The 136,455-nt window shown below is 40.0% G+C and overlaps 1 protein-coding gene across 1 annotated transcript; it reads right to left on the bottom strand.

Moving 5' to 3' along the window:
* Positions 1 to 25,884: 25,884 nt before the first annotated feature.
* On the bottom strand, positions 25,885 to 86,510 carry LOC124623271 (CLIP domain-containing serine protease 2-like). The gene is made up of 7 exons (XM_047149025.1): positions 86,392 to 86,510; positions 62,862 to 63,120; positions 48,114 to 48,211; positions 43,679 to 43,784; positions 40,354 to 40,544; positions 38,667 to 38,768; positions 25,885 to 27,347 (listed from the first exon to the last, which is right to left on the bottom strand). Exons 1-7 carry the CDS (start codon positions 86,462 to 86,464, stop codon positions 27,037 to 27,039), a joined length of 1,140 nt encoding a protein of 379 aa, XP_047004981.1. The 5' UTR covers positions 86,465 to 86,510; the 3' UTR covers positions 25,885 to 27,036.
* Positions 86,511 to 136,455: the final 49,945 nt, after the last annotated feature.

Genomic DNA, 136,455 nt, shown 5'->3' with positions numbered 1-136,455 from the left:
GGATGTACGTTCGGAGCGCAGCATTGTATGGTAATGAAACGTGAACTGTGGGAAAACCGAAACAGAAGAGAATCGAAGCATTTGAGATGTGGTGATACAGACGAATGCAGAAAATTTGGTGAATCGATAAGCTAAAGAATGAGGAGGTTCAGCGCAGAATCCGAGAGGAAAGGAATATGTGGAAAACACTGACAAGGAGGAGGGACAAGATGGTAGGATATCTGTTAAGATATCAGGAAATGACTTCCATGGTACAAGAGTGCGGGATTTCAAATAGATGTGGTGTGATGAAATGAGGTGACCCTAAACTACGTACCCACTGACCCAACGTTGAAATATTAAAAGTTTTGGCTGGTTTCGTTGTCTAGGGGCTGAGATACGTAGTTGCCGCATTACAGGCCATATACTGATGAGTCTAAGGTATACGATAAGAATACACACATGAATCGAATGGTCGGCAATTGAAAATTATGAATGTAACATATAGATTCATAAATGAAAGATTTAAATAAATAAAATCTGCAGGTGCTATCTTAACGACTTTAAATGATGAGTACGATAGTAGAAGTACTCTTGAGAATGCGTTATATTTCTGCAAAACACTTATTGGTGTCGATGGTCCAGCAATTAAATAAAATATATGTTGAATAACAGGGAAACAATACATACCTACTTCACATAATTGGTTATGAGCAACAACTTAGCTCGCAAGATGTTCACTTCTGAACGCATTCTACGTCTTCACTGCAGAAGCTACGGAAATCACACAAGAGCACAGGTCGGCACTCCGAAATATTTCTATCTACCGCGACCACGCGCAAACTGCTCCACTATCCAAGTCTTTCCACCGACCTTGCGTCCGTCGCGCCGTACCGTCCAGCACTTGCCGTCCCCTGTGGCGTACTCCTCTGTCTTCACTTCCATCCAGTCTCCCCATTCACGAGTGCTGTGATTGGCTAGAGCGCTCGCGCCTTGTTTTCAAACCACCGCACCCACACAAACATAATGAAACACATTCGAAGAACTGGATCTACATTTAAATAACTTGAAATTAATTAAATGTTCCTACTACTGGACCATAAACAGGCTCTAACACACATTATTAGATACATAAACAAATTAAATAAGCATATATCAAAGGAATAGAAGAAAGGGTAGGCCAGTAGCCTAATGTCTCTGTGCTTTCGAAAACACAGTAAATATTTAACCAATTTCTTCATGAATGGTATATATCGGATATAAACAAAGACATAGATGAATAAATATATTTATAAGCATGCAACTACCGTTTTTTCGTGTAGCTTGAACTCCGATAACTCATGTACTATTCAAATTACATGCCTGTAATTTATACCAATTTAGGTTTACACTAATAGCTCTCAAAAGACATGTCGATTGACGAAATCGGAAGAATTGCTTAGATTTTAGAAATTCGTTGCTGGGTGTTACTTGCATATTTTACTGTCAGATACTAAACTTTAAACTAATAAAGATATTGAAAATCTGACTACACCATCAGAATCGTCGTGCAAATAATAGTAATGTACATGTTTCTTTTTGAGGTATCATGATTCACCTGGCTACTATTAATTTCTATACAAACTGTGAAATATCTTCCTTAAGGTTTCACAAAGACCACCATCTTTGGCACTCCCGGCTTGTCTCCTTCATCAACACAGCGTCACCATGGAATTCCCAGCCACGCAGCTGGACTGGCCATTGTGCTGCATCACGCGGATGCTAAGCTACCGTTCGGCACCACGTGGTTGCTGCCGGCCCGCGACCTGCCGAGAGGCCGCAGCTCGACCACGCCAACACCGAACTTAGAATATTTACAAGGCGCCATGACTCGCCTGTTACCTCACAAGAGGGACCTGTAGAGGGCAAAAACTGTAGAGGAAGACAGAGACTGGAATACATCCAGCAAATAATTGAGGACGTAGTTTGCAAGTGCTACTCTGTCATGAACAGTTGGCACAGAAGAGGAATTCGTGGCGGGCCACATCAAACCACTCAGAAGAGTGATAACTGAAAAAAATGGCACAGTGGGATGCTGACAAATGTTACTTGTTAAATCTATCATTGATTCAAACAGTTACTGCTTATATCCTCGAATAATCCCGAAGATAGATCAGACAACAGAACTAGTGGACAAAGTGTAGAAAATACAGAAAACTCGCAGTCTGACTTTTAAGTATGGCATCCATATTGATTATTAAAATTTAGATATAAAAATTAAGCAGTTCTTACTTATGGCAATTACATATACAGGGTGTTACAAAAAGGTACGCCCAAACTATCAGGAAACATTCCTCACACACAAATAAAGAAAAGATGTTATGTGGACATGTGTTCGGAAACGCTTAATTTCCATGTTAGAGCTCATTTTAGTTTCGTCAGTATGTACTGTACTTCCTCGATTCACCACCATGATTTCATACGTGATACTCTACCTGTGCTGCTAGAACATGTGCCTTTACAAGTACGACACAACATGTAGGTCATGCAAGATGGAGCTCCTGCACATTTCAGTCGAAGTGTTCGTACGCTTCTCAACAACAGATTCGGTGACCGATTGATTGGTAGAGGCGGACCAATTGTCTGTGTGAAATCTTATGGGACTTAACTGCTAAGGTCATCAGTCCCTAAGCTTACACACTTCTTAATCTAAATTATCCTAAGGACAAATACACACACCCATGCCCGAGGGAGGACTCGAACCTCCGCCGGGACCAGCCGCAGCGGACCAATTCCATGGCCTCCACGCTCTCCTGACCTCAACCCTCTTGACTTTCATTTATGGGGGCATTTGAAAGCTCTTGTCTACGCAACCCCGGTACCAAACGTAGAGATTCTTCGTGCTCGTATTGTGAACTGCTGTGATAGAATACGCCATTCTCCAGGGCTGCATCAGCGCATCAGGGATTCCATGCGACGGATGGTGGATGCATGTATCCTCGCTAACGGAGGACATTTTGAACATTTCCTGTAACAAAGTGTACGTTCTGTTGCTGTGTATTTCCATTCCATGATTAATGTGATTTGAAGAGAAGTAATAAAATGAGCTCTAACATGGAAAGTAAGCGTTTCCGGACACATGTCCACGTAACATATTTTCTTTCTTTGTGTGTGAGGAATGTTTCCTGAAAGTTTGGCCGTACCTTTTAGTAACACCCTGTATATTACTCGTGTCGTTGGCTTCAGAAAAGGTATACTGCATCAATAGTATGTTAATATGTTCCAGAAATGTGTAGTGGTTTGGTCACAATATAAGCTGAAGGTATTGGCTGATTGAAATCTTTAATTAATTGTAGCTTCTGAATTAATTCTATTTGAACTAAAATAAACATGTCTTGGGAATGAGCAAAAGTAGGTCTTCAGTTTAGAGATAATCTGTTTTTCTGACACTAGTTTTTAACTCACTATATTTTTGTGGATGGTTTCTAGATCCATAACTTTGAAATAAAATAACAATAACTTTGGAAATACATCATTTCCAGCAAAACTAATTAATACAAAACGTTCAGACCTGTGAATTGCGTAATCTGGATAAATAGGTTTCATAAGGGAAAATGATTTACATGAGTTTGTAAATTCGTGTAATATGTGATGAGATGGCGAATTCTTTCATCAGAAGTTATGGGAAGAGTAACAGTAAGAAAGGATAAAAAAGTAGTGTAGATCCTAGCTATTGTGATTAGGAATGTAACAGACAAAGTAGGCTGACGGGGGCAAACCTGCTTTGTCACAATAACATTAGACTGCTTGCAGATGATGCTGTTGTATAGTGTCTTGTAAAGTCATCAGACGTTCAAAACCAATGGCAAATTATGTGTGCAAAAAGTGGGAATTGACTCTAAATAATAAAACGTGGCAAGTCATCAACATGAGTTTCAAAAGATTTCAGTTAGAAGATAAATCACACAAATCTGAAGGCTGTAAATTCAGCTAAATACTTAGGGATTGCTATTACGAACATGTTAAACTTGAACGATCACATAGATAATTTTATGGAGAAAGCGAATGAAAGACTGCGGTTTATTGGCAGAACATTTAGAAAATGCAACGGGTGTACTAAAGAGAGTGGTTATACAAGACTCTTAGTCCACTTCTGGCGTACTTTTGCTCACTTTTGCCCACATAGTGATGTACATCATTTCAGAAACATTGGATGAGTTATTCAAGAGAAAGAGCTTCACAAACTGAGCAAGTCAATAATGCGTTGGTCCACTTCTGGCCCTTATGCAAGCAGTTATTTGGCTTGGCATTGATTCATACAGTTATTGGATATTGTGACAAATTCTATTAATTTGGCGCATTAAATCGTGAAAATCCCGAGCTGGTTGGCGGGGCCTGCCCATAAAGCTCTAAATGTTCTCAGTTATCGCGCTGGTCAAGGTAGGGTTTTCGCAAGCATGAAGACAAGCAGTAGTAGCTCTCGCCGTGTACATGCCATTATCTTGCTGAAATGTAAACCCAGGATGGTTTGCCAAAAGAGACAACAAAATGATGCATAGAATACCGTCGACGAACCGCTGTGCTGTAAGAGTGCCGCGGATCACAACCAAAAGTGTCCTGCCATAAAAGAAATGGTACCCCAGACCATCAGTCCTGACTTTCGGGCGTGTAGCAAGCGACAGTCAGGTTGGTATTCCACCGCTGTCTGGGAGTCTCCAGACATGCCTCCTGCCTGGAATGTCATTGGCTGCAGTAGAACTGTCTTCAGTTAACGGCCCCGCGCCGAACAGAGCACCATTAACCAGGAAAGACGTGTCTGGAGGCGCCCGAACAGCAGTGGGATTTCATCCTGACTGTCGCCCGCCATACAGCCCAACAAGCAGGAGTGATGGTCTGGGGTGCCCTTTCATTTCATAGCAGAACCCCTTTATTTGTCATCCGCGACACATTTACAGGACAACTACATCGACTATATTGTACGCCCTGTTTCACTGCCATTAATGGCAATCCATCCTTGCCTTACATTTCAGCAAAATAATGTCCAACCACAACAAGCGAGAGTTTGTACCGTTTGACTTCATGCTTGCTGAGCCCCACGTCTGCCTGCAAGATATCCGGATCTCTCCCCAGTTAAGAACGTTTGGAGCATTATGGACAGGGACCTCGAACCAGCTCGGAATTTTGACGATTCAACGCGCCATTTGGACTGAAATTTGGCATGATATCACTCAGGAGGACATCTAACAACTCTGTCAATTAATGCCCAGCCCAATAACTGATTGCCTAAGGGCCAGAGGTGGACCAACGCGTTGTTAACTTGCTCAATTTCTGAAGATCTTCCTTTTGAATAAATCATCCTGTTTTTCTGAAATTGCAACAATTTGTTTTTCTATACATGTACATCATATGTACTGAGTTCCGTCTGATTCCTTTGTGACTCGTCATTATCTTTGTCCTAGAGCGTAATCGTTAAGAAGAAAATACTGAGAGATATTTTACTACAAGTTGTGACAGACATTTTGACTGTCTTCCCGGAAGTGACCGACACTAAAAGAGTCTGTGAAAAGCATCGATCGAAATATCTGTTGCACGACTCAGAAACAGATTCTGAAAAGTACAAATAAGATGCAAAGAGGAACTTCCACGTTGTCTTAGTGCAGCAAAATCCTCCGTGGTTCCAAGAAATGTAAACACAATCTTAGATGTGTAATAAAAGAAATATGTTCTGAAAAGAACGTTCTGTTCATTTTCTGGTGTAAATTAAACTGCTGCGATGTCAGACGTGCAGCGAACAGTTGCGTCATGTTTCCTTCATGGTGACAGAAGTCACACCTGAGGTACGTTGCACCTTCCTGTCTCATGCGGGATATCTATGAAGTCAGCAGTCTCGTTGTTCTATCTCAATATTTTTACTGCAGATTGCAGAGAATGTCCCGTTAAGCGATACGTCACTTTCCCAGAGTAATAATACGCAGCCCGTAAGCCAGAAAGCTTCTCCAGCAAGTAACATATTTATTCTGTCTCGTAGTATTGTATAGAATGCAAGGAAACCGATCCGACAGTCTTTCTCACTTCGTCATCATGCAGTTCTCTTCTTTCCAAGTAAAACTGGTGTGTCTTCCTCTATAAATGTGCCGGAGCTTTGAACGTCACACAGAGTACTTAAAACATCGTTAGTAGGACCTTCCCTATACCAAACGAAAACATGATGGCCGTTTCCTCAATTTGCTTAATGAGAATGCAAATTGGTGAATCATGTACATAGGAAAGAAAATTTCGGTTGTTATTGGAATACGGAATGTGCATGAAACTCGAATCTATGAATATATGAATCTGGGAATGATATGTATCCCACGCCTTACTGTAAAACGATTGCAAAACATTGTGGCCACTGCTGCTAGTGAGCCTCATTATAATTAATGTACATCGTGTTTATTAATTGGTGTCAGCGAATGTATCCGTATGTTACTGATAGTAAAAGATTAATCAAAGTTAGTATGAACAATCGTTCAAAACTCCTTCAATATTGCATTATGGAAGGAATTCGCTTTCACTGCAGTGAACTCTGGTAGCACAATACACCTCAAACGTGTATGTTTACTTATATTCTCCTTTACAGATGGCCTTTTCCTTTACTTTAAATTCGACTGGTTGTATTTTGTTCAGAATCAACGTTTGAGTTCGAATCCGTAATGATCACATTTCTGGTCCAAATTTCTTCCCACAATCTCATTCTGGATTAACATACATCTTACTCGGAAATAAAGTTCTTCAAGTACTTGATAATGTACGTCTAGACGTCAGCTTACGGATGTGGTTTACGTACATTTGTGGTCTATCTCATTTTAATCATTTTCTGGTATCAACCGATTTCCAAATCGATAGGTTGGCATAAGGGATCCATTGCATAGCATGCCCTTCTCATTTTAGACTTGAATACAATGGATTTTTGCCTGTGGTGACATTTAAAATCCTTGGTGTATTTGACTTCTGTACCTAATATCGATGTTCTGAGGGAGTGCATCCATACTGAATCTGACCAAATATGACACTCTCCAGGAATTTTAAACAAAGAACGGCAAAGTATGGAACATAGACTCAGGGTGTGCATCGAAGATAGAGTAGGTCACTTTCAGCAAGTTTTCTAAACGTATATCGTTAAATGTATCTGATGTGACAATGTAGTAAAACGGTGTCATTCCCTAAGAAAGATTTTCGGACACAAAGTCTTATGGATTTTTTGTGTTGTTATGATGTCAGGAACATATTCCATTCATTTATGGACGATTATTTATAAATGAATTTTGTAATTATCCAGATGAAGCTGACATTTCGTATTGGCCAGAATGCTAATTCAGTGTTTTACAGTACAACGCAGGCTACAGTTCAGAAGAATCTTGTGGAAATTGACTTCGGCCACGTTAGCCTGATAACATACATCAACCAGCGTAAAACAGCTCCTGTTAGAGCACAAAAAAGACAGATATGTTACTCTTTGAAAGACTGCGACAGAAAAGTGGGGATCAGCTGCCTCAATCCTCATTCCACCTTTCTCACCAAAAATTTTGGCGTACGAATATATTTTCACTCTTTCAGCACATAACACACTAAATTCTCGTACCCCGTCTCTCTTTGTCGTGAAGATCAACATCTCCCTGTCACTGCCTCTGTCTATACACGTACCTCCCCCAATATCTCCTTTTTCTCCCATTGATTTGCAGTGTATCCCACTGCCACCGTTTTCTCTCTCACTTACACTGCCTTATTTTGGTTTTCTTTCCCACTGCCACTGTCTCCACCATACCTCGGCAGCTCAACAGTCGTAAGCGGGTGGGGGGTGAGGGGATAGTGGAGACCATACAAAGACAAAAGGAGACATGTACGTATATTTTTGATTGCCACTGTCTCATCTCTCTCTTTCTCAGACTTCTTCAATCTTCATCTATTTCTATTTATCTTTTACTGCCACTGTCTCTCACTGATGACTAATATCGCCCTCTCTTTTAGCTCTCACAGCTGTTGTCTTCATTCATCTCTCATTCTCTTTCATTGCCACTTTCTGTCTCCCACCATCACTGTCTACTGTCTCTTTCTCTCCCACTGGCGTTTTAGCCTCTCTCCTCAACTGTAAGTGTCTCTCTGCTACTCTCTCTCACCACAAAAAAGCACAAATGTGTCTGCATAGATTATTTTTTGGGGAGGAAGGAGGAATGAGGATTGATTCAGCAGGCCACTTCTATACCACAGTATTTTAAAGAGGAACACAGTCGCCTTTTTTGTGCTCTAGAGTAGCATTTTGCTGCTTGTTCCCTTCTTTTCAGTGCTAAAGCACTCTGTGTGCATTATATAAAACAAATTCTATATATCACTAAAGGTTTGATAGCTTAATTACATATTTTGACACACGTTTAAATACTTTGACACATATAAATAACAAATAAATATGCATAATATAATGTTAACAAGAAGTCGTTTGCTTTATATTGTTGCTGGATACTTTACACATCGATTTCAATTCACTGAAAACGCCTGACTTATGATTTGTGTCTTAAATGAGTGAAAATGTTGTTGGAAATATTTAACTGACTTCACAGTCTTTCCAGTTTTACATAATTTTTGGCAGTCATTTTAAGATTTTTCAGGCATGTTAAGATCCTTTTCAGCCGATTTTGTCACTGCAGTACCACTATTGGCGTTAGATGTCCATTACAGAGACAGCGCATCATTAAATTATGTGGTGAAAAAATGGCTACTACAAACATAGCTTGGTGACCTCAGAACGCTTGCCATGTCCGTATAACCTTTGCCGTTTGTTTACAACCACATTTATGCTTCGTACGGTAACTTTGAAGCGCAGGATGTTGGTGACGGATAATGATATCTAATGAAGTTTCGAAGTTCCCTGAAAAAATCATCTTACGAACAATTTCGACGGTCTGTTATGAACAGAACTTATAGAAGTGCTCATCTCCACAACTGGTACTTTTCGTATTCAAAAATCATGGTTCTTCATGGTCTTGGGGACATCACAGCTTTGACTGATTCGTTTACGACACGTTCTAATTCCCAATTTAGTTCGTCATTTATTTCTACATCTTTGTGCAACAGCCGATGTGAAAAATCGTTAACAATGTACTTGCACTGATCATTAAACTGTTTATGAACCTTCGCAGTTAGGTCTTCCTTGAAAGTATCTACTTTATTTTCGAACTGTACAACAGTGTCTTTTTCTTGTTTTCGATGTCTCCATGGCATCCGGAAGACTACTATAAGCTTTCATTAATAGTGATGCATCACTTGCTAAAGTATTATACTGCACTGACAATTTGGTGAAATTAGTATTCAATTTTACTGAGTCATTAGATTGCTTGTTCAGTGCTTCTGAGATTCTTTTCTGTTGAGTGGTTGTTTTTATAACTGTAGTGTTATGCTGCAAATTTCATTTTCGTACTTTTTTACATCGCATGAAAACTTCGTAACGTGTAATGGGTTCTGTGGACAGTGTACTAATTTACACATTCATTTCTTGTTAAATACCATCCACTGGAATATTTACTTCACACGAAGCCTCATCGGGTTAAGCATTTACCTCACATCAAGGATTATCTGCATGAACATCAACATTACATTAATGATCATCAATTAAACTGTTTGCATCGCTTTCAAAGTGCGATTCTAGATCACATTCTGAAATGCATAAATTTTCAACTTCTGCATTAATGAATTCTCTTTCCCTTGTGTTAAGCTCCATGCTACTATTGTCTTACATAGACGTCTTTATAATTTTTCCTATCTTTATCATACCTTCAATTGTGATAGCTTAAATGAATTTCTCGAACACCTGAACTCGCTGCACCAACGTACATACAGTTCACGATGGAGGTGGAGCAGGATGTTGCCCTACCGTTTCCTGACGTCGTGGTGAAACGGAAACCTGACGGCGAGCTGGGACGCAGTGTATACAGAAAACCTAGACACACTTATTTGTACCTAAATGCCTTCAGTTGCCACCACAACTCCCTGCGTGAAGAGGTTTTGCACACACTTGCTCACAGGGCACGATCGATCTGCGATCAGGAGAGCCTTCCAGCAGAACTGCAGCACCTCGCGACAACATTTCGGAAAAATGGGTACAACCGGAAGCAAATAAGACACGCACTCAGACAGACTGCGCCAAGAGAACAAGAAGAAGAAACAGAAGAACACAATTCATTGGCGTGCATTCCGTTTGTCGGCAACACCTCAACAAAAATCGGCAGAATCCTGGGGAAACACAGTGTGAAATGTGTATTCCGACCCCCTGCAAAAACCTTGGCTCTACTGGGTTCAGTGAAAGATTACCTAGGCCTTCGAAAACTAGGCGTTTATCAAATTTCCTGTCAGTGCGGAAAATCATACATTCATTGGCGTGCATTCCGTTTGTCGGCAACACCTCAACAAAAATCGGCAGAATCCTGGGGAAACACAGTGTGAAATGTGTATTCCGACCCCCTGCAAAAACCTTGGCTCTACTGGGTTCAGTGAAAGATTACCTAGGCCTTCGAAAACCAGGCGTTTATCAAATTTCCTGTCAGTGCGGAAAATCATACATTGGGGAGACAGTCCACACTGTAGAAGAGAGGTGCCGCGAACACAAGCGCCATACCGAATTACGCCAGGCCACTAAACCAGCCGTAGCTGACCATTGTATAACTACTGGCCATACTATGGACTATGAAAAAACAAAAATACTCTGTCAATCCTCCTACTTCTGGGACTGCGTTACTAAAGAGGCTATCGAGATCCAACTACAGGACGATCTAATAAATAAAGACAGCGGCTTTCAACTTAGTCAGGACTGGTACCCTACACTCAGCCTGGAGAGAAAGATGCCGTCCCAGACATCGAGGACCGCCCCCGACGGCGGCAGCAGGGAGACTGCAGACCCCAGTTCAGACCCAGGCGCCGCTTCCCCACCACCTCCAGTAGCCGCCGCGCCAACCGCACCAGAGACACCTGGAGAGGAACGGTGGAGGGGGTAACGGCTAGTATATATAGGGCGCCGAGAGGAACAGCACAGCATTCGTCAGGAACCACCTGAAGATTCCAGCGTGTACGTCTGCCGAAATATTCAGGAGAAATTACAACGCTACCCTGTCGGATACCCGAGAACTGTTCAAATTAGAAAAGGTAAAATCGACTTATCTAAAAAGAACGCTAGGCCTCTCAAAGAGAACCAGATCTAGACTAGTATACCTCCTAGCGAGAGAGATATTTGTAATCGAAGACATCAAACATCGATATATGATGCCACACACACCAAAGCTTCCAGAAATCATCTGAAGGTCATAGAGGATAAACGAGATAAAGTATGGCAATGATGAACCGCTCATGGAGAGCACCAAACTTCGAACTGCGGCATGTCGTAACTAGATTGTCTGTTCATGGATTTCATCATCTAATTTGAAAAACAAAATTTATCACGACCCAACCACAAAATGTGTGTGTGAACTGTGTAACGGAGCCTGTGAACGATTTCACACAGAAATGTGCAGTAAAAGAGTGAAATCTATAAATGAATATGCAAAAATGTAAAATGTTAAGAAAAGTAACTGTATATTGCTATTAAATAATTGTACACCCTTACCTGGTGAAACGGGGCGCATTATGGAAATTGGTACATGAATGCACTAACGAAGTACTATTAATTTCAAAAACCAGATAAACACACGCACTGATGTCCAAGGGAGAGTTACAGGGTGATCAATAGATACTATCACGGTCTATCGAGACCAAGTAGTAGGGACTATCACACAGGCATGTACGGTGCAGTTGTTCTGGGGAAATCTGACGCAGCAGTGTTGGAGGGAAGATTGACGCCTATACACATTTTCGATGAACGTGCGCGCATTGGATATATTCGGTATACAGTCCATAGATTATAATTCTGAATTGTTACAAAAAACGAAAGCCACAGGGTATGACTAAGATGGAGCTAAAATACTGCGGAATTTAAATAAATGGAATGGTTTGCGACATACCAGGACAATAATTCGCCTTCCAACCACAGTTACGGGAGCGACAATGATGGAGTTAATAAATTCCTTGCAGTTTTGGCCATATAAGCCATTAAGAGAGGTACCGCCAGACCAAAACCTAACGTTTCTAAGTGATACCCTAAATTCGGATATCTTTCTCTCATTAGACGAGCTATTGTTGTTGCGGTCTTCAGTCCAGAGACTGGTTTGATGCAGCTCTCCATGCTACTCTATCCTGTGCAAGCTTCTTCATCTCCCAGTAGCAACTGCAACCTACATCCTTCTGAATCTGCTTAGTGTATTCATCTCTTGGTCTTCCTCTACGATTTTTACCCTCCACGCTGCTCTCCAATACCAAATTGGTGATTCCTTGATGCCTCAGAATACGCCCTAATAACTGATCCCTTCCTCTAATCAAGTTGTGCCACAAATTTCTCTTCTCTCCAATTCTATGCAGTACCTCCGCATTAGTTATGTGATCTACCAATCTAATCTTCAGCATTCTTCTGTAGCACCACATTTCGAAAGCTTCTATTCTCTTCTTGTCTAAACTATTTATCGTCCATGTTTCACTTCCATACATGGCAACACTCCATACAAATACTTTCAGAAACGACTTCCTGACACTTAAATCTATACTCGATGTTAACAAATTTCTCTTCTTCAGAAACGCTTTGCTTGCCATTGCCAGTCTACATTTTATATCCTACTTCGACCATCATCTGTTATTTGGCTCCCAAAATAGCAAAACTCATTTACTACTTTAAGCGTCTCATATCCTAATCTAACTCCCTCAGCATCACACGATTTACTTCGACTGCATTCCATTATCTTCGTTTTGTTTTTGTTGATGTTCGTCTTACATCCTTCTTTCAAGAAACTGTCCATTCCGTTCAACTGCTCTTCCAGGTCCTTTTCTGTCTCTGACAGAATTACAATGCCATCGGCGAACCTCAAAGTCTTTATTTCTTCTCCGTGGATTTTAATTCCCACTCCGAATTTTTCTTTTGTTTCCTTTACTGCTTGCTCAATATATAGATCAAATAACATCGGAGATTGGCTATAACCCGGTCTCACTCCGTTCCCAACCACTGCTTCCCTTTCATGTCCCTCGACTCTTGTAACTGCTTTCTGGTTTCTGTACAAATTGTAAATAGCCTTTCGCTCCCTGTATTTTACCCATGCCACCGTCAGAATTTGAAAGAGAGTATTCCAATCAACATTGTCAAAAGCTTTCTCTAAGTCTACAAAAGCTAGAAACATATATTTGCCTTTCCTTAATCTATTTTCTATGACAAATCGTAGGGTCAGTATTGCCTCAAGTGTTCCAGCATTTCTACGGAATCCAAACTGATCTTCCCCGAGGTCGGCTTCAACCAGTTTTTCCATTCGTCTGTAAAGAATTGGTGTTAGTATTTTGAAGCTGTGTCTTATTAATCTGGCAGTTCGCTAATTTTTTCATCTGTCAACACTTGCTTTCTTTGGGATTGGCATTATTATATTCTTCCTGAAGTCTGAAGGTATTTCACCTGTCTCATACATCTTGCTCACCAGATGGTAGAGTTTTGTTTGGCCTGGCTCTCCGAAGGCTTTCAGTAGTTCTAATGGAATGTTGTCTACTCCTGGGGCCTTGTTTCGACTTAGGTCTTTAAGTGCTCTGTCAAACTCTTCACGCAGTATCATATCTCCTATTTAATCTTCATCTACATTATCTTCCATTTCCATAATATTGTCCTCAAGAACATCGCTCTTGTATAGACCCTCTATATACTCCTTCCACCTTTCTGCTTTCCCTTCTTTGTTTAGAACAGGGATTCCATTTGAGGTTTTGATATTCATGCAAGTGGTTCTCTTTTCTCCAAAGGTGTCTTTAATTTTCCTGTAGGCAGCCCCTAGCGATATGAGCCTCTACATCCTTCCATTTGTCCTCTAGCCATCCCTGCTCAGCCATTTTTCACTTTCTGTCGATCTCGTTTTTGAGATGTTTGTATTCCCTTTTGCCTGCTTCATTTACTGCATTTTTATGTTTTCTCCTTTCATCAATTAAATTCAATACATCTTCTGTTATCCAAGGATTTCTACAAACCCTCGTCTTTTTACCTACGTGATCCTCTGCCGTCTTCATTATTTCATCTCTCAAAGCTACCCATTCTTCTTCTACTGTATTTCTTTCCCCCATTCTTGTCAGTCGTTCCCTAATGCTCTCTCTGAAACTCTCTACAACCTCTGGTTCTTTCAGTTTACCCAGGTGCCATCCCCTCAAATTTCCACCTTTTTGCAGTTTCTTCAGTTTTAATCTACAGTTCATAACCAATAGATTGTGATCAGAGTCCACACCTGCCCCTGAAATGTTTTACAATTTAAAATCTGGTTCCTGAATCTCTGTCTTACCAATATATAATCTATATGAAACCTTCCAGTATCTCCAGCCGTCTTCCATGTATACAACCCTCTTTCATGATTCTTGAACCAAGTGTTATCAATGCTCTGTGGAGAATTCTACCAGGTGGCTTACTCTTTCATTCCTTACTCCCATTCTATATTCACGTACTACGTTTCCTTCTCTTCCTTTTCCTACTGTCGAGTTCCAGTCACCCATGATTATCAAATTTTCGTCTCCCGTCACTATCTGAATAATTTCTTTTATCTCATGATACATTTCTTCAATCTCTTCGTCATCTGCAGAGCTAGTTGGCATATAAACTTGTAGTACTGTGGTAGGCGTGGGCTTCGTATCTACCTTGGCCACAATAATGCGTTCACTATGCTGTTTGTGGTAGCTTTCCCGCATTCCTATTTTTTTTATTAATTAATAAACCTACTCCTGCATTACCCCTATTTGATTTTATATTTATAACCCTGTATTCACCTGACCAGAAGTCTTTTTCCTCCTGCCACCGAACTTCACTAATTCCCACTATATTTAACTTTAACCTATCCATTTCCCTTTTATAATTTTCTAACCTACCTGCCCGATTAAGGGATCTGACAATTCACGCTCCGATCCGTAGAACGCCAGTTTTCTTTCTCCTGATAACAACGTCCTCCTGAGTAGTCCCCGCCCGGAGATCCGAATGGGGGACTATTTTACCTACGGAATATTTTACCCAAGAGGATGCCATCATCATTTAACCATACAGTAAAGCTGCATGCCCTCGGCTGTAGTTTCCCCTTGCTTTCAGATGTTCGCAGTGCCAGAACAGCAAGGCCATTTTGGTTAGTGTTACAAAGCCAGATCAGTCAATCATCGAGACTGTTGCACCTGCAACTATTCAAAAGGCTGCTGCCCCTCTTCAGGGACCACATGTTTGTCTGGCCTCTCAACAGATACCTCTCCGTTGTGGTTGCACCTACGGTACGGCTATCTGTATCGCTGAGGCACGCAAGCCTCCCCAACAGCGGCAAGGTCCATGGTTCATGGAGACGAGCTAAGAGCATCAAAAAGGCCGGATTTCGCAGAACAGATGTCGCAACATATCCAATAGTACCGCGAGAAACAGCGTAACCAGGTTATGAACATACTCATTTGAACTGCGAGTACTGTAGCGATTCTGGTCGCCATTACCGTAATTTACGATAGTTACAAGCGAAGAACTATACGACGCCCACGAACACCTGAGCACCAGTTATGCTCATCATACGGTGTTGGAACTGTAAGCATGGAAGAAGGGGGGACGGACCACGGGACGAAGGTAAGCGCTTATTGAATCAAGGAGAATGGTTTTCTCTCTTGCGTAAATGCACTCTACACATGCAGAAAAATATAACAGCGAATGTTGCTGTTTGATGTTATTCAAGTACTAAGTAAGAAGTTAAGTGCCTATTCTCGAACGTGTTAACCGTTATTAGTTACAACTACTATGTATATGATTCTTTACGCCGTGTTTGTAGAACTTCACAAGGGCATCTATAAGAGTTGTGTTTCAACATCATCCACACACGTGAAGGATTTTTCGGGTAACATTACCTGCGAAGGACTTATGTTTAAGTTGTAGAACACACTTGGTAATAAGTTTTTTTGGGCTGCCACTTTGCCTTCGAGATTGTCAGAATCTTTTCATACTTACCAACATGAAGCCATATTACATACTGTGTTTCGTTGTAGTTAAGTATCTGCGTTGAAAATGGGTAACCTTGTTGGTAGTGCAATGGCGTACTTGAACAACTTATCATTGCGTTTTGCAGTCCCCCTACTACAATGAGCTAATTTACCTGCCCCAGTTATGAAAATGGGTTTCTGATCTTCTGTTGGATGTAATACGCTACATCCGTCCGAAATTGATACATGACCAGAACGATTGCAAACTTGAGGGGAAGCCTATTCTGACAGGTTTCCTGGAAAAGTCCATGACGGTCGTTGTAAATCACGAGCTGGTGAAGTACGGCCATAAATATTTACATATATTAGCGTCTTGTGCAGTTAGTTATAAAATTAAAAATTCCCCAGTTAATACAAAACATTCATGCTCACGTGCGAAATCAGAACGCTTAATCTTAATCCCTATAAAGCAGTAAGCCGCAGTATTTAACAATACAAAATGCAACTGAATTTGTAACCTGAATTCCATGGTTGCTGGCTTCGAAGCTATGATGAATTTTAGCCGAAAATCTACGAGTGTTGCCCAGGCCCATTGTCGTGGTCATAGGTGTACTTTGTTGATTCTCTCAAGTACCTAATAAAATTTCAACTAATATACGCATTTTCAAAGAACGAGTCAGGGCCACATACATTTCAGTTAACGCAACCGAAGTTCGCTCAACTGGTTGTTTTTAGTTTTTATCAACTTCATCCTTAACAACACTGGAACGTATTTTGCCCATGGAATTGCATTTACGCTCATAGCTCCAGAATATGTTTCCAAAAAACCATCTTTACTTAATGGTTTTTAAAGATATGTAATTCCTGTTTGTTGTTTTCTTAAATTTGACTGAGAAATGAATCAAAATTTGAAAGTAGTTGTCTTTATTTTATTCCTTTTTAACATGTACACATCGTACAGAAAACGGATTTTAACCGACTTTAAAACCTTCAGAGGTCATATGAATCCTTACCATCTACATGAAAAATTGAGCTTCTCTACAGTAGTGACCAAAGAAACAACTGAATAAAGAATCGAGCGACTTCGTGTACCCATTATTTTCAGTAAGTGCGTTTTTCACCTTCACCTGCGCTGCTTGTCACTGAACAGTTCGTCCTTTTGCAGTAGGCCACTGGAAAGTTGTAAAACCTTTTAGGCATGTTGAATGTCTCTAAACTGTTTGAGAACACTGAAGACCACAAGAGGCTGTCTACTGTCTGCGAAGTCTGCTGTTATAGCAACGGTATATTTCTTAGAAATGTCGTCAACCAGTCTTTCTTCAGCAGAATTTCCCTTATGAATCCAAACTGATTAGTGTAGTCCGCGTAACGATCTGTGTGTCTGAAGGCAATCACACGGGATCGTCTCCTGGAATTCGAAGAGGGTAGTTACGATGCATGACGACCTTTAGCTCTTTGATCTGGCATGTCTTTCTCATTTTCTTTCGTTCTATGATTACGACCTCTTCTGTGTCCTGGATCTCCAAAATGCTTGTTGGTATTAGGTGTCATTACAAACGGATGTTAAAAAGGTCATGCTATGTGAGACTATGAGGTTTCTGGAGAAATGAATGTCGAGACTTGGAGCTTCTCTTCATCTCATATAGGGCTTAGGCTGCTTTATCATCTGGAAAAGGAAGCACAACACTAGTGTTATTATATTTAATAAGTATCAGGCTGTGAAGAAAATTATGACTGGCGTTGTCTTTAATAGCGATGTCATCCTGAAGAAGTTCGTCGCTAGGTGCTCCGCTTACAACCCCCAATACCTACCTGTGCGCCAGTCATCTCTTGGTACAGTCAAAATAATTTCAGAAAACATTTTGTATGACTGTTCGCAGGTTTTGTAGCTTAATTGGCTACGTTGCTTAACTTCTGAGCGTATTTGTTTTTGGTTAGTATTTCTGTCTTTGAACTCCCATTTCATTGGGCGTTAATTCTCTATACGTAACTGACGATTTTGTCAGTGATCCTTGTAAATTCTTTTCGCGGAACGTACCGTTCTTCTTAAGTTGGACAATCGTGTCCGTGCTGTTTATGACAAAAGAATATGTTAATTACACTTATTACCTCATCATTGGCTTGTTTATTTATTTTGCTGTTGTGACAGTATAACAACGAAATCTGAAACGCGGAAACCGTAACTCCTTTTTCGCTCCACAACTTATAGTTATGGGCCGACAAAGGAGTACGAGTATTGGGTTTATCATATTTTACGTCTCGGAATATGTAATGAAAACCACTACACAGTATAAAATCGAACTTGTAGCCACTTAACTCCTGAAGAAGGTACATGTCAATGTGAATAACGTGCAAAAGTCTTATTACAGACAAAGCTCATGAACAGCGTACTACATTTTCAATACAAAATATTTTATGTAATATTTATGCATGCGACTAATAGTGAATAACAGCTCATATTAATAAGATTAAATACAAATTCCATTTTGAGAGAAATGGTTCCCCAATAAATAAAGATTGTGTTTCAAATATTAGCAGCTGACCTCGGAACACAGTTCAAATGGTTCAAATGGCTCTGAGCACTATGGGACTTAACATCTTTAGGTCATCAGTCCCCTAGAACTTAGAACTACTTAAACCTAACTAACCTAAGGACATCACACACATCCATGCCCGAGGCAGGATTCGAACCTGCGACCGTAGCAGTCCCGCGATTCCGGACTGCAGCGCCTAGAACCGCACGGCCACCGCGGCCGGCACACAGTTCAAATAGCAAATAATTATATGAGGGGCTTTCAATACGTAATACAACAAATTTTTTCTCGAACAATTTCTGTTCAAAAATCTAGAATTTGTTGTAGGACATCGAGGTATATTATCGCTTCAATTCCTGTTGTTTCGTGAGGTTCCTATACCTGGCGGCGCTGTACGTAGTCGTCAAAATGGCGTCTGTAGCGAAGGTGTGCTCCAAGCAGATGGCTGACATGGAGTTCCTTGCGGCGGTAAACCAAAGCATTGCAGATATTCATATTCGCTTGGAGAACGTCTACGGAGACCTGGCAGTGAACAAAAGCTCGTCGAGTCATTAGGCGAGACGGGTTTCATCATCGCAACAAGGTCGCGCAAACCTATCCGATCTCCCGTGTGGGTGTCGGCACCACACAGCCTCAGGAAACTGAACAAACGACTTCAGCGAGTTTGCCGACAAAGAAATGGAAACGAACTTCCCCTTGTCCAAGCAATGCAAGACCTCAAACGAGTACGCGCATCCAAGAGGAGCCCACAAAACTTTATCGGGCTGTTGTTCCTCATCCATCCTACAACCCAGATCTCGTACCGTCCAGATTCTATCCGTTTCGTCCATCGAAGCATGCAATCTGCGGCAAGCAGAACGTGGGTGATGAGGAGGCTATCAATGGGTGTTTACCCCCATTCCTTGGATTCTACTAACTACCATTACAATTTATTATTATATACATATTAGATTTTCAGCACTCATATTATACACTGAGAGCTCATGATCAATAAAAATCACGCCTCAAAAATCAAGATTTATTCTTCCTTTAATAGTTATATCTTCAACTATAGGATTCAGGACATCAACCTAATCTCACTATACTAAGGACTCAAATTAATTAAACTAACAACTGTCATCTATAATTAAAAGCATAATCCCTTAGGTCTTGGCAAAAATTTACACCACTACAATTGCAGTATAGAATCAAAACTGAATACAAGACCAATAATGATAAGAGAGAAAATGTCTCCTAAGTAGATTTACGGTCTACCACCTATAACATCAGCCATCTTATTTAAAAAATGGTTATTTTCAGCAAACCATAAGGACATCGGTACATTATACTTTCTATTCAGAGCACAAGCAGGAATAGTAAGAACATCAATAGGAATACTTATTCGTGCAGAATTAGAACAGTGCAGATCCTTAATCGGCAATGACCCGGCCTATAATATTATTACAGCCCACGCATTTGTAATAATTTTCTTCATAGTAATACTTATTATGATTGGTGCATTTGGTAACTGACTTGTACCATTAATAATTGCGGCACCAGATATAGCATTTCCCCAAATAACTAATGTAAGTTTTTGATTACTATCACTTTCATCAACCCTTCTTCTTACATCTTAGCTAATAGATAATTATGCTGGTACAGGATAACAGTTGAGCCCTCACTAGCAGGTGCTATCGCTCACAGAGAAACATCAATAGAGCTAACTGTTTTCTCATTACACCTAGCAGGTGTTTCATATATTCTTGGAGAAGTAAATTTCATTACAACAGCAATTAATATACAAACAGAAAGAATAGCTGTAGTTCAGGCACCATTATTTGTTTGATCTGTCACTATTACAGCCCTTCTTCTTCACCTTTCACTTCCTGTTTTAGCATGTGTGATTACTATTCTATTAACCGACCAAAACCTAAATACACCATATTTTACCCTGCAGGATGGGGGGGTGGGGGACTCTACTCTATACCAACACTTATTCTGATTCTTTGAGCCCCAGAGGTTTATATTTTAATTTTACCAAGGCTTGGTATTATCTCACACATCATACGTCAAGAACGATGAAAAATTGAATAATTTTGAACACTACGTATAATTTATGATATATTATCAACTAGACTAATAGAATTTACTGTATGAGCATGCCATATATTTACAGTAGAAATGGATGTTGATACTTGTGCGTACTTTACATCACAAAAATAATTATTGTTGTAGTAACAGGAATTAAGGTATTTACATGATTAGCAACATTATATGGAATAAAATTCACCCACCATTACTATGAGATCTAGGATTGATTTTCCTATTCACAACTGGAAGGTTAACAGGACTAGTATTAGCAAATTCATCTCTTGATATTATATTACAGGACAATTATTAAGTAGTAGCACACTTCCACAACATATTATCTATAGGAGCAGTATTTGTAATTATAGGAGGTGTCATTCAATATACCTATTATTTACAGGTATAACTATAAATAATACATGATTAAAAATCCAATTCACAATTATATTAATTGGAGTGAACCTAACCTTGTTTCCTTAACATTTCCCAGATCTAACATTAATACCACAACATTATTCTGACTACCCAGACTCATATACATAATGAAATGTAGTATCAAGAATTGGAACAAAAATGTCAATTGTGGGAATCATTATATTCATTGTAATTACATGAGAATGAGTGGTTACAAATCGAGCAATTATACTGAGAGCTAACATAAGTAAATCAACTGAATGACTACAAAAAAAGCCTCCTGCAGAACACAGTTATTCAGAACTACCACTAATTTCTAGACTCTAATATGGTAGATTAGTGCAGTAGATTTAAGCTCTACAAATAAAGTTTTGACGTTTTATTAGAAAAGTTTTTAATGGCAACATGATCAAATTTATCACTTTAAGATAGAGTTTCACCACTAATAGAGGAATTAGCATTCTTCCACTACCATACTATAGTTGTACTATTATTAATTACAGTAACTGTAGGCTACACTCTGAGGTATACTATTCATTGCCTATACAAATCGAAGTATTCTTCACACACACTTGATTGAAGCCATTGGAAGAGCATTACCAGCTATTACTCTAATTTTTATTGCATTTCATACATCTATTATACTTACTCGTTGGTTCAGTAGATGCAATAATTCCAAATTAAACAATTGGACAACAATGATAATCAGGACAGGAATATTCAGACTTCATAGATGTAGAATTTGACAGTTACATAGCGCCAGAATAAGAGCTAGAAAATGACAGATTCTGATTACTAGATGTAGATAATTGAACAATTTTACTTATAAATACAGAAGCAAAAATACTAACAAGAGCCTCAGATGTTCTTCATCCATGGGTAGTACTGCATTAGGAATTAAAACTCTTGCCACATCTGGCCGATTAAACCAAGGAGTATTTGCAATAAATTATCCTCAATTATTTTTCAGTCAGTGCTCAGAAATTTGTGAAGCAAATAATTAATTTATGCCAATTATAGTTGAAAGATGTTCAGTGTACTTATTTATTAAGTTATTACCATTAATAAGCTAAGGAGTTAGTTACAATATAACATTAGAGTGTCAGTCTAAAATAACTAAAAAATTAGTACACCTTGAAACATCTGATGACTGAATTAACTGTCACACTAATTCCACTGCATGAAAATCTAAAATGTAGAAAGCGATAAACTTTTTTACTTCATCATTCTAGGTGGGGTCTCAGCAAGAAAAGTGTGTTGCATGGCACTAAGTGCTCACGTTCTCAAATAATGGTTAAATACAGTCTGGGTAATTTGCATATCATGATTTGTCATGCATCAATATGTATATACAGCTCCTATAATACTTGACTTAATGTAAGATTATAAATTTCAATGAGTGGGTTGTGAGAACATTTTAAATTTTTAATTTTAGTTAATAACTAGTTGACAAACCTGGCTTTGCCTGTGTAATCGTTTTTCCAATTTTCTGTTAGAAAAGAAAACAAAAATAAACCGTGCTTGTAGTAAAGTATTGAAAAAGTATCATTTACATGTACTCGTCTGAATACCTCTGAAATTAAGAAATAGTTGTACAAAGGAATATGCATAACGTATGGATGCATCAGCACAGTATTTATACAGCACCTTCTTATAATTTGGCATACTTCTGAAGAAATCTAAACTTTTATCTTTCAAATCTTGAAATTTCTATTTAAAAGTTTGGACAACAAACATCGTCTTTTATTCGTGCAGTTATATTTTCGTTGCTCAATCTGCTCACCTACTTTGTCAGGTGGGCAATAATGTCTGCTGTTTGGAATTTTTAAATGGCCTCGCCATTTCTTCCGTTCATATAATCTCTCTGGGCACGCAGTAGTGATGACCATGATTGTCAATAAACAGCTTTTCTTCCATTGTTGTAATCATTTCCTCCTGTGTTGCAAAATTGGTTGGTTGGAACTCCTGCGGTACTTGGGCATCTACAAAAGGGTCGCGAATACTAAGGCCCAAAATGTAGTATCGTTCTCACCTGTTTATTTGTTGTTTTCATTTCTGTGACAGGTCTATGCGGCATCTTGCCTGCTCCCAATATTCATCACATTTACTTGTGACATAATATATTCTTACCACATGACTCAAATTTTATAACCAATGTGTAGTACCACAATTTCCAAGACTACAGAAGGAGAACAGACACGTCAATGAGTGGGTGGAAAGTTCATAATTTTGTGGAGAAGAAAAAAAAATCTGGGGCACGAGATAGATTTCAACACAGATCTCCCACTTCGCAGTCCCACACTGTGATCACACAACCACGTGCTGTGGTGCTTGTAGTTCTCTCGATGTTGCATAGCTTGAGCTTGGACCGTTCACTGTTTCTATTTTGCTTCTTTTTTCAAAGTTCAGTACACCTCCGTCCGGTTTCATGCTTAATCTGTGTTCAGTCTTTAATGGGCTATCCACTGATTCATTTTGCCTCTAAATCTGAGGTGGGGGGAGGGGGGGCGATGGGGAGATTCCCTCGAGAGTAATGGTCCAAGAATGGCTTAGTTTAATGTGAGAAATTTCATAAGTATATCATAAGTTTTTAACTGGCCATTGAGCATTATCTTCTGTATTAATTCTTATAGGCATGTGTCCTGTTACACAGAAAATAAAATTTTCCGCTCATTTATGAATAATTAATGAGGTTAAGTCTTATGTCATTCACATAGATGGTTTTCTGGTCATGTCAGTTAACTAGTCACTTTGATTTACCTGATTTTAGAATTCGATGTGATGAAATATTATTTTCAGTGGATAGCAGTTTATATTATCGATGTGACAAGAAAAATTTACAGTCAGGTTATGATTTGTTTCGAATTTTACTTTCATGTGGTGAAATAGTGTGTAGACAATAGACATCGTTTTGATGGTTATCATAAGTGTTATAATCTCAGAGCATGTGAACAAAGAACAGCACAGCTTTGATGGCATCGTATCTAAGCTTAACAATGATAGCAGTATTGTATGGTTCTGTACGTCTGGAGGAACTGTTTCGATGTGACACCACTTGGACTGTGTTTCCACCTCATTGATTATTTATTCGAACAGAGTATCATGTTCCACTGTCTCCCAACCCAGATGTCAAACCAACGAACTTTACTGAATTATAAGCTAGTATGAATAAAACGTCGGTTCAAATTGTTACAGGCTGCTGAGTATTTAAATATTATATCAAATCAATCAAATATTTCAAAATGTGAATTTACCACAATTTTTTAAAAACTTGGTAAGTTTTATTATCATTTCAAATGTACTGATAATTTCTCCCGAATGAGGAGTTGACAAAAGGAGGTAGAAGTTCCGATTAAGCTGCCTCTTTCACTTTTTCAATCATTCCAGTATTTTCGAAATTTTAGAAGAACATAACATTAAAGTTAGAGTGTTCTGCTTCTGGAAATAGGTTCAGTTTGTCATAAAAAAGTGGTAGAAGTTTGCAAGTTAGAACCTAATATACTTTTTGAATTATTAAGATAAAACGAATTTTCGTATCTACATTTTGTAATGCGAGTTAGATTAACTGATATTTGTTATGAAGCTTTAAAGCCAAGATTAAAGCACTGTACTTATTATGTCTAATAATGAATCTGTACCGTGCCTAAACATAATATGGTAATTTTACAAAGGTATAGAAAGTAAAACAGTCAGTTCAGAGCCCCTAACTATACTCGGTTCCGTTTGAAATGTTCAGGAGTTCAAAATTTGTGATTTACCTGGATAACGGTGTTATGGAACATAAATAAAGTACAGTTTTATTTAGTCTTGAGGAGTACTGATTGGGAGCCGCTGTCAAAGCGCGAAGCAATTTTGGAGCGAATGCTTCGTTCGCCGTCTGCATCAAGCATGTATAAAGAACGGGATGCTTACAACCAGAAGTTATTCGATCCCCGTGAGTCATATGTGTTGAGTCTCACCATGTTGCAGAATGTTCCGTGAATCTTTCCGTGACAGTGTCTGCTTAAGCCTTAAATGGCGTTAAAAAGTATTGATATGAATGTTTTTAGGTTGACTGATATATCTCGCTTATTTAGAGCAAATACTTAAAAGCCGACTTTCGTGGTTGTAGAAATGAACTGGAAAGCCCACGTTACGTTTTCGATGTTTCGTTTCGTGTACTGATCGCTGTATCATAGCAAGCCGTTTGGCAAGTGGCTTAGATTATTCTCTACTTTTAAGGCTAGCAACTAAACTTAGACAATTATGAACATAGAGTATAAATCGTCTCAGAACTGTGTCAAGTGCTCAATGCTGACAGAACAAGCTTTAAATATTTGCAAAAATTAAATACTCTTGTGCATGTAAGTACTCATTATACTATGCTCTTCCGTTAAATGACAATAAACTCATTTGTCGCCCTAATTCTGAAATACTTTGCATTATTCAGTGAGAGTTACGATATTTCACTTTAGTCTCGACGAGATGATTTGTGGACCAGTGGACAAAAGACTATGAACGGTATATCCTCCATCGGTATCTGGCTGTTTGCACGTATATCTTTCAGGCCCTTATAGAAGAGTGTGGTTTCCAAAATTAATTTCACACAAGACTATCAAGCATTACAATGTACAAACTAAATAAAAGACTTCACAACTTTACCCACTGCCCGGCACACTCACAATGTAGGTACACCAGGTGTCAAACCCCGAGCTGCCTACATAGAACTGGCTTTCATGTGATTGACTTTTTATGTGCATCAGGAACAACTGAGGTACTTGGCAAGGAATCCTTAAGCGCAGTCATAACCAGGATTTGCTTAGACTATGATTCCATTTTACATGAACTTCAGCAGTGAAACAATATGTATTTTAAAACGTTTAATTATAAATAGTAATTAACAAAAATAATAATCTATTAACGATCCAGCTCACTCCCATGATGCACAGGGACAACAAAATAAATTACAGTTCACAAAATTCACTTAGTAAACAGCATGGTTTCACGGCTCTAAATCAATTTCTCTGCTATAAAACACGATCATCCACTACCAATCGGGGTCGCGTGGATGTGGAGTGGAGGTCATGTGGTCAGCAACCCGCCCTCCCAGCCGTTTTGATGACTTCCCAGAGCTTGGGTTCGCTACTTCTTATTCAAGTAGCTCCGCAACTGGCGTCACGCCACAGCTCTCGCACCAAGGAAAATGAGTTTGCAGTGAAGTGAAACGAGCGCGGATCTTCTACATATCAGCATTCTATACTGGCCGCTCATTTACAGAGGTGGACATACCAAAAAATTTGTATAAATTATTAATAACTACTGTAAATGAGATAACGAGCGACGAGAAAGTGATCAAAGCAATTGCTTTTTTGATGAACATATACACAACCTTTATTTCTTGAAACTAGGGAACAAGGAGACACAAGAAACAAGGATAATTTAGGTTTGTTACTATGCAGGATAGTATTTTGTGTCAGATGGTGAGGCAATTGTTAGTAGTACCATGGTATCACATCATTTGCAATGAATCAGTTGTTTGTCAAGATTAATCCTCTGAAATCCTGTTGTTCTCAGTTGTACTTACATTCCCTGTTTCCATGTGTGAGAGCTCACGAAATTTTACTGTTCACAAAACGAATTTTATTAAAATTTTCTCAATTTTTTTTCATCATAAGCACCTTCTTCGCTCGTTCCACATATGTACAGTACGTAACAGTAACGTATTTCATTTTTTTCTTCAATGATAATTTGTTGCAAAATTTTGTGTGTACTACACAAAAAAGATAACGACAAGGGAAAATTTAATAATGAAATAATCAATATCTTAAAGACGATGGTGCAAATGGCGTGAGAGGAGACACTGCTTTGAGTTAACACCTCTTAAGATATAATGTCATTGATATTCATTGCAGTAACGTGAACATTAGTGTCTGGGAGTTGATGTAATTCGTCTGGATGCATCCAGTTGAATGATATTCATGGCGGTCGGCCACAATGATATGGTGGGATGTAAGTCGTGTACTTGATGTTAAGGTCGAATGGTGTCCAGTATCCAGGTGAGGAAGGAGGAGACACGGGTGTAGACAGCGGGATAGCCCACCATGCCGCAGTTTCGGGGGCCAAATGACACGAGGCCAACGATGACACCCCTAGGTGGCCGGCCTTCGAAGGCCATGAGCGGGCCGCCGCTGTCGCCGGAGCAGGAGTCCTTGCCTTTCTTACCACCGGCGCATATCTGCGACGTCACGATGCGTCGGTTCCAGCGGGAGTACCGCTGTTGGCACGTCTGCTCGTCCACCACCGGCACGCCGACGTACAGTTTCACTGGGCTGGTGTCACCTGCAAAACACAAACACGCGCGTATTATCCAAAACATCGGTATATTATACACTCCTGGAAATTGAAATAAGAACACCGTGAATTCATTGTCCCAGGAAGGGGAAACTTTATTGACACATTCCTGGGGTCAGATACATCACATGATCACACTGACAGACCCACAGGCACATAGACACAGGCAACAGAGCGTGCACAATGTCGGCACTAGTACAGTGTATATCCACCTTTCGCAGCAATGCAGGCTGCTATTCTCCCATGGAGACGATCGTAGAGATGCTGGATGTAGTCCTGTGAAACGGCTTGCCATGCCATTTCCACCTGGCGCCTCAGTTGGACCAGCGTTCGTGCTGGACGTGCAGACCGCGTGAGACGACGCTTCATCCAGTCCCAAACATGCTCAATGGGGGACAGATCCGGAGATCTTGCTGGCCAGAGTAGTTGACTTACACCTTCTAGAGCACGTTGGGTGGCACGGGATACATGCGGACGTGCATTGTCCTGTTGGAACAGTAAGTTCCCTTGCCGGTCTAGGAATGGTAGAACGATGGGTTCGATGACGGTTTGGATGTACCGTGCACTATTCAGTGTCCCCTCGACGATCACCAGTGGTGTACGGCCAGTGTAGGAGATCGCTCCCCACACCATGATGCCGGGTGTGGCCCTGTGTGCCTCGGTCGTATGCAGTCCTGATTGTGGCGCTCACCTGCACGGCGCCAAACACGCATACGACCATCATTGGCACCAAGGCAGAAGCGACTCTCATCGCTGAAGGCGACACGTCTCCATTCGTCCCTCCATTCACGCCTGTCGCGACACCACTGGAGGCGGGCTGCACGATGTTGGGGCGTGAGCGGAAGACGGCCTAACGGTGTGCGGGACCGTAGCCCAGCTTCATGGAGACGGTTGCGAATGGTCCTCGCCGATACCCCAGGAGCAACAGTGTCCCTAATTTGCTGGGAAGTGGCGGTGCGGTCCCCTACGGCACTGCGTAGGATCCTACGGTCTTGGCGTGCATCCGTGCGTCGCTGCGGTCCGGTCCCAGGTCGACGGGCACGTGCACCTTCCGCCGACCACTGGCGACAACGTCGATGTACTGTGGAGACCTCACGCCCCACGTGTTGAGCAATTCGGCGGTACGTCCACCCGGCCTCCCGCATGCCCACTATACGCCCTCGCTCAAAGTCCGTCAACTGCACATACGGTTCACGTCCACGCTGTCGCGGCATGCTACCAGTGTTAAAGACTGCGATGGAGTTCCGTATGCCACGGCAAACCGGCTGACACTGACGGCGGCGGTGCACAAATGCTGCGCAGCTAGCGCCATTCGACGGCCAACACCGCGGTTCCTGGTGTGTCCGCTGGGCCGTGCGTGTGATCATTGCTTGTACAGCCCTCTCGCAGTGTCCGGAGCAAGTATGGTGGGTCTGACACACCGGTGTCAATGTGTTCTTTTTCCATTTCCAGGAGTGTAAATTTCATTGAGACAGAATATTTCTTTTGACTGATCAGCACAGATACAGAAACTCAGCTTGCCCTTTTCTTGCACAACATCGTTGAATCGTGGATGAAGGGCTACAGGCAAGTTCCGTATTCCTAGGTTTCTGGGAAGTATTTGGCACAGTGCTCCGCTGCAGTCTGCTAATGACTGTTCTCAGCAGCGCTCGCAAATTTTAGGAGCGGCACCTAGCTGTCGTCTAGGTCCGTGCATTCTGGTGGGCTTCCAAAATGGCCAGGCTGAGATGCCAGAACTACACATACGAAACTTCATTCTATGGATTGATATAGTATTAATTGTGTCATTGAGTGATTTCACGTAAGATGGAGATTTTAAAAATGTTATATACATCTAAAAGTTGCTGTGGAAGAGCGAATATACAGGGACCAATAAAACGACACCGCCAGACTTCGAGGGGTGTAGAGAGCATCTTGAGAAATACTTTGACAATAAGTACCCATGCCCAGTATGCTAATGTTGCTACAGAAATGTGAAATTACTGGTTCAATCAGGCCACCAATTCTGCAGGTAATGCGTGTTCTGATGCAATGGACGCAAGTGGAATCGTCCACAGTGCGATTTCTTAGATCTGCCACTAGTGAAATCGTTAGACAACATCGAATGCATCCACGCCTATCACAGCGTTATAGATATACATACCCATGTTTGCTGCCGAAAGCGTAACCTAGAAGTAGTCGTCAGTCCCTATGATTTGCATGCTGTATTTTGTTGTTTCACACATGGGTTCGAGTTCTCAGTTTGTTTCTCAAGATACCATCAACAGTCCCTCCAAGTTTGTCAGTGTCGATTTCTCATTACCAAAAATAACTTCCCAATATTTCAAACAGGAAAAAATAAGAATAGAACATTGAAAGGAAGCATTTAAAAAGATATAAGGACTGCTTACAACAAGAGCAAAATACTTTATTTGGGATCTTGTTAGAGTTGGCACAGAAAAGATGACATTACAGAAGTAAGACGAGGAATGTCTTGAAAGCTTTGAAATCTGACTTTGGGGAAGAATGGGGGAAAGTAAACTGGTAGAGTGGTAAAGGAACTATTAAGGATTCGAAAGAAAAAGGAAACAAGAAGTAAATCTCCAAAAATCTCCAAATAAACGTAAAAAGTTATCATTGGCGGTAAAATAGAAGATAAAAGAGACAGAGATAGAAAAATGTATTTCATACAGATGGATCTGAATGAAATGCAGAAAACTGAAAAGACTTGGATGTCGTGCAAGATTAAGTGCTGCTGATATCAGTCTTTTGGTATATATATATATATATATAAAATGATGATTTTAGTAAGACCATATTAAAATGTCAGAAACTGGTTAAATGTTGATTTATTTCAATTTCTGGACTAGTCACACGTTCATGAGTCCATATGGATGTGTGAAGAACACCTCTTCTGCATAAAAAGTACAGTGGAACATTTAGCAAAAACCTTGTTTACAAAGTAATTAGAATAATCCCTGTATTACTTATGGTTTCATCAGAAACAACTTTGGACAGAAAAGGTAATTTCTCCAGTATAAACTATGCCTCAGAGTGGAAATTCTACAGTATTAAATAAAGTGCACCTATACAATCAAACCAATTTGTTGTTGTTTTACATTGATTGTGCATCAAATGTGACATGGTGGGTTTTACCATCTCCTTAGATCAGGCCTTGCCAAGATTCACAAGGCTGCATGCATGGGAAACTTAAGAAATTGTTTTTGCATCACATTGAAACGACTTATAACAGGGGAATATTGCACCATACTCCTATAAACAAGATTTTGTCATGGGTGTTTATATTTAATTTTAATTTCTTTTTTTTTTTTTTGTCAAAGCAGCAAATTTTGTTACTCTAGTACAGAAGTACAATAGATAGTGCTACTACGGTGAGTAATACCTCAAGAAACTTCAGATACAGGTGTTCAACATTAAGTGCAAATGTTTATACAATTTACACATTTCTATTTTAGAATATGTAATAGATACGATTTTAGAATATGTAATATATCTAGTCCTATGGTTCGAGATACAGTGAAATATTCGGAATCTGAAAAATTCGAACGTTAGTGGGACTCTCAATTTCACAAGAGAAGAAAAAAAAAAACATTCTGACACGTGTTGAAACAATTACTAAATTAACTTTACAGGCTTCTCTGTGCAGTCGAGGATATTGCTCTTGGAGTAACATTCCTGTAAATTGCTAGACTGGATAAACAGGCCAGTGAGCTGGTTACGTCTATGAGCTCAATTTGGAGGTAATGAGATATATTAGCAGGCAAAAGCGAGAATGGTCTCACAGATAATCGAAATCCGTCGTTATTCGAGCAATGTCTTGGAATCTCTTTGGTGTGACATCACATGTGCTGGACTCCTGTTCAAATTGCTCGCCTATACTTCATAAGGCTTTAGACTTCAGATACTTATTTCAAAGATTATTGGTGTTAATATTTGCTTTAAAAGTAACTTATTAGTGGATTTTCATTCAACTCAATCTTTCTTTTTGTTATTGGTTCGAGTGGTCTGATATTCGGATTCGAGTGTTTATGTCGTTCATCGAAGTCTCAGCAGTATCTATACATTTAGCGGCGTGTGGTTGCAGCTGGAGCGGCTCTAAAGCTAAGTACTAACAAAATTGCTTGTGTGCTGTTATTCGGTTATTAAATGTAGTTGTTTTCAACGGTGCATAGTGCTGTTTCTGGTGAAATAACGGCTTAATAAGCTTTCTGAAACTTTCGCCCACTATTTTTTATATAGTTGTTTGTGCGTCGAGGTCATTTATTAAATTTAGTACGCCAGTTTTCAACAGACGGTTTTTTGTTTGTAGTGAAATATTTCAGGAAAACTCTCGTTCACTTTTTTCAATTTTGTTGAGTGTTCCAGTGATCGCTTGAATTTTTGGTTTTACATAAGAAATTTTGTGGTATTGGTATTAGTTATGGCTTAGTAGTATTAATAAAAGTATTTGCTTCCTTAGTAGAGTGCGACATTCTAGATAACTATTGGTAGTGCTTTAAATAGTTCTACTGTTGAAATTTAACTTAGATAACGTAGACATTTAGTTCTTTCATTAACTGTTAACATTATTTTTAAAGGATCAGAAGTTTGGGTTTTGCCATAGCTTTGCGAGTAGTGGGTTGCAGTGTCAGATTTGTTCAAAGTATTTTCATTGAGGGCAATCCACTGCGGAAACCAGAGGGCATTCTAGCCCACTGGCTTCCCCTCTCCTGGAAATGCAGAATTTGTGGCAGAAATAAACTGATAGAGTAGCAGGAGGGTAAGATCTGTGCCCTTCAAGTGCAAGGAGGAACTAGATAGTTTGAGGAGGGCAAAGGGCACTGGGGAAAGGGAACTGACAGTTGGTAAGAAGGCAGCTAGGAGTAGGGATATTCAGACAGTTGCATTTTGTGTATAACCAACAGATTTGACCAACAGACAGAATTTAGTGGAGAGGAGCCCCTTGTAGCTGTAAGTGCAGGAAATATGCAGCAGTCCTCAGCAGATAGGTAGCCTAAGTCAGTTGCAAATTCTAACAGAAGGAAGAAGATTCTGCTGCTAGGTAGTTCACATGGCAGAGGTAAGGGCCAATAGTTGCAGGAAGTGTTGGGGAGTGAGTACCAGGTCACCAACATTGTGACGCCTAGTGCAGGTTTGACTCAGTGACTGTTATCATAGGGAAGTTATGCAGGAATTTTACGAAAGAGGATCAGGTAGTGATTGTGGGTGGAGCTGCAAATATTCTCGATAGGGACAGGGAGTATGATGTAGGTGGTGACCTGGTAAAGATAGCTACTCAAACTGGTGGCACTAAGGCTCGCTTCGTGCAACTGTTTCAGCGTCATGAAAGGCCTCTTCTTAATGCTGCTGTTAGGTGTGTTAGCATGGGGCTGGAGAAGGTGCTGATGGCGAAGGGCATGACTCACATTGCAGTGGTACCAGTAGAATCCATCAACAGATTGAGTTTCACTAGGCCTGGCCTGCAGCTCAATAGGTATAGAAAGGGGAGGCTGGAAGTGCTTATAGGTGACAGTGTAGTGGGTGGTGATGGATCAGTGGGAAAATTCCTGTAGTAGTTGGTGTTTATATTGATGTCAGCTGATAGATATCCCTGCTTAAAAGGAGTCCTTCTAACAAAGGAATCACCTTCAAAGGAGGTCAATATCCAAGTACTGAAGGAATTACCATATTTAATCAAAATATAAGAGGTACTAGAGATAAAGTTAGCGGACTGCTTATAGATGTTGACTGTGACAGTGTTGGTGTATTGGAGCATTACATAAACAATTTGACAATTCAGAGGCTTCCAATAACCAAGATAAAGATTAGCTGGTTGTTTTTCAAGGAGTTCTTTGCTGCGTTGGGAGTGGCTGTGTATGTACAAAACAGCATTCCATTTGAGTCCTAGATGTATCACTGTACTGCACTGAACATGTATTAGAATGTTGTGCAGGGGCAGTAGAATTTAATGAAACTAAACTTGTAATTTCTGTTATTTACAGTTCTCCTGACTCTGATTTCAGAATGTAGTGACTTCAATATTAATTTTGTATCTGATTGAGTAAGAAAAAGAATATTGGAAGATCTCCTAAATTCATAAGATATGATGCAGACAGCGATTTTTTCTAACCAGAGTGCAAGGGAACAGTAGCACAGCCATTGACCATATCTTTATTCTTTCTTCCTTACTAGATGGGCATGCTATAAGTGAAGGGGTGATTAGCCTTTCAGACCATGAGGCATGCATTTTAACACTAAAATTTTTGTACTCAAATAAATGTTGTATATAATTAATGTTGTATAAAATTACAAGTTATGTAGAAAAGTTAAGCCAACGGCAACAGAGAGTTTTTTAAGCCTCGTTAAGGAACAAGAGTGGCAGGATGTTTATAGTGCCGATAATATAGATGACATATATAATGCTTTCCTTAACACATTTCTCATGCTCTTGAAAGTTGCTTTCCATTAGAACATTCTGAACAGGGTACTAGTAGTAAAAGGCAGCCTGGGTGGCTACCTAGCGGGATAAGGACATCATGTAGAACAAAGTGGGAATTACATCAAAATGTTAGTAGTAGTCACAATCGAGCTGCAGTAGCCCATTACAAACAGTATTGTAAAGTGCTTAAAAATGTTATTACAGAGACAAGGAGCATGTGGTACACAACTAGAGAAGCTAATTCACAGGATAAAATTAAAACCATATGGTCAGTCATAAAGCAAGTGTCTCGTCAGCAGCACAAGGTCGACAATATAAGTCAGTTCGTAGTAAAAATATTTCTGGTACTGAGAACTCAGATATATGTACAGTACTTAACAATCACTTTATGCTGGTGAATTAAATAAAAAGTTAGATCCCACAGGGAATCATGTAACTATCTCGGAAAATGCCTTTCCGAGACTGATGTCTGAAATACTCTTATGTGATATTGACAAGGGGGACATTGACTCAGTGAATAAATAAGTCAAGACTACGGATTCTCACGGATATGATGGAGTGCTTGGCTGAATATTGACGTACTGTGCTGGACATGTTAGTCCTGTACATGTAATTTGCACTTTGTAATTTTTCCTTTAAGAAAGGTCAGTTTTCTGAACAATTAAAGTACTCAGTAGTAAAGCTACTTTATAAAAAGGGAGAAACGGATAATGTAGACAATTTTAGGTCTATTTCTATGCCATGAGTGTTTGCCAAAATTATTGAAAAGGCTATGAATGTAAGGATAATTGATCATTTTATTTCACACAATCTGCTGTCAAATCTACAGCTCGGTTTTAGAAGTTAACAACTGAAAATGCTATATTCTCTTTTCTCTGTGAGGTACTGGATTGACTAAACAGAAAGGCAACTTTTTTGATTTAACTAAGGCCTTTGATTGTGTTGACCACAAAATATTGCTCCAGAAGTTGGACCATTATGGAATACGAGAAGTAGCTCCAAATTGGTTGACATCTTACTTTAACCACAGGCAGCAAAATGTCATTAAGCACAGTGTTGAGACTGTCTGAGTGGGCACAGTTAAATGGGGGATTCCCAAGGGAAAGTGCTGGGGCCACCCCTATTCTTTATTTATGTAAATGATACGTCCTCTAGTACTACATGTGATTCTAAAATATTTGTGTTTGCTGATGACACTAGCTTGGTAGTAAAGGATAAAGGATGTTGTGTGCAACGTTGGCACTCTTTCAAACAGTGCAGTTCATGACATATGTTCATCTCTTGTAGAAAACAAACTAACGCTAAATCACAGGAAGACTCAGTTTTTACTGTTCCTAACACACAGTTCAACAAAACCCAACGTTTTAATTTCACAGAATGTACATATGCTTAGTGAAATATAACAGTTCAAATTTCTAGGTGTTCAGATAGACAGTAATCTGTCGTGGAAAACCCACGTTCAGGATTTTGTTCAAAGACTTGATGCTGCCACTTTTACTGTTCGAGTGGTATCTGAAGTAAGTTACAGCTCGACACGAAAAGTAGTCTACTTTGCTTACTTTCATTCTCTTATGACATATGGTATTGTATCTGGGGTAGTTCTTCCCATTCTGAAAAGATATTTTTGGCTCAGAAACGGGAGGTTCAGGCAACAAGTGGTATAAGTCGCGAACCTCTTGCCGACCCCTGTTGATTAGCGTTGGTATTCTGATATTGGCCTCTCAATATATATTCATTCTTTACTGTCGTTTCTTGTTAACAATATCAGCTTATTTCCAAGACTTAGCAGCTTTGACTGAGTTGACACCAGACAGAAATCAAATCTGCATTTTGATCACACTTCCTTGACTCCTGAGCAGAAAGCTGTGCAGTATACTACTGCATCCATTTTCAATAATTACCACAACAAGTTAAAAATCTTAGCAGTAATCCACGCGCTTTAAATCGAAACTGAGAAATTTCCTCATGGATCACTCGCTCAATTCTGTCGAGGAGTTCCTTGAAAAATTAAGGTGCTTCTTGTGTTATGCTGTTGATTGTGTTTACATAAACTTATAGCTTGTCTTTTTTGGGTTCATTAACTTTTTATTTTATCTGTTATTAATTTATGTCGTAATTTCATGTACTTACACGTTGCATGAGCTTGGTCATTTGATCCTCAATTAGGTCCTACTGAACTAGACGTGTAAAATAAAAATAAAAAACTCGTGTTGAAATATCCCCGTTCCTCAAACGTAATCAGTCATGTCTGGTCCACAAACGACTAGCTTGAGCCACGGGAAATGTTCAATGTCATGAACTGGAAGCCGATTTTTCCATATACTCGTAGCATTAATCTTGTTCGCCATATCTGTTACCAAATGATTCTCCCCTTGCATTAAGACACTTAATGAAATCAAATACGTCAGGATGTCCTCCATAAAAGATTATGTCACCACTATACTTATCATTAACTCTCTTTTTTCCCTGATGTACGCCTTCATTCAGCATCCACTGCCGTTCTTCAGAATACAAGTGCATTTCTGCCCGGTTCAAATGGCTCTGAACACTATGGGACTTAACATTTGAAGTCATCAGTCCCCTAGAACTTAGAACTACTTAAACGTAACTAACCTAAGGGCATCACACACATCCATGCCCGAGGCAAGATTAGAACCTGCGACCGTAGCGGTCGCGTGGTTCCCGGTCGAAGTGCCTAGAACAGCTCGGCCACACCGGCCGGCTTTCTGCCCGGTGTTATAATGATGTTTCATTGAGTGTTTTTCCGGCTCACAATAGTGTGATGCCTTATTAAGCACCTCGCTTGGCCTATGGGTGATAAAATTGCTGTGGCTTCTTCACTTTTTCTTTTTTTGGCAGGGACATTGACGCCATAGTATTCCTAATGCAGAACGAAATCAAGTTTAACACAAACAGTAATTTCAGCGAACAGCCTGATGTCTGATAAGGCGAATACATCGCTGTAGAGCTGTCGAGCTGCAGTCTCCATTATCCTCTTCCTCCTCATCCTTCAACTCACTCGCTGGGTAGGACACTGGCTGCAGCGCTCGCGCTCGCAAATTGCGGTTTGGGCAGGCCTCCCTTAGGTATTTCACTTATAGTGCCCGCCTTAGAAGAAGAGACTGCAAGTAATAATGTGTACGTGTAATCACTGCTTCACACCTTGAATTCACCAGTTAGATGAAAAATGTGGTTCTATGTGACCAAATTTATTATAGTTTTCATCTAATACATACACTTGACATTAAATTCTATGTTGTGTTGCATAGAAGAACTAAACTTTCTCGCCATCACCTATTTCCTAATGTAAGATCGACAGGAAACCAAATGGAAGAAACTAAGTTTAGAGAAATACAAAAAGTCGTTATCCAAGAATACGCTATTTAAATGAAGTATATAGACGATACCAAATGTGCTTCCATGTCTTGATTTGTTATGAAAAAGTTTTCCACAGATTTTGTTTTACCATCCACGTGATTTCTGGTCCAATGAAACACCTAATTTAACTAAATCATCTGCTGAACTTTATGAAACAAAACTGACGTTTTCATGAAAGCCGACATAAATGTATTAAACTGGTAAATGTCAGAAATTTGTAGAGGGTGTATGTGAATTATCACTGAAGTTAGAATGGCTAACTGGCACGTAGAGCGTTAATTCCTTGTACTGCCCGGATTTTTCCTCATTAGATGACTAGAACAGTGGGCACTCAGCCTCCTAAGGACCACATGAAGAGTATCGAAACAGCACCAAATATAACGAACAGCATACGTATAGAAGTTGAATGATTCAAAACTCTCACTCCAAGTAGGATCTTTCATGTCATGAAAGAAAGAAGAAATATAACAGCAGCTGGAGGAATGGTCTTCACTAATTTCTACATTTCCTTGTTTTGGATCGGGAAGAAGAGGAGCAGATTATTGTTTAACGTCCAGTAGACAATTAGGTCATTAGAGACGGAGCACAAGCTTGAATCAGGGAAGGATGGAGAAGGGAAGCGGCTATGCCCTTTCGAAGGAACCATCCCGACATTTGCCTTAAGCGATTCAGGGAAATCACTGGAAATCTAAATCATGGTGGCTGGACGTGGGTTTTAACCGTCGTCCTCCCGAATATATGTCCAGAGTGCTAACATGCTCGGATTTTCGATCAAAACACATCTGTGATCCTCACCCTCTGAAAATGTCCAGCAAGATAAATATATTAAAGGTGGATTTTACACCATATAAATACTTGAATAGGTGAAATAATGCCTGTGAGAAGTGGTATCCTATCATATCCTATCAGTAAAGAGCTAGTGTGTACGTATGTACTATTTTCAACGAATTTATGAGACTTTTGAACAAATTACACCTTCCAGAACATAATATTTGTTGGTAATATATATGGTACATTTACTTGACCAGAACGACCATAGATTGATTGTCCCTAATTCACAACCCAAACACAGTGTTATTTAACACATAACGAACCTCCTCAAGATGCTTGCACACTTAGATTTCTCAAACCAGGACAGTACCAATGAAAACCGGAAGCATAAAAAATGCTGGAGTTAAAAATCTCGTCACGAGTTTGGAAGATTGAGCTGGTCTGAAAAAAAAATTTTTTAGCCGTATCTTGAAAACGATAACTTAGCGATGTTTTCTGAGTACACCTTTATTCTTAACGGTGGTGTCAATGGGAAAAAGAGAGATAGTAAACGTTCTGCATGGTTGAGAATCGTTTTAAGGCTTGGAGCATTTGTTATCATTTTTTAAATCGACAACACAAAATACAAGCCCTTTCCTTATTCGGTCAACGAATGATGTTTGAGACTAATGATTATCTTCGATATCCCAAAATAAGAGCATTATTCCTTAGTGAAGTTGTTGATACGTGGAGAGGCTTACCATATTCTGTTGTACCCCATCCAGCAACAACAAGATTCTTCCCGACGAACGTCGCCTGCCTCATCTCAGTACTAACTGGCAGACAGATTGGTCTGATGAAAGCTGGAATACAACAAAATTTACAATAATTTTTTATCAAATATTCCAGATATTCGCATTCTTAATGTACATTTCTAAATTTTATCTACATTAATCATTTTATTCGCTTCAGAATTCACGGAAGTGTATTCCGTTTTTGCAACAAAATAAATGGTAGTTTGTTTTTTTGCCATACTTGTTTTGCTTCTTGTATTTTTAAATCAACTTCGATGGTCAGTTCTGATGTTGTTAATCTACGTGTATCGTCCTGGAGATGTATTTAGTCGAGCTGCATATTTCAGATGGCCGGTTTTCTCAACCAAATTTATTTCATTACTTCACTTCCACCTTTACCGGTGATTGAATCTGCCTGAAAACACAGAAATTCAACACACAGAGGGAAATGTAAGTGAAATGGTGAATTTAATCGAGAACATGCCGAAAATAGGCCGTCTGTTGTATGCAGACTGACAAAATACATTTCCAGATCGACACACCCGGATTAGCAACATCAAAATGGCCACTGTAGATGCTTGGGAAACAAAAGAAGGGAAATGCGTGGGGCAAAAAAGAACTGCCTTTCATTTAGTTGCAAACACGAAATATATGTTCATGAATTTATGCATACCACTTAGTAAAAAGGTAAATGTCAGGACAAACATTAACAATTTAAACAAAATTTAACGACAGTACTGACAGAGGGACAAGATAAGGAATACCTTATTGTTGTAAACAGTAACTGTCTTTTTTCACACATTACAAAATCAAAAAGACGGAATACGTCAGATGGAAATGAAATCTACTGAGGCCTATCAGGTTATAGGAGTCCATATCCGACTTCCAGAAACAAAATTAAAACCACAGGAAGCCTTGCACACAGGACAACAGCGTGAAGTCGCTCACAGTGAACAAGTTGTGGAATGTACTTCAAGCAAGCCATCTTCATGAAAAATTACTTACGTTTGAATTCACCCACTCTTATTTGTAATGTTTCGAATGAATAAGAAAACTCTTTTCAGTCCCTCACCAGCATTGGTTGATTCGAATTAACAGTAAAGAGACAAAAAAGAATGTTATGGCAGTACGGCATCTCAGTTTATCAGTTTGGTGGAAACACAAACTTAAACACTGCAGAAAGTTATTTGTTCCACTGATTTAATTGACGATTGATTTGCATTAGTTCTCAGTCCATATCGACTTGGAAAAAATAAAAAATATTATTGATATGAAGGACACCATCTTCGATTGTAGAGAGTTTCGTATGCAACATGTGTGCTGAACTTTGAAGCCAGCCAACTATGTTGTCAGTGACTGATCACCAATAGTCCGATCGAACAATAAAAATATACTTTCTGGTTCTTACTGCAAACAATATGTAGCCCGAGACTTGCGTATATGATCCCAATCGATGGAGCGGCCCCAAGTTAATTTGGTGCGATATTCACTTCAGGGTATACCTGTTTTTGCAGCAACTACTGGCAATTCATGAGGGGCTGCCCTTATTTTGGATTACTGTACCAGTCTGATACGAAACGTATTCTCTAATTGACCTGGGCAGTGTAGCTACCGTGGTGTTTTGAGAAAGAGCAGCCGGCAGCGCGACACTCACAGTTATCGTGCGCGTCGCGGTCGAGCCTCAGCAGCGCGATGTCGTTGTCGACGTTGCTGGTGGCCTGTGGCCTGAAGTCTGGGTGCGGGATGACCTCCTCGATGCCGTAGTCCTCGGCCGGCGGCGCGCAGATCTCGCCGTAACAGTCCACGTCCGTACGCTGGTCCCACTCGCCCAGCCGCACGCCCACACTGCAACGCAGAAAGGAAATAAAAAGGAAAACAAAGTGCCAGTCACTGCCACTATTAAAACGAAATATCAGACATACACTGAATTGGCGAAAATCATGGGATAGCGATATGCAGATACACAGATGGCGGTGGTATTGCATACACAAGGTATAAAAGGGAAGGCCATTGGCAGAGCTGTCTTTTGCACTCAGGTGATACATGTGAAAAGGTTTTGGACGTTATTATACCTGCACAACGGGAATTAACAGACTATGAACGTGGAGTGGTAGTTGAAGCTAGAAACATGGGACATTTCATTTCGGAAATCGTTAGGGAATTCAATGTTCCGAGATCCACAGTGTCAACAGTGTGTCGAAATACAAAATTTCGGGCATTACCTCTCACCAGTGACAACGTGGTGGCCGACGGCCTTCACTTAACGACCGAGAGCAGCGGCGCTTGCATTAACTTGTCAGTGCTAACAGAGAAGCAACACTGCGTTAAATAACTACAGAAGTCAATGTGGGATGTATGGGGGACGTACCCGTTAGGACAGAGCCGAGAAACTTGGCAGCAAACCGACGTGAGTGCCTTTGCTAAAAACACGGCATCACTTGCAGCGTCTCTCCTGGCTTGTAGCCATATCGGTTCAACCCCAGATGACTGGAAAAATATGATCTGGTCAGATGGTTCACGATTTCAGTGGGTAAGAGCTAAGTGTAGGGTTCGAATGTGGCCCAGTCCTCACGAAGCCATGTGCCCAAGTTGTCAACAAATCACTATGCAAGCGGGTGTTGGATCTGTAACAGTGAGGGCTGGAATGGACTGGGTCCTGTGGATGTTCGCCGATCGGAAGACCATTTGCAGCCATTCGTGGTCTTCATGTTCCCAAACGACGACGAAATTTTTATGGATGACAATTCGCCATGTCAGTGGACCACAATTATTTGCGACTGGTTTCAAGAACTTCCTGAACAATTCGAGGCAGTGATTGAGCCACTCAGATCGCCCGACATGAATCCTATCGAACATTTATGCGACATAATCCTGCTCCGACAAAGTTCCCGCAGTAGAGACGGCATGGCTCAATATTTCTGCAGGAGACTTCCATCGACTTCTTGGGTCCATGCCGCGACGAATAACTGCACTACGGTAGGCAAAAGTCGGTGCGACTCGGTATTGGGGGGTATCTCACGACTTTTGTCACCTCAGTGCAGACGCCCTGCATTTTTCTACCTTTCTGTTGCATATCTAAGACTCTCGCTCTTTCTGCTGGTGGCTATGTCTTTATTATCTCTCAAGGCAAAAATATTGTCGTGAACCAATTGCCATTATTTCCTATTTCCTTACGTATACTGTTTTAGTTACATACTTATAAGACATGAAAATTTGAGCTACTGACATGGAAAGTTTTATACAGCCTCGAATTTCTTTACCATCGCCTTATAATATCTCGCTGATCATTTCAGTAAGGGATACACACATCCTTAAAGCTAAAAGGTTATATCCATTCCCTATATCTTCAAACAAAACTCTGAAAGAGAAATATGGATTACGGTGTTTTTGTTGTCCACATCACAAGGCAGATGACAACTCATCTCTTTAGAAATGGATACAAATTACATGCTAGTAGCAATATGTATCAAAACAGTTGCAACTCGAAAACTGCAGAATTCCTCGAAGATGTTTTCACATTACACAGGGATTTGTTAACTTTTTGCTTCATTTACACTTCATATGTTAGTAGCATCGCTGAACAAGATCTTTGAATATTGTCAACTATTTGTACAGTCTACAACAATGTCTGTAAAATTCTTTGAAGTTACATATTCTTGTGAAGTTGTTTCACATTTATGGTCATAGCTACCTATGACATTAGCGGCACAGAGTTGCTTTTTTTGTTGATTTACTTGGTCTTGGACGTATAATACTCTCAAAATTCTGCTTTACGAGTTAGCGAGTTCTTTATAAATGGTATAAAAGTAATTTCTTAACGAATCAGTTCAGTAGACCTTTAACAGTAGTAATAAAAACGGTATCAAACTGTCATGAAATATTAGTAAATTGTTTTGTAGGTAGATTTTTCTGGTCATGTTTCTGGGAGTGCACCTGCATGACGCGAAGCCCATAAAATGACAAGACAGAACCGCTTTTGTGGAATGATTTGCCCGCCATTGCACACCATACTAGGCAGTTGCCCAGGAGCGCCACAAGGTTGAAATCTCATTTTCAGCTAAAACAGCTCTAGGCTTTAGATTCGCAGAATTACATACTATCTGTCCAGGCTTGTCCAGAGAGGTTGTGATACACACTCTAAGAACAATCACCATCAGATCACAACGGCACTCACTTTCCAAGAAGAACCTCTCACAGGGGAAGAGCAAAGTTTTATGGACGCCTGATTTTATGAGTACTTAGTAAGCCTGATGCACAAATTTATGAATAATTGTGAGTTTAGTAATCCTACATTAAGTCCATGTTATGTACCACCGTATCTTACCACTGAATGACGTCTAAACAGTTTCAAGTTTATCAGCCATTTTTGGAAACGCCATCTCAGAGCCTTCACTGCCACAGGAAAATACAAGTCGTGTGAGCATTTGAAAAATTCAAAACAATGTGCTGCACTGACTGATTTTTACATGCATAACTTTATTCGTTCAAGCAGGGCATAGAAGACCGTGTAGTTTTCATATTTATATGAAGGGGCTTACATCGATCGCTTGTGAGGAAGTATGGTAGGTACCTGTACCTAAATTAACTTGTTGATGACCCTGAATCTGATTTTTTATTGACTTTTGCTGGACTGATGTTTGTCATACATGCATTAGCTTAATGATAAATTGTTAACTATTTCATCTGGAACGCTCCATATTGTACCGCTCTCATTTCCATCCCACCCACTAGAAGAATACACAGCGCTTCAAACTGCCACAGCATATGCAGGGCGATCATCTAACGAGCCGCCTTTACACAGATCTTCCATATAACAGGCAGTCAACCAAAGTCGAGTACAGAGCGCTGTAGACTATGCCTTCATCATCACAGAGAATAGTACAGCACCATCAAGACATCAAAAGCTGCTATAGCTGCCGAGTTTAAGCGCTTCCGATGGCGACACGCTGCTGGGAGCCAGTATGGGGAGGTGCACTCACAGCCTGTAGGAGCCGAGCTTCCTGCCGTTGACGCAGTGCGAGGCGGTCAGCACGTAGCGGCTGGTTATGAGCGAGCCGCCGCACCGGAACTCTTGTGGACTGCCACCTGCAGATGGACGCACAATCGTTAAGCCCCACAGTCAACGACAGAATAGGCCTACTAAACCACAAAACATCTATAAATTATTTCGTTAAGATATATAGCTCAAGACATTATTTGGTGGTTTCCTATTAAAGGTGCTACTCCTACCAAGGTGTTACAGGGACTTAAATTATCCAATTAAGATATGTCGATGTGTAGCAGATGGTCTGAAATTCCACAGTACTGCTACACATTACGAAAGAACCCTTTTTTCAGATCCAGGTCAGTGGTGAATTTCTAACTAGGAATCCAAAGTTCTCAAGTTAGATTCTTGGTCACTTCTAAGAGTCTTACCTGTCGCTTAACACTTATATGAGCTTCGAAAATGTTTTTCAATGTGAAAAATGCCGAGTTGCTGCGTTTTTCAGAGACTTTAGGTGGCAATGGTCCGCTAGTAAAGCACTGTTGTGTTGAAACCAGCCTATGGGTTGATGGCAGCTTTAATTTTTTTTTTACTTTAATAGTGTATTATAGCTTGCACAGTCATATCTAGTATCTGGTGGTAATAATTAAAGCGCAGGTGGACGTCCAGCGAGAGCTGTAATTATGGTGTGGCAGCAAAACTTGCTATATACACTAATGCATTAATATAGGACCAATTTGTATTGGAAAAAATTAGTTCCAATTTTGGCAAACAGGTAAAAATTTGGAGCTGTACACTTTTTGTATGACGGTATGACATACACGATGTCCTTGGATAGGCCATAGCGTGGGTGAACAGCATGGCTATCGGGAAGAGAGACCATGTGCTGTTGGTGAAACTGCCTTATGTGAAAAGCAGCGATTATCCTCGACTGAGAGAGTCTGAGGACAAGCCAAATACTATGGAATGGTTTAAAGAAGATGATAGTGAAATCCTATCCTGGTGCGAGCTATTGATGAGGTTGCTATTGCCATAACTGACCATATAGTATGTGCGTGCCCTGAGTAGTTCTAGTGCTTGAACAGTGTCAAAAGAATTGTTCATCCCATGGTCAACAGCAAGGAAAGTTTTGCTGTTTATTTTGCTTTGGAACCTATACAAGATCCAGATGCTGCAGCAACTGAAACCTGACAATCTGTGGCAACATTCTGAATATGCTTTTCGATTTCTATTGCGGATCAAAGCTGATGACATGTGGATGCGCAATATTCTATTGAGTGAGGAGACACATTTCACACTACAGGGTGAAGTGAATACACAGAATTGCCAAATCTGGAGCACTGTTAAATTGCATGTTGTACATGAAGATCCACTGGACAGGCATACATGACTGTTTTGTGTGGATTCACAAGCACCTTTAGTCTTGGTCCATTCTTTGTTGAAGAGAATACATACAGTGGGCCTGTCAGGTGCACCTTGATGTCTTCATGTTAACGAGACTTTCTTTGACAGCATTTGATTACTGCTTTGGAGGCGTGGACCTGTGTGGAAATCACTGTTTGTATGCAAGATGGAGCAATATCTCATGTCTGTGGCCCAATGAAAGATCTGCTTAATGAAACCTTCCACAAAAGTGTTATCTCCAGATTTTTATCACATGTGCGACTAGAACGTAAACTGATCTGCATCCATGTGAGTTTTGGCTCTGGGAATGCGTAACAGAACTTATTTAGCACAAACACTTGTGGTCTGTACCTGGTGTGATGATCAGTATACAGGAACGCATTGCTCAGATTCCACCGGGATTGCTGTGAGCAACTGTTGATCATATCATTTTACGGATGCAGCATGTCGTCGACGACTCTGTTGCTCATACTTAACAAACAGCATAAGCGCAGTTTAATAATGAAATCATCTTTATGCCTTTCTCACTTGTTTAACCTTTTCTGCGACGTGCTGTTCCTAATCCAATACACATGGGAACATTCCCATACATTTTTCTTACAGTCAAATTGCCAGATTTGCACTGGTGGCCTAAATTGGGACTAATTTTTTTCCAGCATCAATCGGCTCCAACTTAACACAATAGAATGTCTACGCTGTTTCACTGCCATACAATAACTACAGTCCACGCCATGAGTATAACTGTACTCTAATTATAACCACACTGTAGAGTGCACGTGGAATAACTTGCACTGTAAAAGTGAAATCAGCAGGACACACGTAGGACGAGTGGTTGTAATGGAGTTTGAAGGTAGGCAGTGTAGGGGTCATGACGAACACTGGAAGGGAAGTGCGGCTCTAAACTGAAGCCTATGCTCACAGTTTTTGTAATCATCAAGTGGAGTCTTTCCATGCACACATTTGTTGATGACCATTCAGAAAGATCGATTGTCACCTCTAGTTTGGTAAGTATTCATAAAGAATTCCATTGGAAATACAACAAAAGCAGCAATTTGTTTTAGCCTAGTTATTTAATGATTTGTAACTATAAAAGAAGTGTAATGGGTGGCATTTTGAGTAAAACCTTCATTTCTCTTGTAGCCATGTTAAAATTTGCTTCTGTTGTCGAAACACAACGGAGTTCACATAGTATCACCTCACTAACTTGTTGTACATACGCAGTCTTGGTTTGTTAAGTTAGCAAGTGAGGAAGTTAGCTCAGTAGCTTATGAAAAAGCCCATCCTCAACAGAAAAATATTGCTATTCCTAAACCCACAACGTTTCCCATTTCAACAGCTATCGATGGCCCTTAAAAAGTAGATTCTTTCTCCGAAAAGGTCTGTAATTTGTGGAATAATACGATAGATAATGAAGTTTTGAATGTTAACGATATGGCAAAATACTCTACTCTTTGTGTGCTATCATTTGTCAAAATCTCATCTCGATATTTCAAACTGTTTTTGAAATATGAGGGATGTTGTGGATATTTCACACTTGTTTTATTGCGTGCATGCAGGATCACAAATGAGTGTGCCACGTCAAATTTCTAGAGATTGGTGACAGGCAGAGACCTCCATCCAAGTCCAAAGAAAAATTCAATATCTTAGCTAATTTGCATATGCAACAACATATTATGTAGTATCCACCATATGGAAAATCGTAGCAACCGCCATCTTTCATAACAATTTTTTCCTAATTTTGCACAGTAACTGTGACCATTAATAAGATGATTAGCACATCATCATGAAGCTGACAAAAGTAACGCAAAAATGAAATTCGTTTGTCGAATAGTTCTGAAACTCGTTTGAGAAAGATTACCAGGCTAGCTTCTAGATTCTGTCATCGCAGTGCATCGCCGACCAGCCGAAAGCGATCAGACAATGTCGGCTTCCCCTTCCAGGCAAATGAATGATCTCGCTCTGTGCTTTGGACAAAAATTGCCCACTGCACATTGGCCACTGTATCCTACATGGGCCATAATATCGAAATTACAATTACGTTGCTTGTAATACGAGGTATTGGAAGGTTGGCAGTTAGAGCTGCATTCATCTGAACCTATTAACAAATAACACTAGAGCAAGATTACGTTTCACACATTATGTCTTGAAAATACCTTCACTCTCAAGTGAAAGTATGTTACAAAAACGGTACCGATAGTTACGAAATACGATTGTTCTGAGTGACATTGAACAATGTTTGTAAACTACTAGCCATGTTGCAGCTGTATAGCTATTATCAAGTGACCAAAGGTCAAAATCATTTGACCACAAGGATATGACAATTATTGCAGTTGTAGTCATATGTTAATGTTTTCAAGATAGGAAGTATAGGTCTGTAGTTATTGCTATGTGTTACTAGGCTGTTAGGGCTTGAATCGAAAATCGTACTCACCAACTTAAGTTGAATACCCTGCTTGGACTAATTTAGATAATATTTGGTATTATGTTATAATTAATTTTGAATGTAGTGTACTAGTGTAGATGCCACATAGTTGCCTGTAGAGGTTTGGTTCCCAGTGCAATTTAGATTCCAAATAAAACGCTGGAAAAATAATTGACAACAGCTGATCGATTCCTTGTACTACCTGCAAGTTTAACTCAGAGATCGTTGGAACTCGCACTGTTTCTTGATGCTGTAAGTCTCAATGATAACTTCACTGGAACTGGTTATTTTTAAGTTACGTCGTTGTGGTACTGAATGTGTTACACATAACCAAGTATGTCGTGATGACTTCATGCAGGAGGTAAAGAAATTGGCATATGTTGCCACTGATGGTTCCTGAGGATGAGGCTGGGCGAGGTATAAAGTGCTTCAAATATTACTTAAAAATAATCAGAGATAATATTATTCAAATATATTATCGAGATAAACTATGTCTGCAGAACATGGGAATTCATTCACCTTGTCAGTGGTAAATAGAAAAGTAATAGCTACTGCCAATGATAATGACTATGATGAGATTAATAAGAGTGAGCATGCAACTTACGTGATGAGTAGCCAAGCAGCGCCATCCAAGGATACTGGTTGACAACAGTCAAGTTGCCATTGGTGATGCGGTCAGAGTCGTCCAGTCCACATGTGGCCCTGCATTGCATAGCACATTAGCTTTCCCGTCGGAGGCAAGTAGAAGCATTTGTAGTGACAACACATATTCTTCCACTTTTGAATAACATAATCATGATAAATACCTTCGTGGATTTAGAAACTGACAAATAACTACAGACGACAACAGACATATTCGTAAAGGATTTCGCAATTTCTACAATTAAAGATAGACTGAGGAAGCAATTATTTCTTTCCATCAATCGAATGAATCACCAATATTACTACATGGCTAACCATGTAAACAGTGTATGGTGCATGGACCCAGTGGCAGGTAGGCTATTTAACAGCTACCAGGAACAGAAATAATTTGAATTTCTATATTTTATATAAGTATTGACCAAATTTATAAATTTAAAAAGCTGTTGCAGTCTACTCATTAAGAGCTATAGCACTACATAGTGGGAATGTTGAATCCACTTGGCAGTTGCATTATTAACATTCCTATCAAGCACACACAAGATATAAGAAAAATAAAATTTTATATATGTATTTAAAATATCTGAAAAAATAATTAAAACCTGAATGTCATGAAACTTATTATCATTATTTTTAAGATTCTTAATCCTATTGTATCTCAATTTAATACTACCATCTTCAAAACACTGAAAATCCCACAAATCTGTTTGGCAAAAAATTTTTAATTTATGATCAAGGTCCATACAAGTTTTTTAAGGAAATCTAGTTTCTGAATATTCTTACCCAGGAATGTAACACAAATAATTTGCCTCTAACTCACCAATCTTTTTAAACAAATTAGAAATATTTACATTACTGAGCCTTTCTGGTAGAGCATCAACTTATATAGACTACAAATTAATTGAGCTGAAAAATTATTAATCTTCTAAGTAAGGACGCATATGAATAATATGTGGGATAAATTTAGGTTCCTTCATGAAATAGTAAATATAGTGATTAATTAATTTTCATTTTTATTAATTTTATTTAAGTTCCATCTTTGTATATAGCAATCTTGAACACAAATCTTGCGTCTATCTGGGAGTTTGTTCCTAGATGGAGGATTTAAGTAAAAACAACCGAAATCTTTAATTTCTTGACAAGTAAGAAAGTTCTTGGTTAAATCATGACATTCATCATTTTTCATTGATAGCAACATTTTGGAATGATCTTCTTTGCAACCTATTTTTAAATGGTTCTTGTAATAGTTAGCTGAAATATATTTTCCACATACACAAATTGTTTATCATTATTCATATTTTGTGGCAGTTTTCAGTCACATTCTGTACAAATATGTAATTGCTTATTCTTTGTGTACATGTGTGAATACAAATTACCAACTGACTTCCCCACCTCACCTTTTCTTACAGATTTTGGAAGCCTTCATTTACTAAAAAACAACTTTTATTACATTTAAATAAAATTAATTCACTAGTATCAGGCAAATGTAACTCATTTTATCATATTCTAAATGAAACTTTGTGTAAATAAATTAATCGTCTTTCTTGTTGCTGTGCACTAGATAACTGTACAGATAAAATATTTACACTCTTAATTTTTTTACTTTTACTAGCGTTTTTACGACATATTTTTATATCATTTATGAGCTGTTAGTACAATACATGTTTCACGAGGAAGAAATTCAGATCTGCAATCAAAAGAGCTTTAGACACACTCTTAAGGAAATTACAACACTAGGTTATTTAAAAATCTTAACTTTTATATTAAATGGAGTCAAGAAAGATAAGAAAGAGAAATTAATTGCATCAAATTTACTGTGATTTATCAGTGGATGAAGAAAATGACTGCTGGATTTTTAAACAGGGAGAAACATTCATAGAATTTAATCACCATTTAAAGACATTTAAAAAATTACATTATATTAAATTGAGTCGATTTTAGACCTCATCTACAATAAACTTAAATATAATGATAAAGAAGTTCTAATGAATATCCATAAAGAGAGAAATCCTTGATTTAAAGCTCAGGATATTGTTTAAATTTTGAACTATACAGATAAGACAATAATGGCGATGATGGAGGCAAAACAAACTATGGTAAAATTTACAGATCCTCTTCTGTGACAGGGCTAACATGTAACAAATAAAGATCTATGTTGATAAATTAATGTGGTTTATATTCTTTAACTTTATCATCTAACAAGGAAAAAGCAAAATTAACTAATAATTGGGTTACACATGAAGGTTTACCATGCATCACAACATATTCTGAATGTAAACTACAAGAAACTATAAAATTAAAAGATAAAGAAAATCAGAAATTACAACAATTGAATGTCTACAACTAAGAAAAAGAATTTCTTATGTAGTATAGACGAAAAAAGAACAAATTATTTACATTGACACATCCCAGCCTTATACCAAAAAATTGTTGGTGGTATATAGTCTGAAAATCGCCATTCAGAAGATCATCTGGTTTTAATATGGGAAATCTGAAGAAGATAAAATATTTCATCAGAAAATGTGAATGTGCAGAGTATAAAATGGTAGAACCATAAATAATATGTCCTTCTACAAGTCTGATCTGGAAATAGGAGAGATCTCGAGAGATTGAATGAGAGTCTCTAACAGTTCTTTCCACCAACATGTCAGCTTCTAATGTTGTGTGCTCAGTGCAGAAGACAACTCGTCAGTCATTGGGTCTTCGAGGGCGAAGGCTGCTAAGCTATTAATTTGAACCTGTGATTGTGCTTTTTATGGGGTTGCCACTCGCCCCAAGTTAGTTTCTCTATCTACAGAGGGCAAGACACTTCTCATTAATGTTTCCTGTTTGGTTATTATTTAAATATTCACACATTTACACTGTTTTTTTACAACACTTGGTATAGCTTTCTTAATTGTTAACTTTTCTTTTCACTTCCGATATAGAGTATGACACGTCCGCCTGAAACAGAGTTACATGTATGGTTCTGAAGTACACCCGAAACAAAGATACATGTCCAGCTCTGAAGAACACCCAAAACAGATATACATGTCTGCCTCTGAAGAATGCCCAAATCAGAGTGACTAGCACAAACAAAGTACTTTGTCTCCCAAGCATGCCAAAGCAACCTAAATGTGTCCAAAGCACATTGGTTGCAATATTGTTACTCTTACTTTTGTCAAAAGAAGAGAAATATAATAAACAAAAACGATACACTCGTAAAGAAACCATTAGAGGTCGTCATACTAAAAACTGGGTTTAAAGTATATAAAGTATCTAGGTAATTAATAATAGAATTTAGGCGTTTTGGTGCATAGCACCCAAATGTGCCGACCAATCAGAAGCAAAATTAATACAGTTGGTAAACTCTCACAGAGGACTGGTAGATACCGTACCATCTGTCACTAATACCTCACTCCACTTTTGTACCATATGCTACCTCATGTGTATCAAGCTGCATTGAAAAATAAACTAGTGGCGGCCGCAGCAAGGAATATCACAGAACATATAGTTAATATTTGTTTTGGTATACACAGAGTCGATAAAACCAAAGAAATGTATGCTGTTCACTTGACCAGTCTATCTTTTTTGTTGAAAAATTACGTGACCAATTCAATGATATAGTTGATGAAAGACATTAGAAGAGGAAAAATGTTTGTGATAAAAAATTAACTAAATCTGTTGTAGAATTTGCTTAAAAATATTTTAACTAATGTTGTTACTCTTTGTAAATGGAGTCAATTCTAGAGCTCATCAAGAACGAACTTACTTACAATGGTAATATATGATTATTGATGAAAATAATATTCCTTGGTGTAAAGCTAGAGATTTAGCTGAAATATTAAAATATAGAATTAGAAATCAAGCTATTTTCCATCACATTACAGAATTATATAAAAAAAAGGTTTGAAGGACCACAAATAGCGAACCTTCATTGAGATACAAATTTTATCAGTGAAGTAGCTTTACATTCATTACTTACGAAATCAACATTAAATTAGCTGAACAATTTCATAACTGAACAGTTTTTACCATCAGTTTGGGAACATGGAGAATAAGAGAAGAAATTATAAATTCCTACAGAAACCAAATAGAACACAGAAATTATTTTGTAGAACGACTGCAAGAAATAAACAAAAATATCAAAGAAATAATCAAATTGGAGGACAGACAAAGAGAAAATTTGAGAAAAATAGTTAATATTGCTTTACAGACAATAAACGATCGAAGCAGAGAAACAGATAGATTATTATCACATGATGTACCTGAGACAAGAAATCAAAATTTAAGATTGGATTTCATTCGTTAAGATTAATCAGTAATAACAGTGACTGTAATTATAATAACATTAGCATACATAAAAGTACTTTGGAAAAAAACAATGAAACAATACTAGAGGTAATCATCCAAAATTTGCAGTTATGGTAAGACTTAAATATGATCCCAACTTAGTAGACATGTACTAGAGAGAGATTGAATATTATTTGATAGCATAATTATTTTTATCTTATGAATGATTAGACACAAGAATTGATTACTGATATGATCAATAAAAGTGGAACTTCAAAAACTTTCTTCATATTTACATTTTGTGTAACTTTCATAACAATTCTTGTCGCATCTAATAAGAAAACTTACTAAATCTATCATTTGATTCAATCAACTCAAATTTCAAATTCTCAAATCGTTCTGACTTCAGACCATTTGTGTTTACTTTTATTTTAAAATATATTGTACCTTCTTTAATAAAACATTATGCATAACTAATATGGTAATCAATATCAAAGAGTTTTCACAATTTTCAATAACTCCAATTATTCAAGTCCAAAAAAATTTTTGTGAATGAATTTCATTTTTATCTACCCAACTATTATGTGAATTATGAAAACGGAAGCATTTAATATAAGCCTTAAGTCATTTCTTCAACAAGACCTTCCCCACAAGATAGACATCAAGATATCTTGTCATCTGTGGTTCTCTGTCCAATGCCTTTAATTTATATTTGATTGGAATAGAATGAATACTGCTCTCAATTTCAAAAATTTCTCAGGCAAATTAGCTGTTTATCCTTTTCCAAAAATTCCTTCAAATTTACTGAATTTCACTTGTTTTAAATTTGGGTTTATTATTAGATACAATAACTGTGGGCTTATAATTTTTAGCATAAACTTTTATTCGCTTCATTTTTTATTGTTGAATGTTTTGTGTTATATTATTCATTAACTATTTTTGAAACTATGTCTATCCACTTGTAATCCTTACAAGTCAAATTTTTCCACATGTTTCTTTGAGTGTTCTATAAAATCTTTATGCTGCAGATGCTTTTATTTCTGGAAAAGTTAAGCAATTCTTGATGGTAAATTTTTTAATAAGTTCTTTAAACTGTTTATTGTAGAATTCTTTTCCATTATCTGTTTGTACATTTCTTTGTTTTCTTACTTTAAATATTCTTTAAAAGCATCAGCCATATTTTCATCTGCTTTACCATTAAGTGGAACAGCTGAAGCTCATTTTCAAAAGAAACAACAATTATAATTAATAAATATTTACATCCTCTTTTATTTTGGATATTTCCTTCAAGTTACCATAACTCAATTCTATTTGATCTGCTTGCCATACTTCATCTATATCAAATATACAATACTTAATCTTTCAAAATTTTTTCTCATTGGTTTACATAATACATTAATAATTTCTTCACAAATATACAGACCATCACCTACAGAAAATTATTAACAAATTTACTTTCTTTAGTCATGTACTCAGTGTACCGATCTAAAGTCCTCTGTCAACCATTTTTAATTGTTGCAGGGTGAGGATTACTTCTTTCAATATCTGTTCTGCAATTCAAGTACCACATATGTTTATTCATTTACATAGATTAAAAATTTATTAAATTTTAACTTATATAATTTTAACTTATGTAATTAACTTTAAATCTACTGATTCAGTTGCAACTGTATTTTTTAATCTTATAGTTAGAAAATTTGAATTTTGTGGTATTATTGATTTATTGATGTTATTTACTAAATATAGCTTATCAGATACAGTCACTGCAATATAAAAATAACAAATTTCAAATCTTTGTTTATATTGTTGCTAACAACAACAAATCTTTTTAGCCTTGAGGTCATCATCTTAATTGAGCACTTTTTGTTCATTTCTCATCATAAAATTAAATTCAGTTACTTGTTTATGATGTACTATGTTTTCTGGTCTATTACTCCTATCTAAAGTAAATATAAGATTTGTATTCAAGCTTTTCATCAACATGTGTTACTATATTTATCTTGATGAATCTGCATAATTTTTGAATTAAGTTCTTTTGTAGTAATATAATTACTGAATTATGTTAAAATACTTGAGTACTCAGTTTCGCTGATAAGATTGGCTAAATCATTTTCTACATACTTTTAGTAACTGCCAGCATAAACACTTATTAGATCTTTTAAAGATACTAATCATCAACTATTGGTTGCTTTAAAAAAGCCACATGATTCCTTATAAAACTCTTTCATTAAGCTTCCTATTTCTAAATCATTTCTTGCTAATAATTGATTTTACTTTATTTTCCATTATTTATACTCGCTTCAGATGCACCTTATTTTCAAAAATTTCGATTCACTGGATTTAAAATTCCATTAAAACTATAGTTATCTGGCAATAGATTTACCAGAAATATACACAAACAACTGTACATTATTTTATTAAAATTTTTTATTCTCTAATTATTGGAGTGAGGTAACTTTTTCCCAAACAGTTAACTAGTTGTTTTAGTACAGTGCCAGCAAATAAATCAATCACAAATTTTTATCATTATTTTTATAATAGCATATCCAGTGATTACCAAGATGATCAGATGTATCCAGATTAACTATTCCACAGTCAGTATATTTTCATTTGTACGGTAGTTAATGAAGCATAAATACACCATGAAAGTGTTTAAGCTGTTTACGTTTTGAATGCTTAACAAGCTTTTGTATGCCAGAATTACTTAAGGCATTAGGATATGTATCAATTACTTTTTGGAAATTGTTTTGTTGGATGTCCTTTCTTCAGTGCTAAATTGTGTCTGTGGCATTCTTCTAATTTGGCATCAACGTTTTTCTTCACCATTATTGGTATTGCAATACTAGCTGCTCCACCAGCTTGTGAACCAATAGTTGATAGGTATGGTAATGCTACCAAAAATAATAGAGGAATATCGCCTTTATCTTTTGTTAGTCCTGAACCTTCTTTCTTTTTTGTTAGATCTCAAGTATTTTTTCGCAACAGGAATGTATAGTGTTATGAGGAAATTGCCAGAGATTTTTGATCTGTCTTCCTTTTTTGTGTGTCAGTTAAAAGTTATCAATACCATGTAACTGACGATTATTGATTTCGTTTTCAATTGCTTTCAATATAATCAATGTTGAAATTACTCATTTGTATAGTTTAAAAATTTTATAAGATTTAATATTTTTATAAATCGCAAGTATTTTCATGAACACCCATACCTGATTGTTGTTTTCCACTCATTATTCCTCTAATTGTTGTTGCTGTTAATTTTTCGCCAAGTGATGCATCTTAAGCATACTCTCTCTCGTTTGTAGCTTAGTAAAGTTCTTTATCGGCTTCATCTAGTGCATTGATAACTTTATCACCACATGCTAGTCTTTCTTGTGGTTTAATACAAGGTTTGCAGTAGAAAAACATTGTTAGATGTATCTCTGGCAATGGTAAATGATTCAAAGTGCAATTGACAAACCCTTTTCCATATTCCTTATTTTACCAAAATGCATGTGGTAAACTGACTCTGATTAAACATGGAATTCCCTGTGGATTACTGACAGTAAAAACGTTAAATTTATTTGTTGATATTTGGATTATTCAAGCTTTTCCATTCTAATAATTTTTATTTCTAGATAATCCACCAAATTACTGGAGTACGTTATTCATGTAAATGTACACAACTGGTTTTGCTGTATTTTTTTAAATTAAACCTTCACCTATTTTCTCATCCCCCACTTGACTTTAAATGTGCAACTCATTTTGGCAAATAGACATCAGCAATATTTTTTTTAATTTCATGTTTTTACTTGACTATTTTATTTGGATTCTTTTCAGAATATAATGCACCTGAGTGGTACAAAAATCTGCATATTTTATAAATCAACAGCATCAGATTTTGTTTTCATATCTTCCATAGTAATCCTTCTTTAGTTGAAATAAGCATCAGTCCATTCGTACTCTCATGTGTCCTATTACCAACTGTTAATACACTACTGGTCATTAAAATTGCTACACCAAGAAGAAATGCAAATAATAAACGAGTATTCACTGGACAAATATATTATACTAGAACTGACATGTGATTACATTTTCACCCAATTTGGGTACATAGATCCTGAGAAATCAGTATCCAGAACAACCAACTCTTGGCATAAAAACGGCCTTGATACGCCTGGGCAGTGAGTCAGAGCTTGGATGGCATGTACAGGTACAGCTGTCCATACAGCTTCAACACAACACCACAGTTCATCGAGAGTAGTGACTGGCGTATTGTGACAAGCCAGCTGCTCGGCCACCATTGACCAGACATTTTCAATTGGTGAGAGATCTGGAGATAGTGCTGGCCAGGGCAGCAGTCGAACATTTCCTTTATCCAGAAAACCCCGTACAGGACCTGCAACATGCGGTCGTGTGTTATCCAACTGAAATGTAGGGTTTCGCAGGGATCGAATGAAGGGTCATAACACATCTGAAATGTAACGTCCACTGTTCAAAGTGCTGTCAATGTGAACAAGAGGTGACCGAGACATTTAACCAATGGTACCCCATACCATCACGCCTTGTGATATGACAGTATGGCGATGACGAATACACGCTTCCAATGTGCGTTCACCGCGATATCACAAAACATGGATGATACCATCATGATGCTGTAAACAGAACCTGCATTCATCCGAAAAAATAACGTTTTGCCATTCGTGCACCCAGGTTTGTCGTTGAGTACACCATCGCAGGCGCACCTGTCTGTGATGCAGCGTCAAAGGTAACTGCAACTCTGAGCTGATAGTCCATGCTGTTGCAAATGTCGTCGAACTGTTCGTGCAGATGGTTGTTGTCTTGCAAACGTCACCATCTGCTGACTCAGGGATGGAGACGTGGCTGCACGATCCATACAGGTAAGATGCCTGTCATCTCGATTGCTAGTGATACGAGGCTGTTGGGATCCAGCACGGCGTTCCGCATTGCCCTCCTGAACTCACTGATTCCATATCCTGCTAACAGTTATTGGATCTCGACCAATGTGAGCAGCAATGTCGCGATACGATAAACCGTAATTGCAATATGCTACAATCCAACCTTTATGAAAGTCGGAAACGTGATGGAACGCATTTCTCCTCCTTACATGAGGTTTCACCAGGCAACGCCGGTCAACTTCTGTTTGTGTATGAGAAATCGGTTTGCAACTTTCCTCATGTCAGCACGTTGTAGGTGTCGTCACCGGTTGCCAACCTCATTTGCATATCATAGAATCTTCTTCCTGTTGGTTAAATATCGTGTCTGTTGCATGTCATCTTCGTGGTGTAGCAATTTTGATGGCCAGTAGTGTATATCTCCATCACGTGTTACCGGTAATTTACCAACAAATTTAAATGTACCAAAGGGTCTTCATCCAAAAACTTTATCTTCACTATGTTTGATATATTCTGGTGTTCCTTTACTTATAGATATTCTTCCAATATTACCATCCTCTTTTTTTAATAGCCCTGTGACTTCTCTATCTTTATCCTCTTCTTCATATGTTCTCAATACATCTTGTATCTGGTGATTCACTTAGAGTATAGCGATACTGCAGACTTTCATATTGTTTGATTGGTGGTATATTGTGACATTCATCAAAATAGAAGTGGTGTTGATGAGTAACCATCTGTTTTATTCAATAGCTTTGAAAATTATATCTCCTCCTTGCTATTTGTGTTAATGACAGGTTGATCATCTTTGTTACTTGTTTGATACTCTGTTCTAGGTTGTTTCTTCCATTTTTAAATTATTCTTTTAACTATGCCTTTATTACTCTTTTTTGTCCACCTTTTTTTGACAACCACTGTGTCATATTTTGCAAACATTTATTAAAGATAAAAAACATTAGTAAAAGTAATTTTAGTTGGTTAAGAAATTTGTTATCTTTTGTCTGTAGTTTCCTTCTTTAGGGGTTGTAGTCATATCTGTTGTAAAAAAATCGAATCTGTCCTCATTCCAACATTTACTACATTTCTCTCTAAAATTGTCAAATTTTGAACCGTCACCAAAAAAGTCATGATAGATGTGACTTAAATTTGTGTCTTCCTGTCTAAAAATGTTTAAAATATTTAGATTACCCCTTAGTAATTGTTTTGGTATTTTTGAATATGTCTGAGGTAAATAAAAATAGTCTATTTCCGTATGTCTGCCTCTGGTAAAATATTCTCTAAATACATCTTGATTTCCAAGAATGAAATTGTCAAATATAAAAACTGATTTTCTTCAAACTTATCTACTAGTATAATTTCATCACTATTTCCAATAGAAGTAGCTGTTTTGTTATTTTTAACTTACATTTTTTGCATCTTTTTATATCTTTGACTATTTTCGTCGATCTATATCGTTTCAATAAATATCCAATGACTGGTTTATTCCAGTTCAACCATGTTGGAGCAAAAATATAATTCTCAATCATTAATTTTGCATTTCCACAACCACTTTGTTCTATTATTGCACATCAAACAGAAATCGTATCTTAGGATACCAATGTGTTTTCATTTAATTAAATATTTTATTAATATTAAATGAGTCCCTTATTTCAGCTGAGTGGTACATCAGGTGTTCTCAAAACAAGATCGACTGTTCCGATATGGGATACTTATAGCAATGTTGCACTAGTCGGTTTTTATACATTTGTACCTCCAAATATTACACAAAAAGGAAAATGAATTATATTATGATGGAGAAACAACAGAAATTTCGGTAGGTCAACAGTGTTTAAAAAGTTTAAAAAAATTTTTCATGCACAAAAGCCAAATTTTTACAGCAAAGTAGATGAAATTTTAAATAGAACAACATTAAATTATATATGGATATAAGAGGCTGTATTATAAGTATGCTTGGATTTAGTGGTGAATCAATTGAAGTTAATAAAAAGCTGTTGCTAATGGCATGTCTAACTTTATTCCACTGAAATTAATAGAAGCTTAATTTAACTTATGAAATGTCTTTAAAGCATGCTGATCATTTTCATCAAGAAGCTAATCTTACTGCTTTATACAAGCCTAATGCTGAAGTTGGTGTACCGCTAATTCATGAAACGCATTATCATGTATACATTACAATTTTTGGTCCTATTCAGGATTTAGAGATAACTGTAACTGATAAAAATAATCATTTGATTGATTTCAGTGGTGCTACTGTAACAGCTGTTCCACAAATGGTTTAATAAATTTTTATCTTTAATAAATACTGAACAAAATAGAGAGCTATCAGATTTACTCATTTCCTGTTAATGAAAAGATTTAAAATAACCTAAATCTGCCAACAACACCATAGAGATCAATATAAGTATTGGAAGTGGTTGCATTCATTCTACTCATACTCAGCTATACATGAGGATTAGTATTTTTTGAGCAGATTGTTGAGATTATCCTCATATCTTGTAAAATTCAATAAAAATCGCTTGACAACTGTGTGGCAAAGCTGTTCGAGGTTATCACCTCAAATCTAGAATGGAACATTCTTTCATTTCCTTTTGTGTCCTTAAGTGATTCACTCTGTCTCTAGCCATTGAGTTAACTATAGCAAAGCTGAGTACTCAAGTATTTTAACGTAATTCAGTAATTATATCAATGTAAGTCCCTTCAAAGTTATTGAAAATTGCCCAACTATGTTATAAGTGTGTCTAAGAGAATGAATGCTGTAACTACTCAAAAACAACAATGAAGCTGTGTACTGCATTCAGTGACAAAATTCTGAATGATACACTTATGTATGTAGTCATGTACGGCAAGAAAAATTTAACATTCTGATACTTAGCATATAATTTTAAGTGAGACTTTCTAATCTTACTAAATCTTTAATTTATGTAAATGGAGGTTCTACTGAAGATGCTCAATAATGCATCTAATTTGTTTAAAACGATTAGTATGAAATAAATAATTTATATTACGTTGCTGGCTATGAAGATTTAAAAACAAGACATGGTGAAAAATTTGTGTGGAGTTTGATACTAAATTTAAAATTATTTTGACATATTGATACCTGGAATTAATTAGTGGTTGGGATTGTAAATTTTTTGAAGATGGAAATATTAAACACAGATATAAGGGAACGAAGAAACTTAGTAATAACGATATCAAATTTCACTATGTTTAGCTTTTAATTCAATTTTTCCAGTTTTTTCTTTCAGTTTGTGGGTGCTTTAGAAGACATTAACGAAATGTCTCCCAGTGTCCTCAATGTACTCACTTAGTAGTTACACCCTTACATGAAAGGTAAATGCAGCAAGACAAGTATTGCAGATAATACTGTGTGTATATCTTAAGATAGCTTAACACCCCATGTGTAAATATCCCAACTATGTTCACCCAACATTTGAGAATATGATCACTCAGTCACTTGCAACATACCTTACACATATTCTCAAATCTTATCTAACCTTCTTCTTGTTCACATGTTTCTCAAATCTAAGGTGTAAAGTAATCAGAAGATTGTAGCCGATTTATACATGAAAATTCGATTACTAAAAGGAATTTACTGGTTTTTTGTAAGTGAACGGATTTCGATGGCGTGATTCTTATGGTTGTGTTCACAAAGCCAGGCAGCCTTCTTTTGGTGAAGTCACTGTGCGTGCACGATTTACAATTAAACAATTCTTGACACTTTCACGGATAGAACAGAGTACACAGACAGCATTATCACTTCCTGAATGAAATAATCCTCACTGACTTGAAAATACTTTTATTCAAAGTGATGACCAGTTTCGTGTCAACTGAAGCCACATCGTCAGGTGATAGATTCCTATTTATCAACTCGGACCAGAAAGGTAACTGCCTTAGAGCCATTCTTCTTAATTCACATTAAGTTATTAGCACATATCACTTTAAAAGCTGTAGTCCATTGTTAAAACAACATGCTCGGCATTGTCCCATTCCCGATTGGACAACATCCGTTCTCTTCTAAACAGACCTCATTATGCCTGCTTACTTTAACTGTTATTACAAAACTAGCTATATGTAGCGATTTCCTACGACCAAAATCAGATTGAGAAAGAGAATTCTGATGAAAAAATACTGTGCCTGTCATGGTGGTGGCGATATAAGTTTTTGAGTTCTGTAGAAGATAAGCTGAACTCCACTGAGAAAATTTCAGAGATTGTTCAAGGGCATTATCTAATAGAGTACAATGGATGTGTAGTATCTGTTGGCTTATTAGAGAGTAGTTACATTTTGTTTGATTTTCGACCCCTCTGTGCCCTCCTCGGCCCACTACATTTACGTTTATATCACACAGCAAATAAGGTAAGTACTATGTGTATTATTTGAAAACAAACTTTTTCCATTCACTCATGATATCTGTTTTTGACGAAAGGAATGCTCACATTACTCTGCCTTGAAACTTGTACTCAGAAATACCTGGGATTTCCCATTCAGGCAGTGATAGTTGTACCTTAACAGTGATACACAACAGAATTGGTAACTGCAGCTATGAAGGGTTGGTCTGTATGTATGACATGTATGGATTCGCTGAAAGCAGTTGAAGAGTGCTGTGATGAGCTTCTCCACCAACTATGGGAAATGCCAACTCTGCATTCACCAACAATATACTTAGCACTGGAAACAGCTACAGACTGACCTGCTGTGTCACTTCACAATGCTGATGTACATCATTGTTCAGGTGCCTTGCAATTCTAATGCTGGCATTTCTGTACCTACATTTCATCAGGAATTTGTTGTAGACAATAATGACTCATTCAGAAGAAACTGTAATCGTGCAGTGAAGACTAGAGGAAAAGACTATTTGCACTTGAATAATACCTTCTTCGCAGTATACAGAAAGACGCGCGCTGTTCAGCATATTTCGTTTTCACTAGGCTTTCAGCAGAGTTATAATTTCTATCAAACCTAAGTTAACAGGTTTCCTTTTGACACACTCCTCCTATTGTATGCAGGAGTTCCTCACTTTAGTTCCGAAATTTTCTACGTAATTTCTGTTTTTTATTCATGTTATGTCACAAATTTTTCGTGTTTTATTGATTCTTTAATTCCTTTGTTTGCAAATTTTCTAATCAGCATTCTGTAAACTACGTACTGATTCGTTCCATAACCAAGTAGGTCTAGCTCGCACAGTCCGACGGATCCTGATAAATAAATTAATATTCGTAGTAGTACTCTCACATTTGAGATTTATATCACTTTCTTGTTTTTCTTTTGTACATTTTGGTGATCTTGTATTACAGGTTTGTCACCATTCTGATGGTATTATCACAGAATCAACGTTAACTAGTAGTAGGAAGCATAGTAAATCATATGTATGTTATTGCTTTGTAACAAGCCCCTGGAGAGTGTGGGTCCTTTAAAAGAAGACACACACAAAATTAGGCAGAGTAACCTCCAAACTTTTGGCGACAGATTTGGGATTCACCTTGTATGTAGTAATAACTGGCCACTGTAAGGAAAAACAAGATCAGAGGCAGGCAAGAGACAGCGTGACTCACATGGGCAGGAGCCACAGGTTGGGGTGACGCCAGATGGGACCCTCTGGCTGCGGCTGCGGCTCTGGCTGCGGCGGTGGCGGCATGTGTGGCTGCAGCTGTACCGGTGGTGGCCCACAACTGACGAAAATATAGTAGCCGTCCCTGCCACATATGAGGCTCTGCATCAGCTCAGCGAGGCCTGCGGGCCGTGGCTTAGAGTGCAGCAGTTGCACCAGCCAGCTGCACTCTGACACCCGCACGCACGGCGACTCGCACAACCCTGGGAGCATGGGCCACACTGTAGCACCACATGCCACTTTGGATATCTTAATAATATACATATCACTCCTATATCCACTCCATGTTTAGCTACAGAATTGTTTTTGGGGGTTTCATATACATAAAATGAACACTGTTTCAAACTACAGGAAAAGGTCATTATAATAATATCTAAAAGTAGTAACCATGCTCCCCATAAGGACCTGTTTAGACAGCTGTTATTTCTGACAGTAGCATAGGAGCACATATGGTATTGTTACATGAAGAAACATCCAGTGCCAATGATCAAGATGCAAGAGCCAGACTGAACTGAAATTTACCAAGATTCTTTATTTTCTTTTTCCTGGTCTTTGTGCCTTATCTGAATGGGCTCGGCATGTTAATTTTTGGATCTACTTCTGTATCTACGTGACTACTCTGCAATTCACTGTTAAACGTCTGGCAGTGCCCTCATCAAACCTCCTCCATGATATTTCTCTACCACTCCACTCTTGAACAGCAAGTGGAATAAATGAACACTAGAAACCTTCCCATGCAAGCTTTGATTTCACTTATTTTGTTACTGATGATCATTTCTCCTTATGCAGGTGCTTGCCAATAAACATTTACACATTGAAAGGAGAAAGTTGGTGGATGATGTTTCGAGATAACTCATTGCAAAAAGAAATGCCTTTGTTTCAATGAATGCCACCCCAACTCATGTATCATATCCATGGCACTATCTCCCCTACTTCACAGTAGTACAAAATCGACTAACCTTCTTTGAACTCGTTCAATATCCTCTGTCAGTCGTATCAGATATGGATACCACACTGAACACCAATATTGCAGAAGAGTACAGACAAGTACACTGTAGCCAATCTCTTTAGCAGACACGAGTAAGTAGGCAGTGACAGTTCCGTTGCAATCTACACTGCTGTAATATTTATACCTTCTTCTATGACATGATGCGCTATTGTCAGATTTCCCCCAATCTCCCTCTTTTACACATAGGTCAATTGCCCTACATATAAAATGGCGGGAAATTCAGAAGCTTTTGGAAAATTCAAAATTTGGTGAGAAATTCAAAATATCTCAGTTGTGCTACAAGGATTTCCCAACTCCTATAATATCACATCTATATCTACACGATAATCCGCAAGGCACCTAATGGTGTGTGGCGGAGGGTACTTATCGTACCTCTAACTGAGCCCTCCAATCCTGTTCCACTCGCGAATAGAGCGTGGGAACGACGATTGTCGATAAGCCCCTGTATTGGCTCTAATTTCTCGAATTTTCTGCTTGTGGTCACTACAAAAGACGTATGTGGTGGGAAAAAATATCTTGTCCGACCCTTCCCGAAAACTGCTTTCTCGAAATGTCAATAGCAGCGCCTGCTAAATGATCCTGTAACGAAACTAGCCGCACTTCATTGGCTTTTCCCTCACTCTCTCTGTCTCTCTCTCTCTCTCTCTCTCTCTCTCTCTCTCTCTCTCTCTGCTTCTATCAGTCAGTCCGACGTGGTGGGGAGTCCATATAAATGAAAAATACCCAAGTATCGGTCGAACAAGCGCCTTGTAAGCCACTTCCTTCTTGGATGAGTTACATTTCCTTAAGATTCTTCCTATGAATCTGAGTCTGTCATCTGCTTTTCTCACTACTTGTTTAATGTGGTCATCCCACTTAAGATCGTTCTGGATAGTTACTTATAGTCATTTTACGATAGATACTGTTCCCAGCGGTTTGTCATCAACAGTGTAGCTGTACAGTTGTGGATCTGTGTTTCTATGTATGTGCAATATGTTACAGTTATTTAAGTTCAGGGTGAACTGCCAGAGCCTGCACGATTCATCAGTTCTCTAGAGGGCATTGTATAAATGTTACTATCTTCTGTCGCTGCTATTTTGTTATAGACAACTACATCACCTACAAACAGCCTTAAAGAGCATCCAACGCTTTCTACTACATCATTTATATACTTTAGCAGCAGCAGACGAGTGACATTTCCTTCAGATAGTCCGGAAATTACCTTTACATCTGTCGATTTTGTTCGGTTAAGGGCGACGTGTAGAGATCTACCTGGCAGGAAGTCTTGAACCCAGTCGTAAATCTGCTCCGATACTCGACAAGCTCTTATTTTTGTCAGTAAATGGAAGTGCCGGACGCTGTCGAATGTCTTCCTGAAATCAAGGAACATGGCGGCAATCTGAGCGCCAATGTCGACGGCGCTGTGGATCTCATGGAGCAACAGAGCGAGCTGAGTTACGTAGGGTCTCTGTTTCCGGAATCCATACCGATTTTTATAGAGGAGAGTTTCATTCTCCAGAAACGTCAATTCTTGAGCATAAAACACGTTCCATAATTTAATTATGCAACGGATTGACGTCAACGACATAGGTCTATAATTGTCTAACTGTGTGTATCTGTCCTACGGCCCCTCTTAAAAACAGGAATGACCCGCGTTTCCTTTCAGCCACTAGGTCCACTTCGTTGCTCAATCGATCTACGATAAATTACTGCTAGAAGGGGAATAAATTCTTTTGCGTAATCTTTGTAGAATCTTAGAGGCATCTCATTTGGTCCTGACGCTTTCCACTACTAAGTGACTGTAATTGTTTTTCTGTTTACACTGTGGTAGTAGGCCTGTTGCTCTCAGAACAGATTTTTGCGACATTAAATAATAAAAATTGGGGCATTGGCCTGCTAGCGCAAATTCAAAAACATCCAAAAAGCCAATCTGGGACACTGGCCCAACATACGCACCCGTCGGTCGATGGCAGGCAGATGCGATCAGCGCTCAACCATACCAAGGCATGAGCACCTTCTCTCACTCAACCTTGCGTGGCCCCACCCACTGCTGGTGTTAGCTGGGGATTCAGGGACACTGCACACATTCCAGCAATTCAGCTGTCTAACGCGAACAGCAGAATGGCAGTTCTGATACCTGCCACTAGTACACTGCTTATGAGAACTCTGTAGTCGCAACTTGCGTGACGTGAGATGAAATGGTAGTGAAATCTGAAAACGCACAAACACCAGTTCTACAGCCCACACTGAAAAACGGCGAATAATTAAGAATTCAGGTCAGTTGAAAATTGTCTATAATTTTCATATACGTTCTGCAAGGAAATTAAAAACAAATATAAAAGTTAAGATGCACAGTCATCATCTTGGGGTGGGGGGATCACACTTGTGCAGTGACACAGCAGTTCAGATACTATGTTTGTAAAACCGTGCGGCTACCAACCGCGGCAATATCATTTGCTAACAAGGTTGGATACATGCGGAATAGTAATTGCCGCATTGAATCATCAAGTAAATTTTATGCTGAAATCAACGAATATTGTATCAACTAAATATGCACCTAAGGAAGTGAATTTCGCGTCATACCTGGTCCATACCGTTATACTTCGTCTGGGCTATAAACAGCTTTTAGTTTCATTCATTGCGTACTGTAGTGTGTCATCTTGGCATTTGTCACTGTCAGTTATACTTGGAAAAAAATGTGCTATCATCAATATGCATCTCACTAACCAACGCACTGAAATCGAAAATCTCGACAGATATACAGCATATATGTGCAAAGCAGCAGCTTTTGACGTTTTAACTTAACTGTATGCTGCTGATATTGTACTAATATCATAAACAGTACGCAACACAGCACTGGCTCATCCCGAACTGTGTCAGAGCTACTTCCAAGCATATTATTAGAGAAATATATGCATTACACTCTGAGGCAAATGTAGCACGATTCCTCCCTTGTACTTAGTGTCATTACATAGGACGACTGATTCTATAATCAGACGAATTTCTAGGAAAGAACTATACCTATGGTTTCTGGCCGATGAGCCGAGACAACTAGAAAGTAAACCACTGAAAATATTCATAAGGTAACTGACGATCACAAGACGAATGTATCTCAGATACACGGAAAATCTGAACCATTCATTTGCTGATTAATGACAAAATAGTAACCATGAATATTTCAGAGCTGAACTTATTAGGAAGAGGAAACATGGATACATCATCACGCTAAAAACTCCAAGTAAAACTCAAAACAGAAGAAGGTTGGAGAGAATACTCCTATGAAGACGAGACTGTTTATCTGTTGCTAAGGTGATGAACACAGAATTTTGGGATCTGTGGATAAGTGGGCATGTTTCAAACTAAAAATTCAGAAGTTTGGGATTCAATATTTATTGAGTCCTGAAATTGTTGTCCCACTTATCGCTTCTTTAACTTTTCGCAATGACACGTGTACGTGGGAAAATGCTGAATATATTGCGCATACATAGGAAAAGAAGTCCACTACTGTACAGCTACACTATTGATGACAAACAGTTGGAGACAGCGTAACTATCCAGAGGGACCTTTAGTGGAATGACCACATAAAACAGATAGTGGGAAAAGCAAACACAAGACTCAGATTCATCGTAAATGTAACTCACCTACGAAGGAAGCTGCTTCTAAGGCGCTTGATCGCCCCATTCTTGAGTATTGTTCGTCTGTCTGGCACCCCTATCAGGTAGGACTGATAGAGGAGATAGAGAAAGTCCAACGAAGAGCGGAGCGTTTTGTCACAGGATCCTTTAGCTGGCGAGAGAGCGTTACAGAGATGCTAAACAAACTCCACAGGCAGACGTTACAAGAGAGACGTTGTACATCACGGAGACATTTACTACTGAAATTTCGAGACAGCACTTTTCAGTAGGAGTCAGACAACACATTACTCCCCCCCACCCCACTCCTCCCAATATACATCTCATGTATTGACAATGAGGAGAAAATGCGAGAAATTAGAGCCAGTACATAGGCTTACCGACAATCATTCTTCCCACGCACTATACGCGAGTGGAACAGGGTTGGAGAGATCAGATAGTGGTACGGAAAGTACCCTTCGCCATACACCATTAGGTGGCTTGCGGAGTATGATGTAGATGTAGATGTAGATTTAGATGTCGCCAGACCATCATCCTTTGGCTGCTGGGCTAATTTAATTTTTTTTAAGTTTTTGTTACAACGCGGTAGTTGCGTGCTCGGAGCGGAATGATGCGGTCTTCCGACTTCCGTTTCAGCTGCGGCAGGCGCGCATCCACAAGCTGAATGGTTGGCTCGTACAAGTTGGCCGCACGGAGCTGTTTTTCCTCGCGTGGCCGGCTACAGGAACTGGTTCCACGAAAACCGTGCACCTAAGGTCCTTGACCTTTCTTCAGCTGTCTGTTGTTATCGTCTTCATCTGGTGTCATCAACATAATCTGCCATACCCTTCGAGCAAACAAAATACGCAAGTTCAACATCGACACACTTGTAAATTTCTAAACAATTTTGTGAAGAATTACCAGATTTCTTCTTTTTAAACTAAAACAACTTTACATGAGGAAGTAGTTAATACAGAATTTTCCGTTTTCTATCACGCTAGTAATTACCGACTTGCTACACATATAAGCCCTGACATGTTAGTGGTTCGCCACTCAAAAAAATTCACCCAACTGAAAGACGCCGTTGAGAAACCATTTATCTTTTGATTCTAGGTTTTTCGTTGTATTGTACTGCGAAAACTTTTCCGTTTCGATCCCTTTTACCATCCTCGTATGGAAAATTTGTATTTCTCAAGTACTGTCACCGATGGATGCGGGAAATTCTTCTCTGTGGTTGTAACATGATTAATTCTTAAACGATGTCAATATGGGTTCCGACAACGTCGAGGTGTGGCCAACGGTAGAATTCATGGGCCTACTTATTGGTTACTTACGACGTGAATTTTGCAGAACAGAATACTAGCTGTTGTCTGTTGAACACCATTGTTTCAAATCCTTTGTTTACCTGTTTGCTTCGCAACAGTTGCATACAGGGTGTTACAAAAAGGTACGGCCAAACTTTCAGGAAAATTCCTCACACACAAAGAAAGAAAATATGTTATGTGGACATGTGTCCGGAAACGCTTACTTTCCATGTTAGAGCTCATTTTATTACTTCTCTTCAAATCACATTAATCATGGAATGGAACACACAGCAACAGAACGTACCAGCGTGACTTCAAAGACTTTGTTACAGCAAATGTTCAAAACGTCCTCCGTTAGCGAGGATACATGCATCCACCCTCCGTCGCATGGAATTCCAGATGCGCTGATGCAGCCCTGGAGAATGGCGTATTGTATCACAGCCATCCACAATACGAGCACGAAGAGTCTCTACATTTGGTACCGGGGTTGCGTAGACAAGAGCTTTCAAATGCCCCCATAAATGAAAGTCAAGAGGGTTGAGGTCAGGAGAGCGTGGAGGCCATGGAATTGGTCCGCCTCTACCAATCCATCGGTCGCCGAATCTGTTGTTGAGAAGCGTATGAACACTTCGACTGAAATGTGCAGGAGCTCCATTGTGCATGAACCATATGTTGTGTCGTACTTGTAAAGGCACATGTTCTAGCAGCACAGGTCCAGTATCCCGTATGAAATCATGATAACGTGCTCCATTGAGCGTAGGTGGAAGAACATGGGGACCAATCAAGACATCACCAACAATGCCTGCCCAAACGTTCACAGAAAATCTGTGTTGATGACGTGATTGCACAATTGCGTGCGGATTCTAGTCAGCCCACACATGTTGATTGTGAAAATTTATAATTTGATCACGTTGGAATGAAGCCTCATCCGTAAAGAGAACATTTGCACTGAAATGAGGATTGACACATTGTTGGATGAACCATTCGCAGAAGTGTACCCGTGGAGGCCAATCAAATGCTCATAGTGCCTGCACACGCTGTACATGGTACGGAAACAACTGGTTCTCCCGTAGCACTCTCCATACAGTGACGTGGTCAACGTTACCTTGTACAGCAGCAACTTCTCTGACGCTGACATTAGGGTTATCGTCAACTGCACGAAGAATTGCCTCGTCCATTGCAGGTGTCCTCGTCGTTCTAGGTCTTCCCCAGTCGCGAGTCATAGGCTGGAATGTTCCGTGCTCCCTAAGACGGCGATCAATTGCTTCGAACGTCTTCCTGTCGGGACACCTTCGTTCTGGAAATCTGTCTCGATACAAACGTACCGCGCCACGGCTATTGACCCGTGCTAATTCATACATAAAATGGGCATCTGCCAACTCCACATTTGTAAACATTGCACTGGCTGCAAAACACGTGATGAACACTAACCTGTTGATGCTACGTACTGATGTGCTTGATGCTAGTACTGCAGAGCAATGAGTCGCATGTCAACACAAGCACCGAAATCAACATTACCGTCCTTCAATGGGGCCAACTGGCGGTGAATCGAGGAAGTACAGTACATACTGACGAAACTAAAATGAGCTCTAACATGGAAATTAAGCGTTTCCGGACACATGTCCACAAAACATCTTTTCTTTATTTGTGTGTGAGTAATGTTTCCTGAATGTTTGGTCGTACCTTTTTGTAACACCCTGTATATGTAGGTCGATCTCTAGACGCTTCAGCTGCTCCCCTACGTCAGTGTCTGTCACCCTCACTGCTGCCTGTGCAACAGGTAGTAGTGCACAGTAGACTGTGCCTGCGTGGTTAATAACACACACTTTCTCCTCTCCAGTAATACCCCATTTACGAACTGTGTGTGTGACACAGAGAGAGAGAGAAAGGGGGGGGGGGGGATAGATAACGCACATGCCCATCAATGACTCGAGAGCGATGGTTATCTATGGTTTCTGCGTACTCGTGCTTACGCTGGCGCTTCAGGCAGTACAACTTTCAGAGTAATTCTCTTTTGAACTTTCTGCCTGTGTGATAAAAATTGAGTCTTAGGGTTTTTGTACAGAACTAGCCTGCCTTTTCGGTGAGGGTTTCTACGGAGTTGTAGAAAAAAACTTAAAACATTGCTCACAAAAGCAGCCATAAAGGAAGCTCCGAATTTCCATAGCAAAGCTTTTCGAAGTCTTGGCAAATTTTGACCACGCTTTTTAAAATGATTGGCGCACACACATTGTGTACAAGCTGGCTTCGGACGCGAAAAGTGAAAGTGAGCTGTTATTTCACACTGCTTTCCATTTATTTTTCATATAAATGCGAATAACCTAAAACTAGCACCGCAAATGTTGCGGAAATGGAATGTGCTACCGATATGCGGTTTTCACAGAATTGATGGGTAGTCAAGGGCTCATATTGTTAGCAAATCTCCAGAGAGTAATAATAATAAGAAAGGGTGTTGTTTTGGCAAAAATACTCTCTTTAATTGTAACAATGTCTGTTGACATTAACAAACTAAAAGTAGGGTTTTTTGCAGGCGTCTAGTGCGAGTCATTTATGAGATATTGTATTTTGGAAATTTCCAATACCGATACTTCTTTGTTCCATTCAAACTGCGTAGTTGCTAGGTAGGATGTTGTTATGTTTGCTTGCAGTATGCTAGTGTACTCCTTGGGTGCATTGCTACTTGCTATTTACTTGGTGTGTGACAGTCCAAGCAGGGGGCTTAGGGTGGCAATGGAATTTAGCAGTGTAGAAGGAACCGACACGCTCATGGGGTGTGGAGAGTGTAGGAAGAATGCAGTTCGTTCTTCTACGGTGTATGCAGCAGGATACCACAATAAATGTCAACGATCTTGTCAATTATTTATCAATTTCTTCAACTAGTTACGTGTAAGTGCTAGTGTAACACCTAGACTACGTAACAGAAGTGAACAAACGACGACAGAAGAGGGGGAAATTAATGTTCTTGCGGCTGTTGCGGTTGATCCACATGTCAGGTCCATCGCAATTGGACGAAGAAGTGGCATTAGACAGCAAAGTGTCTCATGCATATATAGGTTCCATCCCAAACACATCGCTCTCTATCAAGAGCTGCATGGAAACCATTACGAGAATCGTGTTAACTTCTGTACGTCAGGATACTTCAGATGTTTCATGTACCTTGTTTCCTGATGAAGTCATATGTCCCAACTATGGCCAACTAAACCGCTGAAACATACACTATTGGTTTATTGACAATTTCCGTTGGCTTCGTCAGGTGGAACGTCAACGTCCATGGAGTGTAAACATGTGGTGTGAGATAGTGAACCATGAGCTCAAAAGCCGACTTTTCATAGACGTAACATTGAAAGCGAAAAACTATCGAAGCCTCCTAACAGACCATATTCGACGGATGTTAGACGACGTTCCTCTGCGTGATGGCTGTTCAGCTCGTAGTGTACAAAGTACTACAGCATGTCTTCACGAATTGTTTCCGGATCTTTAGAATTGACGCAGTGGACCTGCAACTTGACTGGCCTGGTCCACGGATTTGACGCCTATAGACATTTTTCTGTGGCGAAAGCTGAAAGACGCTGTCTAAAATTACATACTAACTACAATCGATAATATGCAACAACGTATTACAGCAGTCTGCTCGGAAATATCCGCTGAAATGCTAGCACGTATGCAGCAGTCGTTCCATACCAGAGGGGAAGCGTGTATTGCGGCTGTCTTTGGTTATTTTGAATACATTCTGTGATGGTCAATTGTCTCGTTACTGGTCAGAATCTACATAACTAGTATATGCACTTTGGCTGTTCTTCAGTGTGTGCTACGACAGGTATATAGAGGACTTTTACCCACATTATCCTCGAGAACAGAACTATTATATCTTCAAGTAATCTCAAGTTTCCCCAGAGGTTTTATATTCTTGTACATAAAGGAGCTTTTCTGATGATGGGACATTTGCATATCAGAACATGTGAAATTAACTGCAAAAACTCTTCGCTATGTATATAAGTTACAAGTCAGATATATGCCTACCGCGACAGCTCAAGGTAACAGTTTAGCACCGGGATGACGTTGATTGTGAAATGTAGGAAACCATTAAAACTAATTACTAAACGACAAGAACAAGAAGAGAAACTATAGGTACAGCAAGAGTCGTGTCATATACGGTACCACATATAGCAGTAATAATCTGTCACTGAAAGCACAGTATAGTGCAGTCAATCTGCTACTTCAAAGTTTTGTTCTTTATGCGTACTAGAATCTGAGGATGACAATGGAAGTTGCGAAGCGATGGATTGGTTAAGTGCATAACCGTTTCTCAACGTCAATAAATACTTTTCAACATTTAAATTAGAATTACATCACATGAAGTACGTAATATGTTGATGAATGGATTAAAAACGTAAAACATCATGTTATTCTTGAAATTGTCGCACCAAAAGCCTTTTTCTTGGAAGAAGTAGTAACTGCTGCTTCACAGCAGTTCGTTTATTTATCAGTTGCTTTAGAGTTGGTCAAAATTTAAAATCTTAAATCTGCAACGTTAGAGACGCCTACCTCCAGATTCGAGTTTCACTGTTAGTCACGAAAGTGTTGAATTATTTATCGAATTGTCCTGTATAACTGAAAACATTATCAAAGCCACCCTGTAACGAGTTACAAGCTTCATGGGTGAGTAATAATTACTCGAATTAACTATTAATTTAACTTCATAGAACAAGAAAGAAGTGATGATCTAAGTGGTATAATGACAGCTTCACTGTATGGGTCCTGTGGAACTAGATGTCAATGGAGAATTGCAGAACTAGCTATGGTTCCTAAAAGAGTCAGTATGAATCAGCCAATGGATGCTCTATCACAGTTTAGATGTTAGTCGAAATGTTGCTTTAGATGTAACTGTCACTAGACTGCAAGAGTCAACTATAGCTGACAACTTGTCATTCTAGAACTTATCGCATAGATTATATACTACCTGGCCAAACAAACAACTACCACTGTATGTGTAATGTACACCCATGCTCATAATTTAAGGATAATTGCAGAATGTGGTGCCACACAACATGGCACTACACAAAACTGGCGCTAATAATGTTTAATGTGTGTGAAATCCTATGGGACTTAACTGCTAAGGTCATCAGTCCCTAAGCTTACACACTACTTGACCTAAATTATCCTAAGGACAAACACACACACCCATGCCCGATGGCGCTAATAGCATAGGCCCAAAGGGAACGCACACGACACAGATCTGTAAGTCCCCGGTATTGGTGATAAGTTGGGAAAACAGTCCCGAAACACATGTGCTACAAAACGCCACTGTCTCCTGCGCATGTACCCCGACATCTGCATGGGATATGATCACCATGCACACGTACACAGGCCGCACAACGGGTTGGCATACTCTGGATCAGGTAGTCCAGCAGCAGCTGAGGTATAGTTTCCCATTCTTGCACCAGTGCCTGTCGGAGCTCCTGAACTGTCGTAGGGATTTGAAGACGTGCAGCGCTACGTCGACCGAGAGCATCCCAGACGTGCTCGATGGGGTTTAGACCTGGAGAACAGTCAGGCCGCTCCATTCGCCTGATATCTTCTGTTTCAAGGAGTTCCTCCACGATGGCAGCTCGTTGGGTCTGTGCGTTATCATCCATCAGGAGGAAGGTGGAGCCACTGAAACCATGAAAAGGCGGACATACTGGTGCAAAATGACGTCCCGATACACCTGACCTGTTACAGTTCCTCTCTCAAAGACATGTAGGGGAATACGTGCACCAATCATAATCCCACCCCACACCGTCAAACCACGACCTCCATACAGGTTCCTTTCAAGGACATTAAGGGGTTGGTATCTGGTTCCTCGTTCACGCCAGATGAAAACCTGGCGAGAATCACTGTTCAGACTATACCTGGACTCGTACGTGAACATAACCTGTGACCACTGTTCCAATGACAATGTACTGTGTTCTTGACACGAGCCTTAACGGGCTCTCTTGTGACCAGGCGTCATTGGAATGCACCTTGCGGGTCTCCGGCCGAATAAACCATGTCTGTTCAGTCGTCTGTAGACTGTGTGTCTGCAGACAACTGTTCCATTGGCTACGGTAAGGTCCCGAGCAAGGTTACCTGCAGTACTCCATGGCCGTCTGCGGGCGCTGATGGTGAGATATCGGTCTTCTTGTGGTGTTGTACACTGTGGACGTCCCGTACTGTAGCGCCTGGACACGTTTCCTGTCTGCTGTAATCGTTGCCATAATCTTGAGATAACACTTTGTGGCACACGGAGGGCCTTTGCTACGACCTGCTGTGTTTGACCAGCCTCCACTCGTCCTAGTATTCCACCCCTCATAACGTCATCAATGTGTGTTCTTTGAGCTATTTTCAACACACAGTCACCATTAGCACGTCTGAAAATATCTGTACACTTACTCGCTGCACCTTACTGTGACATGCACCAACACACCTCTGCCTATGGGGACTGCTGCCAGCGCCACCGTGCAACGACCTTAGGTCAAATGCATCGCATGGTCACACCTCGAGGTGATTTAAACCCGCAAACCGCCCACCAGAGCATTGTTTCACCATGTATCCGCATTATCCCTAATTTATGAGCATGAGTGTAGTTATGAGTCGAAAACACTTGAGATGAGAAACTTGCCAATGATTCCAGCACACCTTACAATTTGTCACCATATGTTTACAAGTTAACACAACGTTGGTGCTACTACACAAAATTAAGAATTATTTGACTCCTTTTCAATTCTTAGTTTGCTATTATAAAGTGGCGTATATGTCTCGACTTTATCTGCTGTGTACTTATGCTCCGTGCTCTTAGAGCCTACAAGAGTTGCTTCTATGTTCTGTTGTAAGAACTTAACACTACGTGTCCAGATAATAGCATTATTCAACGTTTTTGCTCTGAGGTATAATTTACGTACACAGTGCATGAAATCTGCTAAAAAGAGCTAGTATATCTTTATTTGTGGTTATCAAACTTAGTAAGTCCCTTACTTTGTGCGGTGGTCGTCGTGTGCTCTGGTTCTTGTCGTGTGCGAAGAGAACGAGGATTCATTACCGCGAGCACTTTCTTCTGAATGATGATGATTATGCTGATGATGTTTGGTTTGTGGTTTGTGGAGTGCTCATCAGCCACCGTACAAATTCCCAGTCTTTTCGCACTCCAATTTTTGCACAGTCCAATCTAGCCACTGTCCTGAATGATGATGATCATGAAATGATGCGAACAACACACACTCAGTCCCCGGGCAGAGAAAATTCCCAACCTGGCTGAGAATCGAGCCCCGGACCCCGCGTTCTTCTGAAGTTATCTTCGTGGGCCTCAGTTCCACCACAATTGCAGATGCTTTTAAATAATGTATTTTGACTATTTACGCTGTGTACCTGCGTAACAAAATGATACTGTCTCACAAGGAAACTCAACTATATTTGGACCTACGATAAATGAGAAACTAACACCTCGTCTGTCTGTACAAGAACTTCAAGCCGTTTCCGAAGCTGTATGTGATAGAAAGGCGACACGAGTTCTGCTGTATTCTGCGTTTGCTGCCTAATGGTGAAAAGATAGTACCAGGAATATCTAAACTACTTCAGGAGACACACCACTGACGCATTTATCACGAAACCTCACTGCACTTCCTGTCGAAGTTTCGCTCATTTGTAAACAAAGACGCTTGCACCGTCTTTTGGCAGTCTGCACTGTGTATGTGAAATATGTACTCATTAACTAGCTGTCAAAAGTCCACAAGCTCATAATATTATCTACTGGATAAATAAGCGTTTCAAGCATAATAAAGTTATTGGTTGCCGTTTGTCCCAGAGTTACATTATCACTAGACGGTTTTCCCTTTTTTCGGGGACATTCCTTATATCGTTGCTGTTTCGAGAGTAACCGGAGACGGTCTTCATGTACAGAAATAAATTTTTCGCATCTTTTATTTTAATCACGTTGTATCCGTTCCATTTTACTGTGCATGGGGCGAATGAAAGGATAAAGGTGTAATATTTCTTAGCTGATAGGAAAGCTATAAAACCCATCACTGGATAAAAGTTATGTAGTGGATCCCCCTGCGTTTTTTTTAGTCATTTATGCACGGTACATACGTGTTACACACACTTGTCCAATATCAAACTCAGATTTTCTGAATTTATCTTGCAATTTTAGTTTTACAACGAAACGAGCATGAAATATGGCAGAGTGAGTTAATATGGTGCGAACATAAATATTTAAGTTACGCTACAGATCAGTCTGTTACTACGACGAAACTAAAATTTGTTAGCTTTACAACTGACAACCACAATATCATCTTCCGACATAACTAGAACTCGGGCAACGCTACAAACAGTTACATGGCAACCAAGGTTTCTTATTGGAAAGGGGGAGGGGCTCCAATATAACACTTCATTCCATCTCTCCGCTGCAAGATGTGTATCAGACGTGTCATGCTTTCTGGCAGTGAAGTCAACTTGTTTTGGCCCTCAAAGGGAGATAGTTTACAATAAATGAACTCAGTTGTATTAGCAGACAGTACACGGGCTACACTAAACTATTGTACTTTCAGCTATCCATCTATCAATATAGTTTATACAGGGTGTTACAAAAAGGTACGGCCAAACTTTCAGGAAACATTACTCACACACAAATAAAGAAAAGATGTTTTGTGGACATGTGTCCGGAAACGCTTAATTTCCATGTTAGAGCTCATTTTAGTTTCGTCAGTATGTACTGTACTTCCTCGATTCACCGCCAGTTGGCCCCATTGAAGGAAGGTAATGTTGACTTCGGTGCTTGTGTTGACATGCGACTCATTGCTCTGCAGTACTAGCATCAAGCACATCAGTACGTAGCATCAACAGGTTAGTGTTCATCACGAACGTGTTTTGCAGTCAGTGCAATGTTTACAAATGCGGAGTTGGCAGATGCCCATTTTATGTATGGATTAGCACGGGTCAATAGCCGTGGCGCGGTACGTTTGTATCGAGACAGATTTCCAGAACGAAGGTGTCCCGACAGGAAGACGTTCGAAGCAATTGATCGGCGTCTTAGGGAGCACGGAACATTCCAGCCTATGACTCGCGACTGGGGAAGACCTAGAACGACGAGGACACCTGCAATGAACGAGGCAATTCTTCGTGCAGTTGACGATAACCCTAATGTCAGCGTCAGAGAAGTTGCTGCTGTACAAGGTAACGTTGACCACGTCACTGTATGGAGAGTGCTAAGGGAGAACCAGTTGTTTACGTACCATGTACGGCGTGTGCAGGCACTATGAGCATCTGATTGGCCCCCACGGGTACACTTCTGCGAATGGTTCATCCAACAATGTGTCAATCCTCATTTCAGTGCAAATGTTCTCTTTACGGATGAGGCTTCATTACAACGTGATCAAATTGCAAATTTTCACAATTAACATGTGTGGGCTGACGAGAATCCGCGCGCAATTGTGCAATCACGACATCAACACAGATTATCTGTGAACGTTTGAGCAGGCATTGTTGGTGATGTCTTGATTGGTCCCCATGTTCTTCCACCTACGCTCAATGGAGCACGTTATCATGATTTCACACGGGATACTGGACCTGTGCTGCTAGAACATGTGCCTTTACAAGTACGACACAACATATGGTTCATGCACGATGGAGCTCCTGCACATTTCAGTCGAAGTGTTCGCACGCTTCTCAACAACAGATTCGGCGACCGATGGATTGGTAGAGGCGGACCAATTCCATGGCCTCCACGCTCTCCTGACCTCAACCCTCTTGACTTTCATTTATGGGGGCATTTGAAAGCTCTTGTCTACGCAACCCGGGTATCAAATGTAGAGACTCTTCGTGCTCGTATTGGGGACGGCTGTGGAACCATACGCCATTCTCCAGGGCTGTATCAGCGCATCTGGGATTCCATGCGACGGAGGGTGGTTGCATGTATCCTCGCTAACGGAGGACGTTTTGAACATTTCCTGTAACAAAGTGTTTGAAGTCACGCTGGTACGTTCTGTTGCTGTGTGTTTACATTCCATGATTAATGTGATTTGAAGAGAAGTATTAAAATGAGCTCTAACATGGAAAGTAAGCGTTTCCGGACACATGTCCACGTAACATATTTTCTTTCTTTGTGTGTGAGGAATGTTTCCTGAAAGTTTAGCCGTACCTTTTTGTAACAGTCTGTATTTACTGCTATTGTTTCTGTGTTAGCATTACATCGTATGGTGGCTGTCAGCGTGTAGTAAAAAGTGAGTTAACTTCAGTGGAAGAGACTCACATCCCGGACATACGTGTGAGGCAAGAAACGACACACGATAAACGCGTTTTGAAAACATGTGACAGCACTGAACGGAAACTGCGAAGCGAGGCACCGGTGATAACGAAGCAGACAGCCTGCTAAAGCGGAGATACCGACTCTGAGTCGCACCTCGTGTACTGCCGAGAGCTGCCAATGTGGCTTCACTGTGTGAGAAGAAATGAGACTCAAATTTCTTTGTGTGTTTGCTGCTCATTTAAAATGTTTTAGGCGTAGACACTGAATGTCGGAATGTGATTAAAGTAATAACCTTCGAACGCTAAATATTTATCTAGCAATAATGCTTGAAACTCGTGCCATGTCAGGGAATTGGCTGCTGTGCTATTTTCGTTTAGAGTAAAATCTTCTTCTATTTGTTGTGTCTTTTTCCTCTCAGTGCATTGAAATCATCCTTCACGTACTAGTAGTTAGCAAAGGATATCTCCATTGCTTTTGACTATATTTCTGCTAATTTAAATTGTGTAACTGTATTGACTAAACCGTAAATCTCTTTAGCAATGTTTCACAAACTTTGTTGTTACTGTACGACCTATGTTTCGGGTTATAAGCTCATTTCCCAGTAACAACAGATTCTATGGATGGGAACCAAGCAAAGAAAAATACGTCAATTTCTTAGTCTATCGATTCTTGTTTTAAAGTATGAAAGTTATCCCCGTAGACAATTTTGACATAGTTACATACGTATTTTATCAAAGTAATTGAGATAGCGTTCCCAGTAACTTTGAATAAACGTAAGAAACATAATCAAGTTTACGAAACAATGGTAAAACTATGTTTCATTCAGTTAATACAACATACAGTGTTTCATCAAGGACTGCCAGGTTAGTCAATTATAACGATCTAATTATTTATGTGGCTCTATATCGCAGTATGTGCAACAATATTCTCTAATACTGATACCAATCGCCCTGCTCAGGAAAAAATAATCCTGTTAACATCTACATCTACATTTATACTCCGCAAGCCACCCAACGGTGTGTGGCGGAGGGCACTTAACGTGCCACTGTCATTACCTCCCTTTCCTGTTCCCCTCGCGTATGGTTCGCGGGAAGAACGACTGCCGGATAGCCTCCGTGTGCGCTCGAATCTCTATAATTTTACATTCGTGATCTCCTCGGGAAGTATAAGTAGGGGGAAGCAATATATTCGATACCTCATCTAGAAACGCACCCTCTCGAAACCTAGACAGCAAGCTACACCGCGATGCAGAGCACCTCTCTTGCAGAGTCTTCCACTTGAGTTTGCTAAACATCTCCGTAACGCTATAACGCTTACCAAATAACCCTGAGACGAAAGCGCAGCTCTTCGTTGGATCTTCTCTATCTCCTCTGTCAACCAGACCTGGTACGGATCCCACACTGATGAGCAATACTCAGGTATAGGTCGAACGAGTGTCTTGTAAGCCGCCTCCTTTGTTGATGGACTACAGTTTCTAAGGACTCTCCCAATGAATCTCAACCTGGCACACGCCTTACCAACAACTAATTTTATATGATCATTCCACTTCAAATCGTTCCGCACGCATACTCCCAGATATTTTACAGAAGTAACTGCTACCAGTGTTTGTTCCGCTATCATATAATCACACAATAAAGGATCCTTCTTTCTATGTATTCGCAATACATTACATTTGTCTATGTTAAGGGACAGTTGCCACTCCATGCACCAAGTGCCTATCCGCTGCAGATCTTCCTGCATTTCGCTACAATTTTCTAATGCTGCAACTTCTCTGTATACTACAGCATCATCCGCGAAAAGCCGCATGGAACTTCCGACACTATCTACTAGGTCATTTATATATATTGTGAAAAGCAATGGTCCCATAACACACCCCTGTGGCACGCCAGAGGTTACTTTAACGTCTGCAGACGTCTCTCCATTGAGAACAACATGCTTTGTTCTGTCTGCTAAAAACTCTTCAATCCAGCCACACAGCTGGTCTGATATTCCGTAGGCTCTTACTTTGTTTATTAGGCGACAGTGCGGAACTGTATCGAACGCCTTCCGGTAGTCAAGGAAAATGGTATCTACCTGGGAGCCGGTATTTAATATTTTCTGGGTCCCATGAACAAATAAAGCGAGTTGGGTCTCACACGATCGCTGTTTCCGGAATCCATGTTGATTCCTACAGATTAGATTGTGGGTTTCCAGAAATGACATGATGCGCAAGCAAGAAACATGTTTTAAAATTCTAGAACAGATCGATGTCAGAGATATAGGCCTAAAGTTTTGCGCATCTTTTCGACGACCTTTCTCGAAAACTGAAACTACCCGTGCCCTTTTCCAATCATTTGGAACCTTCCGTTCCTCGAGAGACTTGCGGTACACTTCTGTTAGAAGGGGGCAAGTTCTTTCGCAAGTCCAGAGAATTAACATCGCTGATCTTACTTTCGATATTTGGTATAGAAATAAAAGCAGTAGAAAATTTGTGGTCAGCTCACGTAGTGCAAGCATAAGATGTACAGAGTGAATGCACCAGGAATGGGGACAGTAGCGGCTGCCAACGGAACGGAAACCACAGAACCCTCTTGAGACGATTACTTGAAGCTGTTGGCATGCAAAAATACTAAAAAATCTTGAAAAGACTGTACTGATTTTGACGAACATAGATGCACTTGGCTATCAGTGCATTTACTTATAAAAATGAACAATAGCTTTTAACTTGGTTGCACTCACGTGTCTATCATTCGTTATTGGTTATACATAAGCGAACCTACTCTGATATCTGTCTTCGGCTGCTCGCATTCTCGCGCGAACTGAACCACTTGCTTTTATATGGCTTTCAGTATATACATTTACATGAAAACATTCAGCACGGTAGGAGTGCAGTGTGCCATTCGTCCGCTTCTTAACAGACACGGTAACAAACTGCAGTGGGAAAGAGAAACACTTATCAATTACAAGAGGAATTTATGCTCCGGTCAACAAGCCTTTGCATCTGAATAAGGAAAGATATACAAGGTGTTCGAACATTTCCATTACAAACATCTAGGACTTGTAGACGAAAGTGAGTACATAGTATTTTGAATAAGAATCCATGTCCGGAAAGGTACCGTTTCCATTCTACGACAGTTTCAGTTCAGACGTGTAACGCGTCCACGTCTGCTGAGGGCAGCAGAAAAATCTCAGTTTCTTGTCGTGGTATGCAGCATGGTAGACAGTATGACGTGTACTACGTCAGTCAGTCAGTCACTTGGTGTCACTTAACGTCGTAGGCAAAGTTTAATTTGCGAGACTTCTGTAGGAACGAGGAAGATCCGCTGGGATGAGTTCTGGCCGCTGCCCCAGAAACTAAAGAGACACCTGGTGGGATGGAGAGTGTCTACCAGAACATGCTTCGTAGATACAATGTCTGTAAAAACGTTGGTAGTCTTCACATCGAGCCGCTGCTGTAACTCATCGGTGCCGTTCTGTACGTACGGTATGCTGGATTGTTTTTGTTTCCGAATAATGTAAACTCGTAATGTTTAAGTTTTAATAAAAAATGTGCTTAAGTGATAAACGGAAGTTTCGCTATATGTCCTTTCGAAATGTTACCTTATAGTTGTGTTGCATCATGGATAATTCAATTCATCAAGCAGAAGTGGATGAGTCAAACACCTGAATGAAAACCATCGTAGAACGAAAACGGTAAGTTTCCGAACATGGCTTCCTATTCAAAATATTATGTAAGCACTCTCCTGTACAAGTCCTAGAAGTTTTTAATGGGAATTCCCGAACACTCTGTATTTATTAAGGTAGTAAAATTGCGAATATATAGAAATGATGAGCAGCCAAATTATTCACGTATTTAATCACTGGTCTTTCCTCGACGTGAAGGAAAATCCTGATGTGATGTGCTACTACAGGCTACAAGTACAATATAACTGAAACTTGAGCTTAGCGGCATGCCTTTTCACGGGCAATTTTCCCGCTTTCGTCTGTCGTCCTCATACGTATGTAAAACAAATTATTTTAGCTCAATGTATATATAAGAGTGATGTAAAGGCAGCAAGAACTTAAACAGAAATAAAAAATGTGTCCTCTTGCCTTTGTATATGGTTGCCATTATGGTTAAAAACCGTAGCGATATTTGGTGATAACGTTCTGATCGATTTATCGAAATATTTATACAGATTGAACGAACACTGTGTATTCAAATGTTGCCTAGCAGAGCTGTTGAGAAATGCACATCGTTTGTGCTATCCTGTTCTGTAACGGTTCAGTCGCCACTACTTTTCCGTGTGGATGTCTTCGTATCTGCAAGCAACGGAAACTGGTACTCCCGAATTGACGTCTACCGTTAACTCTGGTAGCGCATGCTACTATTTCAACTGTGCATAACTCTTCTGTGCTAACTCGTTGACTTACGTTTTACGAGTTCATGCTGAACACTCGCTACTATTTCAACTGTGCATAACTCTTCTGTGCTAACTCGTTGACTTACGTTTTACGAGTTCATGCTGAACACTGAACACTGAAGTTATATGCGTCTTTAAAAAGTAAATGCTTTCAATTCTCTGGAAGGCTCACAAGTCTGCCGAAACAAAGATGCTTAGTAGAAAACAAGAGTGCGCCAAACTGCGAGTCCGCGGCCCACCAAATAGACATCTTAGACTGAAAATAAATATCTCTATTCTAAAGACTGTTTTGGGTTCCCATATAGTTCAGATGGGAAACCTCACGAATGCATTTTAATTGAGATACGCTGGTTTCCAGCCTTGTAGCGTTAATTATCCATCTGCAGCTACTTACTGTATTTAGACATTCTACTTCATTATAACTGAAAACTTTATTCGCATTTCTGAACTATCAAAGGGCATCATATAGAACCTTAGGTGAAAAAGATAACAGGAAGAAAGAATACGGTGCTCTAAAAACTCATCAAACTGTGCGAATATCAGCATCTTCAAATTAGTAGTTGGTAGTTTTCGCACAGGATGTTTTGATTTGGTATCAGCTTTGAAATTATTTCTATACGTTGGTTGATTTCAACTTACATTGATTAGCCTATTTAGATTTCAGGTTCCAAAAAATTACTGCAACGAGTTGCCTTTTGTTTTATCATTCAATTTTTATTTTCCATTACCGATTTCGAATCGCCCAGCGATTCGACATCAAATGGTACTTATTTATTGCATGTTTACAGCACTTTGAGCGTATTTGGTTTTGGTCTTTGGTTTATTTATGTTTTGTAAAGCATGTGGAGGTTGCTACCTGTGGCTAAATTTGTAAAGTGCTGTAAAATTAACATCACTATAAAACATACGTTATGTTTTCCAAAACAGTATGTGCACCAAGAACAAACTAACAGAGACTAATAACTCTACACGAGTCCCACAGTGCTGCAAACATGCAATAAATATGTAACAGTTGATAATGAATCGCTAGGCGATTCTAATCCGTTAGTAAACAATAAAAATTTAAGAACAAACCAAAAGGGGCAGGTTGCAGTACTTTCAGGGAACCTTTAGCATCACATTCGTAGTGTTCCACATCCATAATGGATAGATGTTTTAGTTAGACTTTTCCTTCAATCTTATTTCAGCAGCAGCCTTCTGAACGATTAAAGGTAAATGATTTCACGAGTGTTCCTTCGATCGTCAACCTGGCAGACAGCTGTCACTCCAACCGATTGGGGGCAAGATATGCAGCTTAGATAAACTGTATCTTTTTCTGCGCCTGCTATACAAAACGAATATTTATCTGCGCTGTAAAACACTCCAATTGCCACATTATTCCAGTCCACCTCCGTGTGGATATGGATATGGATATGGATAACAGACTGCTGCAGAATGCATTTACTGGCTAAAGACGTCAGTAGTTCATATGGTGATTGTTAACTTTACTTACGGATAACCTTTTTCTTCTCAAGCAGGAAACTTCGTTACTACAACTTTTTTCTGGTGTTAATCAGTTTCGTGAATTGTTCGCACCATTAGAAAAGTTCTTTACACCTTATTTTACTTTCGATATAATGCAAAACATATTGAAAGAAAAAAAATGTGCAATCACCTGTATCATAAGCAGGAAGAACATCATATGTTTAGAGCCTCTTCAGTCGAAGGAGATGCAACAAATCTGTCCCTGTCATCAGCTCAGATATATATTTGAAACAGTGTTACAGTAAAGACGACTTGGTTCAAATCGCTAAATGTCCCACATGTGCAGCGTTTTTCGTGTTCATTATACAAATTATTGTGTAAGAAATTGCACGCATAAGGTCAACTGTTGGCTTGCCTAGAACACTTATAAATGAACTCGAGGAAACCAACCACAAGTGTACTGCGTAATACTTCCATTTTACGCATAGATCCTGCGCCGTGTTAAGCTAAGTTTTATGCGGATGATGATTAAAAAGAGTATAAATGTCGCAACGTCTGCAAGGTACAATAGCGTCTGGCCTGTAGTATTATAGTAGGTAAAGAAAAAAAATTTAGTTCTGAATTAGCTACAGTTGAAATGTTTTTCTATGTTCATTTTTCTATCGTAAGAAGGTCATCTAGCATGGAACTGAAAACCAGGTTAAAGACATAAATTTCGTTGTGTGTGAGCTGTACTTTGAACCAACAGCAGTTCTGGCATCCCGCAGATTCAAATAAACATGCCTCAAAGCGTAGAGCTTTCGTTGCTATACGTACAGTAGTCCAGAACAGTGAGAATCATTATTTAAAAACACTTTGTACAAGTACACAAAGGGTAACATAATAATCGAAAATGTCCGCAGCTCGTGGTCTTGTGGTAGCGTTCTCGCTTCCTGCGCACGGGGTCCCGGGTTCGATTCCCGGCAGAGCCAGGGATTTTCTCTACCTCGTGATGACTGGGTGTCGTGGTTTCTTCATCATCATTTCATCTTCATTGACTCGCAAGTCGCCGAAGTGGCGTCAACTAAAAAGGACTAGCAATACGGCGGCCGAACTTCCCCGCATGGGGCCTCTCGGCCAACAATGCCATACGATCATTTCATAATCAAAAATAATAACTACAGTAAATTCTAAAAATGGTTTCACGATACTAGAGGATAACTATTCGAATGTTTCGGCCCTCACAGTCACTTTGTTGAGTGTAAATTTAAATTATCGTATAAAGCGTAATAATACGTATAACCACAGTTGCATCGGTTTGCGTACCTACTTTCTTATTTAAGCTGTGTTTACATCAAGATCCAGTTTCCCAAGGCAAATTATTAGCAGTACGCCGAGTGTATTGTACAGCAAGAAAGTACGGCCTAGTTCCCAGCTGAACGGGGGGACCACGCCACTGTGAACGAAACAACGGCTGTGTGTACTCACCGGAGCTTGCTATGGCTGCGAAGACGGCGACTGCGCACGCGCTGTAGGCGAATGATGCTCGGCGCCTGGCCATGGCTGCACTGCAGGCTCCGGAGGCGCAGTGGCGGCCCGCGACGGAACGCTCCGTTAAATGCGCACTGCTCGCTGCAGGCGCTCCGCGGGCCGCCGCCACATATGCTTCCGGCGCCAAACCAGTAGCTCCGGAGACTTGCCGAGACATCAGCCTGACACATAATGCCTCGTGATACCGCGCACCGCGCGCCTGGCAGACGCAGAAGACTGGCACTCCGCTGAGCAGGTTGGACAAAACATTACTCACTCACTCCAAACTTGATAATGTCCTCAATTCGGCGAGGAAGACAGTCCAACGATTTCTTCTTGTATGCCATATCTAGCGGAAGCCACTAACTGATTATCAGATTCCTGAGAGCTACCAAATTGCGGGGATGTGGACTGCTTTGTTTCACTGCTTTTTCGGATAGTCCCCGTAATTAACTGTGCGTTCAAGGTCAGATGATTTAAAGGGCCACTCGAGGTGCGGTAGGGGGCTTCTTTGTTCTCCAAGTCAGGGACGTATGTGTGCAGTCCTGCGACCACTGCTGTTTTTATGGCAAAAGACAAGAGTATTCACAGCATACTCACCATGAAGATGTAGAAGAAAGGACAGCAGTTGGTCACCAACAATGTAATAATAAACATCCTCGTTCACGTTCGTAGTAACCTAAATGAATTGACCCATGTCATGGCACAGTAAACATCCCCAAAACATCATGGAACCACCTCCAGGCTGAACTATGCCATCACTGAGTGGGGGACCACGCAATATGTCTCCTGCAGCTGCTGCCCGCTTTCTGTGTTGTTTGGCTCCTTCAGGCTGTGCTGCTTTACGTGGCACTGTGAGCAGTGCCCTTTCACAAGGTACTCCACTCCAAATATCCACTGCATGCAGTTCCAGGTAATATGGCAAGAATCGTTCTGCTGCAATGTTCATTGTCGTCAGATTTCCTGTGGTATCACGATGGAACTATGCCAGGTTTCATCCCTCCCCCCCCCCCCCATTCCAATTCCTCTCCCACAAACCTTTTTGACAATGACCAATTGCTCTATGAATAATATGGCGTTAAATTCAATAATCGGCAGATAATTGAAAATAGCCCAATTTCCTGATATATAAAACAATGGCAAATTCAAAAATGATGGGAAGTTAAGAAACCTGAGTTGGCCAGTTATGTTATTTGTTGAAAATCCAAGATGGTTGACACAGGGATATTTGTGTAGCTTGCATGGTTATCTGATATCCTGGGTTTTCCTCAAACCAATGATGTCATAATTCAAGATCGAAGACCCTGATATACTGGTGCAGTGTGCATGGTTGTCAGATTTCCTGAGTTTTCTCAATCCTATGATGTTAAAATTCCAGATAGTGGACTCTAAGATGATGGTGCAATCAGCTTGTTTCTTAGATTTCATATGTTCTAGGTTTATAATCCAGCCCTAAGTATAGAATAGCAAATTTTAAAAATCACGTTTTTCTATGATATTTCAGTCTACCTAAAATAAGTTTAAAATGTTACCTGTCCAGCTTATCAAAATTTTGAACAATATCCTGTCAACCTTCTGACACCATTTACACAGCTTTTATGGTTGCCACTCAAAGCTTGCAGCTGACTTGCCCTAAGTTGAAAACTGCGTGCTGTGTAGTAGGAACTGGATAGAGACGTTCATGTCTTTGTTTAAACAAATACCATGCAAGGGAGGGTCTTTTCATGATGTGTGGACGTGACGTTCACAGCCGATCCATCAGCCATCAAACCACCTGCAAGGCCCCATTCGATAAGGCAGTGTTTCACCCCTGCAGGATGTACATCATACAGCACTGTACTTGAAACTTCCTGGCAGATTAAAACTGTGTGCCGGACCGAGACTCGAACTCCAGACCTTTGCCTTTCGCGGGCAAGTGCTCTACCAACTGAGCTACCCAAGCACGAGTCACGCCCCGTCCTCACAGCCTTATTTCTGCCAGTATCTCGTCACCTACCTTCCAAACTTTTCAGAAGCTCTCCTGCAAACCCTGCAGAACTAGCACTCCTGAAAGACAGAATATTGCGGAGACATGGTTTAGCCACAGGCTGGGGGATGTTTCCAGAATGAAATTTTCACTCTGCAGCGGAGAGTGCGCTGATTTGAAACTTTCTGGCAGATTAAAAGTGTGTGCCGGACCGAGACTCGAACTCAGGACTTTTGCCTTTCGTGGGCAAGTGCTCTACCAACCCTACCTTCCAAACTTCACAGAAGTTCTCCTGTGAAACTTGCAGGACTAGCACTACTGGAAGAAAGGATATTGTGGAGACATGGCTTAGCCACCGCCAGGAAGTTTCAAATCAGCGCACACTCTGCTGCAGAGTGAAAATTTCATTCTGGAAGCACTGTACATGTATGTGATACCCTTACACGTGCGGCAGTGGAGCGCATAACACAGATGGTATAATATGGCGCTGTACTAAAATTCGATAGTAGGATTATGCAACAGGGAATGTAATGGTACTCAAGAATGACAATCTCTCTCCCTCCAACAAACAACGTGAATGGTTCATCTGTTACCACTTCAGTTCCATCTCTTCGAGATGTATAATTGGAGTTACACATGATTGTGATTTGTCATATCATTGGTGTATTTGATATCAATCATCTGCCGTAGCAGGTACTACCATCTCGGATTTTGTAGTGATCAGTAAGAGGCCATAGATAATGAATACACATTCTGATTCATCTAGTAAAAAGATAATAATAACAAAATAAATAACAACAGGAACAAGAAGAAATTGTAGTTAGTAGAAAAAATGTGAGCCTGCTCACAGAATAATTGTATGGGATTTTGCCTATTGTGCTGCATGTATTCCATTGGAATAGGTGGCCGATGATCGCAGTTGCTTTCATAGAACCATTCAAGACTTGTGCAAAATTTTGTTACATGCACTGGATTAATGCCACATAAATGTTGCCTGGAGCCAATTTCTGAAAAAAATAATTAAAGGGGTCGGAGAGATATAGTCATAAGCCACATTCAACTAGTTTTGAAATACAGCGACTTTAGTTTCATGGAAGCATAAAAAAATGTTGAAAATAAAATAGGCACTTCCTTTTTGCTTTTAATTATACTTTAATACATTGTGAACCTTGTGTAAAATACACAATCTTCTTTCTGTTATGTAATATTAACTTGAGATTCATTTTAATTATGTTGTGGTCGAAACTGGGTTATGACTGTCTCCCTGAAAATAATTTAGTACATAAAATTTGTTTTTAATCTTTTACTTTGAGAATTATGTAACAAGTAGTAATTTTAACAATTTTTGTACTTTCACGTACACAAATACATAACAGATAAGTCAGTCTAATACTATGTTTTACACTGTAAATGTGCAATCAAGGAAGTTCTTCTACATCATCAGCGAACATTTCCCTCACATATTTCCAGCACATGAACGAAAAAAGCTTTGATATGCTGCAGGTATGTATGCCATAAGAGACAGTATGTCATCAGTCTGCTTTTGATTAATTTTAAGTGGCTTTCTATATTTTATTGGCAGCTAGAATAGATCTGGTTCAGCAGGTCTTCCTTTCCTCTTGCTAGGTAGATCCACTGTCATGAAGGTTCCTATATCTGAGTAACAGTGCTTCACACTTAGCGTGAAGGGATCTTTATACTCAAACATAAATTGAGTCGCTTTACTAAAGCGATTGTGATCTCCAGATGTGAATAGGATGGGTATCGAGATTAATGACTTCAGATCACCCAAGCTTCTGCAGTCTTGTCTGTGAATTTTCGTCACAATGAAATTTTTTGGACTAGCAGATTTGACTACTTCTGCCCATTCATCTGGCGTGTATACTATTGGACGTCTGTTTCTCGCATAAATTTCAATGCGACCAAAATCACGATCGCAAGGAAATCTATTATGCCATACCACAGAGAAATAGTACTGTACAGATTAAAATATTTTGGTGGCAACGATAAGTTTTTCCATGTTAATAAGAGACCAATTCTTTGCCTGACCCTTACAATTATCTGTGATTATGTGGAATTTTTGACTTGAGTGTTCGTTAGCTCCAAGTATATTAATAAACAGCTCCCAGCTTCATCTGAACCCCTTCCTCCGTTCTTCTCACTCCCTTGTATCCCTTATTTGAGCTACAATCGTGGATACCATAGTTATACGCCCATATTTTTCTCTTTTAGAATGCTGGGCCAATTGTTAGTTTTGGCATGGGAAACTTTTGTTGCATGTTCATTGCTGTTATGTGCTGCTCTTTCACATTCTCTTTAGCCAGAAAAGTCAAAGAAATGATCATATTTTGCCCACATTTAGATGTAACTAATGTTGTTTCCTTTGTGTAATTTCTTCTGCACACAATTCTGGGTTACTCGTTGCTGTTAGAAAGGCATCACATGTTGAACAGGTGTTGTTTTTCGGCAGTGTGAAGCCTATGTTAAATTCTGACATAAGAATTGCCCTGAATTTGGTTTTTGATACAGTAGAGACACCCTTTTCTTTGCTGTATTCAGAGTATTTGTCCAGAAATAAGGATGCAATTGTGAGATCACATTATGTATGGCACTGAGGAAGTCTCTGACACCTTGCACAGCTTCGTCTTGAAATTCATGTGATTAATTGCCATGTTTGCCTGAAAGAAAAGAGCACATGATTTAATACATTACATTGTGTTATTATTATATTTCAACATTATTTTATTTAGTTAAAATGGATACCTTATAGTAAAATGTAATATACAAACTTCTCCTATCTTCTTTTGGAAATGCGCGACCCAGCTTCATTTGCTGTTGCAAATTCCTCAATCTTCTTGTGTGATTCTGTAAGCCATGAACCATGAGGAATGCTTGCTGCAAATCATGACTTCCATTCCATTTACTTTCACACTTTATGAAAATGTCACAGCTCTAGATGAAATTTGATTTGTGGTCTTCTTTGGACAGCTGTGAAACAAAGAAATGTGAAGCAGAACAAGGTACAGTCAATTTGTGACAATTGGTCATGTTTAAAAGAAGTGAAATCAATCGTTACTTTTTTTGTTGCCGCTTTCATACAACACGTAAGGTAAGTATTCTAGGCATTAAAGTATCCAATGTCCCAAAACGAGTGGAAAATATTTTCTTCTTCTCCAAGTACTGCAAAGCTCAATAACAAGTGAGTAACGTATGAACTGCTATGTCTCACTCTTCGACATTGCAATAGCTGAACCGCTAAGTTTCATTTTGCAAATCGCCAGTGTGAGACCTAAGTTGATCTCCATTTAGTTATGTCTGCAGCAGACACATCGCTCGCCAGAACTTCAAATTCTTAATATTAGTTATGCAAAGAATCTAATCAACGCAACTGATGTAAACGAATGCCCTACCATTGAATTCCAGGTACCAGTATTTATTTAACTTACTAGTAGCTAAATTCACAAAATGGATTTACTAATTAATAAATCAAACTCTTGGTTCAGGAAAATTAGAATATTTATTACAAAATTCTAAATGGAGTGGACAAAAACATCAAAATGAGGCATAAAATTGTGTAATAATATGCGCTGGTATGGTTGGCAAAGCTAACTTAACAGATAATGATGGTTGGCGCAGATCAACTTCCTTTCGTGATATATAATGAGGTGACAAAAGTCATGAGATACCTTCTAACATCGTGTCGGCGTTCCTTTTGCCAAGAGTAGTGCAACTTCTCGACATGGTATGGATTCAATAAATCCTTGGAAGTCCCCTGCAGAATTATTGAGCCATTATCCTTTTACAGCCGTCCATAATTGTGAAAGTGATCCGGTATGGTATGTTGTGCACAAAGTGATCTCTCGATTAATGTTCGATGGGATTCAAGTGAGGCGATCTGGGTAGCCAACCATTCACTCGAATTGTCCGGAACGTTCCTCAACCCAATCGTGGACATTTGTGGTCTGGCAACATAACATTGCTGTTTAGGAACATTAAGTCCATGATTGGCTGCAAATGGTCTCCACGTAGCCAAACATAACCATTTCCAGTCGTTGACCGGTTCAATTGGACCAGAGGACTCAGTCAATTACATGTAAACACATCCCACGCCATTATGGAGCTTCACAGTGCTTTGTTGACAGATTGGGTAGTTAGCTTCGCGAAGTCTGCGCCACACTTGCTCTTACCAACTGAAATCGATACTCGTCTTACCAGTACACGGTTTTGCACTCGTCTAAGGTCCAACAGATACAGTCACGAGCCGAGGAGAGAAACTGCAGGCGAAGCCGTCCTGTTAGGAAGATCACCTAAGTCTGTCGTCTGCTGCCATAGCCCATTAACGCCAAATTTCACCGCATTGTCCTAACGAATACGTTCGTTGTACGTCCCACATTGATTTCTGAGGTTGTTTCACGCGATGTTGCTTCTCTATGCAAACGCCGTCGCCCTCGGCCGTTAAGTTAACGCCGTCGACCATGCGTTGTCAGTGGTGAAAGGTAATGCCTGAAAATTGGTGTTCTCGGCACATTATTTTACCATTCTGCTATCAGAGTTGGTTAATTCCCGTAGTGCGGCAATAATCACGTCGGAAGCTTTCTCACCATGAATCTCCTGAGTATAAAATATTACAGCTCCCCCAATCTACTGCCATTTCATTCCCTGAGTATGAAATGCTACCGCTGTTTGCACAAGTGCATATCGCTATCACATGACTTTTGTCACCCCAGTGTATTAATACTATACAACACAGCCACGGAATGAAACCAGTGATTGCATAATCGTGCCGGTAAGAGAAACTGAGATTACATGCAAGTGATCCTGTCCACCTAGTCATGAAAAGCCAGCTTGAATTTACTGAACCATACACAAACGGTTATACTAGGTATGGCCTTCACCTCAACAGGAAGGGAAAGGGTAAATTGGCTGGGAAAATAGCAGGAAAGTTAAAGGGGGGAGGCACTATCATGAGTGGTAAAATACCAGTGGTTATAGGGTTCAGAAAAGACCCGTTTTTAGGGTAGGGAGGACAGAAAGAAATCAAATTTTAAGAGATGTTAGAACTTAGACAAACCTCAGTTTGAGAAAGAAACCAAAAAACATAATTCTAGCTTATTACATCAGCGTAAACAGCTACTGGTTAAGAATTTTCAACAGTCAGCAAATATTTTAACTCTACCCAATTTTAATGTCAGCTATCTTTATTGTTTCAAAATATTCGAGGACTGAGAAATAAAATTAATGAATTAGCTATCTGCATAGATGAATTAGAGTCTTCAAACCCAGCTGACATAATCTGCCTCTCTGAACATCATGTGACCACTGGTATAGAACTTTTAAGTGTTACAGGGTTTAGGTTAGCATCTCACTTTTGTAGATCAGAAATGGAGAAAAGAGGATTTGCTATATTCATCAGGAACTGTCATAAATTTAAGAACATAGACATTCATAAATTTTGCCTAGAACAGCATATGGAAGCATGTGCAACAGAAGTAGAATTTCACAAAAAATCCTTCGTGATATTAAGTGTATACCTAGCACCTGCAGGTAACTTAATCTGTTCATAAACAACCTTGAAACTGTACCGGCCCATTTAACAACCAAAAACAAAGAAATAGTGGTTGCCGGTGATTTCAAGGTAGATTTCCTTAAAGACTCTCCCAATAAGAACTTATTTGAGTTAGTAACACTATCATTCAACTTAATTCCCACTATGGTAGCCACTTGCTCACAAACAGCCATTGATAATATCTTTATAGAAAAGTCCAATGAACAAAATTATACGAGGGCAGTTCAATAAGTAATGCAACACATTTTTTTTTCTGAAACAGGGGTTGTTTTATTCAGCATTGAAATACACCAGGTTATTCCCCAGTCTTTTAGCTACACAACACTATTTTTCAACGTAATCTCCATTCAATGCTACGGCCTTACGCCACCTTGAAATGAGGGCCTGTATGCCTGCACGGTACCATTCCACTGGTCGATGTCGGAGCCAACGTCGTACTGCATCAATAACTTCTTCATCATCAGCGTAGTGCCTCCCACGGATTGCGTCCTTCATTGGGCCAAACATATGGAAATCCGACGGTGCGAGATCGGGGCTGTAGGGTGCATGAGGGAGAACAGTCCACTGAAGTTTTGTGAGCTCCTCTCGGGTGCGAAGACTTATGTGAGGTCTTGCGTTGTCATGAAGAAGGAGAAGTTCGTTCAGATTTTTGTGCCTACGAACACGCTGAAGTCGTTTCTTCAATTTCTGAAGAGTAGCACAATACACTTCAGAGTTGATCGTTTGACCATGGGGAAGGACATCGAACAGAATAACCCCTTCAGCGTCCCAGAAGACTGTAACCATGACTTTACCGGCTGAGGGTATGGCTTTAAACTTTTTCTTGGTAGGGGAGTGGGTGTGGCGCCACTCCATTGATTGCCGTTTTGTTTCAGGTTCGAAGTGATGAACCCATGTTTCATCGCCTGTAACAATCTTTGACAAGAAATTGTCACCCTCAGCCACATGACGAGCAAGCAATTCCGCACAGATGGTTCTCCTTTGCTCTTTATGGTGTTCGGTTAGACAACGAGGGACCCAGCGGGAACAAACCTTTGAACATCCCAACTGGTGAACAATTGTGACAGCACTACCAACAGAGATGTCAAGTTGAGCACTGAGTTGTTTGATGGTGATCCGTCGATCATCTCGAACGAGTGTGTTCGCACGCTCCGCCATTGCAGGAGTCACAGCTGTGCACGGCCGGCCCGCACGCGGGAGATCAGACAGTCTTGATTGACCTTGCGGCGATGATGAGACACGCTTTGCCCAACGACTCACCGTGCTTTTGTCCACAGCCAGATCACCGCAGACATTCTGCAAGCGCCTATGAATATCTGAGATGCCCTGGTTTTCCGCCAAAAGAAACTCGATCACTGCCCGTTGTTTGCAACGCACATTAGTTACAGACGCCATTTTAACAGCTCCGTACAGCGCTGCCACCTGTCGGAAGTCAATGAAACTATACGAGACGAAGCGGGAATGTTTGAAAATATTCAACAAGAAATTTCCGGTTTTTTCAACCAAAATTGGCCGAGAAAAAAAAGTGTTGCATTACTTATTGAACTGCCCTTGTATTACAAAACCAATAGTCAATGGCCTCTCAAACCATGACATGCAGTTTCTTCTGTTAAATGTTAATACTGAACAGGATATAAAATCTGTTAAATCTGAGCTCAAGAGGGTAATCAATATGCCAAAAATTGATTATTTTAGGACACTCCTCAGAGACATTCACTGGACTGATGTATACAGTGCTCATGGCATGAATGAAAAATATAACAGTTTCGCTAATAAAGTGCTTACATTATTCGAACGCTGTTTTCCCCCAAAACTTACCAAGGTTAGAGCAAAGTCTACAAAGAAGCCATGGATTACTCAAGAAATAGGGGTATCTGGTAAAATAAAAAGAAAACTCTATCTATCAATCCGAAACAGTTCTGATGTTGATGCTATAGCACATTACAAGAAATACTGCAAAATATTAAAGACTGTAAAACAGACTTCAAAGCAAATATATTACAAGGAAAAGATAATCATATCAGATAACAAAATAAAGACAATATGGGATATAGAGAAGGAGGAGACCAGTAGAACCAGACATGAAGAGGAACAAATAGCACCAAGAGTAAATGATACATTGGTGACAGATGTGTATAGTGCTGCAGAACTGTTTAACAAACATTTTATAACTGTTACTGAAAAGAAGGGGTTGTCAGGTTCGGCAGATGCTGCTATGGAATACCTCACACCAGACATTTCAAGTAACTTCCACAATATGAATTTGACCCTCACTACTTTGGCAGAAATAATGTCCATCATAAAATCTTTAAAATCAAAAACACCTAGTGGATATGATGAAATATCAACAAAGTTAATTAAAGAATGTGATTCTGAGCTAAGTAAAATATTAAGCTCTCTGTTTAACCAGTCGTTTATCAGTGGAATATTTCCTGAATGGTTGAAATATACTGAAGTTAAGCCACTGATTAAGAAGGTAGATAAAGAAATAGCATCAAATTTCCGTCCAATTTCACTGTTGCCAGCATTCTCAAAAATTTTAGAAAAAGTAATGTGCAATCGGCTTTATAACCATCTTATCTCAAATAACATTCTGTCAAAGTCACAGTTTGGATTTCTAAAGGGTTCTGATATTGAGAAGGCTATCTACACTTACAGTGAAAGTGTGCTTAATTCATTAGAGAAAAAATTTCAGGCAACTGGTATATTTTGTGATCTGTCAAAGGCGTTTGACTGTGTAAATCACAATATCCTTTTAAATAAATTGGAATATTGTAGTGTAACAGGAAATGCTGCAAAATGGTTCAGATCTTATACCTCTGGCAGGAAACAAAGGATATTAATAGCAAAGAAACATTTATCAAGCTATCAGCCATCATCCAACGGGAACTAATTACATGTGGGGTCCCACAAGGTTCCATTTTGGGGCCCTTACTTTTTCTTGTGTATATCAATGACCTTTCATCAGTAAAGTTATCAGATGCCAAGTTTGTTTTGTTTGCTGATGATACAAACATCGCAATAAATAGCAAATCAAGTGTAGTCTTAGAAAGATCAGCTAATAAAATATTTGTGGACATTAATCACTGGTTCCTAGCCGATTCTTTGTCACTAAACTTTGAAAAAACGCACTACATGCAGTTCAGAACTTGTAAGGGGTGTCCCACGAGTATATGCCTAACATTGATGACAAGCAGATAGAAGAAGTGGACAGTGTTAAGTTCTTGGGATTACTGCTTGACAATACATTCAACTGGGAGGAGCACACCGCAGAACTGCTGAAGCGTCTTAACAAATCTCTATTTGCAATGCGAATTGTGTCAGACATAGGGGGTATAAAAACGAAAAAGCTGGTATACTATGCGTACTTTCATTCCATAATATCACATGGTATTATTTTTTAGGGTAATTCCTCAAGCCAAGCTAAAGTTTTCCAGGCACAAAAACGTGCAGTAGGAGTTATATGTGGTGTGAACTCAAGAACATCCTGCAGAAGCCTGTTTATGGAACTGGGGATACTAACTACTGCTTCCCAATATATTTATTCCTTAATGAAATTTGTCATTAAAATATATCACTTTTTCAAACCAACAGCTCAATTCATGGAATCAATACTAGAAATAAGAATAATCTCCGCAAGGATTTAAAGTCACTTAGTCTTGCACAAAAGGTGTGCATTATTCAGGAACACACATTTTCAATAACTAGCCAGCAGCCATAAAAAACTTAACAACCAATGAAATTCAGTTTAAGAGAAGCCTAAAGGATTTATTGGCGGCTAACTCCTTCTACTCCATTGATGAATTTCTCAGTAAAACCAACTGATTTGTACATATATAAAGTACAATATAACTTCTGAACAATTTCAGTGCAGTAATGAGTTCATTGTAAATATGTGTGTGTGTGTGTGTGTGTGTGTGTGTGTGTGTGTGTGTGTGTGTGTGTGTCTGTAAGTACAATCTAACTTCTGCACTATTTCAGTGCAGTAATGTATTCATTGTAAATAAGTATTATAGTAGTTGTATTACACGTTTATTACCTTATAAATAATTTTTTTATTTTAAATTCAGTGCATTAGAATATGTAAAATGACTCTTTCATATAGTCTTCATTAAACAATGACGATCATTCCAATTGGGACCTGTGGAATGGTACATTAGCTTATTTGTTTTAGTTGTAAATATTTGTCATGTATTGTTGTTTTTCTGACGTGTTCTACATCCTGGAGGACCTCCTCACTACAGATCAATTGGAATGAAAGTAAATCTAATCTAATCTAATTTCATCCCGTAATAACCAGCCGATGCCGCTAGATATTCTCACCATTATTTGTTTGTGCACGAGAACAAAGACCGTTGCAGGTGGATGTCGTTGAAGCTCGCCCTTTCCATGAGTCTCCACGGCAGCAATGCAACAACTGAAAGCAATCTGCCTTTCTCTCTCTGTCTTGCCTCAGTCTGTTCAGGAAATGAACTCCACTCTCCAAGTGCCATCTGCTAAACATCCCAGCCACTAGTATGTGGTCTTCTACTAGTATGTATATATCTCCTGCGCTTGATTTCCTCAGAGACTCCTTCGAAAAACCTCGCACAGTAATGAGCGATAGTTGGCTTGGCGCTAGTCGATTGTCTGTTTTTTACGTTGTAAATATCCCCTACTAGGGACTACCTAAAAATCGCTGTCCTGTGATTTGTCTTCCTTTCGCACTGTTCTATTATAAGGAATCGGACCTACACCTTAGCATCATTTCTTAAACTACCAATCGGCGGTCTGCTCTCGAAAAACTTTTGAAAGCGATCAGCGAACTTCAGCTTCCTTGCTGTGATTTTCAGAACACCCTAGTCTTTGCTTTCGCTATAATGGAATAGGAAAGTTTTCTATCATCCCACCCACCTTTCGTGAACTTGCTGGTCAATACATATGCCCTCCGCGGACAGCCCATTGGCGGAAGACACACATTGTAAAACATCCATTACTGAGGGGGGCGAGTAGTCATGGGCTATCTCTTTTAGCCTATAAGCTACATGCGCGTGCTGTTCTGCGCTTTCCATATTCGTCGTAGGAAGATTTCTGAATCTGTCAAGGTAGCACCAGAAGGGTAATGTAGGTCTCAGAGTGCCTGGCTTGAACAGCCACGAGTCTTTCTGCCCTCAGTCAGCGTCCCACTTTTGAGCCGCTCCAAGGGCCCCTTGGTAACTGCATGGCAGGGTATGCCGGTTACTGCCCTTCACTTAGCAATGGCTATTTACAGTCTCAGCCTGTAAGCAAAAATATTATGCACTGATCCCAATTACCAGACAAAAGACAGGATAATAAAGGTGACTTGACCTACACAATCACTGTCATAATCCTTGTCATTTGAATATAATACAGTAAAACGAGCTGATCGGCCTACACATGACTTTGACAGGTGTCAGATGTGAATGAAAAGTGTTAGGCTGAGAATAGCATGACACTTTTGATCACACGCCGACTATCTTCAAAAATTTGTGTGGTTGATGTTAGACTAAGGATTTTGGCATGACACCAACAATAAATTTTTTCACGTAAGCTTAAAGTTGGACATGATTTGAAAAGGAAACATGATTTCTTTGGTAACCTATAGAAACCTAATCTCAATCTTTCTTTCCCCTGTTCCCCATTTCCCTTTTGGGATTTTACCTGCACCTACCTGTGAACTAGTCGCAGCAGATCCCCGGTAGTGAAGCCGAGCAGAAACCTACCGTACTGCGACTCGCACCAGACTGCATACAACGTAACTATTCTAAGAATCGGGAAAATGTCTTAATTTTGAATGCACAAACCCTTTCATTCACGTTAGCAGGTTTATGGTAACGTATTTCCCGAAATCTGAACAGCTACTAAACGCACATTGTTCTTAAATGAAAATGCTCACCTCAGTATTAAGTTTATCGGTGTCTAATGCATTCAAGTTTCTGGTCACCGATCTGCTCAATATGACATGCGGAATTACTGTTTTTTCTTATACACAAAATTACTTAAAAAATCTCTACATTCAAAAATAAAAATAACATAAAAAAATATAAAAAGGAACCACCGGAATAAATATGCCTTCACTTTGAAGCACTTTTCAAGAATGCGGCACAACTAAACTCGGCAAACTATAACTTCCTTCGGAGCTCACACTACACCCTACCATACCATTGAAAGGCTGTGCTCCTGCTACTTTAGCCTGCTGGAAGCATTCTGCATGTCCAAGAGGAAAGACGCGCGAAGAATACTCCATTCTAATTGGTCAGTTCTCTTTAAGGCCAATAGAAAATCATTATTCTTCCGCGTTAGTCCACGCTTTTCATGACTAATTGATCAACAAATAACACTCTTTCGAACTGTACTTTTTCCCGAAATAAATATGTAACATTCTGGTATTTTATGTACACTTTAGTTATTAAATGTTTTCATTTGCACTCGAATTAGCTTTCCTTTTACCATATACTTACTTAACGTGTTATGATACAAAATTCCCCATCGTCTGCATTCACGATGCCTTAAAATTTTCTCAAGCTAGATCATACAGCGTTTGTCAGTATAACAATTAAGTACATATTTACTTTAGATCACATTCACGCATCACTCACATTACTAAAAACACATACTAAACCGTACAAACACAAATAAGGAAAAAAAGCCTCCAGGAAATAAACAGAACAGTTCACAAAACAGTCTCTTGACCTGCTTCTTGAATGTCTCTGTCCGCTACTCTACTCTGGTCGATGAAAATTAGAACTACATACTCGACTGAACCCGCTTCAGACCACTGTGCACGCGTGGGCTATTCTCCCAACACATAGGCTCTAGAGAGGAGCGTTACAAAAGTATTTCCGTGTAACTTGTCTTGTTTCTCTTCACATTGACAAAACTAAGCAGTTGATTCCATGGATATACCCTGGGTACAAAACTCATTCATGACACATTAAAATGATGTTTACAATGTAAGTTCGTCCTGATCATACATTCCCTCAAGCCTTTACACCAGTTTTGACATTTATTCACCTTTCACTCATCTGTATATCTCATTAGTGGTTCCTGTGAATTACTCATTCATTCTATCCATTAATAATTAAACACAAAAGGCAAAATGCACTCATACTCAGTACACAAAATTGTGAGCGCTATCTCACTCGCAACCTACCATACATTCAGTCACTTGGACTGAGATCATGCACACTTCCTTAGGAGAAAACACAATAAAATATGAAACTGACTTTAGCAATTATATATGTTAAAATACAAGCAAAGAAAATATAGACACATCCCCAATAAGGAAAATTAATGATAAAAGTCAATAAAAGAGAAAATATAGCAAACCTCGTGTGAGGATATACCTGACTGAAAATGTTACTGATTACTACCTTCATTATTAAACAAAATTCTAAAAAATTCACTAGCAGAAACATGTCACAGGCATTGTTCAATAGCATGTCATGAAACATATTTTTATTTGTGATGCTTATTCGCAAATGAGCATGCAAGTGTTTCTGTTAAAAGCATGTCAGTGTTTAAGACTAAACATATATAAATACATGAATCATGTTATAAGTCACATTTAAATAAAAAAATAAATCAAAGTGAATGTGTTCTGAAAGGTGTGCAGTTAACATGAATATGAAGAATGCTTTAGTTACACAGATATATATATATATATATATATATATATATATATATATATCATAATAAAAAATGGAAGTCATACAGAGTATGTCTCTTTTCATTCATGAGGGTATTTTGGATCTGTCGATGCAACTACAAAAATGTGTGATTTTTTCACCAGACGCATTTCGCTTTATTGAGGAAAAGCATCACCATTGGTCTGTAATTAAGTTGATTTCCATTATGATTTGCTTTTTAGATCTAAAAACAGTTCGTTAAGAATAGGTTGGTTTGTACTTACGGTGATGTTTCGACTGCTTTCTTGCTTACGCTGGGAAATGCCATTTGCTAGCACATTGTTGTTGTCTATGTTAGACACTGATAATTTTCGTCTCCTTTTTAGATGATCTGCAGCACTATTCATTTCTCGCAACACACTTTTATGCACGCCACTGCATTCTGTTTGTTTTCGTACTTCAAGTATGTGTTGATGTTTGTGTTTTGTAGTGTTGCCAATATAACCTTTCCACTACTTTGTCTTTGACCTACAAATATTGTTTTTTAAATTAGATTATTGTGTGTGTGTAATTCTATTTAAGTATGTTTCTATGTATTTATAAACTGTGTAAGAGTAGAGAAGGAGTAGCGCTGGAGATTTTTTTCCTTTTTTTTTTTTTGGCAGGAGAAACCATGATCAATGGGCATAAGTATAAAGCAATGTGATTTTTTTTGTGGTTTTAGGGCGCACAACTACAGTGGTCATTAGAGCCCAAGCAATGTGATGGAGTGTCGTTAGAGGAGAAGGTGAGGAGCGAAAGGTGAAATGTAAAAATGTAACTGGGAGACTGAGGGGGGGGAGGGTTGTGGGAGAGTGGGAGGGGGTGAAGGATGGCAAAAGCTCTTTTCTTTTTCGTGTGATTTCATCAATTATTTTATACAGAGTCTGGTTTCCAATATTTATCTGGTCATTGAGCAACTGTTTGTTTTGTGTTAATGCTTTTTGTATGTGGAAATTTTCATGGAAAGGAAGGCGGTGTCTGTCTTTACTGACTTTTATGATATTTATATCGTTTTCAATATTGCTTGATCGATAGTGATCTTCTTTTAGGTGATCTGCAAATGTTGAATGACTTGTACCATATTTGAATGCTGTGGTGTGTTCTTTATTTCTTGTGTCAAATGTCCTGCCAGTCATTGCAATGTATATCTTCTCACAAACTCTGCAACTGAGCTGATAGATACCACATTGTTCGTTTCTGTTTAGTTTTGATTTTAGTTTTGGGATGTGCTTTTATATGGAATTGTTTGTTTTGTTAGCAATGTTTATGCCTTATTTTTTGAATATGTTTCCTATTTTATGAGTGAATTTGTTGTGATAGGTCATTGTATGCCTTTTTTGTTGTAGTGCAAGTTGTACGAATTAGTGTGGTTTGGCTAGTTTTCTTCCTTGTTTGTCCCTTTATTTTTCTGTGTAGCTTGTCTACCATTGTTTCTTTGTGTCCATTTTTAATGCTATTTTTTTCATAATGGCTAACTCTCTTTGGTAATTATAAGTGTTTATGGGGATCCTCTTCAGCCGGTTTAACATGTATCTGATTGCTTCTTATTTTTGATTCTGTGGGTGGTTTGAAGTTTCATTTAAGATAATGTCACTTGGTTTCAGTATACGTCGAATGTGTGTTTATTATTGTCTTTTCTTATGGTTAAGTCTAAAAAGTATAGAGTGTTTCCTTGTTCTTCTTCTATTGTGAACTTTATGTTCTTGTGTTCAGTATTTATGTCTGCCTAGTTGTTGTATTTTGTTTTTTGGTTCATCTGCCGTCTGTATTATGTCATCCATGTATCTGTACCAGTAGGTGACGTTGTAGCTTATTTTTTGTTATTATGTCTTCAAATATTAGTTTTTCTACGTGATTCATGAAAATGTTGGCTAATGTTCCTAAGAAAGGTGAACCCATGGGTAACCCTTCTTCTTGTATGTAGTATTCTTGATTGAATTCAAAATAATTTTTTGTGTTATTAACTGTAATAATTTTTATGGTTTCATCTGTGTGAATATGAGGTAGCTGGTTGTGTGTTTTCAGGTTTTCTTCAATAATTTTTGTGGTATCATTAACAGAGATGCAACTATACATACTTTCTACATCAAAGGAGAGCAATGTTGCTGTGTTAGGAACACCGAGCCACGAGCTATCGTGTCACAGTGAAATATAAGTCTAAATTTAGAGGTCGTCAATCACCTTAGGACAGCAGTTTGGAAACTCTCCACAATGCTGAAAAACTCTTCCTGTTTCCTTATGTTGTGACTGTGTGTGTGTGAGCTGTGGGAGCAGCAGCAACAACATTTACACCATGCTATGTCCAGGTTTCTGTGAGAGCCAATGGACAGAAACGTTTTAATGTCAGTTTACAGCCTGATACATACCTGAAGTTGTGTCAGAAAAAGCAAAATGTATGGTGGTGTACAAAGCGTGTTACAGCAGAAAAAAGCAATGTATCAAACAACAAAACGGGGTCCCTCCCTTGCAATTGATAGTTTGTGGGATATGGTCCTCCGACAGTACAGACAATGAAACTTTACACTGGTCTGTGCAGGCGACTTTGATTACTGAGTGGATCAATACCTGTGCATTTAATAGGATCACGACGTATAATCGATGCCAGCAGACAGGCGGTATTTGTTTTCGATATATCGAAAGAGAGAGTTGTGGTAAAAATCTTATCGGGTCCTCTGTTGGATGAAGTTAGCAGAGCATTTGTAGTTTATTGTTTTTCTCTGTTCGATAGTACAAAATAACGATGATAGAATGTTTAGGTGATAGACGCGAAAGGCCCCTGAGGGACGCAGATCGGCTTTGGACTGCCATGCTTATATGATTTGGAGTGTTCCTAATATTTCCGTTAAGAAAGAACACTGTAACAGTTCGATTTTCTTTTATACTACTTCGCGTTGCAGGAGAAAGCTTTGTTTTGGCGCTGACCTTTGACATCGTACATCTATGGCGAAGCTATGATAATATGTTCCCATTTCCATCGAGTGGTCCAAACACAATCCTGTTGCATTAACTCAACGTACCCTGTTTCTACACGGATTGCAGAAAGTGGTGGGTATAATGTTCTCTGACTTCTGCTCAGTTCCGACTTAAACGGGAACGATCACAAGTGCAAAGCTGTAGTGGTGGCGGGCAGAGACTCAGAAGCAGTTACAAGATGCGTGGGCACTATCTAAAACCACGTTGGAGGTATTTTTGCAGATAGGTTCGAAAAATGTACCAAATTATGAGATATGAGAGTGCCACTAATATGATTCACTAGTGGCTCTAATCATTAAAAGACATCTCTGTAGCATCCAACGCAGGTATGTGGTTGAATGGAAAGACTTGTTACCAAATCTACTATGTAGGAATCAACATGGATTCCGGAAACAGCGATCGTGTGAGACCCAGCTCGCCTTATTTGTTCATGAGACCCAGAAAATATTAGATACAGACTCCCAGGTAGATGCTATCTTTCTTGACTTCCGGAAGGCGTTCGATACAGTTCCGCACTGTCGCCTGATAAACAAAGTAAGAGCCTACGGAATATCAGACCAGCTGTGTGGCTGGATTGAAGAGTTTTTAGCAAACAGAACAAAGCATGTTGTTATCAATGGAGAGACGTCTACAGACGTTAAAGTAACCTCTGGCGTGCCACAGGGGAGTGTTATGGGACCATTGCTTTTCACAATATATATAAATGACTTAGTAGATAGTGTCGGAAGTTCCATGCGGCTTTTCGCGGATGATGCTGTAGTATACAGAGAAGTTGCAGCATTAGAAAATTGTAGCGAAATGCAGGAAGATCTGCAGCGGATAGGCACTTGGTGCAGGGAGTGGCAACTGACCCTTAACATAGACAAATGTAATGTATTGCGAATACATAGAAAGAAGGATCCTTTATTGTATGATTATATGATAGCGGAACAAACACTGGTAGCAGTTACTTCTGTAAAATATCTGGGAGTATGCGTGCGGAACGATTTGAAGTGGAATGATCATATAAAATTAATTGTTGGTGAGGCGGGTACCAGATTGAGATTCATTGGGAGAGTCCTTAGAAAATGTAGTCCATCAACAAAGGAGGTGGCTTACAAAGCACTCGTTCGGCCTATACTTCAGTATTGCTCATCAGTGTGGGATCCGTACCAGATCGGGATGACGGAGGAGATAGAAAAGATCCAAAGAAGAGCGGCGCGTTTCGTCACAGGGTTATTTGGTAACCGTGATAGCGTTACGGAGATGTTTAACAAACTCAAGTGGCAGACTCTGCAACAGAGGCGCTCTGCATCGCGGTGTAGCTTGCTCGCCAGGTTTCGAGAGGGTGCGTTTCTGGATGAGGTATCGAATATATTGCTTCCCCCTACTTATACCTCCCGAGGAGATCACGAATGTAAAATTAGAGAGATTAGAGCGCGCACGGAGGCTTTCAGACAGTCGTTCTTCCCGCGAACCATACGCGACTGGAACAGGAAAGGGAGGTAATGACAGTGGCACGTAAAGTGCCCTCCGCCATACACCGTTGGGTGGCTTGCGGAGTATCAATGTAGATGTAGAAATCTCACACAGCATTTCTACCAGGAAGCGTTACACTGTCAGAGACTCCCGTGTATACCAGTAGAACCAAGACCGCTTTTTATACAGGGTAACGGTAACATAGTCGCTGTGATCGTGTTTCTAATGACGTGGTCGTTATGTTTTATATATGTTGCCAGGAGTAGAATCCTTCTGTGGTAAGCTTCAAATGGCGGTTCTAATCCGTGGTCCTCGAAAACGTCTTCCGTCCAGGGATTCCCATTTGTCCTACCCTGTTTGTGGTTCGACTACTGATGAAGAAAAATTTCTCTCCAAGCAAGTTGAGTCTCATGATCAATTTAATTATTTAGCCTATCAATCTGATATCAGTGACATATCGCCTAGCGGTTGTGGGTGATGGCTAGGACATCATCTATATGATTCTTCACTTGTGGCTTTTTTTTCGGCGATATGTTTTAATGATACTTCAGTCGTCAATCTATTGAGGGAGAGGCTACCATCGCAATAAAATCAGATGTGTTACCGAATTCATGAAGTGATACGTAGTATAAAACTTATATTTACAACTGCTCTGTGGTGCTACCTTAGGAGACAACGTATGTGGCGAGACATTTGGTCACCTTAAGAGAGAGTTCGAAAGTGAGGGGGCATCCTGTAACACTGGTAGTTCTTAGCACTCTGCCATGAGCCAAAAATGAGTTTAATATTCTAGTCCTGTGATGCATGACATGGCAGATAAGGAAAGATATCTGTCTACTTGATGAAAGAATACTTAGTCTCTGTCACAGTCCTCTACGGGATTTTTTAGACAAGTAACGATACTTTAGCAACGTGAATACGAGTGTTTGGTCTGATTTCTTCTAACTTCAAAGATAACTCGTATAACCGGGGGGATTCTAGTTTTCGCGTGAGAAATTCGAGATCTATGGTCAATAACATCGTTGCCTCGGATTGGGTAAACTACTCGTACATTTTCTAAACTGGTGGGTTTATGTTAGGGCGGAATAGTTTACAACTACTGTGCTTGTATACGCCCAAGTTGCAGCTGCTTGTTTCGCACTGCACCACAGCTCCCTGAAAGGGCGATCATGAGGAGTCGGCAACCGGAAGTAACCTCTGCCTTTGACGTGTACAAAGAATGTTCTTACCTATCTGATCTTGCCCTCAGGAACGAGAGCTGGCGAAGTGACCAGTGTGCTGAATGAGCGCGACAGAAGCGGACATATGTGTGTTACGTGAGAGAAGATTCAATATGATTGACATTTTCACTGGACGTACTGAAAGCATCCGAATCCTTACCACTGCATTCATCCCCGGATGCCCTCCATGGCCGCGGGTAGTGCACTCTGGCATACATGCGCGTCCACGACTGCGACCGTGGCTGCGGCGGGAATTTTCACTAACCTCTTTATGTCGGCACTGGCGGTGTGCATGGGGATGGGGGCGCTGCGTGTGAACCTCTGGACAGGTGCAAGCGGGTTGTGCGATTGTTTTTAACTGTATTAAAACTAGACATGATTTTCTTAATGGGATTTTCGCGATCGTTCCTTAAATAAAAATATGGCATTTCAATTTTTGATCGCTATTTTTTATTTTCAATGACCGGTTTCAGGCTAGCTGCCCATCTTCAGATCATATATTGCAGCTACAGTTACAGTACAGAAGTATCGGTTCACTGTAACTTGTCAGTACAGAACTATCGGTTCACTGTCATGTCAGTGAACCGATAGTTCTGTACTGACAAGTTACAGTGAACCGATACTTCTGTACTGTAACTGTAGCTGCAATATATGATCTGAAGATGGGCAGCTAGCCTGAAACCGGTCATTGAAAATAAAAAATAGCGATCAAAGACTGAAATGCCATGCTTTTAACTGTCTCTGACATCTAACCCGGACAGCTTATTTCTACAAAGTAAATCATAGCTTAAGTGTGTCGTGTTTAGTGCCTCTCAATACATCGCAGTGGACTCTGTCTAGCAGTGATATTTGCTGTTGTCTCTAATCTATCATCTTCCTCCACCCTTCCGAACGTAGTGGAGAGAATCAATTGAGGAAGTCTATAGTATTTTTAAAAACCCAATCTCGACGTCAAATCGCCGATTGTTGAATTTATTGTTTTAGATAGATGTACTCTAAGCACGCATGTATTAAGTGCTGGCAACCATGGCTTGTGAGGGTGTGAATCTGGCTGCCCCGCTGGTGCAGACAGGGAGACCTTGCCCTCATTGAACGTCATGCGCCTCATGATCACTACCTTGTGTGATCATCAGGATGTTTTTTCCCCGGATATGTTTATCGGAATCTTTGCGTTGGAGGAGGGCGTGTACAATACCTCCGATGTATTTAACGCGACGGTCTATTTGTGAGGGAAATTTATTACTCGATTTGCATAATGTTTGCGTTTGATAATCAAATGTTTAAATTACGTTTTATTACAGAGAATGATTGTTGTAAGATGGAACTGAGTATTTTAAGTGATCTATTCGACTCCTGTAAATTGTTAAACAATTAATTTGACGTGATAGTGCAAAAGGATTATTTCACTATACTTTTGATATCGAATTTACATCAGCTTTTCCTTTGTCACCAGCATTCTCCAATAAGAATACAGTATTCAGAGCAGAGATGAAAACCTCCATCCTCGTGTGTGGAGACATTGGTTCAGACAAACAAACCTGATGTGGGTTCTTGGGAGTGACAGAGACAGGAAGCAAGTCTGGAATTTGCCGACCAACAGAATGCTGCCACTTCATGGGGGGGGGGGGGGGGCACAAAATCAAAGGAGGGTGATATCCGTTCCGTCGCCGGTGGTATTTAGTAACATGACCTGTACTTAGGAGACTGAGCTGTTTTGACTTACGTGGCTGCACACTGAAGATAGACACACATGCAGGAAACCCCAAATGGTGGCTACTACATCGCACATAATTCCATTTTCTTGTGATTACGGTTATTATATCATAGGGAGCAAGGGTGTGGGGTGTAGTCATGATGTTTACCCACCTGGGGGAACCCCATCTCCTGCAAACTGATGAAATATACAATATGCATTATTGACTTTGATTTGAATTTCGTGTCATCAGATCCTTCTTCTGCAGCACAGAGTGAGTCTTTTTCCTTCCAATTATTTCTGGGGAGGGGGGAAGGGGGAGTGAGTGGCGAGGTGTGGAACATCCTCTGGTGGTGGCACTGTGCACTAGCTCATTGATCCCTGCATTTCAAGAGGAGTGCACACAGATATATTTTCCAATAAGGCAACACCTTCAACCTGCAGCAATGTAAATATGTAATTAGAACATGTAGTTGCTGGATGTTACAAAGATACAGTATATGCTATGCTAGATAATTGAATATCTTGTCATGAGATCTTTTCTCTCCAGCAGAGAAGGCAGCTTAGAGCCTATGCCAGGAACCATTCTCAGCGAGGAATTCGCCTTGGGGGCAGCGCTTTTGTTCAGGGATTAGCATGTGTGTGTGTGTGTGTGTGTGTGTGTGTGTGTGTGTGTGTGTGTGTGTGTGTGTGTGTGAATACTGAAGGGTCCAAACTGCTGAGGTCATCGATCCCTAGACTAACACACTACTTAACCTAACTTATGCTAAGAACAACACACACACTCATGCCCAAGGGAGGACATGAACCTCTGGTGGGAGGAGGTGCACCCCATGACTTGGCACCTCAAACTGAGTGGCCACTCCATGGGGCATGACAGTCAAGGGGTCCAAGCAGGCACCCTTGAACAGGCATTGACACAGCCACTGACAACTACGTCGCTATGCAAAATAGTTGGCTGCTGAAATTCTTGAAATTTGTCCATCTGCAGAAAGCATCAGTTGGTTTCGAAATATGTCATGGACTTTTAGATATGTAATTCTTCTGTTTGTCCCGTCTCTGCTTAGACTCCAGTGTGGTGCAAAAAGTGAGGAAAATAAGAAATAAGAGCCCTAACATAGCTGACTGCAGCAGAAAATGTAAACTAAGCCCACTCAGTGCTTCTATGTGCGATCAGGCTAAAAAGCGCCACAATTGTTAAAAATTCCATACTGCTTTGTCACCCACAAACTGTTTAAACAAAGAGGATTCCATACAGTGCAGTCAGTTTTCCAACAAATTCTTTAACTAAATAAATAAACTATATTACAGACACTACCGTGTATACCACAAATTATTTAAATAAACAATATTCTTACATTGTCTAAATTGTTTAAACAATATTCCATACACTGCAATCGATTCCCCACCAAATTCTGTAAGTAAATAAATAGACTATATTCTATACACTGCTATAAATAAATGAACAATATTCCACATATTGTCGAAATTGTTTAAACAGTATTCCATACACTACAATAGATATCCCACCAAATGGCCAATCAACTGTGTCTTTTTCCCATCAATGTCCAAGTGGGGGAAGGGAGTGGGAGGGCTGGAAGTTTTCTCAGAGTGGAGTTTAATTAATGTATAGATTTTTTAACTAGTTAATTTGTTTGAATTGGCGGGGATAGTTCCTGTCAACTTCACCATCACTCTCTTCAAGACTTCGAATTGCCATGTAAGCTCAACAACCACCAAAATACAGCAAAATCCCCGTTTTAACCTGGGAAGGGACCCTAGGAATTCTGTTCCTGCGAATTGGCGTAATTTCTTTGGCACAATAGAATACAGTGGCACCTGGTTGGACTCAGTGATAGGCTTGGACTTCTGATATGCCTTTGCCATCAACAAGGCGTTCTATATTCTTCTCTCAATCTTGCTGAAGCGGTACATTGTTTTTAATTTCAAAAACCACTTCTTTGTACCGAAATGAGCGTAGCTCAAGTGTGTGTATCAAATGATGTTGTTGACGAATTCTTCATGTAGTCGCAACACCAACAGCTCATTGTCCACACTTCGCTGCTGAATCAAAATTTCTTTACCTAACAGATAGCACTGTCTGCCCACATTTTGTCTCTTGTCTCTCAGTTTGTTCTTTATACGAAGATGTGCACGACCTTTATTTTGCTCTTGACATTTTATTTCATTGGTGTGGTCACATAATTTTCAAATGGGATGCTCCATCGAAAAAATAGACTGAAGTGGTTTGCTCCTTAATATCTTGCTACATTTTTCAGTGGAGGAGAGGGAGGGGTGGGTTTACAATAGGTTAATGACCTGTCAATCAAAAGGGTGAATTATCCCCAGGGGTTCATAATCTATCAATAGTTAATTAGCTTGTATTGCCAAGGTTAGCTGTGACACGGATGGGAGAGGAGAAGGTGGTGGGAGAGGTGGCGGAGGAGGGGGAGGGGTGGAGTTACAATAGCTGTCAGTCAAAAGGATGGAATAACCCCAGGGGGTAATAATCTGTCAATCAAAAGGATGGTTACCGCCATCCTCTTAGCAGAACAACAGGTTAAGGACCATCCAATCAAAAGAGAATAATAGGTTTGCCCCTAAATGCCTACTTGCCCCTGAATGTAGGCAACTTGTACTAAAAAATTCTCCTGATAACCCTGTTGCCCTTCTGCTCACAGGTGGTGCCTTTTGCCAGTCTTCAGTTGCTGTTACCTACGTGGCGCTATGAGGGGTGCTTTTCTGAAATAGGATTCACACTTCACGACCTTTCTGATGGTGACGGTGAACAGTATGAGAAAGTGAACTGTAAATAATGCTGTTCAAAAATTACTGCAGAACGGCAAAAGCTGCCAAGCGCAAATGTGAAACGAAGTTTTTCGACGCCAGTTGCTGGTAGCAAGGAGAGAGCGAGGAGAATATGTAAAGAAACACTAATAATTATGAGGATTGCTTTGCAAATAAAAGTGAACGCATCTGGTGTGATTCATTTTAATTAAACTGCAGTCAGCTCAAAACATATGATCTATAGTAAGAGATTTTAACAGCTGCTGCTGAAGATGGGCACACAAACAAACATACTATAAAATGATATTATGGAGAATTTGAGTAGGTGAGATGTCAGATGTACTATTCTTAACGACGCAGTCAGTCAGCTATCGAAACGAATAAGAGACATGTGATCTTAGTCACACGCATTGTGCCAACTATTGTTCCCCTGGGCCTGTCTCAATGTTAGTGTATGGTCACTTCAGTTTGCAGTAAAGGAGACATGCCGTCTGTCATAATTCGGCCCCGTCGTTTACGGAGATCCTGAAGTATTACTCACTGAGAGAAAAACAGGCTTTGTCTGTTCAATATTATTCCAATAACTGTGTAATTACTTCTTATCTCGCAATTGTTATGTGTCCCCAAAATCTTTCCACAGGCCTGTGATGGCCGAAGAAAGTAAGTCTGGATGTGGTGCTACAGCGGTGTCGCCGCTCCTTACGCTGACTGCTCCATACTAAAACTGATTAGTGAACCTTCTCTCCCCTTTTATATCCATCATAATTGATGAGGTTGCACACGGCCTTCCCATGTGAGTTCAACACTGTTTGGTTTAATCCAGTAAGAAGTTTTCCATCAAGTGCATTGATGCTATATTGCCCAGTTGGACTCTCTTTTTGGGATAATTCCAACTACATGTGACTGCATTAATGTTAGATCTATTCTGTTGTTGTACATTATATGTATCAGCTGGATATTTCCTCTGCCTTATTTCACCTTGTCCTCTTAGTGTCTTGGTGTCTTCTCTAGTTCTGTGTGCTGGCTGGTTGCCTAAATGACGAATGGCCTCAAGTTTTAAGTGGCGTTACCTTCTCCAAATATCTTGTTAGCTGCCCTGTTTGTCATGTACTCCATCGAGGCAAGGCACTTACGCCATCCTCAAGTAATGCTCTCTTTGATCTGACTGTTAATTAAATTTTTAAATTGTGGAGATTACAACACAGGCATAATTCAGATATTCATCTCTATATTGAATTTCATAAGAACAAATCCTTCCTCACGATTGCAGTAATTTGAGTGAATGTCATCTGCTACTGCATCATCATGCCTTTCTTTCATAATATTCACATATGGGTCTCCATGTTGCTTGTGAGATTTCTCATATTATTCACTTGAGCCGCACACATTTTGCCATAACAACATCTTACACAATTATGCTCCTCTCACTACTCCTCTTATTTCTATTTATTATATTTTCGCTATAATGTATTGAGATCACATTACCATATCTTACACTCTAATTTTTAGAATATTGAAGCAATTTTTCAAGGTCTGCCAGTTAAAATTTGTCATTCCAGAACAAATCAGTTCCCTTTCTTTGAATGTAATACAATACATGATGCACCTAATTCAAACAAAAATTGTCTCTCTTACTCAATTACTCCAGGCAAACACAAAATATCGAGAGATAAACCTACCACAAGTTACATATTCAATCAAATTACCTATGTTGCTCCATAATCTCTACATTATTTCTGTTCAATAAATGGTTTCATGATAGTGATATGTTACATGCACGCTATTATTTTGCCTTGAAACTCCCAAGTTAGACAGCATTTGCGTGTGCAAGCCATCTGATTCAGAGTGGCTCATTATACTCCGAAAAGAAGTTATGCCACAGCTGTCCCTGCTTGTTTGACAGGCTATGAGAACTCACTAGAACCTTTTGGCACATTTTAGTCTTCTTATAGGCATGCTCCTTTCCTTTTCTTGTGGCTGACTTCACGACCTCTTCAGGTTATAGTGTATTGAACTGTAGAAAATTTACTACCATCCTTGTGTGATGTTGTGACTGTCGGATTCTAAGTACAGTTTGTAAGGTGTCAGGCAAATCCAACACCTTCCATGAAAACCCTGACATGATAGCAAATCCGGCAATATGTAACATAGATCCAAATAAATCCTGACATTAAATTAACCAAAGTAATATGATCAATGAATGAGCAAATGGAATACCACAGACTTACACAAGTACGTCTAAATGCATTTCATACCTTCCCACCGTGAAAGAGACGCAGTTCCGAGGGGAGAAACGAGAACAGAAGCCGAGAGCAGAGCCGTGTAGGCTAGAAGGCCCTACGATAAGAGGGGGCAATGGGGCACCCGCATCGCCAGCTGACGGCCAAATGGTCCATCCCCCAGCCCATGTTAAAAGATAGAGCCCTCCAGAAGAACAGTATAGATCTTACGATAACACTAAAAGGGCCACACCAGCTGCAAGTTTTAGCTTGAGACTATACGCATCTCTGTCACGTAGCATACATTAAAAACATTGCCCCACCACGAAAAGTATAATATTTCTCATTGGATAGACAGAATCTTTGTAGGCGGAGCTTAAGGTTAACATTGAGACGCTGATTGGTCAGTTGAAAAGACAGCCAGATACCTTTTTCTTAAACCAACTTCGGTAAACAGTAGTAATGGTAAGTTCGAGAGAGTTGCTACCGAGACGGCGAGGTGTGTGGAGCTGCGCCGCCAACCGCCCCTGACGCTGCCTAACCACTGACAAGGTAATGAACGCATGCGATGCCACATAAGAGCGCATAATGTTTCACTCAGAACTGCAGAAGTCTCATCTGTTACATCCCCTTTTTACATAATACTAGTGTCGATCGTCAGTTAAACTTAATGGTATTCACATTTGCTACTTGAAGTTAAAATCTGAAACGCGATTATTTTTCTGTTATATAATTATTGAGAAGCTACATCAGCCACTGTAATTTATGACAAGTTAAATAAGTAATTAAAGATAACTGATGGTCACTGTAGGCCATTTTTGATAGTTCTCTCTTTTATGAAACTTAATTTAAACCTATATTATAGATGTGATATGACATAGGTCGTCCTTCGATCCATTATAGAACTTGGAAACCCATTCAGGGAATATTCGTTCACATTTTTGTTGAACCCAGTTGGTTTTTATCATCCTGTGTTAAAATATTTCCTTTCATCAATAGTACAATTTATAAAGAATGTTTTGAGAGTAGAATAAAAATTCCAATGGTAAACTTAACTGATTTTTAGACGTTATTTTACCAGCTAACTAAAAATAGGAAAGCCTTGAATCCCTTCCACTAAATTTAGTTAGTATTAAAGTTCCTTTACAGGGAGTGCAGTGGAGCTGATGCTGAAATCATTAAGTATTTGATTATATCATCGCTAGTCTCACTGAACCCTATTGAACTCTACATGTCATGTGTGATCTGGCGTCTCCTTACCAGCAACAGGTCCCACGTTCGAACTAATTAATTCCCTAAAAAACACGCTCAGAGCGTCGTTGCGCGAAAGTGGTAGGAAGACACGACTTAGAACAGACAGACACCACGCAGAAGTTATTATTGGAAGCAGTGTGGTACTGTGTGGAAACTCATTCATCATATTCTGGAAGTCAGCTAGGAATACATCCTATGATGAATGTTGCTTCACAAAGTAAAGTCCGCACAACTTCGCAAGTTCTTCCATTTTCCTTTCAGCCGGGTTCAAAGATGTGTGTTCGGCTGAAATGTATATAGGCTTGATTCTCCTCAATGTCCTCATCAACTGATGTGATATGAGCTGTGGTCTATTGTCGATGTATCCATCTTGCAACAGGAAATCGTTACACATCCTGTCAACTTCACCATCACTCTCTTCAAGACTTCGAATTGCCATGTAAGCTCAACAACCACCAAAATACAGCAAAATCCCCGTTTTAACCTGGGAAGGGACCCTAGGAATTCTGTTCCTGCGAATTGGCGTAATTTCTTTGGCACAATAGAATACAGTGGCACCTGGTTGGACTCAGTGATAGGCTTGGACTTCTGATATGCCTTTGCCATCAACAAGGCGTTCTATATTCTTCTCTCAATCTTGCTGAAGCGGTACATTGTTTTTAATTTCAAAAACCACTTCTTTGTACCGAAATGAGCGTAGCTCAAGTGTGTGTATCAAATGATGTTGTTGACGAATTCTTCATGTAGTCGCAACACCAACAGCGCATTGTCCACACTTCGCTGCTGAATCAAAATTTCTTTGCCTAACAGATAGCACTGTCTGCCCACATTTTGTCTCTTGTCTCTCAGTTTGTTCTTTATACGAAGATGTGCACGACCTTTATTTTGCTCTTGACATTTTATTTCATTGGTGTGGTCACATAATTTTCAAATGGGATGCTCCATCGAAAAAATAGACTGAAGTGGTTTGCTCCTTAATATCTTTCTACATTTTTCAGTACACCATGCGTCTGGGCTAATGTATATTGTCCCAGACATATGAGTAATCGAAAAATCGTATTACTGTAGATATAGGCACCATCTGACAAGTTTTCCGTGCTCTCAGCTGCCATACAAAAGTCCTTTGGCAAATCTGGTTGTGATGGTATTAGCACAGCTCTTAGTACTCTCTTTAGTGTCTGAAATTCTCGTTCAGCTTCTGCATCCACGTTCGAGGTGTGTTCATTCCTATCAAATCATAGAGGCACCCTGAGCAGGCTTCACAACGAAATATACTACCCCGTGAACATGGTACAAATTGATGCAAAGCATCTTTGATCACTATCTTCATTAACTTTCTTCATCCTGTATATATAAATACAGCTTCGAAACGAACTATTTATTAACCTTGCAACGAAACAAAAACACAAAAAGTACTGCACTCGTGTTGAGGAGACTGCAACCCAGCAGTAGTCAAGCCATCTTCCCAGGAACGGCAACTGGCGTATTTCTGCATCACCGAAGTCTTGAGGTGACAGCAGATTATGGGACCAATCTTGCGGCCCACTTCCTGGCAATAATATCGAGACCAGAGGAGATGGGATCACGGTATGAACAGGAGGCCGTCCACAGAGTGCGGGTGAGTGGTCCAGTTTACGCCTGGAGGCGTCACAGACACAGAGATATCAGCAATAACATTTATTTATTGTGCTGGGTTTAGAGTTATAAGTGTCTTCAGAGAAACAGTCGACGGCCCAGCTTAAGCACGCGTGCTGCAGAGAAATGCTGATGCTTCATCAGTGGGAAGTGACTCCTCTCCTCAAGTCAGTACCACAGCTGCGTGGTGTGCTGGCAATAGTGCACGGACTGCCGACTGCCGTCCATGATATCAATTATCGTGAGGATTAAGCCCTAGCAATCAGCCATGGATCGATCAACACTACAGCAGATACTCATAAGTCGTACAGGAGGTTGCGTGAACACGCCGTAACTGGTAGATCTGTAGACAGCAGTTTGTAGATACTTCATGTTGATCCGTAGTGGAGCAGGGCTGGCGGACACCAGTCTTCTAATCCTCAATGACCCAGTAGACGGTAACGACAGACAACAGTTGTGATACCCGTCAGTTCAGCTGGATCTTAGCGCTGAAGCCGACAAGAAGGTAGCAGACAGACAATCTTCGATCAGCTTGTCATGGTTTCAACAATAGTCAGTAGAGTGTCACCCTCTCTTGTTCTAGCGGCATGGACAAAGTGGTAGCATGGGTGAATGTCTTTGTGCTCCGAAATCCTCATTACTTAAAGGGCCTGTGACAAGATGGCTCTGGGTGTATGAGCGCTTTTCCTCTCATTTATCGAACCTGTCAATACTGTTGCGTAGCTGTGGTAATTCAGTAATTTTTCTGGTCGCTGAGCTTGGGTATTCCTGCCTACATTTGATTTTGCAAAGGACTCCTTCGTTGAAGTTGCGTTGTTTTACTTTACACTGACTTGTTACGTTGCACTGCACGTTCGCATTTGTGCCCGCCAAGACCTGAGGATGTGTGACAATGATCGCCTTATGGGCTGCAATCTGTTTCATTGCTAGTACATCTTGCTGACATCTCGATTGGCAAACCCGCCCAGATCTAGCCTCCCCCGTTCTGAGTTTGTCTCATAGAGTTTTTAAAAATTTAGACGCTTAACGTAAAATTAATATGCTGCGAAACAGATCGGTGGCTGTTTCCTATCTTCAAGGTCCCCATTATCTTTCAACAAGACATACAAAACGACCTGACCTACCTCGAGCCAAATGTTGGTCGACTCTTCCCCTGGCCAGCAGATTCTCCTAATCTCTCTCCCACTGGAAACATCTTGACATGGGTTGCCGAGATACTAGCAAGCAACCAGCATAACCCAGCCACAACGGCTGATGAACTCTCGCATAGATCTGAAGCAGCATCGAATGAATGTCGCGTATCTGTTATCCAACCGTCCTTTCGACTTGATAACTAGCCGCGTTAGAGCCGTAGCTACTGCCAGAGGTGGTAGCTCTACTAACTGAATTTCCCACACAGTGTACTCCAAAGTCACCTACAGATTTAACCATGCTTTCTGCTACACTGTTCACGAACAATAAAATTTCATTATTTTCTGCCATTCATGGTGCTGTATATTTATTCGGTGACTGTGCAGTTGCTTGGAGTGAATCGTCATATGGAAGTACAAAAAGGATAATAAAAATCCTGACAGGTGGAGGATTTTTTTGTTTGTTTGTTTGTTTTTGTCGTCAATCTTCTGACAGGTTTGTTGCGGCCTGCCACGAATTTCTCTCCTGTGTCAACCTTTTATCCCAGAGTGCCACTTTCACCCTATGACCTCAATCATTTGTTGGATGTATCCCAATCTCTGTCTTTCTCTCTGCACCTTCGACTAGTACCACAGAAGTTATTCCTGATGTATTAACAGATGTCCAACCATCCTATCCCTTCTTCTTATCATTGTTTTCCACATATTCCTTTGCTAGCCATTTCTGCGGAGAACCTCATTTCTTATCTTATTAGTCCACCTAATTTTCTACATTGTTCTGTAGCACCACATCTCAAATGCTTCTATCCTCTTATGTTCCGGTTTCCGCACAGTCCACGTCCCACTGTCATACAACGCTGTGCTCCAAACTACACTCTCAAAAATTTCCTCATATCAAGAGATATAACAGACTTCTCTTGGTCAGAAATGTCCTTTTAGGCAGTGATAGTGTGCATTTTACGTCCTGCTTGCTCCTTCCATATGGGTTATTTTGCTGCTTAGGTAGAAGAATTCTTTTATGTCGTCTACATCGTCATCACCAATTATGATGTTAAGATTCTCCCGTTCTTATTTCTGCTACTTCTCATTACTTTCGTCTTTCTTAGATTTACTCTCAATCCACATTCTGTACTCATTTGACTGTTCGTTTCGTTCAGCAGATCATATAGTTCTTCTTCACTTTCTCTCAGGATAGCAAACTCATCAGCGAATCTTAACATTTATATCCTTTCACCTTGAACTTTAATGCCACTCTTGAACATTTCTTTTATTTCCGTCATAGCATCTTCGGCATATCGATTGAACAGCAGGGACGAAGAACTACATGTCTCTCTCACACCTCTTTAATCCCTGCACTTCGTTCTTGGTCTTTCGCTCTTATCCTTCCCTATTTGCTCTTGTATAAATTATGTATTACCTGTCTTTCCCTATAGCTTATCCCTGTTTTTTTCAGGATGTCGAACGCCTTGCACCATTTTGTATTGTCGACCGCTTTTTGCAGGTCCACAAATCCTATGAACGTTTCTCGATTTTTCTTCAGTCTTGCTTCCATTATCAGCCGTAAAGTCAGAACTGCCTCTCTGGTGCTTTTACCTTTCCTAAAGCCAAACTAATCGTCATCTACCAGATCCTCAGTTTTCTTTTCCATTGTCCTGTATACTATTCCTGTCAGTAACTTGGAGGTATGAGCTGTTAAGGTGATTGTGCAATAATTCTCGCACTTGTTGGATCTTAGAACCTTGTGAGCTGTATGGATAATGTTTTCCCGAAACTCTGATGGTATTGTCGACAGTCTCATACATTCTACACACGAACTTGAGGAATCGTTTTGTTGCCTCTTACCGCAAAGATTTCAGAAATTCCAGTGGAATGTCATCCATCCCTTCTGCCTTATTTGATTTTAAACCTTCCAATGATCTTTTAAATTCTCATTCTAATACTGAATACCCTATCTCTTCCATTTCTCCTTTTGTCACCTCATGAGATAAGTAAATCCCCTCACAGAGGCCCTCAATGTACTCTTTCCTCCCAACTGCTCTCGCCTCTGCATTTAACAGTGGAATTACCATTGCACTCTTAATGTTATCATCTTTGCTTTTAGTTTGACCGAAGGTTGTTTCGACTTTTCTACATCCTCTGTCTATCCTTCCGACAATCATTTCCTTTTCGAGATCTTCACATTTTTCATGTAGCCATTTCGCCTTAGCTTCCCTGAACTTCTTATTTATTTCATTCCTAAGTGATATGTATTTCTGTATTGCTGAATTTCCATTGAAGCGACTCGTGGTGGTTATATAACAGAGCTCAGCAAAATGGTGAGAAACGTATTCACAAACCAGCTATACCTTTTGCAATAGTGGAGGACTTAAGAGAAACTTTCAGATCTTTTTTAGGTGTAAGACTATTGAAGAAATATCTTCATAGCAGCACCCATAATCTTAATGAGGCCATCAACAGCGAAATCTTGATCAGAATTTTTAAGACAGTGTTGGTGTCAATTAATACGCTGCATTTAGTTGTCTTTGATGCAGTGGCAACATTCAGTAACGAAATGTTGAAATGTATGAAGTCCTGAAGAAACTGCTGCAAACTATATGTAGTTTCAAAGTGAAACAAGTGTTGGAGTTAGATAAAGTGTAACGTATATGCAACCAATAAATGTCAAGTAGCTGCAGCCAATATTGCCTATGTTCGTCTGTGAAAATGGGCTCCAAGTTTTGCGCTCACTTCTTTAGATGACTGCCTTTTTTCATGTGGTTTGCAGCAGCTTGCAGCAGCAGCTGAAGCTTATTGTTGGAATGAATTTAATAAAAAGGAGTTTGCTTGGGTTCTGTTAACTAATAAATAACTTGTGCGAAGGGATTTCATAAATTGAGTCTATTTAAAACTTCAGGGTCATCATGACCAAGTACTAATAATGGCAAAATGTCTCACAATGACCGTATAAGTATAAATAATGGCTGAGTTCCAGATTAACAAATTATTTCAATTTCAAAGTTACATTAACATACAATAACCACAGCAGTTATATGTTAATTAGATCTGGAGAGTAATTATTATTATTTGGAGCCTAAGGAGGCTTCTTTAACTGACAAGCAGAACATGAGATTATTGCAAACTCAGACTAACAATCACCAGCCTAACCCTGCAATTGATTTTGCGCTATGCTTACGAATTTTGACTTGAATTCCATCTCCAAGCGCAGTTAAACGATCTAGATCTCTCCGGGCTATATAAATGAAATCAGGCCTTGAGTGTGGTAAGATCTACCATCACCGATGTGAAGGCAGCGTGACACGTCTTCTGTCTCCGAGCTCCCGAGCGACACTACTACCTACTTCACTCTCGCAGACAGACCTCGTCTCACAAAAATGCTTAGAACCGCGCTCCCATGTTTCGCCCTCAGATTGTTACTAGTAATATCTGAGTGCTTACACAACGCAAAAAACAGCGTTAAGTTGACTATGTTGTTTTCAATGTAATGGAGAGTTTTGACACAGTCCTTACAAAAGAAGGATGTAGGGCAACAGAGAGAGCGACTAGTAACCTTGAAACAAAGGCAGGACAACGCAGACCAGCAGGAAAAAGAACACTAAAAAATGAGATGACCGTTTCCTGTTCGTTGTAAGAATAAGTTGCACTTTTTCTCAGGTTCTGCTTGCCAGAAGCTGTTAAAAATTACAGTATACATTATTATGAGTATTGTGCATACTTTAACTCAGGGATTTCCCTATTTTGTTAATTTCAAAGGAGTTTGGGCCTTAGACACACAAAAATGTTGAAAGTTTCTTATTTTGATGTTCACTTTTCACAATAATAATTCTTATCTTAAAAATAATCAATATGTTTAGAAACTGTTCAGTTAAAGTTATAACAAGTGTGTAACATACAAGATAGATCTATTTAAAAATTTTATTCCCAATAGTTTCTGATAAAAGGTACCTTCCATATGAATAAATTTTACATTATTTAAGGATTACTAACATGCTCTGGCCCCCTTAAAAAAAGTATTCAGTGGTGCCATTTCTTTTAGCCACATGGATGCACATAGTTAAAGAATTCTTAGTGGAAAGGGAAAACAGGCGATGGAAAAAATCCGAGAGCCTGTCAGGGTCGATATCTTTGGGGTATCCCTTGCAGGTTGGTCACAAAACGTAGAACTATTTTTATGATTGTTTGCCGTGTCCTTACGACCTGAAGGCAAGTAAGGGACTGATATGGTCTCCTCTTCATCGTTCCTGTTTTTTCGTCTGATTGAGTTAGAATCCGCTGTAAAGTTATTTCGTTGTACAGAGTAAATCTTACGCAACCTCCACGTCGTTACCCAGCAGTCATTGCGTTTCAGTCTTAAGCCCACAATGGAAAAAGATTAGTTTCTTTTGATAAATTTGTGCCTGATTAGCCATGCCGTGCATCTAGAGGGGGGCATACCTATGAAAAGTTACGAAGAAAAAAACTTTTTGAGTTTCCCTTTCATGAAAAAACAAAATCCGTTGTATATGTTTATTAGTTTCGGAAATATATACGTGCCAAATCGTATGATCCTTTTTGATACACCCTGTATATTACCTGTAACTTTTTCCTGTAATGATACTGTAGATTTAGCTGCGGACCATTTCGACAAGTACATGGTTTTTCTTAAACATTCGAAACGTTTTTCTGAACAGTAAAAATTAAATATGCGATAGTGCTGAACAATTTAAAGTATTAGAGGAACAGTAAGTGTAGCATGTATTGCTGACAAGCTGTTCTCTTCCTTTAGATTCTCATCACGTTTCTTTGTTTTTTGTTTTTTGTTTTTTTAGGAATTAGAAGACGTGGGAGAGTGAAGATAGTGACGTGGAGGCAAGCCAGGGATATGTTCGGCACTACAATCGCGTTGATGTCAGGAACGACATTAGGCCCGCTGTTAAGCCTCTGTAAACAGTACTGCAGTCATACCTTTTTCTGAAAAGTGCAATATTGTTCAATATCGATCATCAACGTTCGAACAAAAGATGGAATAATCTACCGAATTTAGCTGTACAAAGTAAAAATACGGGAAGGACTTCACAATCGACAAAAAATTACTGTTGAGAGAGAAGCGCTAACCAGTAGAGACAAATATACTATCTCAAAATAGACGCAATGCGACACATCCAATTACAAACTAGATTTGCTTTGAAAGCTTCGAAATATTCATTCGTAGTTGTTTTCTTTGTTTATAGCGCTCAAGACAGTGTTAGCGGTACCAGCGTCTAACTAACAATTACTAGTTTATAGTACAGATATTGGGAACTGAAGCAATTATGTTAAAGTAGAGCTTAAAAAGTGAAGCAGTAAATCAAATAGTGCAAGAATTGGCTTCAAATAACGTAACTGTTACTGGTTTATTCCCACACAACATGGAATTCTCGGTAGATGAACAGGTGATTACAGACATAATTATAGTGTAATCGTACAGAAGTATGGTGGTTCTGAAGATGGTAATGGAGAAGGGAGCTAAGAACACCGCAGACTTCAAATTTATTCATTAACATGATTTTACCAGCACTTGTTTGTATATACTGGAAAAGTTTTTTGTAAAGTCGTACGAAAGGACAATATATCAAGCGACTAGTATCGGTAACAATCGCATCCAGTCTAAGGACAGGGCAAGATAGTCGCAGTCGACTACACATATAATGTCTGTCTCAATCCCTTATAAATATCTACGGCAAAGAAGATCATATAACCACAAAAAGGATGGTAGAAGAATAAACAGTTACCAATATCAATTAATCTCTTAACGAAACAACCAAAATTTAAATGCATACAACTACGCTACTGCGGAATCGTAATTTAGATTAGAATAAATTGCATAGGATGAATTGCGCAACAGTGTTGCAATGTCATACTAATAACACAGACGCAAATCATTCACGCCGGAACAAATGTAAGTAGCTGCCCGTGTCGCTGCTGTTTAGCATAACAGGAAAATAAACACGAAAAATCCGCGATGCTACATCACGAATTGGACTACATATAGTCAGCCCGGGTTCATTCCCAGCGATATGCACAGTTAACATCTTAAAACCCGTATACATTATCACCTTGTATTGTGTCGAGTCCAGTGGCCCAGTCGTAAAGAGCGTGCTCCAAACAGCGATGTTGCCGGATCGAATACCGTCCTGAGCAGAGAATAATTCAGTCTGCATGTAACCTAGTTTTTATCCCTCATGAAAGGTAAGAAATGAGGAGGTTCTGCGCAGAATCGGAGATGAAATGAACATGTGAAAACCACTGATAAGGAGAAGGGACAGGATGGTAGGATATCTGTTAAGACATGAGGTAATGACTTCGATGGTACTAGAGGAAGCTGTAGAGGACAAAAACTTTAGAGGAAGACAGAGATTGGGATAAATCCAGCAAATAATTGAGGACGTAGGCTGCAAGTGCTACTCTGAGATGAAGAGGTTAGCACAGGAGAGGAATTCGTGGCAGGCCGCATCAAACCTGTCAGAAGATTGATGACAAAAAAAAAATACATATATGAAAAATCCATCAGGCATGACACATGTTTCTGCTTCCTCACTAAACTGTAGGTGTCCTTGCCCCTGTAGGATTACTGGGATGGCTTAGGAGCACTCAAGCCGCCCAAGTGAAGCTCACATGAAAGATTTGCGCCAGGCTGTTGAGCGACACGGGATGACAGTCTAAACACCGCCGCTATGACCAAACAGTAAAGCATTACAGACTAGTGTGTTATATCTTTTTATTCGCTACAACACAGAATGTGAAGTCTAACGCTGGTGACCATTTGCAATTGCAAGGTTGCATAAATAGCTCAGAAAACCGTTTAAATTAGAATTTTCTACATGGTAGAGGAGAAACACGAGCAACAATATCCATTAGAGATAGGTTACTACTGGCATTACATAGTAGAAATTTATCATGCAAGGCTGCTCACCTTACTATTCTGTCCATCTTACATCATAAACTGGTAACGATGGAAATGGAGGCGTTTTAATTTCACTTGTGAGGCTAGCGAGAGTTTCAGCACAAATAAACAAGCCAAGAGGCTTTGCGGACTCTCACAAATGTCGTATTACCAAAGAATTGTAAACTTAGTTACAACTCCATTCTCTAAGGCAACGACGGAGGAACTTCTAAAAATGGGACTTGCCTTGACACTTCATACTCGCTTCTTTTATTTTCTAATACATACTAGTACTCCCCCCCCCCCCGCCCACATGAACTATGGACCTTGCCGTTGGTGGGGAGGCTTGCGTGCCTCAACGATACAAGTAGCCGTACCGTAGGTGCAACCACAACGGAGGGGTATCTATTGAGAGGCCAGACAAACGTGTGGTTCCTGAAGAGGGGCAGCAGCCTTTTCAGTAGTTGCAGGGGCAACAGTCTGGATCATTGACTGATCTGGCCTTGTAACACTAACCAAAATGGCCTTGCTGTTCTGCGAACGGCTGAAAGCAAGGGAAAATTACAGCCGTAATTTTTCCCGAGGGCATGCAGCTTTACTGTATGATTAAATGATGATGGCGAACTCTTGGGTAAAATATTCCGGAGGTAAAATAGTCCCCCATTCGGATCTCCGGGCGGGTACTACTCAAGAGGACGTCGTTATCAGGAGAAAGAAAACTGGCGTTCTACGGATCGGAGCGTGGAATGTCAGATACCTTAATCGGGCAAGTAGGTTAGAAAAAGGGGAATGGATAGGTTAAAGTTAGATATAGTGGGAATTAGTGAAGTTCGGTGGCAGGAGGAACAAGACTTTTGGTCAGGTGAATACAGGGTTGGTTGGTTTGTGGGGGTTAAAGGGACCAGACTGCGACGGTCATCGGTCCCTTTTCCCAAAAAACTAAAATCACCCACAGAGACTAAAAAAACGAACAACAGGAAAGACGGCAGACGACACAGGACAAGAGAGACTCAGACAGAGATCAGACAAAACAAATTAAAATCACACAGAGTGTGACGGTGGTTGGCCGACCATAGAGATAAAAAAGGAAAAGCCAACCACCGAGAACACATTAAAAACTCAGTTTAAAATCGTAGGCCAAAGACCAGAATCAACACAAAAGACATAAACAGATTAAATGATAAAAACCCCCTGCACGAATACAATGCTAAACTAAGTCCACCATGGCAGAGTCATCTGTTAAAAGGGCAGGGAGCGTGTCAGGCAGCGCAAACGTCTGCCTGAGCACGCTTAAAAGTGGACAGTCCAACAAAATGTGGACCACCGTCAAAGCCGACCCGCATCGACATAGAGGCGGGTCCTCATGCCGCAGTATAAAGCTGTGTGTCAAGCGGTTGTGGCCAATGCAGAGCCGGCAAAGGACTACTGAGTCCCTGCGAGTGGCTCGCAGGGATGACCGCCACACAGTCGTCGTCTCCTTGACGGCACGGAGTTTGTTAGGGGTGGTCAGACCGCGCCATGCAGCGTCCCATAGCGCGAAAACTTTGCGGCGTAAGACTGCTCGCAAATCAGTCTCCGGGAGGCTAATGTCCAGGTTTGGTTCACTGGTGGCCTGTTTGGCCAGGCGGTCAACATATTCATTGCCCGGGATACCGACATGACCGGGGGTCCACACAAAGACCACAGAACGGCCGCAACGGGCAAGAGTATGCAGGGACGCCTGGATAGGCATCACCAGACGAGAACGAGGGAAACACTGGTCGAGAGCTCGTAAACCGCTCAGGGAATCGCTACAGATAATGAAGGACTCACCTGAGCAGGAGCGGATATACTCTGGGGCACGAAAGATGGCGACCAGCTCAGCAGTGAAAACGCTGCAGCCAGCCGGCAATGAACGTTGTTCGGAATGGTCCCCTAGAGTTAGAGCATAACTGACCCGACCAGCAACCATCGAACCGTCAGTGTATACAACGCCAGAGCCCTGATACGTGGCCTCCGGAGGGACTGAGTCCTTCGGGCCCTGTGCCAATTTGAGCCGAAGACAAGGGCGAGGAACACACCACGGGGGTGTACGCAATGGGGTCCGGAAAGGAGGTGGAACAGGGAAAATCCCAAGCTCGGAGAGAAGCTCTTTGACGCGGACCGCTATCGTACAACCCGACCGGGCCGACGTTCTGGCAGATGGACGACCGATTGCGGGAACAGAAGACGATAATTTGGATGCCCGGGCAAGCTAAACACATGGGCAGCGTAAGCGGCCAGTAAATGTTGGCGCCGTAGCCGCAGTGTGAGGACACCTGCCTCCACAAGTATGCTGTCCACAGGACTGGTCCGGAAAGCACCAGTGACAAGGCGTATCCGACTGTGAAGAATTGGGTCCAGCACCTGCAACGCCGATGGGGATGCCGAACCATAAGCCAGGCTCCCATAATCCAGACGAGACCGGATTAACGGCTGGTAGAGCCGTAAGAGAGTAGATAGTTCGGCGCCCCAGACGGTGCGGCTCAAGCATCGTAGAGCGTTTAGATGCCGCCAACACATCTGTTTAAGCTGCCGAATATGAGGCAGCCAAGTCAGCCGGGCATCAAAAACCACTCCCAAAAACCCATGTGTCTCCACCACAGCAAGAAGTTCGCCGTCAAGATAAAGCCGCGGCTCCGGGTGAACAGTGCGTCGCCGGCAGAAATGCATAACGCAAGTCTTGGCTGCCGAAAACTGGAAGCCATGCGCCACAGCCCACGACTGCGCCTTGCGGATAGCGCCCTGCAGCTGACGTTCAGCAGCTGCAATGCCAATAGAGCTATAGTATAGGCAGAAGTCGTCAGCATACAAGGACGCTGAGACAGACGTTCCCTCCACCGCAGCGAGCCCGTTAATTGCTATTAAAAACAGGTAGACACTTAAAACATATCCCTGTGGCACCCCGTTCTCCTGGACTCGGGAGGAACTATATGAGGCCGCGACCTGCACGCGGAAGGTTCGATGGGACAGAATATTTCGGATGAAAATCGGCAGTGGACCCCCAAGACCCCATTCATGAAGCGTAGAAAGGATGTGATGACACCATGTCGTGTCGTACGCCTTCCGCATGTCGAAAAAAACAACGACCAGGTGCCGATGGCGGGCAAAGGCAGTACGGATGGCTGACTCCAGGCTCACCAGATTGCCGGAAGCGGAGCGGCCTTTACGGAACCCACCCTGAGACTGAGCCAGAAGGCCCCGAGACTCCAGTACCCAACTCAACCGCCGGCTCACCATCCGTTCAAGCAACTTACAAAGAACGTAGGTGAGGCTAATGGGGCGGTAGCTGTCCCCCTTCAAAGGGTTCTTGCTAGGTTTCAAAACGGGGATAACAATACTTTCCCGCCATTGCGACGGAAACTCACCCTCGACCCAAATACGGTTGTAAAGGTCGAGGAGGCGTCGCTGGCAATACACTGAAAGGTGTTTCAGCATCTGACAGTGGAAGCGATCTGACCCAGGAGCTGTATCAGAGCAAGCGGCTAGGGCACTGTGAATTTCCCACGCACTGAATGGAACGTTGTAGGATTCAAGATGGTGGGTGCGAAATGAAAGGCTCCGACGTTTCATCCGTTCTTTAATGGAGCGGAAGGCCAGTGGGTAATTCGCAGAAGCGGAACTCAGAGCAAAATGCTCTGCCAAGCGGTTTGCAATTACGTCGGAGCCTGTACAAATTGCTCCATTCAGTGAGAGCGTAGGGACGCTGACAGGGGTCCGATAGCCATACAGGCGTCTAATCTTGGCCCAGATCTGCGATGGAGAGACATGGAGGCCAATGGTGGAAACATACCGCTCCCAGCACTCCTGCTTGCTTTGGCGGATGAGGCGTCGGGCCCGCCACGAACCCGTTTGAAGGCGATGAGGTTTTCTATGGAGGGATGTCGCTTGTGACGCTGGAGCGCCCGCCGGCGATCTTTAATCGCCTCAGCAATCTCAGGTGACCACCAAGGCACAGTCCTCCGCCGAGGGGACCCAGAAGAACGGGGAATGGAAAATTCTGTGGCAGTAACGACACCGGTGGTGACTGAGTGAACCACCGTATCAATGTCGTCATTAGAGAGAGGCTCAATAGCGACAGTGGAGGAGAACAAGTCCCAGTCAGCCTTATTCATAGCCCATCTGCTAGGGCGCCCAGAAGAGTGACGCCGTGAAAGATCAGGAGAAAGAAAACTGGCGTTCTACGAATCGGAGCGTGGAATGTCAGATTCCTTAATCGGGCAGATAGGTTAGAAAATTTAAAAAGGTAAATCGATAGGTTAAAGTTAGGTATAGTAGGGATTAGTGAAGTTCGGTGGCTGGAGGAACAAGACTTTTGGTTAGGTGAATACAGGGTTATAAATACAAAATCAGATAGGGGTAATGCAGGAGTAGGTTTAATAATGAATAAAAAAATAGGAGTACGGGTAAGCTACTACAAGCAGCATAGTGAACGCATTATTGTGGCCAAGATAGACACGAAGCGCACGTCTACAGCAGTGGTACAAGTTTATATGTCAACTAGCTCTGCAGATGATGAAGAAATTGATTAAATGTATGTTGAGATAAAAGAAATTATTCAAGTAGTGAAGGGAGACGAAAATTTAATAGTCATGGGTGACTGGATTTCGAGAGTAAGAAAAGGGAGAGAAGGAAACATAGTAGGTGAATATGGATTGGGGCTAAGAATTGAAAGAGGAAGCCGCCTAGTAGAATTTTGTGCAGAGCATAATTTAAACATAGCTAACACTTGGTTCAAGATTCATGAAAGAAGGTTGTATACATGGAAGAACCCTGGAGATACTAAAAGGTATCAGATACATTATATAATGGTAAGACAAGGATTCAGGAACCAGGTTTTAAATTGTAAGACATTTCCAGGGGCAGATGTGGACTCTGACCACAAACAATTGGTTATGAACTGTAGATTAAAACTGAAGAAACTGCAAAAAGGTGGGAACTTAAGGAGATGGGACCTGGATAAACTGAAAGAACCAGAGGTTGTACAGAGTTTTAGGGAGACCATAAGAGAACAATTGACAGGAATGGGGGAAAGAAATATAGTAGAAGAAGAATGGGTAGCTTTGAGGGATGAAATAGTGAAGGCAGCAGAGGATCAAAAAGGTAAAAAGACGAGGGCTAGTAGAAACCCTTGGGTAACAGAAGAAATATTGAATAGATGAAAGGAGAAAATATAAAAATGCAGTAAATGAAACAGGCAAAAAGGAACATAAAAGTCTCAAAAATGAGATCGACAGGAAGTGCAAAATGGCTAAGCAGGGATGGCTAGAGGACAAATGTAAGGATGTAGAGGCTTATCTCACTAGGGGTAAGATATATACTGCCTACGGGAAAATTAAAGAGACCTTTGGAGAAAAGAGAACCACTTGTATGAATATAAGAATCTCAGATGGAAACCCAGTTCTAAGCAAAGAAGGGAAAGCAGAAAGATGGAAGGAGTATATAGAAGGTCTATACAAGGGCGATGTACTTGACAATATTATGGAAATGGAAGAGGATGTAGAAGAAGATGAAATGGGAGATACGATACTGCGTGAAGGGTTTGACAGAGCACTGAAAGACCTGAGTCGAAACAAGGCCCCCGGAGTGGACAACATTCCATTAGAACTACTGACAGCCTTGGGAGAGCCAGTCCTGATAAAACTCTACCATTAGGTGAGCAAGATGTATGAGACAGGCGAAATACCCTCAGACTTCAAGGAGAATATAATAATTCCAATTCCAAAGAAAGCAGGTGTTGACAGATGTGAAAATTACCGAACTATCAGTTTAATAAGTCACAGCTGCAAAATACTAACGCGAATTCTTTACAGACGAATGGAAAAACTGGTAGAAGCCGACATCGGGGAAGATCAGTTTGGATTCCGTAGAAATACTGGAACACGTGAGGCAATACTGACCCAATGACTTATATTAGACGAAAGATTAAGGAAAGGCAAACCTACGTTTCTAGCATTTGTAGACTTAGAGAAAGCTTTTGACAATGTTGACTAGAATACTCTCTTTCAAACTTTGAAGGAGGCAGGGGTAAAATACAGGGAGCGAAAGGCTATTTACAATCTGTACAGAAAGCAGATAGCTGTTGAGGGACATGAAAGGGAAGCAGTGGTTGGGAAGGGAGTGAGACAGGGTTGTAGCCTTTCCCCGATGTTATTCAATCTGTGTAATGAGCAAGCAGTAAAGGAAACAAGAGAAAAGTTCGGAGTAGGTATTAAAATCCATGGAGAAGAAATAAAAACTTTGAGGTTCGCTGATGACATTGTAATTCTGTCAGAGACAGCAAGGGACTTGGAAGAGCAGTTGAACGGAATGGAAAGTGTCTTGAAAGAAGGGTATAAGATGAACATCAACAAAAGCAAAACGAGGATAATGGAATGTAGTCGAATTAAGTCGGGTGATGCTGAGGGAATTAGATTAGGAAATGAGACACTTAAAGTAGTAAAGGAGTTTTGCTATTTGGGGAGCAAAATAACTGATGATGGTCGAAGTAGAGAGGATATAAAATGTAGACTGGCAATGGCATGGAAAGCTTTTCTGAAGAAGAAAAATTTGTTAACATCGAGTATAGATTTAATTGTCAGGAAGTTGTTTCTGAAAGTATTTGTATTGAGTGTAGCCATGTATGGAAGTGAAACGTGGACGATAAATAGTTTAGACAAGAAGAGAATAGAAGCTTTCGAAATGTGGTGCTACAGAAGAATGATGAAAATTAGATGGGTAAATCACACAACTAATGAAGAGGTATTGAATAGAATTGGGGAGAAGAGGAGTTTGTGGCAAAACTTGACTAGAAGAAGGGATCGGTTGGTAGGACATGTTCTGGGGCATCAAGGGATCACAAATTTAGCATTGAAGGGCAGCGTGGAGGGTAAAAATCGTAGAGGGAGACCAAGAGATGAGTACACTAAGCTGATTCAGAAGGATGTAGGCTGCACTAGGTACTGGGAGATGAAGAAGCTTGCACAGGATAGGGTAACATGGAGAGCTGCATCAAACCAGTCTCAGGACTGAAGACCACAACAACAACAACTAGTACTTTCTCACAAAACACTGTATAGCTTTTAAATCAACACGGGAAGATCACGGAAACAGTGGTGACTCGGTTATAAATACCCAAAACTCTCGTGGTATTAACTAGTGGTCGCTAAAAAAGCCTTCAGTCCTATTAACGTTGACAGAGTGGGTGAAATTCGGCAGATGAGAAGTTTTAGCTTTCAGTCATTCGAAGACAGATAATACCATCTCGCGACAGCCAACTTTGAAACTACAAAGTAGTAGTAGTGGTAGTAGTAGTACTCATCATTATTACCAATTTTCTTCCGAAAATAAAATTGGAAGAACTCATAAGAAGTGGTTTCAATAAACAGTGCCTTCTTTCAGGTATCTTAAAGAGGATAACTGTGAATGATAAACACATTCCGATACATGGTGTCGTAACCCGAAACATGGATGGTGGTGGGAGGGAGGGGGGAGAAAGGGAGAGGGGGGATGAGGAGAGGTAACGGAAAGAAGCTAAGCGATTTCTGAATCACGGAAAATAGTTCCTTCTCTTGCGCAAATATCCACAACACATGCAGAGGAACGTAACAGAATATCTACTTGTCTGATCCGATGTAACACGTGGGTCCAAGTCATTAGCAGGAAATATAGTTTGTTTGAAGTTGTACTTCTTACGAAGCGTAAAGTAGAAAGTTATAGTACTTTCTTACGAATGTATTAACACTTATTATTAGTTACAACTGTGTGTGTACCTACTTCTTTATGCCGTGTGTGTAGAGCATCAAAAGATTACCGGCAAGAGATTCTGAGAGTTGTATTTTAATGTCATCCACACTCGTGAAGGATTTTCTTACACGAAATACAGCAAAGTGTGTACAGTGTAGTAGATACATGATCCTTCTGTGTGGAAAACGTTAGCATCAAATGACACATTTAAATTGTCGAACACAGTTCGTAACAAGTAACATCTTCACTTAAACATGTTTTGTTTTCGGAAGCAATTTTGGCTTTGACATTGTAAGTATCTTCTTATAATTAGAAGCATGTCCTCGTAAGCTAGACTGTTTTCCGACTGGAGCATCTTGTTGGTGTTTCAACTGTGTATGGCTGCCGGTAAGTAAATAACCTCTCATCACTTTACAGTATATGATGTACTGTAATAAATATCTAATGTACTGAATCGACTGTGAGAAAGCTAAGTGGCAAAGACGTTATCTGAGAGACTCTATGATAATTATATCGTTGACTCGGAATGTTACTCTCTCTGTAGTTTACTCGTAACTAAGGGTAACTAGAGTTTTCTGTTCGCTTCTATTGATATTATGTAGAGAATTGTACAAGAGACACAATAAACCGTTATTATTTCATGAGAATAAAGGTGAGCGTCACGACCTTTATTAGTATTTTTGGAAGTATTGAAATAGCAGAATTGTTTCAGATTGAATGCGACGTGTACGGGAAGAGACGTGGACAACAGCACTCGAACCTGCAATCTCATGTATGAATAGTTGCTAAAAATTTCCAGCCGTCTCTCCCAAGGCTCTTCATCCGCGCAACAGACAGTAATTATTTTAACAGCACTATCAGAGACAATTTCATCACGTTGTTACGACCTTTTACTGCGAGCATAATACATCGACAACAGACAAACAAAAAATAGACAAATACAGATAAGAATCTGCCACATTTGGCGACAGATGATCACGACACCTTACATGAGCACACACACACGGATGTCACAGCAACAAAAGTTTTTATGTGTATTGTGATTAATATTGTATGATATTAATTGTATTTTCTTTTTCATGTAACCGTTTGTGACGAAACGAGAGAACAAAGTTACAACAAAGGAGATAAATTTCGCACATATATGCCAGTCTACATCGCAGTTATCTACAAGGAGTAAGTGTACGTTGTCATATTCTATTCTGCTGACTCGTCTATGGGTTGTAGCAAAGAGTTTAAAGTGTAGATAGGCACATACTTCCTTAGTAGATTAGCGGTAGTTTGTGTTAAAAATTGTGTGTCAGTTCAATACGACTACTAGTCACAAAACGGTCGTCTGCATAACCATTAGCACGTCATTAGCTACTGAGTAAACAGTATGTGTTACACACGTTTTTAACGGATCAGTTAGTATTAATTATTGTGTGATTATATGGTTAAGACACGATCTCAGACCAAGATGGCTGAATCGCGTGAAACGAGTGTGCCTAAAACTAATGTGCAGGAGGTAGTTGACCCTATGACAGTTTCACTGAAACGAATAGAGGAAATGTCTCGAGAATTTCGAGAAAGTCAAGCTGCGTCTCATAACGAACTACAGTCTGCTCTGCAAAAACACATAGCAGAATCACAGTCGATATTTAAATCAGAGATTAATATAATGAAAACAGCTGTACAAATGCAGATTGTAAATACGCAAGAGGAACTTAAAACTAAAATAGAACAAGTTTCTCTTACGAAGACAGTTTCAATAACAGAGTTTGAAATTTTTCGGGAAGCACACAAGCACCTATCCGAAGCGGTTAACAATCTTCAGTTAGAATTTGATAAAGCGTCACAAAAGCAACAGCAGCTATCGGCCACAGTTACAGAACTGTCACAGGAATTACATAACGTTACAATAGGGCAAGCTAACGTGGTTAAGCAACAGCTTACACATGAGATGGAACAGTTTTCTGATGTTTTTAATCAGTGGCTCGGTGAGCGTGATTCGCAATTAGCGGACGCTGTTGAGCAGAAAGTTCAGTCTGCAATCACCGAAGCTATAAATGACAGAGATTCTCAGAACAAAGAATTATCAAACGACTTATTGAAAATTCGGAAACAATTCGAAGAAGTATTGACAGACACAGAGTTTGCACACCAAGAATTTTTCAAAGATCTGCAAGAGGTGCGTAAACAAATTGACGATATGCATCAGTCTGTCCAAGATTATTAGTCAGTAGGTTCCGAGAACATCTACACAAGCGGGAGAGTTAATCCATCTCGCATCCAACAAAATGCTGGTGTACATGAACATCTACATACTGACAATTCCCCATATAGTAGTAGCATGCAGGATCGTTTATCAGATTATTCAACACTTCATATGGAGGAAAAACTTAATAAATACAGACAATTTCCAACTTTCAATCCAGAAAAGAAAACTACTCATCCCACCGTGTTCATAAAATCGTTTAAAGACGTTTTACCCAGGATTTGGACAGAAAGACCGAAAATTAGTTATGTAAGTGGACATATGGTAGGAGACAGAGCTATGTGGAGTAGTGGGACTATAGACACTTATCTTACGTACTCATATTTTGAGCAGGCTTTTATTGACAAATATTGGTCTCCTGTAACTCAGGAAAGGATAAGGAAGCTAGTATATAACCCAGAACCATATAATTCAAGACTTGGAACACTCAGGAAATATTTTGAGCGATATCTCAACAACAAAAAATATTTGTCTGAACCAATTTCTTCCAAAGGCTTGATTAGAGTATTAAAATCCAAATTGCCGATTGACGTACAAACAAAATTGCTGCATGTCAACGACAATAACCTGGAAGAATTCTTGACAGCAGTCGATGCAGTCGATATTCTATTAGAGGATATTAAAGCTAGGTCCTACAATCCACATGAGATCAATGGTTTAAATTAAAGGAACTATAGCAATAGTAATCACAACAGCAGGCAACAACAATCAAATAGCGATAATGGGCAACAAGGACAGAGTTACGTATCAAATAGTAATTCTCGTCAGGATAATGGTAACAACCAGGGTTACAAATCCCATAACAACAGGAAACAAGGGAAGAAGATATAATCCTGGATATCGTCAAAATCCCAGAACATCAGGTTGGAACCAGTCACACAATAACAACAATACTCCACACAATCACAACAATAATAGCAATAATTGGAGAGACTATTCCCCAATATTTACTGATGTTAGTGATGAACACAACTTACCTAACAATGGACAGGAAAACTAAAATCGACCAACTTTAGCCCCGAAAGGCTGGTCGGAACTTGTGAATGTCGTCGTGTCAATAAAAAAAATGACTAGATACAACCATGCTGATATCAGGGAAGAAGTGCTTGAAGGTGATAAAACTTGTAACTTTAAGCCACGAAGCATGCCACAAGCAGCTATAGAAGTTAATATTGAGGGTTTTAAATTCACAGCAATATTAGATACAGGCGCAATTTTAAATGCTATCTCCACGGCTCTCATGAAGAGGTTACAGGAACGAGCAAATATACCGACCTTACCCGTGGCTAACTGCAAAATATTAGGTGCTGTAGGAGGACGCTCCAAGTCAGTGAAGCTACAGACAAGAATTAAAATGAATTTAGGTAATGGAGCCATTCATTGCACGTGCCTAATTGTCCCAAATCTTGTCGTAGACTTAATTTTAGGACATGAATTACTGAGAGAGTTAAATACAATTATTGACTTTGCCTCCAGTAAACTCATGTTGACTGTTGATGGTGTACCTCTGACAGTTAGTTTAATTCAAAAGCAGGAATTGCATGAACACTACT

The sequence above is a fragment of the Schistocerca americana genome, chromosome 1 (genome assembly GCF_021461395.2).
Source record: "Schistocerca americana isolate TAMUIC-IGC-003095 chromosome 1, iqSchAmer2.1, whole genome shotgun sequence".
In the NCBI taxonomy this organism is placed as follows: Eukaryota; Metazoa; Arthropoda; class Insecta; order Orthoptera; family Acrididae; genus Schistocerca; species Schistocerca americana.
This window is presented reverse-complemented; position numbering and strand designations above follow the sequence as displayed.

What these genes read in the sequence shown, in the direction of transcription:
- LOC124623271 (XM_047149025.1), bottom strand. Translation starts at nt 86,464, where the DNA reads ATGGCCAGGCGCCGAGCATCATTCGCCTACAGCGCGTGCGCAGTCGCC. An exon ending in AAGCTCGGCTCCTACAGGCT is followed by an intron (nt 40,545 to 43,678) that starts GTGAGTGCACCT and finishes TCTGCGTTGCAG; the next exon opens with TGTGGGCGTGCGGCTGGGCG. An exon ending in ATGGGGTACAACAGAATATG is followed by an intron (nt 27,348 to 38,666) that starts GTAAGCCTCTCC and finishes TGTGTTTTGCAG; the next exon opens with GTGACACCAGCCCAGTGAAA.